The sequence below is a fragment of the Cyprinodon tularosa genome, unplaced genomic scaffold (assembly GCF_016077235.1).
Source record: "Cyprinodon tularosa strain WSP-4 unplaced genomic scaffold, ASM1607723v1 ctg639, whole genome shotgun sequence".
NCBI lineage: Eukaryota > Metazoa > Chordata > Actinopteri > Cyprinodontiformes > Cyprinodontidae > Cyprinodon > Cyprinodon tularosa.
In genome coordinates this window covers 193,408-325,592 of record NW_024039384.1, presented here as the reverse complement: position 1 = coordinate 325,592, position 132,185 = coordinate 193,408, and the positions used below count along the sequence as shown (strand labels likewise).

Sequence of the window (132,185 nt, the reverse complement as noted above, 5' to 3'; positions counted from 1 at the left end):
AAAATGATTGAACCATGTTTGATCAGCTTAAAAAGAAGATGTAAAGTGGTCAGGGGCGTAGGATTGGCCTATCCAAAAAAAAATATTTTACTGAAACCTGTTAAAAATCCACTGTGTCATTGATTTTTTTTTTTACCTCAGGGAGAAAAAAAGATCACATCTTATAGAAATACATTTTATGATTGATTGATTAATTGATTGACTATATTGATCTCATAGGGGAGAAACGTACTTGTTACATCTGGTCAAATACTCAAAAAAAAGAAGGTGCCAAAAGAAAAAAAAAAGAAAAGGTGCATGGGGGTGTATACAATATAAACTGTGTGCAGAATTATTAGGCAAATGAGTATTTGACCACATCATCCTTTTCATACACATTGTCCTACTCCAAGCTGTATAGGCTTGAAAGCCAACTACCAATTAAGTAAATCAGGTGGTGTACATCTCTGTATTGAGAAGGGGTGTGGCCTAATGACATCAACACCCTATATAAGGTGTGCTTAGTTATTAGGCAAATTCCTTTCCTTTGGCAAAATTGGTCTAAAAAGAGATTTGACAGACTCTGAAAAGTCAAAAATTGTCAGATGTCTTTCAGAGGGGTGCAGCAGTTTGGAAATTCCCAAGTTTTTGAAGCGGGATCATCGAACAATCAAGCGGTTCATGGCAAATACCCAATCGGGGTGCAAGAAGCATGTTGAGAAGATAAGACGCAAAATAACTCCATGAATTAAGAGGGATCAAGCATGAAGCTGCCAGGAAGCCATTAGCCACCAGTTGTGCCATATTTCAGAGCTGCAACATGTCTGGAGTGCCAATAAGCAATACTCAAGGTGCTCAATACTCAGGGACCTGGCCAAGGTAAGGAAAGCCGAAAAAAGGCCAACTTTGAACAAGACACACAAGACGAAATGTCAATATTGGGCCAAGAAATATCTGAAGACTGATTTCTCCAAGTTGGTTTGATGAAATGAGAGTGAGTCTTGATGGGCCAGATGGATGGGCACCAGGCTGGATCAGGAAAGGGCAACAAGTTCCTTATCAACTCAGACGCCAGCAAGGTGGAGGTGGGGTACTGGTATGGGCTGGTATCATCAAAGATGAGTTTGTGGGACCTTTTTGGGTTGATGATGGAGTCAAGATCAACTCCCAGGCCTATTGCCAGTTTCTGGAAGACACCCTCTTCAAACAGTGGTACAAGAAGAAGTTGCCATCATTCAAGAAAAACATGATATTCAAGCAGGACAATGCTCTGTTACACACCACAGCATGGGTGGCCAGAAAAAGTTTAAAAGGAGAAAAAATAATGACTTGGCTCCCGTGTTCATCTGAATCCCATCGAGAACCTGTGATCCTTCATGAAATGTGAGATGTACAGGGAGGGAAAACAATACACCTCTCTGAACAGTGTCTGGGAGGCTGTGGTGGCTGCTTCACGCAATGTGGATCGCAAACAGATCAACTGACAGAATCTATGGATGGAAGGCTTTTGAGTGTCAAGGTGAAGAAAGGTGGCTATATTGGTCACTGATTAGTTTATTTTGTTTTTCAATGTCGCAGATGTTTTTTTCTGAATTTTGAGTTGTTATATTAGTTTACCTGGTGAAAATAAACAAGTGAGATGGGTATATATTTGTTTCTTATTACGTTGCCTAATAATTCTGCATTTACCTGTCTTTTGGATCAGAAAGAATATATATATTTATAATAAACAATGATAGCTGAAGTCTTTTTTTTTCTTTTTTAAAGCAGGATTATTACACTGGGTTATTGCACAGAGTTTTTATATAGATGGGTATTTATCTATGCACAGCTTGGATTCCTGATCCCATCTACTAGAGAGAGGCTGGACTCTTCAATTCTCTGGTGTTGATGGCGGTGGATGTCGGGCGGTGGAAGGAGTACTTCGTCAAGTCTTCCAAGGAGGAGGTAGAGGTTAGCCCATCAATCAGGCTGAAGTCATCGAGGTAGTTAGAAAGCTTCTCAGTGGCAAGGCCCCGGGTGTGGATGAGATCAGACTCTGGATATTGTTGGACTGTCTTGGCTGACACGTCTCTGCAGCATCAAGTGGAGGTCGGGGGGACAGTACCCCTGGATTGGCAGACAAGGGTGGTGGTCCCTCTCTTTAAAAAGGGGGAGCGGAGGGTGTGCTCCAATTACAGAGGGATCACACTCCTCTGCCTCCCTGGTAAGGTCTACTCCAGGGTGCTGGAGAGGAGGATCCAGCAGGTAGTCGAACGTCAGATCCAGGAGGAGCAATGTGGTTTTCTTCTCGGTTGCGGTACACTGGACCAGCTATATAACCTTAATCGGGTGCTCGAGGGTTAGCGTGGGTTGGCTAGACCATTCCACATGTGTTTTGTGGATCTGTAGAAGGTGTTCAACTGTGTCCCTCGTGGTGTCCTCTTGCGGGTGCTCGGGGAGTATGGGGTCCGGGGCTGTCCATTCGCTGTATGCCGCAGCAAGAGCTTTGTTTGCATTGTCGGCAGTAAGTCAGACCTGTTCCCGGTGCATGCTGGACTCTACCAGGGCTGTCCTTTGTCACCGGTTCTGTTCATTACATTTATTGACAGAACTTCTAGGCGCAGCAAGGGACTAGAGGGGGACCAGTTTTGGAACCTCAGGATACCATCTCTGCTGTTTGCAGAGGATGTTGTCCTGCTGGCCTCATCAAACCAAGATCTTTGGCGTGCACTGGGGCGGTTTGCAGACAAGTGTGAAGCAGCCGGGATGAGGATCAGCACCTGCAAATCTGAGGCCATGGTTCTCCACCGGACTCCTCTCTTCAGGTCGGTGGAGAGTTTTTGGTGGCCTCTTGGAAGGCCCAGGACATACTGGAAGGACTATGTCTTTGAGCTGGCCAGGTGTCTCCACAGGTCCCCTCAGAACCGCTGGAGGAGATGTGTGTGGATCGAGAAGTCTGGGCATCTCTGCTTAGATTGCTGCCTCTGTGACCTGGCACTGGATAAAGTGGAAGAAATTGGATGGATGGGTGAAATTTATCTATATAGTTATTGCACTGGGTACCAAATGTAAAGAAACAGGTTATTTCACAGGGTATTAAATAGTAATTGCACATTACACATTGCACAAGTTATTGCCGTTGTATTGTCCCATTTTTGTGTCTGGTGGCAACAGGGATGAATGACGTGCAGTAGCGCTCCTTTTTACAAACAAGTCTTTCACTAAAGGAGCTGCTCAGCTCCTCTACACTCTGGTGCTGTTGGTGAAAGGTGTTGTCCATTATTGATGTGAGCTTGGATAGGCGCATGACTCATGTTCAGAGACCTTATTCCTTGCCGCCGACCCAGGTTTGAATCTGACCTGTGGTCCTTTGCAGCATTTCTGTCCCCCTCTCTCATACCCCCTTTACTATCAGAAAAACTAGCCACTAATGGCGTAAAAACTCAAAAAAAAAAAAAAAATGGGAGCTTGGACAGCACCCTCCTCTCAGCCACTTCCTCCACTGAGGACTCCAAAGGAATCAGCTGGCCCCTGAGAGGATCTCAGTCTCCTCAGGAGGTAGAGCCGGCTCTGGCCCTTCTTCTATAGGGCGTTGGTGTCCAGTACAGTTTCTCATTGAAGTGAACACCCAGGTATTTGAAACTCTCCACAGTTTCTATGTCCTGCCCCTGGATGTTCACGAGGGAGTGAGGTGGGGTCTTCTCATGAAGTCGATCACCATGTCCTCGGGCTTACTGGTGTTATGACACAGGTGGTTCTTCTCACACCAGTCCACAAAGTTCATGATGACCGATCGACCTAAAAAAACATTTTGCCAATTTCACTACTGAGGTAAATATTGGTACCTTTCCTGCAGATAAATGCACCTGGAGTGCTCTTTGAAATATATTTTTTTCCAACATTATCAGAGGTTTTGACATATAAATATGTCAAGAAATCTGAACCATTCCTTAAAATTGGAATTACTGGAAAATACACCACTAAAGAAGAGCAGATTTAGGCTGAACAATCTATTCTAGATAAATCCTCATTCTATGTGAAATCCACAAGGTGAAGAGCTGCCACTTCTGTAATAGTCTAATCTAATTATTGTTTGAGATAGTTGGACAGTGTAGTATGTTCAGGGTGACTTCTGGACTTTAAAAACATGTTCTTTGGTGTCCTCTGACCAGGTCACTTCATTCAATAGTGTTCATTGTGTTTTCTATGTCGTTCGTAGGAGACACAACCTGCATGGAGACATCTTTATTTATGGAATCCACAGTAGAGAGTTGTCCCATCTGAGCTGTTTCTCTAGAGGTTCTCCGGTTACCCTGGGCGCCTTGGCTGCTCCTCTGATAAATGCTCTCCTTTGCTCATTTGTCATTTTATTGTTGTTTATCATTCAAAAAAATTGAAAACATTTTTTTTTTACTTTTACTTTCTAGTGAGCAGTACCTAAAGTTGGTTTGTTCAATAAAATCAAATTACATCTAAAAATTAAAATATATTTTTTTACGTTTTTCCCTTGGTGTCTCAGACCGGTTTTACTGTAAGACATAAAAATCTTATAAAAAATCTTTATAAGCAAATACCAAAAGCAGACTTTTAAGTTATTATTATTCATTCATTGTTTTTACATTTCTAGAGATGGAGCGATGATGTGTAGCTTTTTGAGATCTTTCAGCCTGCGTCCTATTACTAGACATAACCTGTTCAAGATATTTCCGGACCTACAGTCCTTAGCCTAGTAAACTAGCCCTACCCGCCAGCGGCCAAAATAATTTTTACCTGCAGGTGGCCTAGCCTTGATCAATGCCCCAGGCCCTAAAACTGGCCGGCCAATCACAACGCAGAGATGTGTTTTAAATTTCTGGATGCAAAGCGGGCGGGGTTTTGAGGGCGTGACGACAAAGCTGCGTGACTCTGGAGAAAGCACAACAAGCAAGATGGCAACAACTATTGAACTTTTCTCGTTTGACTCAGCTTTGAAATCCGTTCTGGAAGGATTAGACTTAGGGTTTTCGTTTAAACGTGAGCAGGAAGAGGCTCTACGCTCATTCATTTTTAAGAAGGACGTATTTGCTGTTTTACCGACAAGTTGTTTGTTTACACTCAGCCACCAGCTTTTTGTCACGCTTACTACGTCATAGTCAGTTGGGCTCAATGGTTTAGAGCATGGGCCAATAAGCACAGACATATTTTGAAAGACAACAGGTTGTTCTCATTAGCAATCTTCCGATGTCTCATTCATCGGGGCCAGATTAAAATACACATTTAATATCACATTTAATCTGGTTTATCAGGCTATACATTCCTGGCAGGTTGAACTCCAATTTATTGTAAAAAAAATGTGGTTTACTATGGTTTATCTGTGAATTGGCAAAGGGGGAGATTACTTTCTTTACATAGAGCTAGGTTGGGGTTTTCTCCATCAAAAAGGAGTGACCAGGTCGTGCGACAACTCATCAGTAGGCGGTTATATACCATTTTCTAGCTCAAACTTGTCCTTAAAATGAGCAAGGACGTTCCCAGAATGGTCCAGAACACCAGAGATAATTAAAGGAGACCTGGCTCAGACAGAGGGCCAACCAAAGGTCAACCAAAGGATAACAGCACTGTCCTCTGAAATGAGGATAAAACCTTCTCCCTCACTCCAGTTTCATCCACATCAGTTATTCTGGATCGGATTTTCTATATAAATTATGATAATAATAAAAATGAGCCAAACACAAAGATGGCGCTCATAGGGTTCCTAACCTTAAGGTTCAGAGACTCGACTGCAATTCCAGCCGACATCTAACATCTGTAAAGTGTGTGGTAACGATAATTCCAGGCTGTCAGCTCAAATCTGCAGCATACTGTCTTCCTGTCAGACCAAATCTCTGGGATTATGTTATTACAGCCGTAATGCTGCAGAACACACAGTCAGACAGGAAAAACTATGCTCTGTGGTGTCAGGATGCGTCAATGGATGATGCTGGCTGGTTATCAGGTCACTTCTGCTCGTTTCAGAGCTACGGGTGGAGGACATGTTGGTTTGCATCAGACGAAGTGGACAGAGAAAGAAAGAGCAGATGACCTGCAAGTGTCATGAGTGAAAACAGTTCAAACAGGCTGCCATGTTTACACTACTCTCTCAGATTAAAAGGTACCGGCAGAACAGACAAGTTCAGGAGATAATCAGTCGGATAGTTAGGATCTTTATTTAAAAATAAAAATGAAAAAGAACTGTAAATATACAGTAATTTGTTGATATTACTATTTTTTTTCTGTTTTTATAACTGTTTTCAATGCTTGACTTGAAATTGTCTAGAGCTGTTTTAAATGAAATTTCCTTTTGTATACACTCGTGTATACAAAATGACTAAATAAATCTGTCTACATTTATGTTTGCTAAAGAAGACATACACCTAGAATTAACTACCTATTTTCAATGATCCCAATACACCATGACCCGACTGGTTTAAATCTTTAGATTCTTCCATCTCTAAATTTCTTTCTTCATATCAGTTTAAAGACACAACAGAAAACCAAAGACAGAGGGGGATTAGATTTACCTAACTTCCAAAACTACTACTTAGCAAATAGACTACAATATATTTCTAAATGGAAAAAACATAATACCTTAGATTAGCCCTGGATAGACGCAAAACAGGAAATATGCAATAATATCATAATTTCAGATTTGCCATTTATTAGCTCTAATATCAAGCAGCACCCATGTTTTAAAAATATTAACATCAGCTCTTCTCTGACAGCATGGTTGGAATTTCTTAAAATGACGAAGTCATCACTTATCCCGTGCAGTCGTACACCCATCTGGAATAACCCTGACATTCTACAAAACAATAATATGATCAACTTTCTGTACTGGAAGAATAAAGGTATTACATATCTGGATCATTTACTTGAAGGAACAGAGTTTATCACATTTGCTAGATTAAATTTGCAACATGGCATTAACAAAAATAAAATCTTAGAATATGAACAAATTAAATCTATAATTAGAAACAAATTTAAGCATATTGATGGAGGTTTACAATTTACAAGTTAACCCCCCCCCGTATTTTCACGACCATAAGGCGCACCATACTAAAAGGCGCACTCTCAGTTATGTGTCCCATTTCTGTATTTAACACACACATAAGGCGCACCGGACTATAGGGCGCGTTTTTTATATACAGGTACATGTCCTCTACTACCTTTAAATACCTCTACTGCGTATTTAAAAATACAGCGGGGGCAAAACTGAGTATGATTGTGCTTTATTCATTTATTTATTACAAAGTATTAATCAAACCTGGGAGCTGGCCGTGAGAGATGACAGGGCGCTGTGATCACTCATAAATTAACTTAAAATCCTGAAACCTGCCGACGGAATATGTTCACTTTTATTACCGGTATCCTGGTGCCTGCAGTTTAAATTATTTAGATGAAAAACACCTGCCAGCCACTGCATGAACCCGGAGGCTGCCCAGCCTAGAGGCTGCTGATGAAGGGATTTCTACTGTCGGTGCACCGCTGGTATGTGGGGGTCTGAGCGCCTCCGACAGAAATAGATAATCTGGATGAACTGACTGCAATTATTAAGTTTTCAGGTGGACTTTCTAACTTAAAAACATATTAAAACTACTTTATTCCCACTGATCACAGCAAATATAGCTGCAAGATTTAGATTATTTAGATGAAAAAACACCTGCCAGCCGCCGCGGTGAACCCTGCCCAGATGCTGCTGTTGAATTAAGTTTTCAGATAGAAAAATAGAGCGGGAGCAAAACTGAGTATGTTTGTGCTTTATTCATGTATTTATTACAAAGTATTAATCAAACCCATCAAAGTCATCATCCTCTGTTTCTGAATTAAACAGCTGCGGTAAAGCAGACATGCCAATTTCCCCTTCTTCGCTGTTAGAGTCACTTTCTGTGCCGGGCGGCTCCTCAGAAATAATGCCTGCTTTTGCGAAAGCTTGAACAACAGAGCCAGCAGACACGTTAGTCCAAGCATCTACAATCCATCCGCAAACGGTGGCGTAACTTGCCCGGCGCTGCCTTCCACTTATCCTGAAACTGTGGTCTCCGTCTGTCATCCATCGCTACCACGCCGCTCGCAGCCTTACTTTGAACGGCCGTTTCACACCGATGTCGAGCGGTTGAAGTTCCTTTGTCAGACCCCCGAGATAACGGCGAGCACAGCGTTTATTTTTTTTCACCATGTTTTTCACATCAGCTGTCACCGCTTTCATCATCTCCTCATCCATCCAGCCCGTTTCATTTGCTTTAATATGTCATCAGAGCGATGTGTCTATCTCGCTGTCAGCTCCCAGATCAGCTTCTCTGATTCGTTGATGCGGCGCGTCCAGCAGCAAAACTTAAATTTTTCCATCTCGAGCAGCAGCAGCGCGTTGGCGGCGCGCTCCCGCGGCGCTGCGCCTGCTGCTCAAAACGCGCTGCGGGACCTTTTGCTGCGTCTATACGCTCGTCAACCGTTGACTTTGCATGTAAACTCCCTGCTTCTGCTGCACCTGCTGCGTCCGGTTCACAGTGAGCACAGTGTGACCAGCAGAGGAGGTAGATTTTTTTAGGCAAGACGCACCAGAGCACAGAGTAGTCTCCAATGATTTATTAACAAATTTCATTAAAACATTTTTCTTTTAAAACATGGCCTCGGGCCCACTACTCAGCCCCTAGAAGGAAAAGGCATCAAAAATAAGGACAATTTAAATTATTCCCAAAAAAATGAATGAACAAACAAATCATGCAATGCAAAAGAAAACAAATTAGTAAATCAAAACAAAGGAAAGCAAACAAATTAGTAATTTAAATAATAAGCAAACAAACGGCAAAGAAAAGAACACAACCACTGCAAACGATGGGACAAACTGTCGTTGTCCGACTTCTAATGTCTTTTCACGGGGCCAGAGGAGTCGTGCCCCGCTCGTTCCGCCAGCCCAAGCGTCAGCAGGCTCCGCCGAGAGCGGCCCAAACAAAACCGGCAAGACAGACAAGACAGCAGGAGCGTCCAAGCGCTGCAACTCCGGAAGAATCCTAAATTAGAAAACTCGTTAACGGTTGATTCAGGTAAGAGTAAATTAAATTCTAAACCGGTAGCTTACCCAGATGTGGTGACACAGCCGACCAGGGAGGGAGCGGATCAGCAGGCGAGGGCCGGATGGAAGCCGCTCGCCGCACCAACCCCCAACTGCAGCCGCCAACGCCAGCTGCGCAACGCTGCAGAAACGCACGGCAGGTATTGCACCAGAACCCGACAACAATTCCCAGCCCAGATGGCAAAATGGCACTTACTATTTTGGATGAGTGGATCGAGCACACCAGCCACTCGGGCAGCCGACACACGGTAAGGAAACAAAGCACACGCACCTCGCAGCGGACTGCTCAGCTTTAAAGCTATCTGCCCCGCCCCCAATCAGTCACTACACCTGGTGTGTGTAGTTGGGAGGGTGGAACACCATCCCACCACATTCTACCCCCCTGTGTTGCATCGTCGCCCCGACGATGAATCTACAAACCTCAGCACCAAGGACGAAAAACTGCTAACTGGGAGTTGGAGACTGGCTGACTAGATCCTGCAGTATGACCCACAGGTCGAGGAAGGTGATGGACATTCGAGTGCTGACCAGCCCCAAAACGAACAGTGCGACGCAAGGCTAGAGGAGCTGTCCCAGAAGTTTGAGCAGGGTGACCATGTCCTGAAGCGACCTGTGGAGCTGCAGAGGTGGATGGTACTGAAGTATCGGGGACCAATAAGCACAAATCATCCTCCAAAGAGTCATCCAGTCCCCCTGAAGGAAAGGTAGGTTTTAACTGCAGGGGTACTGGCATAGGCTCTGGCCCAACCCGAGCTTTCAGCATGTCACGATACACCTTTCGAGTTCTCTGCAAATCACCTACAGGCGCCACAGTATAAACCGGCCTTCCAGCTGTTGGAGTTCTCACGACCTGATGGATAACCGGGCTAAAGAGGTCCTGGATTTTATGGCGACCTCTGGCACCATGATCGCGCAGGTAAACCAACTGTCCCTCCTGCAATGGAACCTCCCGGATGCCCTGATCATGATGCTCTTTTCTACGCCCTGCAGCTGCCAACAAGTGATCCTGAGCATGACGGAACGCCATAGTTAACCTGGTCTGATGCTCAGCCAGCCAGTCCACCACTTCGCCTGGTGCAGGGTCCCGAATGCGACCCAACAAGAAATCCACAGGCAGTTGAGGTTCACGGCCAAACATAAGAAAAAACGGAGACTCGCCAGTGCTCTGATGAGGGGTAGTGTTATAACAGAAGAGTACTTGTGGAAGACAGGAAGCCCAATCCCGCTTCCTAGATGTTGGTAAAGTGCACAGCAGATTATGAAGTGTTCTATTAAAGAGCTCACACTGCCCGTTTCCAGCAGGGTGGTAAGGGGTAGTGCGCGACTTTTTAACCCCATACAGGTTACAGAGCTGCTGAATTAACGCACTCTGAAAACTCCGACCCTGATCTGAATGAATGCGACTTGGAATCCCAAATCTAAAGAACCATTCAGTGAGCAAAATCTGGGCAACAGTGGCTGCCTTCTGATCCCGAGTTGGAACAGCAATGGTGTACTTACTAAATACATCAGTAACTACAAGAACATTTTCCAGGCCATTTTGTGAAGGCTCCAACATGGTAAAATCCATGGCAACAATCTCGTTTGACTGAGAAGCCAACAGATGACTCATGAAAGTGCCAGAGCTAGATGGTACATTTTTAGCAACCTGGCACCATTGACACTCTTGTACCCACTGTTTGATGTCATTAGACATCCCCGGCCAGTAACAGCGCTGCCGTACCAACTCTGTGGTGCGCTCCACACCCTGGTGTCCATGCTCTTGATGTAATTGAGTCAGAACATCCGGTTTAAGAACTGACGGCAAAACCAGCTGTAAGACCTCCTCACCACCATCTGACCGATGGACCTGACGGTACACCACACCATCTCTCTCCACGAAACGACCCCACTGTCTAAAAAGAACCAAGGATAATTTGGGAAAGCGCTGCCTCTCCTCAGGAGTAGGATAAACCTGCCTCCTCCAAAAACCCAAAATGTCCTTCAGGAGAGGATCAGCTTCCTGCAAAGCACAAAGATCAGACACAGAATGAGACGGCAAAACAGTCACCATAGATTGGGTTACCGACAATGGAGCAGGAATTGGGGCACACTGAAGAGCCTCTGGAACAGAGGTACATGACAAGAGTTCTGCCAGGCTGGCTCCTGATGTTGGCTGGCGGGAAAACGCATCAGCATTCGTATTGCTGCGTCCAGAATGATACTTAATATCGAAATCAAAAGCAGCAAGTTGCGCAACCCAACGGTGCTCTATGGCACCAAGCTTGGCCGACTGAAGATAACTCAACGGGTTGTTATCTGTGTAAACTATACACCGGTGGCCCAAGAGATACTCCCGGAACTTCTCAGTCATGGCCCATTTTAATGCCAGAAACTCCAACTTCATAGAGCTATAATTGGCCATGTTACGCTCTGAAGGTTTAAGACCTCGACTGGCATATGCAATGGGCCTCACTCCATCCTCTGTTTCCTGTGACAGTACTGCCCCAAGTCCACTGTGACTGGCATCAGTCTCTAGAATGAAGGGACGTGAAAAATCAGCATATGCCAACACTGGTGCAGATGTTAATTTAACTTTTAAGGCCTCAAAGCTCTCCTCACACTCTGATGTCCAAGCAGATTGAAAAGCCTGGCCAGACCCCTTCCTGGGCTTCGTGCCCACTTGTTGTGCCACCAGCCTATGAAGCGGACCCACTAGCCTAGCAAAACCCTCCACAAAGCGCCTGTAATAACTTGCAAAGCCCAAAAAGGAGCGAAGCTCTGAAACATGTGTGGGACGTGGCCATTTAGCCACAGCTTCAGTCTTGGCTGGGTCTGTAGCTACACCTTTATCTGAGATAAGGTGTCCCAAGTATTTAACCTGTCGCTTGAAAAATGAACACTTGTCAAGCTTTACCTTCAGACCTTCTCTCTGGAGCCGAGCAAGAACGGTTTCCAGGCGCTCAATGTGCTGGGAGACTGAACCTGAAAACACAATGATGTCATCCAAATACAAAAGAAGAGACTGGCACTGCTGGTCCCCAAACATCCTCTGCATTAGACGCTGAAAGGTACTAGGTGCATTACAAAGCCCGAAGGGCATACAGTTCCACTCAAAGAGTCCAAATGGCGTACAAAAAGCAGTTTTTGACTTATCCTGTTCTGACACAGGAACCTGATTGTACCCACTGGCTAGATCTAGGGTGGAAAACCACTGGGCCCCAGAAAGATGGTCCAGGCTTTCCTCAATGCGAGGCAATGGGAAAGCATCTTTTCTCGTCTTGCTGTTAAGCTGACGGTAATCCACACACATACGCAGGCTGCCATCTTTCTTCCTAACAAGAACGATGGGAGAGGCATAAGGACTGCTGCTTTCCCTTATTACCTGGTTCTGTAGGAGTTGATTAATGTGTGACTTGGCAGCCTCGTACTCTGAGGGAGGGATACGTCGGTACCTCTGCCGGACCGGGACCTCATCCAACAGGGGAATGTCATGGGACACCAGATTAGTGCACCCCAAGTCACCTTCATGAGCTGAAAAGACAGAGCTGTACTTCTGTAGAAGTGACTGGACCTGCCTTTGTTCAGTTTCTGTCAGTGCAGACAAATCAACAGAATCAAGCAAACTCTGTTCTGGACCAAGAGCGACCTGAGAAGAAACTGTAGCACAGGGTCTTATTTCTGTCACATCACAGGGCAGGCTAACCACTTCAGTTTGACTCAACAAACCAAGGTGAGTTCGGGGATAGAGTACAACATCCGTAGTTCCAAAATTTAGGACAGGAACATAAGCAGTACCGTGCACAGCCTGAATGAGACATGGAGAGGCTAATAAGCCAGCTGGTAAGCCGGACTCTGGAGGCTCAAACAATAAAACCTGACCAGCAAGTTGTTCAGGGCAGGTTGCAGCTACAAATTTCATAACCCCACCAGTTATCCTCACTGGTCGAGGGCCCCGGACCCTAACAGCACCAGTCAACCGTGCTGGGGACTTAGCTGCTGCTTGATGACACTGCTGCAGGGCCTCCACAACTGGACCAGGAGACTGTGTTACTGAAGGTAATTCAAAAAAAGAGCCTCCATGTGCCCCAAAAAGTTCTTGGTAGACACGATTAATTATGTTCATTCCCAAAATGCCAGGAACAGAAGAACCAACATTAGTGGGGTCCTTCACAACCAGAATTCCACAATGAGGAAGCACTTTGTCACACAGAGTGACATCCAACTCTAAATAGCCAATGTATGGGATGGAAAGACCATTGGCTGCCCGAAGCTGCAGCCAGTGACATGACTGAAGGCCATCATGCCCCAATGATGCAAAATGTTCCTGAAAACAGCTCTCGGTGATTGTCGACACCATGGAACCTGTATCTACTAAACAAGTAACAGAGACACCACTCATGACGACTTCAATGACTGGGCAGGATGCCAACAATTTTGACGCGGCTGCTGTTTGCGAGCCTGCTATTCCCCCACCTGAGTTGTGGCTCAACAGCTCAGTGGGTGCTAGTTTTCCGCCTGGTTAACATTAGCTGGCCTTGCCACAGAGTTAACCCGGGCACGAACCCGCTCACCATCACACTCTCTGGCAAAGTGACCCGGCTGTTGGCACCTGTGGCAGACCACAGAACCTGGACGAGGATGCCGCACCTGTGGTAAAGAAGTCTGCAGAGAAGCAATACACTGGGTGAGTTGGTTAATCTGTTCTTGTTGCTGTTTTAGAAGTTCCCTTAACTCACTAAACTCAGAACAGGCAGCAGTAGGTGGAGTTAGCCGAGAACTGCCATACACCCGGTACTGCAGCCCATATGTAGAAGGGAGAGAATGACTACGCTCCCTAGCGCCACCTGGAAACCCTTGCCTCTCCCACCGAATTGCCTCCCCACGCACATCCAACAAGGTGGCAGTGGGATGACCCTGAACATACTGTTTAAGTTCCCGGCGGAGAGCACTATCCAACACATGTTCTACAAACTGGTCACGCAGCAGAATATCAGCATTCAACAACCCATCAGGAGCATTCTGCTTAACTGGTTCCATAAGGGCCATCAATGCTAGGGAAAACTGCAACAGTGTTTCCTCCTCTTGCTGCTTCCTAGAAAAAAATGCATGCTGAAGAGTTACATAGGACTCGGTGCAACCATACAACTCCCTCAAAATAGCCAAGATCTTAGCTGGATCATTCCTCTCTGCACTGGTGCGGTACTTTATTTCCTCCCTTGCCTCCCCCTCTAGATGATCAAAAAGGAAGAAAGCCTGGTCTGCCGTTGACAAGTGGCGGGCCCGAATACATGATTGGGCCTCCTCGATCCACTCACCAATCCCAATGCCAGTCCTACCACCGAACATGGGACATCGCCGGTCCCTGGGCACAACCACCAACCGCTCAGCAACCACAGCGCCAGCAGGCATGACACCACCAGCCACAGCCGGGGAAGGAGCAGCGCCCAGCGAACCTCCAACCGTCACATTCTGCCGACCAACTCCATCCACCGGGCGGCCTGCCACCTCCTCCATACCTACTGGGGAAGACTACCAAAAGGAAACGCGAGAGATAACAAACAAACAAAAGAAACAGTGAAAATAAATCCTGAACCCACAGTTAAGTCTTCCTTGGATAGCTACTGCTGTCTTGTCTTACAACATCATGAATAAAAACACAGCTAAGACCCTAAACACACAAAAAAAATAAAATAAAAAAACAAAGACAAGTCCGTGCTCAATGGTGAGTCCTACCAGCAACGCTAAATGTGACCAGCAGAGGAGGTAGATTTTTTTAGGCAAGACGCACCAGAGCACGGAGTAGTCTCCAATGATTTATTAACAAATTTCATTAAAACATTTTTCTTTTAAAACATGGCCTCGGGCCCACTACTCAGCCCCTAGAAGGAAAAGGCATCAAAAATAAGGACAATTTAAATTATTCCCAAAAAAATGAATGAACAAACAAATCATGCAATGCAAAAGAAAACAAATTAGTAAATCAAAACAAAGGAAAGCAAACAAATTAGTAATTTAAATAATAAGCAAACAAACGGCAAAGAAAAGAACACAACCACTGCAAACGATGGGACAAACTGTCGTTGTCCGACTTCTAATGTCTTTTCACGGGGCCAGAGGAGTCGTGCCCCGCTCGTTCCGCCAGCCCAAGCGTCAGCAGGCTCCGCCGAGAGCGGCCCAAACAAAACCGGCAAGACAGACAAGACAGCAGGAGCGTCCAAGCGCTGCAACTCCGGAAGAATCCTAAATTAGAAAACTCGTTAACGGTGGATTCAGGTAAGGGTAAATTAAATTCTAAACCGGTAGCTTACCCAGATGTGGTGACACAGCCGACCAGGGAGGGAGCGGATCAGCAGGCGAGGGCCGGACGGAAGCCGCTCGCTGCACCAACCCCCAACTGCAGCCGCCAACGCCAGCTGCGCAACGCTGCAGAAACGCACGGCAGGTATTGCACCAGAACCCGACAACAATCCCCAGCCCAGATGGCAAAATGGCACTTACTATTTTGGATGAGTGGATCGAGCACACCAGCCACTCGGGCAGCCGACACACGGTAAGGAAACAAAGCACACGCACCTCGCAGCGGACTGCTCAGCTTTAAAGCTATCTGCCCCGCCCCCCAATCAGTCACTACACCTGGTGTGTGTAGTTGGGAGGGTGGAACACCATCCCACCACAACAGCATTAATTTGTTTCACCATGTTTTTCACATCAAAGATCAAAGATTATTCACGATGGGTTTTGCACACTAACATCTGTCCACAGTGCACAGACAATCAACTTGATAATTATATTCACGCGTTATGGTTATGCACGCCGGTTCAGAGGTTCTGGGTACAGGTATGTAAGGACCTATCACTGCGCCTGGGTTGTAAAATTTCACCTTCCCCTTCAGTTTGCTTGCTGGGTGATTTTGAGGGAAGCTCTCTGGGAAAAAAAATTGTTTGCATGGCCTTCAATGCATTATGTATTGCAAAGAAAAGTATCCTCATGAATTGGAAAAGTAAGGAAAAACTCAGCATCAATCAGTTTAGAGATCTGTTGTTGGATCATATTAATCTTGAGACAGCATCGGCATCCTCTGACCTCTCTGGACTCCCTTGATCGGCTCCATCAATTAGTGTAGTAGGGGGCTGTGGTGCGCGTCCTACAGGGCGTGGGGGCTGGTTCGGGGGTCCTTGAGCCCTGGGGGGGCGGGGGGTCGCGTCGGTGCGTCCTACAGCAGCCGCTTGCGGTGCTCTCGCGGGGACATTGTGGTGGCGGACGTGGGTTACTGGCCTGGTAGCTGTGCTGCCGCTGGGTGGGTCCAGGGATCTGGGGTCCCTGGGGCACGTGCACCGGCAGGGTGTCGGGGGTTAGGGTTCTGTGGGTAGTGCTGCTTGGGGTCTGGCCCTGCCGGGGTATCTGGGCCTGTTGAGTCGGTGGGGGTGCAAGGACATTAACACCTTATGGTAGATGCTTACCCCCTCAGGGGTTTGTACTCTACTCTGCTAGTCAGGGAAGGGGAGGGAGGGGGAGTGGGAATGATCCCGGCCTGGATGTCTTTTGTTGCATATGTGGTGAGTGGTTTATTGTTTAATAAGGGATTACATTTCCGGTGGGGAGGTGTGGTGGTGGTGGGATGTGGATGTTAGAAGGGCTGCGGGTCTGGCACCCTGTCCTGGTCCATGCCGTCCTCCTTTTTGGATGGACAGGATTGGGGGGGCGGGGACGCTCTGGTTGGGTAGCCTGGGCGGGGCGTGTGGGGCTTATCGGGTGCGGGGTGGGGGGCCAGGCCCGAGGCAGGAAGGAGATGGGTTAGTGTATCCTGATCTGGATTTTAGGTTGACTTATTGAGTCATCCGATAATCCCAAGACCGTCCACCAGTGCCGCCGAATCCTTTGTCCTGGAATTATTGGATGCGAGTGTCTTGTGAATGTGCATCTGCGTTTTTTTGGGGTGTTTTCTGCTCATCTTTCCAGAGACTGTGTGGTGTGCATGGGGGCACTAGGGTGGGAAGGCGTGATTGGGGCCGTTTTCTTTTTTCTGGTTGGGGTCTGAAATGCTCCCTCTCCCAAGCACATCTCAAGTCTTGGAACTTTGAAACAAAGTCCAGTGGATTGGTTTTTTACTATTTTGGAATGACTATGACCATGATGACTGAGAATCTTCAGCAGCATACTGGTTAAAACAATCAGCCCCATTTAGCGTACAAAGCCTACAAGTTAGGCATGAAGTGAATGAGTTGCAGCAAAAATCATGTGAAGGTGAAAAGCTTTATTGGCTGAAACTGCAAAACGAAACAGAATTATTTATCCACATTTTCTCTCTGATTCATCCCTTTGGCTTTACAGGTTGAAAAATATCCAGACACACAGACTCTTTAATGTGACCATAAAACAAACCCTGACCAGCAAATATCCAGCAGGGCGGTGCTGCAGAAAACAGATTCGTTTAAATATACTGTAAATACAGAGAGGCGATCCATACAATATAAATACAAACAGGCAATAAAAATAAAAAATAAAGGGATCCTTGTGTACAGCTGTGGACGATTCAGCTCCCGGTATCTGGACGATGAAGGCTTATGAAGCTCATAAATCCAGGAGCTGAACCACACAAGGATATTTCTGCCTTAAAAAAAAAAATCACTCTGTTTCTCATTCATCCCCCGGTTCATCTTTCCTTCTTCACTTGATGAAACCCGCTCTCTCTTTTTCCACACCATGAGCCCCCTTCCAACTTCACTCCATCTTGGACATCTCGAACTTGGTTGTTTGAGTTTCCTGAAACAGAGAAAGCAACGTTCAGATGGTTCATTCCGGCAACAGAGCGGGTGGAGTTTTCAAAAGCTTCCAAAACCTACAATGCAGCAATTAAGTTGATCCCTTCCCGCTATCATCGCAAACCCAACCTCTTTATAGGGGAACAGAAGACCCCACTTTTTAAGCCAGGACAACAATTTTCTTAAATGACTCCCTTTCAGAGACATAGACGGGTATGGGGCATTGCAGGCTAACAGAAGAAGCCAAATAACCTCCATTCCAAAGGGGTAGACCCGTTCGTCCGTTGCAATTTGCATGTTTTCTACACAAAAACAAGGCTTTGTTGGGCTACCGCATAAAGCCTCAAACTCAACACTATTTCTGACATCTGAATTGAAAAAAGCTTCCTGGATGGGAAGCGAAACATCTTTAAACTTGGAAACAAAGTCCAGTGTTCTGTTTTTAACTTTTTTGGTCCAGCTTCCAAGCTTCTCTAGCCCAGAACAGTGGAGATGAAACCTTTACAACCAAATTTGCTTTTGTATTGATCAACAGTATTTAAGCCTAGAGTCAGAGAAACAGATTAACTGAACAAAAGTGTAAGAAAAAAATGAATGTTGAGTTTGAGGAGGAAGAAAAATAAAGTAATAAATTCGATTAAAATTAGTTCAAAACTCAGGTTTATTCTTTTAGTCCAGTTTAAGGATTGTCCAAAGCCAATTACTAATAGCTGCAATTCTTTGCACATTTAACCTTTAGCATTTAGTAATAAAATAACTTTACCTTCCATCTGACCCTTATTATCAGCTTTTAGACCAGTTCTTACACATCTTATGTGATGTAGTGTTAAATAAATGAAGCTGGATAATGCTGGCCATGGGTCAGAGAGCAGGGCATTCACATAAGTTTGCCGGTGTCAAAACCCAGACTGGGACCTATGGCCTCAGAATGCAGTTGGCAAACTGCTCAATCAGGGATGGGTTAAACACAGAGGGCACATTTGGCAGAAATACATCATTAAAAAAAACAAATAAATGTGATTACTATCACTAAATAATTACTGTTATTACGGAGGGGGACAGACTATTACTTTCAGTTAGCATCCACTTTATTGAAAAAAAAGCATCAAACAGTATAACAGTATATCAGCATGACAGTATATCAGAGCGACATACCCCGTCTTCAGGTGATTGTAAATCAAGTGTTAATATCACAATAAAAGTAATATAAATATATTTATATATAACTTACTGGTGTCCTGACCTCACAACACATTGCATAGTTTGTTTTTGATATTTACTTTTTTTTATCTTTATTGATTCTCAAGAAAGTATCATTTACAAAAACGTAGGCTTCTACATCACAAGATTAATTATAACATTTTAAATAAGTAGGCCATTGTATTGTAACAGTATAAAATAATTATGAAATATTGCTCTCATAGAAGAGTGGATTTTCCAGGAAATTGAATCAAGTTAGGTCTCTAAAACTAAAATCAGAACTTTTAAGTTTTGCATAGTCTACCCAAATCTGCCACCAGTGACAGAACTGTCCAGCCTTATGATTGAGAGAGACAGTTATTCTTTCCATTTTATATGTTATATCTTTCCAGTCGTCTAAAGTTGGTTTGTCTTGTGATAACCATTTTCTTACTTGCTGTTAATATAATAGTCATCAAATACACTGTGGGCAGAATTATTAGGCAAGTTGTATTATTAATTTTATTTTTGGGCCAATTTTGCGTTCTCGAACAACCCAAAAGACTCCTTAATATCAAAGTTTCATATTTTTGGAAGTTGTGTTTTTTTTTTTTTTTAGATTTGGCCATTTTATAAGGATGTCTGTGTGTGCGGGTAAATATTACTGTGCAGAATTATTAGGCAACGTAATAAAAAAAAAAAAAAATATATATATATATTTATATATATATATATATGGCCAAATATTCACCAGGTAAACCAATATAACTCAAAATTCAGAAATAAACATTTACGACATTCAAAAACAAAACAAAACAAACAAATCAGTGACCAATAAAGCCACCTTTCTTTACCATCACGCTCAAAAGCCTCCATCCATAGATTCTGTCAGCGTCTTGATCCATTTGCGATCCACATTGGGTACAGCAGCCACCATAGCCTCCCAGACACTGTTCAGAGAGGTGGACCGTTTCCCTCCCTGTAGATCTCACATTTCATAAAGGACCACAGGTTCTCCATAGGGTTCAATTCAGGTGAACAAGGGGGCCATGTCATTATTTTTTCTCCCTTTAGACTTTTTCTAGCCAGCCACGCTGTGGTGTATTTTGATGCATGTCACTGAGCATTGTCCTGCATGAATATCATGTTTTTCTTGAATGATGGTGACTTCTTGTGTTTGAAGAAGGTGTCTTCCAGCAACTGGCAGTAAGTCTGGGAGTTGATCTTGACTCCATCACCAACCTGAAAAGGTCCCAAAATCTCATCTTTGATGATACCAGCCCATACCAGTATCCCACCTCCACCTTGCTGGCGTCTGAGTCGATTAGGAACTTGGTGCCCTTTACTGATCCAGCCTGTTGCCCATCCATCTGGCCCATCAAGACTCACTCTTATTTCATCAAACCAAAACACCTTGGAGAAATCAATCTTCAGATATTTCTTGGCCCAATGTTGACGTTTTGTCTTGTGTGTCTTGTTCAAAGGTGGCCTTTTTTTTGGCTTTCCTTACCTTGGCCAGGTCCCTGAGTATTGAGCACCTTGTGCTTCTTGGCACTCCATACATGTTGCAGCTCTAAAATATGGCACAACTGGTGGCTAATGGCTTCCTAGCAGCTTCATGCTTGATCCTTCCCAATTCATGGGGAGCTATTTTACATCTTCTCTTTTCAACGCGCTTCTTGCACCCCTGTCGGCTATTTGCCATGAACCGTTGATTGTTCGATGATCTCGCTGCAAAAACTTGGGAATTTCCAAACTGCTGCACCCCTGTGAGAGACATCTGACAATTTTTGACTTTGCAGAGTCTGTCAAATCTCTTTTTAGACCCATTTCGCCAATGGAAAGGAAGTTGCCTAATAATTAAGCACACCTTATATAGGGTGTTGATGTCATTAGGCCACACCCCTTCTCATTACAGAGATGCACACCACCTGATTTACTTAATTGGTAGTTGGCTTTCAAGCCTATACAGCTTGGAGTAGGACAACATGTATGAAAAGCATGATGTGGTCAAATACTTATTTGCCTAATAATTCTGCGCACCGTATATTTATTTCCTTTTTGAAGCTTCTTGAGTTCTTGAATTATACAGAAATACATATTTACTCATTTTCATTCATAAATAGATTAAATATTAAAATTTTAATATTTGATTAACTTTAACTCAGTGGGTTTTAAGTTATGATAAAATGAAAGTGTTACAAATTCACCAACCTTTGATTGTTAATATGCATCTATATAGTTACCTTGGTCATGCAGTAACTGACTTAGTAACCGAGTTACTTTTTGGGATAATTAACATGTAGCTTTAACTAGTAACTCCTCAAAAGTAACATTCCCAGCACTGTTCCCACCAGATTACTAATGAGGGATCCACACACTCAGATCAATGAAAGGAATGAAATATAGTTAAGGCCTGATAATTACTGCATGTTTTTCCATAATGGGATTATTAGAAAGCAATGAGGACTCAAATGATCATCTGGTGAATGTCCAGCAACAATGAGCAGGTTGGAAGCTGTGAGGACAGACTGTATGAGGTGTATTTATATCTGATCAACTGAAGAGGTTTTACAAAACAAAAAGGTTCACAAAGAAGGAGAAACCAAGCAGCACAGGCGCTTGGTGTCTGTCAGGCTGTAAATCCAGGATAAAGGGATTCATTTTTTCAGACAAAACGGAGATGAAGCTCCAGGCAGCAGGAGGAGGAAGGAAACATTCTGCTTTTGTCGATCAGGATCGATGACATCATTTGTAATTAAATGGACAGTTTAAAACTCAGGTTCTATCTTCATCTAGCTCATTCCCAGGAACGTGATGCTTAATCTACCAGAAACCTGAGAAAAGCAATCCCTCTAAATTCATCAGTGAGTTTTAATATACGGTTTGTTTTGTTGATGATGGACAGCGTGACGATAAGCTCTCCACCTGAACGGTCTCCTCCTCAAGACAGACTTCATATTTTCAGAGCAGTTAGACGTCGGCTCAAACAGCAGCTTACGTAAGCAGCTGATTTCACATTGGAGGCTCTCTGCAGATTAGAGCATTACTCCGTCACAAACATCCAATCTGACTGGAAAATGGTCTGGGAGGAACTAAAATCCAAACATAAAAAACAGGACGTGTTCTGAAGGCAGCAGGATTTACTGGATCAATAATCAACCCGGTTCTGATTCTAGCTCTCAGTCCGATTAATGATGGCTGCAGCAACACAAGTCTGCTGTCGTCACATTGTTCTGGTCGCCATGACAACAACAGGGAGAATAAACAACAGCATGATGTAACCATGGTGACACTTCTGGGTGCTTGGCGCCCCCTGCTGCTCAGAGGCAGAACTCCACTAATCTGGAACTGAAACTGCTTCGGCTGATCGTCTTCGTTCTGGAGGTCCATTTTAAATTCCATTTTAATCGCTTACTGAGGGGAAGCTGAAGGGAACTACAGTTTGAAATGCAGAAATAAACCAAGAAGTGTGGAGTCTGCAGACCTCTTGGAAGAGCTGTACATCTCTATCAGATTTAAATATCTAACACTGAAATTATTTTTTAAAGATGATCTCCAGCTGATTCAGGCAGGAAGGAGAACATCTGAGGAAACCAGTTCTGAGGTCTGGTCTCAGATAATGTCTGTACATTGACTAGTCCATTAATCAGCTCTGATGGAAACCTCTGACTGGAAGTTCAGGGTGCTTTCCTTCTAGGCAGAGAACCTCCACCTCTCTCTCTGGTATCGTACAGTTTTTCTCTTCCTCAAATTAGCTCCATCTACCCTGCCGTCAACTCTGACCTACTCCCCAAAGCATACTGCTGCCACCACCGTGTTCCAATGTGGAGAAAATGTGTTCAGACATGCGATGCAGTAATGACCATCTGTGACAAATCCTGCTTCTTCCAGGTGTTTTCTGGGCATTTGGGACATTCTTCTTCTTCTCTCATAAACATCACACTTGTAGAGTAGATGATAAAAAGCCGGTTTGCACACAGATGGTCCCACCAGAGCCGACTGAAGACAACTGCATCTGGTCTTAAGTCAGGACTCAATCGGCCCACTGCACTGGCCTTCTAGATTAGAGGTCTGCAACCTGTGGCTTTTTTGACCTTTAAAAAAAATTCATAACACTTTGACTAAAACAATTATAAGGAACGGATACCATTGAATATAAGGATCCAACTAATGCAGGTTTTTCCTCATGAAATGACTGCATTGAACTTCTGGACGAATGACTAAAGTACCTGTAATCCATATTTTCAGGAATTGTTTTGTCATTAGGTTCATTTTTATCATAAAATTGTTTCAAAATATCAACATCTTATAGAAGGAAATATAAGCTTCCTCGTTTTAAAAAGGTTTAGATATTTAGCATTGATGAGGTTTTTTTTTGTTTGTTTTTTAAACATGTTTTTTAGCTGGACTGAATCTCTTTGGGGCTGCTCAAAACCAGCAGTGGGTAGCACTGCTGCCTTGCAGCAAGAGGGTTCCGGGTTCGATTCCTGGCCTAGAGTCTATCTGAATTAAGTTTGTATGTTCTCCCTGAGCATCTGTGGGTTCTCTCTGGGTACTCTGGCTTCCTTCCACAGTCTAAAAACACGACTGTTTGGTTAACTGGCTTCCCTAAATTCTCCTTAGTTGTGAGTGTTTGTCCTATTTGTCTCAGTGTTGCCCTGCGATGGACTGGCAACCTGTCCAGGGTGGACGCCGCCTCTCACCCATTGACAGCTGGAGATAGGCACCAGCACCCCTCGCGACCCCGCTTAGGATAAGGGTGAAGGAAAATGGATGGATGGATCTCTTTGGATTGTACAGATTTGCAGAGACCTGGCAGGAAACACCTTAGAAATGCTTCTAAAACCAGGGTGCCTCAATTCATTGATTTATCAATGTTAATTGGATATTTTTTTAAATGGACAGTGAATTATTTAATGCTGTATGTTTAAATGTAACAGCCTTCATTATGTGAATCATGTCTAAGAAAAATAAACATTGTTTTATATATGTATTATATGTGTTTCATTACATATATTCCGCCCTCCATATTCCTCAGGGATCTGCTCTAAATGATTGTGAGAAACTATTTTGTGACCCCTGTGGGGGTCCTGACCCTCCAGTAAAAGATTTGTTTCTTCCCACTGAGCTATGAAGCACAGGATTGTGGTTGGAAAGGAACCAGTGGAATCTGGTCTTGACCAATCAGTATTGGTCTGGTAAGAATACTATGCATTTCCAGTGTTGATGAAAAACAGGAAGGTTCTACTTGGCTCTTATTGATTAGAACAGGAACTCACCTCATCCGAGTCCAGCAGGGGGGGCAACGCCCTGCAGGGAACAGGGGGGGAAACGTTCAGCCTAACTTTGAATCTATTCATTTAGATCATTGTGCTAAAAAAGGAGGCTTACATGTCTGCCATAGACGATGGGATGTTCTCCTCGACCCACTTCAGATCCTCGTCCTTGTTTCAACAGAATAAAGGTAGAATCAGTTTGTTTTGGACCAAAACTGAGAGCGGCTGTTTGTCTCTGAGAAAAAGCAACCAATCTTTTTAAAAAACTCACCACTTTGTTGGGTCTGCCCGTTCCGTTGGTTTCGTTCTTTGCTCCTCTCATCTTCATCCCTTCTAAAGGAAAAAAACAACATACCGAGAAGGAGAAGATGAGCCAAGACTACTGGTAATACAGAACCCTGTCTTCATTTCTGACTCTTCCTACTTTTTTCATGGCAGTTATGTAAAAGCAAAGGCAGCAGATTCATTCGTCCAGAAAAGCTTCAAAAACCGTTTTCCTTTGTAGTTTAGGAAATTAATTTACATGTTAGAAAACGTAATTTGGACTTCAAACAAAGTCAATCTGATTTTAAGCAGACGGAAATGAAACCGTTCGTTTTCAGCCAATCAGAGAAAACAAATCAAACAACATGGAGACAAAACTTTTTTAGAATCTGTCTGGAGGATTTGAATGATTAGTTTTGTGTTCTGCTCTCTTGACTTGCTCAGTACACGATTTAATTATTTGTTTACTAAATTGGTTCTGGCTGTTAATTTCAGCTTCATATCATAAAAGACAGAAAATAAATACATCCTGCGGGACCGCAAGGAAAGTGTAAAAGTAAGAAAGCAAAGCAATGAAGGTTTCTGACCAAAAGCCTCGTTCATCATGGGCTCCTTCTCCTCCTCGTCTTCGCTCTCTGCATCCACCAGGGGGCTGAAGGCGTACCTGAAAATCAAAAACTGGTTTCATTTAAAACTGCAGACTAAAAAAATGGACCCTGAAACCCCCCCAAAAAACAGCTCCTACATCTGATTATTGGCAGATGGTCGCCATAGGAACATGATGACCAACAGTATGATGGAAAACAAAAAGCGCCAGAAAGCGTCCTGGATCCACACTTCTCTCCAGTCCTGACAAAGAACAAGAACATCCAATCAGAGCCTGTGATGCATCTCGTCAGTAAGCCAGGCAGACGGTGCGTAGAGAAGGTGAAGGTTCTTACAGAGCGACACTGGGACATGGTGAAGTTCTTTGCAGTCCAAATGATGAAGATGACAGAGGCTGAAAGCAGCAGAGACAATGTTTAAAAAGGCAAAAAAAGGTTTGGGGAGAATACTGAGCTGGAGAAGACGTTTACGCACCAATGACGGCGAAGATGAGTGTGTTGCTGAAGTGTCTAAAGAGAGAAAGCTTCACCACGTTCCTCCTCAGCTTTAGCAACTTCATTGTCTGAGCCAAACTCACAAATATGTGAAGTAAAGGTCAAGGGCCATCAGAAGATTTTGACCTCAGGGCAAAGATTTCTCTGGAATCGATCTATTTCTGGTTAATTGATCACTGCTAAAATTAAAATCATACAGCTGGGATTAAATGGTCAAACACTGGTCAGAAAAAACCTTACAGGGAACATTAACATGCCAAGACTCATAAAAACAGATTAAGCTTGAAAATAAGAAAAAAAGGCATGAGCAAAATCTGTTTGTAAAATGCAGTAGTGGATATCCACCAGCAGAGGGCAGAGTCGAGCACAGCCAGAGGAATAGCAGCCAGAAGAGCAACATCGTCTTCAACCTGAAGAAAGAAAAGGATGTGGAAGAAGAGGAGATTTGGGAATAAAAGATCAAAGACATGAAAAGAGGGAGAAATGGAAAGAATAAGGGAAAAATAAAGGAGATAGTAGTGTGTTCAGTCACCAGCCATGGTGCGTTTTTTTTGCACCATGTTTTTTCTCCCACACTGTTTACATTTGATCACTGCTGAATTTTATGGGATGGAAATGATAATTTAGTGTCTAAAAAGCTGTATTAAATTAAATTTAGTTTTGTATACACTCTGTGTATACAAAATTACAATAAACATTGTCAAAATCTCAAGTCTAAGTCTGGGATTCGCTCGCATAGTTATTGCGATTGGTTGGATGGGATTTCCAAGATTATTTCTTCGTCTGTTTTCAAATTGAAGTTCGAACAACAGCACATTTAACAATGATAGACGAGGCTTAACCTTATTAGCTCCTAGTGGTCACAGCCCCCCACAGTGGTGGCAGCATTATGCTGTGGGGTTAGGGACAAGAAGATCAGTCACAACTGAAGGAAAGATGGATAGGGCAAAGCAAGTAGGAAGCTCTGCAGGAAAAGCTGCTTGACTTATTAGCTGACCGGAAAACAGTGGAACCATTCTGATTTCTCATTAATTTTCTCATTTAATTCCCATTTCCCATTTTCATTTAGTTTCTTTATCAGGGGACAACTTCAAAGGATATCCACCAGACAATACAGGAGTCAGTCAAGGCTAGCACAACATCACACACAATCAGACTGCTGTCGTCGTTCCCCCGATCCTGCAAGAAGACACAGGTCAGACACCAGAGACCGACTAGAGTAGAGCCCACGGGTCTCAGGGACTCACAGTGTTGACTCGCAGCAATCCCTCGATGATGGAGAAGAGCAGGTAGAGCAGGCCGACCCCGACGACTCTGTGCATCAAGGCGCCAAGTCTGGGTCTAAAACACAAACATGGTCCATCTAAAGAAAACCAGCTGATTGCATCGACTAATTGACTCCGCAGCAATCCTTCACACTATTCAGAAACATAAACAAATCCTTTTAAAGGCAACCAGCTGTTTTAAACTTTTTGAACTTCAGACATAAAAAAGTGCTCTGAGTTACATCTGCTTAAAAAAGATTATTGGCCTTAAAAAAAATCTGTATCAGTCCATTCCTAAATTTGAGATTTGCAAAGAGAAACAGAACTGCAGCTAAACAGGCTTTAAATTACAATGATATATGACATTTTATTTTCTTTTTATTTACCATTTTTCCAGGCTTATACTAGAATAGAAAGTATTTTAGTTGCTTTTATTGTGAAGGAAATTATTCTCCATTTTAAGGCTTCCTAATAATAATAGAAACTGTTCTTCTCTTACTCACTTGACGATCCCGTATCCCAGACTGGCAATGAGGACCAGAACCCTGGCCAATGTCCTCTTCACGGCTGACAGCACCTCAGCAAACACTACCGCCCCATGGACTGCAGGAGGACACCCACAGCTCAATGGTTTTACTCTGAGTAACAGCTGCAGGGATAAAGACTTAAATCGCTCACCTACCCGACAAACCCTCGTATCTGATGCTTTGGAACTCGCCGTAGTAAACCGCCTTCTCCAACATCCCGAGGAAGATGACGCCTCCGATCCAGAACTGGATCCTGAGCAGGCTCCTCCAGTAGCAAGCAGACAGAACCAACCACAGCACGGCCATCAGCACGTACATGATGCACATCACCATGTAGAACTGGAGACAGAGGCAGGGACAGTGCTCAGGGAGGAGAAACCAGCTGTAAATCCAAACATCCAAAGCCCTGCTCCTTCTTGCGATTGCTTCTAGAGGATCGAGGTCTGTTGATTTAGTGTCTGCCAAACCTCTGCTGTGTTTCCATTTCAAATTGACCCAATCAGCCTAACCATAATGGCATATTCTCTTCTTTTTAGTCCAGACCTTCTCCATCACTCCACAAGTAAAGAGTGAACGGCTCCACCCTTGCTGATGCTCATCTTTCTTCTATCTTCTGGACTTCTGTTGAAGCGGGACTACAAATATTCCTGGATACGGTAAAATGCAAAGGGAGCTTAGGATGCATAGTCTTGTTATACGCCTATACAAAAAGAGACTTTAATCCTGAAAAATATAAGGTTATAATCACAAAAGCTTAGTGTTTAGATTGTGCCTTCTGAGCCTAAATAGAATTCCAGCACACGGTGCAAAAACCAGACATAAACAGATGTGGCGCCATCCTCTGGAAGTACCGCAGAGTTACCAGAAAGCCAGATGGTGACCACTAAATAGAGCAGACGCCTCGGCTGCTTTAGCTCCTACTTCACTACACATCGTTCCTTTGGTAACACAGAAATTCCTCTTTTTTGTTTTTTAAACCAGATCTTGTCTTCTCTTCATTATTGTCACACTTCGCTAAAAGGTGCTAATGGCTACTTCCTTGATAATCCCCTGCACTCAGGAGTAGTATCGTACCTCCACTGTGATTGTAAATATGAATCCAACCTGCACGATGAAATAAATTGTGCTGATTGGTTCGGGGTCAGTGGATGGGCAGAAAGAATACAAGGCATGGAGATGACTTTGTTACTCTGAGATGCCCAGCTCCGACTAAGGACTTTATTTACTAACAAATTGAGCAAAAAGACAGAGCAAAAAAAAACAAAATAACAAATAATGTGCCAACAGGACACAGGAATCTTTTGGAAAACCTTTGAGTCCAACCAGAGTGAGCTACAGCTGTGATAATAAAACAATTTTAACTAAAATGACTATGCACTTTTAATGTTCTGAGGCATTTACATTTTTATCTTTATTCATGTTTTTATTTGTGTCTGCATTCTGAGTTGGTGTTTCACCAAAAAGTCATAATGAGGATTAATGACTCTTTATTCGGATGTATTCAGGAAACACTGGTTAGTTTTAGTTCTGTTTACAGGGTTCCTATAGCATAAGGCAAGTTAAATTCAAAACTTTTTAAGTCTTTTTAATGCCACTTGAAATAAAAATTTAAGACCAAATTCACAAGAAACACAAGAAAAACCTGCTTGCCACAACTTAACCCAAAGGTTTATTTTAACATAAACCACTCCACTAATGTTTCAAACTTTGAAAAACTTCCCATACAGGAAGAAAGCTAAAAACACACAAATGACAGATATATTAAAAAAATTATTTAACTGAATTCACAACCTTTGTTTTAGCAGGGAACAAAACAAATCAGTTTTAAAGCCACAACATAACCAGTGCTAAGCCTTTTTTGCAGCTATTTTTCTTTGTTTCGTTTTCTTAGTATGTTTGATTTGGTGATAAGTGGAGGCGTTGCAGAGACAAGGGTGGAACAAAACTGAGAAATACCGGCTGTTTCTCAGTAACTCCATTTTGACGCTTTGTGTTTCGTGCTTCGCATGTGCGCTTCCACTGCCTTAATTCCCGTCGTTCCGAGCTTGAATCGCTTCTTGCACAAAATCCACTGAGCCTCATGTATGTTCCCTGGTTCTGGTTTTAGCCATGGAGAAAACTCTTGGCTGGAGCCAATTTTCTTTACATTTACAATTGCTCATATTTTCCAGACAAAAAGTAAATGGCGCATCTCCCAAATGTCCCGGCCGCAACTAATTTTTTATTGGTTCCGCTATTGGGAAGGAACCAGTAATGGCAAGCCATTTTTTTTTTTTAAATAAAAAAAAAAATGTGTCAATTTTAACGTTTTATTTAGATTACAAAAATAAATAATCCTATTTATGATGTTTTAAAAATTAAGACGTACGAAAGACTGATTTAAGACATTTTAATACCCAGTAAGGCCTTAGTTTTATTTTGAAGAATTAAATGCCTTTTAAGACTTTCTAAGGATCCGCGGGAACCCTGGTTTAGAGATGCTTGTAGAACAGGTTGGTGCATGACGTCAGCTTGTACCTTTAATACTGAGTTCAGTGAGTTCATTTGCTCAGTAGTTTCTCATCATGTATTGGTGATAAGGGGTATGGGTTAGCTCTGTTTATCTGGTTTAATCTAAGCGGAATTAGCTTCCTGTTTTTTCTGTGCGCTCTTACCACCATCAGAGGCCACTCGGTTGCTGAGATAAAGCCATGAGGACCCTTCATGCTGACCTGAACTGGAAACAAAAACAGAGGCTGGTTGAGGTGAGCAGTAACAGCAGCCGTCTGCCCCGATCAGAAGGGTGTGTGTGTGTGTGTGTGTGTGAACTGACGCTGCAGAGTCCCGCCAGGTTGCTGCTTCTCCACTTTGATGATAAACAGGTAGGCTCCGTCCTCCCAGGACCTGGCCACAACGTCAAAGTCGGAGCGGGGGGTCGTCTGAGGGAAAAACCACAGTTACCGTCATGTTCTAAGCCTTCAAACCAATAAAACCAGGCAGCTCAGAGTATAAATACATTTTAGACAACCATACTCACCTTATTGGAGGAGCCAGCAGCCTGAGGAACAGAAAAGAAGAAGAAGATCCATCCACATTCTCCAATATTTCATAATTTAAACAATTATAAAAAAAAAAAGGTTCAAAAAGTTAGAAAACCAAATGGGAGAAGACAGCTCTGAAGAGCTTCCGGAACACAGGACCTAACTTTCATTACAGCTGTTTAAAAAAAAATAGAACGTAGCTATTTAATAAATGTTTTGATCCAGTTGAAGTTTCACTCTTGGCAAAACTATTATCTTAATCTAAGCCTTCAACTTGTATCTTAGATCCATTTCCAACCTAATTATTTAAGGAAGTATTCCCTCTGATCTCCTCCTCCAATTTATATGTAATTAATCTATCCTTGTTACAGAGATATGTGCCATAGGCTTTAAATGCGGTAATCAGCCTTTACTTAAAGCTATAGTGGAGGGTTACTGCAAATTATTGAAAAGAAAAAAAAAATGCACTCCCCACTTAAAAAAAAGCACATGTATAACCCTATACCCACTCCAGAGAGGCAATGTCTATTAAGCGCATGCACAGCCCATTTCTCCTCGTGCACGCGCTGTTTAAAAGGTGCCGTTTGCATCGCTAATACAAGCTTACTTTTCAAAGAAGATTTGTAATTTTTCCTCTATGTCAGACTCACCACCAGTAAGTGAAAATGGGGACGAGCACGTAGGACGGCTTTGCGTCAACATATAACCAGAATAGTTAACAATTAGAAGGACCGCTTATTTTGATGATCCACCCAGAAAAAGAACATCCTCCACTATACCTTTAAGAAACCGTCCCTTGACCCAAATGACTTGGTCAATAATAGACCTAAATTCAATCTTCCTTTCTTATCTAAAATTATTGAGAAAATAGTTGCTAAACAAGTGTGTGAGCAATTTGATGCATCTTAAATCGTAATTGCATTACAAATAAAGTGTATCCCAGGGGTTGACGTTAAGGATTTTTACCACTTGCCCATAGGGCAAGTCGCTTTCTCATTTCATTTGCCCAGAAACAATTTTTACTTGCCCAGTATAATGTTTGATAAATATAGTTCCTAATATTAATTTTTGTATATATATCTCAATGAAACATGTTTGTTTTATAAAGGTTTTTTGTAATTCAGTAAGTTTACAGGTTCCTGGTGTGTATATACATGTTTAGCTCTATAATATTTAATTGCACCACTCCAATGTCTCAGAGAAAAAAATTTAATGAACATTTTTTAATGTATGACCTGCATCCCTGTACAGAAGACTGCCATATGATAGAAATATTTACACTGTGCACATACAATTATTATTATTTTTCTAATCCCTGACTGATCATTTTTAATCTAGCGTGTATTATAGTATAGATTAAGTTCATCATCCAGCTGCTGCTCTGCAGAATTCTCTCCCCCAGAAGCTGAATCACGCCATCTAGCGGAAAATCACGCGGCTTTTTCAAATCACGAGAGAATGTGTACAAAACAACAAAAATGGTGCCGGCAACGCTTGTGGGTCGTTTTCAGCGAATGTCGGTGATTTTAAAGTAATTTTAAGTGATAAATAATTTTTTTTGCGATCATTGCCCTTGCCCGGCGGGCAAATGCAATAAAATTTGTACTCTCCCGACAATAAAAACTACTTGCCCCGAGAGATCGGGCAATGGTTAACATCGAGCCCTGTAACACTATAATGACCTTTTGGTTGAAAAGTTTCAATCATGTCTTATGCTACGTTTTGACCGGACGCAGCAAAAGCAGCAAAATCGCGTCTGCTGCTTCGTTTTTGCTGCTTGTACCAGTTAGTTCTGACGCGCGGCTGAAGCAGCTTTGCTGCTCTGGCTGCGCGGTGCAAAAGTGGCTCTGACGCGCGTTGGGCGGAGCTTCACTATCCTTTCTCTGCCTTGCAGCTATATTCAATTCAATTCAATTCAATTTTTCAATTCAATTTGCTGTGATCAGTGGGAATAAAGTAGTTTTAATATGTTTTTAAGTGAGAAAATACACCTGAAAACTTCATCAGTGCAGTTAGTTCATCCAGATTACAATCCTGCCTCCCAATGTTATTTCTGTCGGAGCCGCTGAGACCCCCACATACCAGCGGTGCGCCGACAGAAGGAATCCCTTCAACAGCAGCCTCTGGCCGGGTCGCCTCCTCGCGGTTCACCTCGGCGGCTGGTAGGTGTTTTTCATCTAAATAATCCGATCTGCAGGCAGCAGGATAATAAAAGCGAACATATTCTGCCGGCAGATGTATGCATTTTAAGTTAATTATGCGTTAATAAACTGTTTAAGAGGAGTGATCAGAGCGGTCTGTGTCATCAGCGCTGTGTCTCTCTCCCAGCCAGCTCCCAGATCAGCTTCTCTGATTGGTTGACGCGGCGCGTCGAGCAGCAAAGATTTAATTTTTCCATCTCGAGCAGTAGCGCGTTTGCGGCGCGTCAGCTGCTCAGACGCGCTGCACCTGCTGCTCAAAACGCGCCGCGGGACCTTTTGCTGCGCCTTGACGCGCGTCAACCATTGACTTTGCATGTAAACTCACTGCTTCTGTCGCTCCAGCTGCGTCCGGTGTGAACGCAGCATTAGAGCTCATCAGCACTGAAACAGCTCTTGTGAAAGTCACTAATGATATTCTCATGGCCTCAGATAATGGACCTGTATCTGTACTTGTCCTGTTAGATCTCAGTGCTGCATTTCACACAGTAGTATGATCATAGTATTATTATAGAAGGGTTTAAATCTTATCTATCTGACCGATTTCAGTTTGTTCACGTTAATGACAAATCTTCCTCATTCTCCAGAGTTACCTGTGGAGTACCACAAGGATCAGTGCCAGGATCAATTCTCTTTACTATATATATGCTCCCAATCGGTAGAATTATTAGACAGCATGCGATTTATTTCCACTGTGGGCTTAGCTTTTACTGTGATTAACTGTATGAGCACTGTTTCACATTTTTGACATGAAAAATGTTCACTGCTTGTTTGATTAACTGTCATTCCTGGACAGAGCCACCCATGGTGCTAGTTTACCGTCACCCTTTACAGAAAATGTTTATGTTAATTGGAGCATTGTACCTTTGGTTCTGGCTTTTTTATTTCCCTCTTCTTCCGCTGAGATGGCTTTACTGTGCCAACCTGAAGATAAACAGATTTAGAATGAAGCAATGAAATAGAATCAGCACAGAATCAGAAATAAGTCAGAACCAGGAATGAATCTGATCAGCCGTTAGTCACAGCAGATAGAGGCTTTAATGCAGGTTGGGCCTCCATGCATTCACTGACTCCAACTTAACTTTCCTACTGATGCAGCTCCAGGAGCCAAATATCAGACCATGTTTGGATATGAATGTGATCCAACAGGTAAGTCTTGTTTAACTATGAAAACAATCCAAAACCTGTCAGCACTAAAGAGTTAAAGGCTTCTCAGGTTCCTCTCAAACACAGCCAAGAGATTTAGAATAATGCGGGAGGAGCTGCAGAGTCCACAGCACAGATGCAACGATCTGTCCATGGGATATGTCATGCACACCATAGAGACTATTATAGTGGAGCAGCGAGAAGACAAGCAACTTCTCGAATATTTCATTTTTTCGTTATGCCCAGCAAAACTTCTTTAACATGTTTTTGGGTTGAACATCGGATGCTTCCTGCTGTTGGAGTTAAAGAGGACAGTCCAGTCAGAACCTTACCACTTGCTCCAGTAACTGGTTCTTCAGAGGCTTCGGCAGGTCCAACTCAGACAAGCTGAACTGAGACATGAAACAAACAGCTTTAATATTCCTTTCATCGCTCGGTTCTGTGCGTTGGCACTGATGGGTTGGTCCTCACCGACTGTGGATTGATCTCCTTGCAGGTGATTGGCTTGTAGTCGTGGTTCACATAGGAACCCGTTCCATCTTTCCTCATCATGTCTGGGCTGAAGTACTCCTCAGCTTTCAGCTGAAAAAAAGAAAGTAAAGAAAAATGTGACAGGAAAATAAAACACCAGAACTGATCCAATCCTGCAGAAGTCCTCTGGGCGTCATTTAACCACAAGGTAAATAACTGATTAATTGCCTGAAACAGGAAGCTAATAATGAGGTTTTACTGAATGAAACGACCCATGGAGTGACTGAGAGGATCGTTCATCTGCTGAAGGTCCTACCCTGATGGATCACAGACCCTGCTCTAAGAACAGCAGGACTCTGGGTCTTACATTCTTGTTGTAGACCTCATTGTAGCAGTGAGAGTTCCTCAGATACCAAGAAATCTGCAGCTGGAAGGGAGACGAGTCGCTGCAGTTCTGGGACAGCACTGAGGTTGAAACAGGACAGGTGGAATCAGGTGGCGGTCAGACAGGGACAGACATCTAATTAGAGCCGGGAGGTCAGAGCTTACCTTTGAGGTGGATGGTGCTGCTGTTGAATAGAGTCTTTCTGAAAGCGAAGAACTCTTTTTTTTCCTGAAAGAGAGAAACAAACAGAGAAAACTGTCACTAAATCTGTCCAATCAGTTTCCTTCTTCAGGCTTCGACAGACGAAATCCAGCAGCTGAAAGAAATTTTCAAAGGCGTTTCCTTATCGCTACTTCAGGGTTTATTGCGAATAAAAAAGTAGTAGACAGGTTGGTTTAAAAAAAAAAAAGATGCCACCGAAAAAGTCGTCAGACATACGGAGCTTTTTCACCAACAAAAAGTGTAATTAGCCTTGAAAATCAGTATTGTAATGCAATAAGTTTGACAAAAGCAGGTGTTTAAATAGTTTGTTCTTTGCTAGTTAAAAAAAGCAAAACATCTCAGTTTTTTTCCTGTTTTTATTTGTTATTAATGTTGCTGACGTTTCTGAGCCGTTACAAAAGAGCCACTTAAAGGAACCAGTCTATATGTACATTATATTTTTATTTTGTTACTGTTGCATTCTCAGCTATATGAAAGGACTGAATAAATGTGTGTCGTTCAAATTTGTGTTTGGGCTTATTTTTAGCTAAATACAAAAACCTTTAAATCCTGTTACTGCAGGTTCATCATCCCCAAAGATTATAGCTGGGGTAACCAATAAAAAACCAGCAGGGTCCGAATAAAGGAAATCATCAACCAGTAAAGGTCTGGAGACATTTTGAATGACCTGTTACTTTAAACAGAATGGGGCAACAGTGGCGTCGGATGTTGGAGTTTGCCCTGAAATCGAAGGATTGACGGTTCAAGCCCCGACTTTCAGTGTCGTTGTGTCCTTGGGCAAGACACTTCACCTGCATTGTCTACTGATGGTGGTCAGATTGCCCGGTGGCGCCAGTGTACGGCAGCCCCGCTTCTATAAGTGAGCCCCAGGGCAGCTGTGGCTACAATGTAGTTTGCTACTGTGAGTTTATGTGTGAATGGTTGAATGTAGTGTAAAGCACTTTAGTCTAGTCTTCTGACTTAAAAAAGCGCTATATAAGTACATGCCATTTACCATTTACCAGAATTTAACGTTGAAATTAAATGTGGTGTTTATGCACCCATGTTATACATTGAATTTTTTAATAAAAAAAAAATAATAATAATAATAATAATTTTTTTTCTATTTTAAAATCGAAAGTCTTTTTTGAAGTAGAAAACAACAATAGTTTGTTATATAGACTATTTCCTGATTCACATATTTTATAAAACACCTGAACTGACAGTTTGTTTTTTCTGGCTTCATGAGAGCAGTGGGCTTTATGCTGCCCTGCAAGGCTTTAAACCTGGTTTGAATGGAGACTAAGCCATTCTAAAGCTCATATCAAGGAGCTCATTTTGTGCTTGAATCCATATTTTTTGTTGATTCTGTTCATGGTGGAGAATCCTGCTTCACAGCAGCAGGTTGAGCCAAACATACTCTAAATGTTCAGGCTCCGCTCCGGTCTGGTTACTTTTGCAATCAAACCGAACAGGAAAAACAACGGCGAGAAGATCCGGGTTGTCAAATTAAATATAGTAACGACAGATCGGTAACTACAAATTAGAGCATAATTCTTATATATTAAAAAAAAAAATAACACCGTTTATTTAAAAGATTGGACACAAACTATTGGTACTTAAACAGAGCAGGAAGCAGATTTTTCATCTCCATCAGAAACTGAACATATACTGGATGCTGATGGGGATTTTTTTAACATGTCATATTAAAGTAAGGGTTCAAAGTCCAGACCTAAAACTAACTGAAATGCTGATTCAGCTGCTGGAGAAGCTTCAAAAAGCTGTTTGACTCGGTTCTAGCGATCACTACAGAGGGTCCTGCTGCATGTTTTTAGCATTTCTTCTCTTGGCTCTTGAGCCGTTTGGAACCGTTGTAATGTGGATAGTTAAACGTTTGAGCTGCAGTTTTCATACTTGACCCAAAACCCACTCCACTGACCTCCAGAACTAGATGATACCCCCTAAAGCCAACCCTCACCTCCTACTAATGGCTAACATCCATCAAAGAGCAGTTCATTTCAAGCTAACCGCTCCAACAGGAAACTCACGCTGCCAGTGTTCACCGTCCAGATCCCCGGTTCCGACACGGCCCGAGCGGGTCCCGTTACACTCGCTAACAGCAGCAGCAGCACCGCAGAGGAACACAGTCCAAAGCTTTCTCGAACCGGACCTACAGAGCCCGCCATTAGAACCAACAGGAAGAAGGAACCAACAGCCCTGACGTGACAGCTCACAACAACTAGAGAACTTCCGGGTTTGTGATCTTCTTCTTCTTCTTCTTCTTCTTCTTATGGGGTTTTATGGCGGTTGGCAGGCTTGTGAATTGTGCATTACCGCCACCAACTGATATGGAGTAAAGCAAGAAAACAGAAAACGATTCACCCAAAAAAAAAAAAAAAAAAAAAAAAAAAAAAAAAAAAAAAAAAAAAAAAAAAAAAAAAAAACCTGTGTAACTTAAACCAACATAATACTAAATCACATTTGCCCATATAATTTTAATTTACTCTAGGTCATCTTAACTCTGCCAGTTTCTGATGGTCCCATCGGTCCTCCCATCATACTTCCAACCATCTCCCAGTTCAAATCTTTAATGTCCAGGTATTTTTCTGCAGCCTTCACTATTATTTTGATTTTTTCCGTTTTTTTTGTTGTCTGTGCAGTACAATTAATTACTTCTACCATGAAAAGAACAAAATTTGTCTTTTTAACAATAAGTGAGTCTTCATCAATTTTTTGATTCTCTAGAGGTTTGGAATTTGCCGTGTGTTGAACTGTAGGTTTGGGTTTTTCTGACTGAGATGGGATCCTTTTTGCAGCTTCAGCGTAGGTTATTCCGAGCTCAAATTTCATTTTTTTAATTTCCTCAGACCTTTTGCTTGCTTCACAGCCGCGATAGGCAGCAGTATGTTCTCCACCACAATTACAGCATTTTATTATAGCTTCTTTTCCACATTTTCCGTACTCATGTTCTCCTGCACACCTTCCACACCTCTGTTTCCCTTTACAAACTGCTGCAATGTGACCGAATTTTTGGCATTTGAAACATCTCAATGGTGGAGGATTGTAGATTTTGACATTATAGCTTATGTAACCGATGAATACTTTGCTTGGTAATTGCTCTTCCTCAAATTTAATTAGCACTGATAAACTGTCAGATCTTTCTCCGTTTCTTGTTGTTTTTAACCGTTTTACTTCTTTTACTTTTGCACCGCTTATGTTTTCCAGAATCTCTTTTTCAGAAATTTTTAGAGGAACTCCTCCAATGACTCCCCTGCTGATCTTTTTGTTCTCCATTAGGCTGCACTGAACTCTTATCCCGTCAATTTTGTTGATCCGTATTGCTTTGCCTTGCTGGGCGCTGTCTCTGCAGTTAATTAGCAGGTCTCCACTGTACAGAATTCTGGCACCTCTGACTTCTCCGACAAGTTTATTGATGGTTTTTGTTAAGTGAACCGGATTCCAATTTGTAAAAGAGTCTGCCTGATTAACGACTTTGAATATGACTTTGAATTCATTTTGTTGTGCTGTGGAATGTATGGAATGATCATCACTGGATTGTTCTGAACTAGATTCCCCTTGAACTGATCTCTGTTTTTTCCGCTTTTTCTCATTTTTTGATGTTGCTATCTTCCAACCTTCATTGTCACTATTTCCCTCTTCCATCCCACAAGAATCGCTTCCTGTTTCCTCACTACTCACGGCCCAAGACATTTCTCCATAAGCAGCTTCAAAACACGCGCCATGCACCAAACGACCATCCACATGCAATCCTCCTCTCTCTGTCCTTCCGTGGCCCAACCGACAGGACGACCCACCAACCTTCCGAGCGCATGCGCAATGTCCGTTTTAACGCCTCCCTTCTTCTTCTTTCCTTTGATTGATGGATTGAAAACAACTTTTAGGTGCATACCGCCACCTACTGTACAAGAGTGTGTAACTTTAAAGTTCCACCTACTATATTCTATTTGTTTCATTCTGTGTTATGTAAAAATAAAAACAATTCTTTATTAATTACCCTAATTTCCTCCCTATCTCCATCTGTCCCTAAAATTCCTTTAATACTACATTATTTCCCTTTTTCCCTAATTACTTCCCCCATCCTCTCTCTTTCAGTCTTGTATAAACAAAAACTAATTCAAGTAAGTGTGTCCAGTCCAGTGGAAATTATCTCTTTCCTTCTGCTTCTTTCTCCATAATCTTTAAGTATTATAGATTTTTGAATCTTTAAATCTTCTTACTTTCTCATCTTCAATATATTTATTTTGCCATCTTTCAGTGTTTTTTTTTTCAAAAATTTTTTTATTTATTTACCTTCCCCTTTCCCAAATGGAATCTGGATTGTAATCAGTCTTTTTAGCAAGATTATCTGCTGTTTCATTTCCTCTCACCCCTTCATGTGCTGGTACCCAACATAACTGCACATCTATTCACATCTAAATAACCTGAATAAACTCTGATAAATTTCTAAGAAAAGGTCTTTCCTATAGTTTCCTTCTGGTTGAATGCTTTCTATTGCTTCTTTTGAATCTGTGCAAATCAGCACCCCATCCGGTCTAACCTCCTCCACCCACTGTAAGCTAATAATTATTCCAACCATTCCTGCTGTGTATACAGACAGAAGGTCAATTCATTCTCTACAGATACATATATTAAACTCTGGAATGTATATCGCTATTCCCACATTTCCCTTTTAAGTTTTTGAACCATCTGTGTACATTTTCAAATAACAATAATACAAATGTCTAATATATAAGCTAGTTTTAACCCTAACTTACTTATGTTTCCATTCTCTTTTCATTTCATGTAGTTTCAAATCAAACTTTTTTTCTCAAAACAACCGACTCATTGACTGGAATGCAATCCCTCACAGCAAGCACGCTTGTAGTGACAGTAGAGAGGAAAAACTCCCTTTTAATAGGAAGAAACTTCCAACAGAACCCGGCTCAGTGTGAGGCGCCATCTGCCGTGGCAGACTGGGGTTCAAGGAGACAGAGGCAGAGATACAAAATGCAACTGTAAAAGGCGGCCCGGTCCAGGAAACACACAGCCAGGCAGATGAGCTCCGAGCAAACTCCCATGTCAGAGGATGAAGAGAGCACATCACGCCAGTCACAGTCAGAGAAACAGGACTACACTGGAAAACAGGCCGATCTCAAACATCTATAAACAAAGGTCTTAATGGCAGCAGCCTCGGCATATGAAACTTTCTCTGTTATTTTTTATTCTTTGTGCTTTTCTTGCTTCCCTTTGTACTATGCACCCACCATATGCTGCACTATGTTCTCCTCCACAGTTACAATATTTTACTTTGGCATCTTTGTCACGTCCTGCACACCATATTTTCCCTTTGCCCTTATTTGCCACATGTCCCATTCTTTTACAAACAAAACACCTTATTGGATTGGTAATGCATTCTCTCGCCCTGAAGTTTATCTGCTCAGATTCTGGAACAACTTAATCAAACTGCAATATTATTGCCAGGGTGTCTTTACCAACTCCATCTCTTTTGTGTTTTATCCTTCTTGCATCAATAACTTTCCCTCCTTTAATTTCTTGTTTGATATCATCCACTGTCTAATCAAGTGGGACTCCTGTAATTACTCCTCTTAATCTTGCAGCTGCACCGGGAATGTTTTGATTCTTTTACCAACAAGAGTTTTCATTTTGAGAATCTGTTCTTGTTTTTCACTTACAGCATAAATTAATATCTTACAGTTGTTCAATAGCCTAGCTGACTTGATTCGTCCAATTTGATGTAAGTGTCCTCCTTCTTGTTTAAACTCGACTGTCACTTTCCACTCCTCTTCCCAATTTGCTCGCTCTCCCTGCTTTCCGGCCCTGCGTTTGTTTTAGTCTTTTTGCTTTATTCCTCTCTTACCACACTCCCATTTGACCAACTTCTATCTCTTTCCTGTCTTGGCTTTATTTCTTGTTTTCTCTGTATAGACCTTTACATCATCCACTCCATTTCCTCTCTATTAAAGGGACTATTTTCACCTTATATGGAAGCCATAAAGCTACATTTAGAGTACAGCTTATGCAATCCGCCAAATGTGTTCAACTCATAAAGATTTCTCACTCGTCTCGCAACCCATCCTCAAAACAGGCGTGATTTAGACTTAGGGATGATGAACTGAACATCACACCGACGGTTTGATGAGCCTATCGGACACAAGTTGGATCAGATTTCTGCCATTAATTGTAGAGGTTTAGTGGAAAGTGTTTCTTTTCATTTTTAATGAACAGACCGATCATGTTATCCTGAATTAAATAGTTATAGGATTAATATAGGATTAAGCTGGTGAAGTACCTAAGTTCCCTTATTTGCTATATTCTGCGTCATCTAGCTAGCTATTATCTGCAGATTTTGCTATTAACCTTAACTTTACTCTTGAACAATTGCATTGGTGTGCTTTGCCTGCTTTGCCTCTTAAAGTGAGCAACAGATAGAATGAAGAGTTTGGATTGTTGCTTCCTGTAAACCTGGTTCTGGATCTGCTGGTTTCTCTTTACTATTACTACATTCTTGCTCAACCGGCACTGCATCAAGTCACAGCCATTACAGGACACACTCCTTCTGGATGAGCATGTGGCAGAAAAAGATATTTGCTTGCATTGTGTTGTTGACTCTACAGCAATCCCTTCACTAGGGATTTCCATGCATGCAGCAACAGTTAAGAGGAAAAATATTTTTTTTAACCAATGAAAAAACTGTAGCAGATTTTGGCTTACATAAGCAGCCCTCTGCTGAGGCTTACTGGAGGTTCAAGGGCACATAGGCAGACCTACAAGAAGAACATAGAAGTAATTAACATAATGAACAATCATATCTCTGAAATAAGATGGAGCTCGGCCATTTAAGCCTTAATATTTGAGAATGAAGATTTTATATTCTGTTCTGGCTAATACAGGAGAAATATGATCTCTCTTTTCCATTTTCATCATAACTCTGGCTGCAGCATTTTGGATCAGCTGATGGCTTTTGCCTATAGTTTGTTGACTTCATGACTGTAAAAAATGCATGGACTGGTTTCTCAGCATCACCCCTGGACAGGACATTTCTAATTTTTGCAATATTCCGGTGATGAAAGAAGGAAATTCTAGAAAAGTCTTTGGTACGGGATTTATATGACAGGTCCTCATCAAAAAGAAGAGTTTTCACTTTATTACCTGAGATCAATTTAGTCCCACCCACATGAAAGGGCTGACTAATCATTTTCATTTTTTCCAGACTCTGGTCCAAAGACAATAACTGATTTTTTGTCTGCATTCAGAAGCAGAAAGTTAAGAGTCCATCCATCCATCCATCCATCCATCCATCCATCCATCCATCCATCCATCCATCCATCCATTTTCTTACACGCTTAATCCCAAGTGGGGTCACGAGAGGTGCTGGTGCCTATCTCCAGCTGTCTACGGGCGAGAGGTGGGGTACACCTTGGACAGGTCACCAGTCCATCAAGTTAAGGGTCATCCATTATAAATAAAATGAACCTGAACTGTCTGAGTCTGTTTACAATTTAGAACAAATCCAGTCTTAAAGGTATTTAAGAGGATTTTCGCAAATCTCTCAAAAGAAACATTACGGTTCATCTTTTGAATTAAGGAGCCTATTTATGTCAGGATCATTCTGACCTTGGGTCATTTACCCTCAAAGGCTCATGTTAAATAAGTTAAATAAAGGCATTAAATAAAAAAAAAAACAGCCAGTAATGTTGCATAATAGCTTTCTACTCTAAATTAATTTTAATAAACAGTCATGTTATTTTATTGATGAATAAACTGAAGGGAATATAAAGGAAGTGCAATACTTCAAGTAGAGGAGAAGAACTAAAAGCTTGTTCTGTGGTACTCAATATAATCACCAGGGGGCAGTAAATTGATTAAATTGATTTCACCCCTTGACGCTGCCCTGAAGGCAGCAGGGTTGGAATTTGGATCAGGTTCATCAGCTATGAGTAAAAAAAAAAAAAAAAAAAAAAAAAACACCTGACAGGACCCAAACAGACAGCTTCTGTTCTTTCATCAGTGGATAAAAAATAAAACTAAGTTTTATTTTCCACCACCAGCACCTGATTTACAGAGGCGATCTAAATCATGTTAAGCCTGGTTTTGATTTTTTTCATGTTTTTTGACGCTTTTGGTCAAAACCCACTAATTAAAAAAAAAAAAAAAAAACAGAGAAAAACCAGTATCTGAAATTAACCTAAAATAGCGCAGGCATCACAGGGGTAAATGGGAATTGGAAAGCATCTAAAGCTTCTGGAGCTCATAAACAGGGGAAGATCATAGTATTTCTAATGTCTAATGCTTTCAAAAGCATTTATTTTACTTTTTTATGCACATATCTCTCCCAGATAGATTTGTATTATGCATTTTTTATAGCTGTAAGCTACAGTGAAGGCGTGTTTTCTTAAGCAATAATAAACCAAAATGTATTATCCTAAACACAACCTTGGCTAATAAAGGTATTTAAATAAACTTTTTCTGACTCCTTTTTTTATTTATTCATATTTTCATCTTTTACGTATATAAATGTGTTTATTTGTTCAAGCCTAAATGTATTTATTTGTTGTAGGCCTATTTTTCCATAAAGTCTCAGTGTTCATTTTCTATACTTATGATCTTTATTTACTTAGGAAACCCTCAAGTGCCCTTGAAGGTTGCTTTTTCTTTATTTTGTTGTACTTTTTTGCACAATGATATAAAGGAATTCTGATTTTATATGTTTCACCTTTGTGCGTTTCCACATGCTTCATTTTTCTACCGGTACACATGGATTTTCTCACTCAGAGAAGCTAAACCATGTTTTTATACAATTTCAAATGTACAGATAAAAGACAAACAATCATAAAATACATCTAGAATTAATTCACTAGTTATTTAGTGTAAAGATGTTTTCAAACACTTTCAAACACAAATATTTAACTGGTCATGTTTTACTTTAGGTTTTGTTAGAACATGAAACATTTTTATCAACGATCAGAACAAATATTCAACAAGCTGGATCTCATTGAAGTAACAACTGGATTTTCCTGTTGGACATGAATGCATCATGGCTTTGTGTTTTGTTGCCACCATGGAGCCGGCCAAACTTTTGGGCGGGGTTAATGGACTGGGAGGAACTGTCTGCATTTTGTGGACTCTGACTCTGGGCTCGCCTTCATTCTCACTCTCCTGTGCTGATCCAGCTCCGTGTCTCTCTGGTTTCTACCTGAACCGAACCTCACTCCTGTAAGTACCACAAACCCTCATGTATTTACTAGGATCTGCAGCTCTGCGTGGAGTTAAACAGGAAGCTTGTAATCCAGAAGGGTTGTCATTCTGTCACACCCACTGGTGGAAACTTACAGGAAAAAACCTCCTGAGAAACAAAAACCCACAACTGAAAGTATTTGGTTTAAAATCAAACGGAGACATTTGTCAAACTTTTTTAGGTCTTTTTTGTGGGTGTTTGAATTTGTAGTTAATGATTACCTGATTAATATAGGAAAGAGTTTCTCTGTAGTTAAGAAAGAAGCATCTAAACAGCTCCCCCTGGGTTCACCTCTCAGAGCCTGAGGAATGTTCTTTTTTAACTAACAGCATAAAACCAACTGATTGTTCCTTATTTTCCAGCATTATTGCCCTTAGATATAATATGATGATCTTCACAGGGGTGGAGCTAGATGGGGGGCTAGGGGTGGCCATGGCCACCCTTAGCCTATCATTGGCCATGGCCCCTGTGGGCCGCCCCACCATTTTTACCTCTAAAACAGACAGTGTCAGCAGTTATACTCTCAAGTGGAATGTTCTAACTTATTTAACATTTTAACTTTTCGTATGTTAACAGTTATTTGACAACAAAAACATTGTGGTTAATTATGCATATCAGTATGCTAACATTAAAGATGATAAATTCAGAATTCATGCTCTTTTCAGAACTAGATTCTGTCTTAAAGAGAAAATTATGTCTCTGCAAGTCATCCGTGAGTTTTCATTGAAATCAGAAATAAATAACTACCTTAATAATAAGTAATTCATTTAAAGTAGATATTAGTATGTGTAAATATAAATTTTATGCAGAACAATTATTGATAAAAATAGGTAAGTAGTGACAATTAATAAGATGTTCGCTTAAGAACTCAAACCTGAAAGTATTTTGTCCACTAGTTCTTTAATTTAGACTGCATGCATGTTTCAATATATGTTTCTATTTGTTAGCAAAGGCTGTATGAAAGTGTAGTTAGGCTTTATTTAAAAAATATGGATGTTGTGGTCGTTAATTTTCCTTTTTGGAAAAGTGATTGACCCTGAGTTTCTGGCGCCTCTCTGCTTTCGTCCACCCCTCAGTGTACATTGGTTATTGCCTGACCACGCCTCTGGATCTGCAAAAGCGTTTCTTTCTATTCAGTCATGTAGCTTTTTCACTAGCAATGAACTAACACAGACAGATAAAACAAAGTTCTGAATTAAGTGTTTAGAAGTTTACGACCAAGAAGAGTACTATGCCTTCTACTATTTACAAACTCCCAGTTAGCTATTTTAAGGTAACACATTTTAAGGTAACACCTTGAACATATTTCCCTTGGAAAGGTCTAATCTGATGTACCATTACTGGAGCCACATCCAGAGCTCAAACAGCCACTGCTTGAGGCCTAAGAACCCCCCTCAGCTGTGAAGTGAGGGGATGACAGCATCATATATCAGGAATGTTTTAATGTAGGAGGAAATTGTACTGTTAGAATAGATAGAATCATGAGGGAAAACAAGGGACATACTTCTGAACACATCCATCTGGAAGTTCCCATTTAGACACATAATGATCTCAGATGGACAATGTTCCTCAGCTCCTGAAGGACAGCAAAGTCAATTTTGGAGGTTTCATCACAAAGTCCTTATCACAGTCCTGGAGACGATTAGTGGGCGGAGCCTTTGATGCATGTGTGTATGTGTGAGTAAGGCCTCCTACAAACCTGACCCAATTACACAGATTCTGTCCGGAGGAATGGGCCGAAATCCCAACAGTGTGCTGTGAGAAGCTTGTGGAGCAGAACCCAAAACATTCGACCCAAATCAGAAAGTTTGTACACAGTTCAGACAAGATCTTAGGAAAGTGATGGAACCCTCTAAATTACAGCAAATTGAAAAAAGAACCTGATCACATTGATGTGGCAAATAGGAACAATTGAATTGAATTGAAACGGCACTGATACCTTCACCTTACAGAGCCAGGCAATAAATAGAGTTGGGTTCATTTTATTTATTTTCTTTGAATAGAATAAATATTTATTTAAATGAACCTGTAATCCCAGCAGAACCATTCAGACTGATCCATCCATGCCCCAAGTTCCTGGGGCATGGATATTTAACGACATTTCAGACCCTCTAGTACAGGGGTGCTCAAGTCCAGTCCTCAAGAGCTACCATCCTGTAACTTTTAGATGCATCTCTTCTCTAACACACCTGAATCGAACTGCTCAATCCATCATTTAGCCCAGCAGAGGAAAGGTAACGAGCCACTCATTTGATGCAGGTGTGTTAAAAGTGGGGTGCATCAAAAAGTTGCAGGATAGTAGCTCTTGAGGACTGGACTTGAGCACCCCTGATCTAGTAGTTTTATTTTTTTTTAAAGTGCCTAGCACCAAATCTAGTGACTTTTTTTCTGCTACTGAAGACTTTGGCAACAACATATAAAAGCACCAAACTTGGCTCTCCAGAGCAAGTAGATTGGTAACCCCGCCTCCTGCTCTCCACTATCTTGTCTGCTGCCATGACTCATGCAAATATTTCATTTAAATGACTACAGTGAAAAAAGGACCTTTTTTTTACTGTCATCTTTTTGGAAACAAAGGAAGGAGCAATCAGGTTAGTGAGCTTAGTGCTTGGGAAAAATTTTTTCATTCCTTGTTAGACAGCATGAAAAGTCATCAGAGTACAGAACATAGAGAGAAAAGTAACAAGAAATAGACAAGAAGAGAGGGACAAAACTTAGAACAAATTATGTCTATTCTATTAACATTTCTGTATCTGTATAATGGGTCTGTTTTATGTGTTGTCTTCTAAATTCAGGCCCCCTGCCTGCCTTTGCCAAGTGCCTCAAATTTCCTAAATCCGCCCCTGATTCTTTTGTTTATATCCTGACAATCTGATATGTCGTAATTCCAAGAACACTATAACATAAATTATGTCGAACTGGTTATTCTGTAGCTTATAGCTGAGTCCAATTCAAGTCTCTAATCATGGATAAAAGAAATATTTCTTATAAAAGAAATTTCTGTCAATTAGTTTGCCTGAAATCCACATTACTGTAGGTTAGAAATCCAAACTTGTTCTGTTTGAACTGGGACCTTCCAAACTTCAACACTTCCAAACATAAACCTAAAAGCGTAAACCCTTTTACATTCTTTTCAACATCTAGGGAAAAAAAGTCATTAGGCTCTTTGAATATTCCTGAAATTGATCAATTGTTATTTATACCCAGTCAGAAACATACATGCATTTATGTGCAAATGGAAAAGAGAACAAAATTCCGCTATTATCACTTCCCTTTATTTTAAGATCTTTTCACTTATTTATTTCATTAATCTGTTTTATCCTTTACTCTGTGAGGTTTATATCTGAGGAGGAGGAATTTTTGATAATATTGAGAAATGAAGTAAATCAGAATATTTAATCAACTAAACCTGTTTTTTTTTTTTGATGAGCAGGAAGTGTGTTTGTAGTGATGCAGTTAGCTAACGTTGAAAAAGGATCAAATATTATAAATTATTATTTTGAATAATATGTATAGCAATGTTTTTAATGATGAAGCTTCAGCCAAAGGTTCTGATCATTTTAGGTTCTACAACCAACTTATTTCCTGTTTCCTCAGATCGTCACCATGTTTCTGGCTAAGAGTTTGATTGGTGGGATTCTGAATGTTGTCAGGTGAGCACAGAGTCTAACAGTTTTGATTGATTTTTGTTGTTTTTGCTAAGCTAATGAGGTTTCTCTTCTTTCCTCCAACAGCAACATCGACCCTTCTCAGTTCATGCCATCAGACCCTGTAAGTACTCTGGAGGAAACCCTTATGCTCCTTTTACATTAGTACCGACTCTGAGTGATTCACTATGGGTTAACTTGGCTTTTCCATTAGTATTATTTAGGTTACTAATGGGAAAGAAGTACTTCTTTTTTTTTTTTCGAGATGGTGGAGGGGTTGGGGGGGGTTGCCGATCGTGATGATCATTTTGATTTCAGACTAACCGATCCCCAATATGCTGCCAGTTTAAAGATGTTACACAAGTCTACATTTAAAACAAAAAATAAAAATTTTTTTACATGAAACATTAACATTCAAATAGCAATGCAATTGATGTGTTTCATGTAGTTAATGTATTTGCTGGTGAATCAGCAATTGCATGGACGTCTCTGCCGAAAAGCAAACACCTCCTTATTCTGCTGGAGGTTTATTCGTGTCAAAGGAAGTTTTTCCTCTCCACTGTCCCTGCATGCATGCTGAAATGAAGGGATTGCTGAAGAGTGAATAACAAAATGCAAGTGATAAACCGTTACTGCAGGCTTATCCTGCAATCAGCTGGTTTTCCTTGGTAGAAAACTTTTAACCAATTCTCTCTGTAAAGTGCCTTGGGATGATGTGTTGTGAATTAGTGCTATATAAACAAACTGAATTGAATAGGAAGGGAAATACCTGAAATTCTTTTTACCTGGTTGCATGCCGTTCCAATCATTCACAGTTACTCTGAAAATGCAACATCAGAGGATGTTTGGTCAATGATTGGTTAGGGTGAGACATCACTTGTCCGTCTTTAACTGGTACATTAGATCATGCTGAGATTATCAGAATCAAGTTTATTGTCAAGAAGGTTTGTACTTATGAGGAATTTGACTTGGTGTTGATGGTCTAGACAATAAATATATATATATTGTCTGCCAGCAGTATTCAGACAGCACTTATCATGCTGATCACCGACACAGTTTTTCTAAAGAGTCCTTCCTGATTTGATGTATTTGGATTCAGCCAGACCACAAACAGAGCAGCAGTCCTCGCTGCAGAGCCACTTTGCAAATAAAGATCCAGCCACCAGTGAAACACTATTTTATTTTATTGGAAACATACCAAACTAAACTGACCTGACCCATTCCCACGTGAACAGATTTGGGGACTAAAAGGCCAAACCAGAACTGTTTTAAGCTTCAGAAGCAGGCAGCAGAAAAACAGACTGAAATTCTCTGAGGAGTGAAATAAGACCCGCAAACAGAAGGTCAGATGTAGGGCTGCCATAGAGCCATTGTCACATAGGGTGTGTCAAAAACTAAGAAAAAGACCAAAGCAAAATTAAAGTGTTGTTTTGGTGTCGTGAAAACTGCTGAATGTTGTCCTGATGGTAATTTGGATGAGCAGACTGTAATAGGCGACCTCAGTTCAGATCTAAGAAATGAAGGTTCCATTGAACACCTCCAACAAGAAGCTACAGGATTTGGTTCTTTCCCTGCCTTCTCTGTGTGGTTCTTTAATGTTCACAAAGTGAAACCTCTTCAGGCCTGAAGATCCCTGTCATGGCTGTTGTTTTTAGCTTTCTGTTGTCTGAATTCAATCTAAGGACTGCTCGGTGACACAGTGGGTAGCACTTCTGCCTTGCAGCAAGAAGGTTCTGGGTTCCATTCCTGGCCCGGGATCTTTCTGCATGGAGTTTGCATGTTCTCCCAGAGCATGCGTGGGTTCTCTCCGGGTACTCTGGCTTCCTCCTGCAGTCCCAAAACATGATGTTAGGTTAATTGGCTTCTCTAAATTCTCCTGTGTGAATGGTTGTTTGTCCTGTGTGTACCCCTCGTGACCCCAGCAGGGATAAAGTGTGACAGAAAATGAATGGATGAATTCAATCTAATGTAACAAGATGCTGAGCTGGTTGAGATTTGAATATTTTCACTGTGAAAACACCGGAGCTGTGAACACTGCCTGAATCCGTGGGACTGAGACGAGCACTGTCCTCTCACTGTGGGCTAACACAAGCTTCTTTCTCTCAGCCTCCTCCTCGCAGACCTCTGAACTTCGCTGAGGCTCATGAGACCGAAGAAGAGAAGCAGTTTCGGAAAGTTTTCAAGCAGCTGGCCGGAGATGTAAGTGTGGAAAGATTTTTATTTAATCTTCTTTTAACTCTCTATAATCTAAAGGAGATTTTCACCTTTCTTCTTATTTTTCTCCTGAAACTGTTTCGCTGCTGCTCTGACTGGTAGAACTGGAACCAGAAATTGTACTGTACAGTAACAGATTGAACCCTTTACTTGAGATCATCAGCTCAGGATGCTCTGAGCAGCTCCTTTCTGGTTCCTCTCCAGCACTAATCCCTGAACCAAAGCTCTTCTGACGTTTTAATTTCACATTGAATCCTCCAACTGTGGGCTTTTTAACCCACATCCCCACAGGTCTCTTTGCTGAAGGAGAACTCATGTCTAAATGAAATGACCTGTTTAAATAATTTGTTGTCCTCTTAGCTTTTAGATCTTTACATTTTTCTTGGTTTTGGGAAAGAAATAAAAAGTACATGGCTCCATCCACAGATAAAAACATCTGAGCTTCAAAATAAAGTGCAAGTTAAAAGATCCAATAACTTAAACTAAATTTTATTTGTTTTAAAAACACAAAACTGCAAAAACAGCACTGCAAAAACGATCTAGGAAAAAGTTTTAAAAATTCTTAAATTAAGTGTATTTACCCTTGATTTGAGTAGGTAAATTAGATAGTTTGCCAATGGAATGAGTATGTTTACTCTTAAAATAAGATAATTAGATAAGGTGCACTTAAAATAAGACAATGCAATTGTTTTTTCTTATTTGAAATTAAAATTGTCTTTTTCCATTGGCAAAATGTCTCTTTTACCTCCTCAATCCAAGAACAAATGCACTTATTTTAAGAAAAAATGACCCATCTAGATTTCGATTTTTTTCTAGTGAGATCCAAACCCAAGTCCTGCTCTTCTAAATTGGACATCAGAATCAAAGCCAAAAATTTTAACTGCTCTGCCTCATGCTTTCTGTGCTGTATTTTGCTGGAATTTGTCCCGCTGTCCTCCTGTACGGGACACGTACACAAGCAGCCGCGGACTATCAGTCCATCCCAGTGATCCCCGTCAGGCTGCAGGTTTGTCCCTTCAGCAGGTTCCTAACTCCTCACCCCACCCGTCTGCCTGCCGACTCCACCCTGAACAGTCCTGGACCTGGGCTCATTCCAGCAGACCGGTTCTGCTGCCGGAAGTCCACGTCACTGTTGAGTGTCTCAGATTTGGAATAATCCTCCAACTGAAAATGGCTGAGGCCTTTTTAAAAATGCTACCAAAGACAAGGTCTCAGTCATATTTAGAGACCTTTTCCTCTCTAGTGTCTCATAAGAGCTGCTGTGGATGTTCTGCTGCTGCCCAACAGATCCCCTTCTGTGGAAAGGTTTGCTTCAGGGCGTGTGTCTCTCCAGCTCTGCATTCCTGCCGTTGTTTGGCAGGGCGGCGCTCGTGTCTATGTGTGTGTGACTCAGCTGGGGTGTGTGCACCAGTCAAACCAGTCAGCTCTCCCTGGACTTCTAAACCAACAGGGAGGATCCGCCAGTCACCTGGCTGAGCCCCGGTGGGCGGAGCCCGGTGGTTACTACCATCCGTGCTGCATTCGGGGATAAAGGAAGGTTTAGATACTTTACTAATTCTCAGTTGTTTGCAATGAGAGAAAGACCCATCGAAGCCCAAGTCTGACTCAGTTTCACCACAAAGAATGTGTTTAAACCAGGAATGAGAGCTTGTTGAAATATCTGGGGGCTTTTATGAGTCTTCGTGGTTTTGTTTTGTTTATCTTCCAGCAGTGAGTCAGACAGAAGAGAAACAGGAAACCGCTTCAGTCGGATCCACAGTGGCTAACTTAGTTTGCTGAGCCGAAAAACACTGCTGTGGTTCTGCTCCAAGAAGCTGCCTCACCAGAAAGACAGACAGAACCAAGAGATGTTCCACCAGGTTTTTCCTCAACTGGCCCTCACAAAGTGTTCTAGTCATGAAGTGGATGGAGAAGGAGTCATAGGCTGTGTCCAAACGTTCGCTCTAACCCTTAAATACATCACCAATATATAGAGCGGGAACTGTATAGTAGACTTTATAGTGAACTCAGTTACCTGATCGCTCGGACAAATGATCACTACTTCAACTGAATAAAAACAAAACTGAAGTAATAATCTTTGGACCAATAGAGGAGAGATCTAAAGTTAGCACACAGCTTCAGTCGCTTCAGCTAGTAACCACTGATCAGGCCCGAAATCTAGGTGTAGTGCTGGATTCAGACTTGAACCTCCAAAAGCATTTAAAGACTATTACAAGGTCAGCTTTCTATCACCTCAAGAACATTTCCAGGAATGGAAGGACTAATGTCTCAGCACGATTTGGAAAAACTAATCCATGCGTTTATTTTTAGTCGAATTGATTACTGCAACAGTGTTTTCACAGGTCTGCCTAAAAAGTGGATCAGACAGCTGCAGCTGATCCAGAACGCTGCTGCCCATGTCCTCACTAAGACTAAGAAAGTAGAGCACATCACCCCAGTTCTAAAGTCCTTCCACTGGCTCCCTGTATCTCAGAGAATAGACTTTAAAATACTTCTGTTAGTCTATAAATCTCTTAGCACCTAAATACATCACAGACTTGCTATCAGTGTATCAACCCTCCAGACCACTCAGGTCTTCTGGCTCCAGCCTGCTCTGCATACCTAGAACCAGAAATAAACATGGAGAAGCAGCATTTAGTTTCTATGCTCCACTTATCTGGAACAAACTTCCAGAAAATTGTAAAAGTGCGAAAAGCCTGAGTTCCTTTAAATCAAGACTAAAAACACATTTGTTTAGGATTGCCTTCGACTGTTCTAGTTAAACACTTCAACCAAAACATATTTTCTTTAGTCCAACTGTTTTTAATATTCTTTTTTTGTTTCTGCATTTTTTATTTTATTTATTTTATTTTTTTCCTACTTGCTTTGATTCTGTTTTATCTTCCTGTATTTTAATCATGTAAAGCAACCTTGCATTGTTTTTGTACTGAATTGTGCTATACAAATAAATTTGCCTTGCCTTGCCTTACTTTTCCCTCCCCGTCGGTCACGTGACTCCGCCTCCCTGCACGGTGTCTGCGCCATCTTTGTTATTTGTCACCGCTGTTGGGTAGGGACAGCCGTGGGGGACAGCGAGCCGCTGTGACAACGAATCCCATGATGCATTGATGAGAGCTCTCCTCCCAAAACATTTCAGGATATATCTGCTTGACTTGTGACCAAGGATGATCACTACTTTTGAAGGTTCATTGTGCGAAATTTCACATCCCGTACTTTTTCATCCATTTGGACACAGTCATCTAAATTGGCTTAACCACTATATGGTGCCCTATATAAGGATTAGGGCTAATAGTCTCCATAAATTCTTACAATAGAACCTGAAAATTGTGGCCCACATTTATATCAAACCAAATTCAGTCAGGACTCGGTAGAACCTCCAATGGCTGCAGATCCAGCTTTACGTCTTCAGTGTTTTGTCTCCACCAGCTTTGAACATCCAGACTTTTCCACCTCAGTCAGACATTTAAACTGATCTTCAGTTGCATTCAGGTCTGCATTTTGACTATATGGCTCTTACCCAGGCCTGTCCAAAGTCTATCCTGCAGGACTTAGAGGTTTCCCTGCTCCAGCATAGCTGATTTCCATTGATAGCTGATTGACAGGCTTTGCTGAACTGCAATCATCAGAATCAGCTCTACTGAAGCTGAGATCAAAAACTTGTAGGACAGCTGCCTTTGAGGGCTGACTTTGGGCAGGCATTGTCTAATCCATCTGTTGTATCTCTGACTTATATCAGGGGGGTTGCCCTAATTTCTGGTCTCATTCTGCTGCATCCATTTTTCTACCAACATGCTTCCCTGTTCCTGATGAGCATTCCCTCATCATGATGCTGCCACCACTGTGTTTCTCAGTGGAAATGTGACTTAAAGCCTTCAGATTTGGATGTTTTTATGCACAATAGCTTCATTGGTTGCTAGCAGAAGCCATCTCTGAACAATGTGCTGTGTTTGTTTGAACAGGACATGGAGGTGAGCCCCAATGAGCTGATGAACATCCTCAACAGAGTCGTTTCCAGAAGTGAGAGTCCTGATTTTAGTCCTTTTCTGCAACCATTTAAACTGCCTTCCTTTTCTACTTTGCATTAAAATATTCGCCTGCTGGAGTCCAACTTTGACTTCTTGGTTTCTTGTTTCTTCTCAGACTCAGCCCTGAAGACTGATGGCTTCAGCATTGAGTGTTGCAGGAGCATGGTTGCTGTCATGGATGTATCCTTTCATAAAAAGTCAGCAGCTGTGGATGGAAAGTAGCTTTGAAATCATATAGCTTGATGCATCAGTCTGCAGGATTCCCTTTCTGTGGGGCCTATATCAGAGTTCGATCTTTGACCCCACTCCCTGCAGAGCGACAGCACAGGAAAACTGGGCTTCCATGAGTTTAAATACCTGTGGAACAACATCAAGAAGTGGCAGGTAGGCCTTCAGTGCTCCGACTGCTCCATCTCACGCAGGTTGCAGTTTTTAAATCTTTTTTCCTGCTGTGTGTTTTGCAGAGCATCTATTTGTCCCATGACACTGATCGCTCAGGTACGATCTGCTCCAGGGAGCTGCCAAATGCCTTCAAGGAGGCAGGTAAGAAACCCGGCTTGCTCCATAGATTGAAACGATCAGAAAAGTCCAGAAGAATGTTTAACTCCAGAGATGTTTCCAGGTTTCCCTCTGAACGATCAGCTCTTCAAACTGATCATCCGCCGCTACTGTGACCAGAATGGGGACATGGACTTTGATAATTTCATTGGCTGTGTGGTGCGGCTGGACGCCATGTGCCGTAAGTCCTTTCCCACTTACTTGCTTTGATCTCCAGTGGAAGCTTGTTTATTGATTCATTCAGATTTATTTGATTTATAAAATGAATTTTAAGGAAAGATCCTTTCGTCTTTTAAACCCTTTCCCACTATCCTTTAAAATGATAGCTATTTAGATATCTAGAAACGTAACATTAAGTTGTTTTCTGATTAATTCTGCTGAAAATTCCTTGTTGTAGCTTCCGTGACTGATATAGTTCCAATAACTAAAGGTAAATAAAAATAAGCATTTTAATATGATGATGATGCAAGTATTGGTGTGCTTCCCAGGAGCTTTTAAGACTCTGGATAAGGACAACCACGGCACCATCAACCTGGACATCAAGGAGGTATTAGTTTGATCCACTCTGATGATTTTTGCATGTCAGTTCGAGACCAGGGACCAGAATAACAGCAGAACAGAGATTTCCAGCCCCATTTAAAACCCCCACCTTGTCATTTCCTCCCTTCCTGCTTAAGTGTCTGACACATGTACTTCAGTCATAATGTGTCAGTTTATTGGCAGGGATACTTTTGATTAACTCTGTGGATAAATAATTTTAAAATGTTAGAATCTCTCATATATCTATGATGAATATTGATTCTTGTGTCCATGAAAACGGCATGTCATCTGCATACAGTTTAATTTAAGCATTTTCATCTGTAGATTGTTTTTAGTTTATTTTATATAGTTTAGGAAAATAAGCGTTTTTTATGTAAAGACAAGAGAATAATGTATGAAAAATAAATGTAAAAAATTATTTATTGAGTCAGAAATGTTTCAGGCAGACTTTAGTCTGAGTATGAGTTTGAATGTACATGGATATTGACAAAGGGTCTCTCTGTCTCACAGTGGCTTCAGCTGACGATGTACTCATAAGGCAGCGAGGGGAAAACTTCAGCTTTTACCTGGTTTTTCTCTCTGTTTTTGTTAACGGGACCAAAAGATCAGAGAGAGTTCCCACTGGGAAAAAAGAGCATCTCTGTTTCATTAATCTGTGTTTAATTTGAACGATTTACACCTGTCAGTCTGATTAACCCTGAACAATGTTTTTAAGTTTAAAGTGACCCAACTGGAAAATAAACTGTTTTCTTTCATTTGATTTTTCTTTTTTTTTTTTACTTTATAGTCTAACACACATTGGTGATATTGTCCAAAAGACATTGGTCTAAAGATAGGTTGTGAAATTCATTTGCATAACTGGCCCATTAAAAGAGGGCCAGATAACTCGCCTTAGATCCGGCTCTTGGGCCTTGAGTCTGACAAACAAGGCTGGAAGTATTCCTACCATCTGACGGCAGAAATCCAGCTTCTGAAATGTATTAGTCAAGGTTTCATTTCATAAAAGAAGAGAAAGAAGAAGCAGGACCATCTGGGTAGTCTTTCTTTTACAGTACAAATATGACTAATAAAAATAATTTGCATTAAAGTTTTAACCTAAATGGGGAAAAAGAATATTTGCTGTGATGGCATCTTTAGTAAACTGAACCTTCAACCTGAGGGAAGGAGAAGGCTTTAATGTGAAGCTCAGAATGGTTTGAGTCTTTTTCACAAACAGTTTGTTCCAAAAGTCAGGCAGGGGGCGCTGTTGAGTACCAGTCAGAAGATATATATTGGTAATGTCCAAAGTGCGGACATCAGGCTGTTAATGCAGAAAAAATAATACTAAGGAGTAATTAGAATGTAATTATCAGTCACATTCTGCTTTTAATTTATTTTACTGGCAAGAAATTAACAAAGATTCCTTATACAAAAAATCTGATTTAAATGAGCTGATTTATTCAAGTTGACAAAAAAAAAGCAGGCTGTATGAAGTGAGGCTTTCTGACTATGTCTCTTTTCTCTTTTTTTTCAGCAAGGATGAAAATGATTTTCAATTTTAATAAAAACTTCTGCCTCACTTCATTTTTGATATTTTAGCACCCCGTGACAAAAAAGTTTGGTACATCTGATCTATAGAATAAAACCTTTGGTCTTTAACCTATGCTCTCCTCACGTCCAGGACTGTCTGCTGATATAAAACATCATCACAACATAATCAGGATTATGTCCATCCTATTCCAGACTACTAACTAGAACAATGTCATCTGCAAACCTGAGGAGGTGCCTATTTTTAGAAGCACTCTTACAATCGGGGGCACACCCCTTTGGATAGGACACCATTCGCCCTAATCTGTGACCAACATGTTAAAAAGTAAATTTTCCTAAGCCAGTTTCAAGATTTAAAAGCTGCAGGCCTTTGTTCACTACTATATGTGGTTTAATTGTATTGAAAGCTGAAAACAAACCAGCAAATAGCTTGTGAGGATTCTCAGTAATCCAGGTCATAGTCATTCAAAGAAAGTTAAAAGACTTTTTTTCCAAGTTTGAAGACATTTTGCTTCCCATCCAGGAAACTTTTTCAGTTCAGATGTCAGAAATACCGTTGAGTTGCTTTATACAGAAGCCCAACAAAGCCCAACAAAAACATCTTCAAACTTGGAAACAAAGTCCAGTAGTTTAATTCTTTTGAAATATGCAAAGAAAAATTTAGCATGTGTTTCAGTTCCCTTTAAATGTGTAGGTAGATCATTTAAAAGAGCAACAACAGCATCCTGAGGTGGAAGGGGGGACAGCTACTTCACCGACCTGCCTGCAGATCTGATGTGTTCCTGTGAGAAGATGTGAACTTTGCACCAAAGATGACAGAGAAATGAAGAGGATGTGCAGGAATAATGGGACGCCATAAAACTTGGACCTGTCCAGGTGTCCATGTTAAAGAAGGAATAATCTACCCTGGTAATCTACACTGAGATATATATTTTTTTCTGTTTAATCCTGGAACCAGTGGGATAATCAACATTAGGACATTGCAGAGGCTGTGTTTCTAAAACCAGATTATGTTGAGCACAGAATCTATTCAGTGTCTTTGACAGGAAACTTGATGCAGGGAAAAACTGCTCCAGAGGGACTGCATGAAACCTAATGACAGTGTTGTGCCTGAACGCGTTCATTGAACGAAAGTTCATGAACTCGTTCATATTTTGGGCGAACGTGAACTGAACGTACTGCATTATTGCCTGGTGAACGTTATTGTGAACTCGTTCATCCTGGCGTCTGTGAACGGCACGCTCTCTCAGTTCAAGTCCGTTTAACAGGTTGCCAGATTTCTATAAAGCCCTCAGGGCGAAACCCCGGCTAAATCACACCGTAAACAGGCCTTAATATGTAGCGGGAAAAACACCCAATCTGGCAACACCAGCTACCAGCGTCGTAGCCTACAGCCGCGTGCGTCATCAAAACAAAATGCAGCGTGGAAGCAACAGCAGCATGTAGGCGACTTAAAACAGGTTTATGACCAGGATGATGGCAACAAGTTTGCCCGCCGGCTTTCAGTAAAAAAATCCGCACTTCAGTAACCTTAAATTCCTACCTCAGCCTGGTCCCTCAGTTTGTGTTAGTAAAATGTTCTTGATCGGTCTTCAACGGGGGATCCGCGACCCCTAGGGGGTCTACGGAGGTACTGCATGAGCGTCTGCATGGTTAGTTGATATTTTTATATTCCCCCCCCTGCATTTCTTTCCCCCACTAATTGAAATGTCTTTAAATACTCATTAACATGAAATCAACGCACTGTAGTAAACAGATAAATGGAGGCAGAAGATGTCTTTCAGTCATCAATGCTCACATTCAGCGACACACAGGAGCTCTTTCAAGCTGGGCACCGTTTCCTTCACAACACCTGTCCCATCAACCAGGAATCAGAATCAGAAAAACTTTTATAATCCCAGGGAGAAATTAATTTCTTTACATTACTCCATCTGTAATAGAGTGACTATAGGACACAATTTCATACAATATATATAAATAGGGGGTCCCCGCTCCATCTCGCCATCAGTTTGGGGGTCCTTGGTCTGGAAAAGAAGACCCCTGTTCTTGAGGGTTTTACTATCCATGTAACTTGTTTGTTAAACCTGCCTGGTATAATTTTCCAGGATTCCTTTTTAGTATGTATTGAAATGGAATTTCAAATGGAAAAAATTATAAAAAAAAAAAAAAAACATTTGCACCTTAAAGACTACTTTCCTATTTTTCTTTTAATAATTACTCATAAAAAAGACCATTCAAGCAGCACATTTTTCCTGATGTTTTTGAGAATATACTGTAGGGTTGAAAGCTGCAGCTGCTACTAGTGTGAAGTGATGGACAGCAACAAAGCATTAAAGCAACAATGGGGAAATGCTGTCCCCTCAATGCTAATGTAAACCCTGGTTGGATAAGGATTCAAAACTGGATATGAAGATGAAATCTGACGCACAGTTTCAGAGTTACAACTGATAAAATAATTGCTGTCTGTGGTTCTACAGTAGGCTATGGTGTAATTGAGCAATATATGAAAAAAAAAAAAAAAAAGAACTATGAACTAGTTCGTTTTTTGGAATTGTGAACTATGAACCGAACTAGTTCATTTTAAAATGTGTGAACTGAACTTTGAACTAGTTCACGTAGAAAGAGAACTTTCCCAACACTGCCTAATGACTTTAAAGATGGGAAGATGTTTTATTTTTATCTGCTGCAAACAGTTTAGCCCAAATTTGTCTCCCTTATTAGGAGAATATTTTTGAAAGAAAGATTCGAAACAGGTCTTAATGTTCTGGTTCTGCCAAACATAGCCCTGACTTGAAGATGAGATTAGGGCGATGGTAAGGAAGCCTTCCAAATTCAGAGATGTGGAGCTCATCATGCAAGAAAAGACAAAAAACTGTTCAGCAGACAAATTATGGATCTTCATCCTAAACTGTTTACCATAACTTAATTATCATTCTTTATTCACTACTGTGAAAAGTTGTAAGTTCCACACTTTTACTAAGATATAATATTAAAAACATGTTTGATGCTCCTTTAACATAATTTAATATGGGATTAAAAGCATCACCACTGCATCAGCTCATGAAAAACAGCTTTTTCTTCTAATATGAGTTGGTAATAATCATCACAATGCTTTCTAGACATACCCCCTGAATCGACCAAGCTCTAAATACAGAGGTCAACCTTTTCCCAGGGTTGTTCACATTATAAAGCCTAAATTTTAAGATCTATTTTGGGCCTATTCCTATAGTCCTTCCTGGCTCACTCTTTCTTTTCTTGGTCATTCACAATTACATTTTTCACCTCATCCAGTGCACTAATTTTCCTCAAACTCGAAAATCATTAAGCTCCTAATTATATCTGATAATATTTTTTCTAATTTTGATTACTTTGTGCAAAACATGAGGGAAATAAAATGCTTAGTCTGAATTAATTCCCAAAAATGTATTTCTCCTTTTTTTATTCAAGTAGATACAACAACACAATTTATAACTTTATTGAACATATTAACAGACAGTTTTCAGAATTCACTTTATGTATTTATAACTGCGTATTTTCACTAAATTTTTTTTCTGGTAATATTGTTGGCATCCTAGTGTTTATCTATATTTTGTTTTGCTTTAAGACATACTGATAATTTCCTTACAGATGAGCAAACAAAAACGTGGGGGGAGGGGGGCACAATGTGTTTTTTAGTCAGCTTAATGGTGACAAAGTTAAACTGACCAACAGGTGGCGGCAGTGAGCTAGATGCTTTTGCATTCGTCTTCTTTAAACAACTTTACATTACATTTCCCAGACTATATTTGAATCCAATAAAAACTTATCTTATTGTAGCGACATGTTGTTGTGTTTTAATCAGAAAAGGTCATTTTACTGATTACTTTACTTACTAAAATGCTGATGCTGGTGAGAAGAGTGTGCGTTAGGAGGAGGGAGGGGCTGGAGGGAGCATGGATGCTGAGGAGGAGCAACAGGTTCGGACTGCAGCCTGCTGACAGATTCTGAGGGAAACAATCTGAACACAGGAAGATCCAGAGAAGATCTGATGAAGGTAGGAGAGCCTCTGGCTGCTGTTTTGTAAACTAGAGCTGATTGGAGAGATGAAGGCTGCTCAGGTAGGAAGAGGATGTTGAAAAGGAAAGAGTTAGATTTAAAAAACAGATTATTAGTAATCCTGACATTAAACCCTTCAATTTTCTAACAGTTTTTGGTATAAGTTTGGGTTAATACAGGATATTTTTCTCCTTTATTTTTTCAAACAGACAAAAAAAGTCAACATACATCATCAACATACATTTTTATTTACATTTTTCTGAGAAACCTTAAACTTACGGAAGGGAGGAGCAGTTATTCAAGAGGTCTTCACCAAAAGAAAAGTTATAGTAGAAAATATTTGAACAATCATCCTGTTCTGAAAAGTGGCCCTGGAAAGCAGTGGCTGTTATTGCACTGAATGCTGGAGCGTTAGCGTTTGGTGATCAGATCAGGAGGGGATTTGTCTCCAGGACCTTCTTCAATTTATCAGAGTCTGTTTTGCATGAAGAGCTCATTAGGGATGGCTGCAAAGAAGCTGCTGAATGGTGTTGTACATGAGGAGGAAACTCCTGATTTAATTAGCTGGATCATGAAACGAAAGATGCAGAGGGTTTCATGTTTTTATATGGATGGATGGATGGATGGATGGATGGATGGATGGATGGATGGATGGATGGATGGATGGATGGATGGATGGATGGATGGGGGACAGAAGGATGGATGGATGGATGGATGGATGGATGATGGAGGGATGGGGACAGAAGGATGGATGGATGGATGGATGGATGGATGGATGGATGGATGGATGGATGGATGGATGGATGGATGATGGGGGGATGGATGGATGATGGACAGATGGCTGGATGGATGATGGATGGATGGATGGATGGATGGATGGATGGATGATGGGGGGATGGATGGATGATGGACAGATGGCTGGATGGAGGATGGATGGATGGATGGATGATGGATGGATGGATGGATGGATGGGGACAGAAGGATGGATGGGTGGATGGATGGATGGATGGATGGATGGATGGATGATGGATGGATGGATGGATGGATGGATGGATGGATGGATGATGGGGGGATGGATGGATGATGGACAGATGGCTGGATGGAGGATGGATGGATGGATGATGGATGGATGGATGGATGGATGGATGGATGGACGGATGGATGGATGGATGATGGATGAATGGATGGATGGATAGATGGATGGATGGATGGATGGATGGATGATGGATGGATGGATGGATGGATGATGGACGGATGGATGGATGGATGGATGGATGGATGATGGATGAATGGATGGATGGATGGATGGATGATGGATGGATGGATGATGGACAGATGGATGGATGATGGACAGATGGATGGATGATGGATGAATGGATGGATGGATGGATGGATGGATGGATGGATGGATGGACAGATGGATGGATGATGGATGAATGGATGGATGGATGGATGGATGATGGATGGATGGATGATGGATGGATGGATGATGGACAGATGGATGGATGGATGGATGGATGATGGATGAATGGATGGATGGATGGATGGATGGATGGATGGATGGATGGATGGATGGACAGATGGATGATGGATGGATGGATGGATGGATGGATGGATGGATGGAAGTAATAATAACATTTTCATATTTCCAGACATCATAATCAAATTAAGACTGAACCAAAATGGCCACCAGCTGCGCTGACCCGCCCGTCCTGACAGAGCAGGAGGAGCTGCAGAGGAGAGCCAATCAAGTTACAGATGAAGTAATTACATCACCTGATAAATGTTCTGTTGACAAGAATGATCATCTCTGTTTGGTAGATTATTGCTATACACATCACTGTGTTTTCATTTTATTTGTTTTTATTATTTTTAAATGATCTCTAATCCAACTGACTTTGGAGTATTTATAACTACTCACGTTTGAAATTCACAGAAATTACAAATGAATGCATAGTTCTATATATAACGTAAGCAAACATCATTTTGATTTCTTCCCATTTTCCTTATAATTTCCTTATAATTCAATGTTCTTTCTTTTAGTATATCATAATTATAATCACAGATACACAGTATAGTCTCATATCCTAAATAGATGCTAATAGAAGACTGGTAAAGAGAAACAGGTAGAAATCTGTTGAATTCACTCCAATAAAATCGAGCCGATGTCTAAATAAACGTTATAGATGAACAGATCTAGGTGCTATAAATTTATACAAACTAATTTTATTTTATACTAGTGTAACCTAATCATATGCATAATATTTAATCAAACTATAAATATGATGCATGTGGGGGCTATAATATTCGCTAGGAAAAAGTTTCCATCTTTAGAAGCCCTGCTGGTTGGAATCAGTCAATCCTGAGCAAGTTTGAGGCTACAGTGGCAAGAAAAAGGCCCTATCAGCACCAAATAACATCAAGTTATTTGGGGATTCTTCACAGTAAAACAAAGACATTTCAATAGGGCGTGACCCAGTTTTGCCAATATTTATATAGATTTTCAGGTTGGGTTATGGAATAATCCAGACTCCCTGAGTGTGAGTATATTAGTCTAGTATGAGTACTACTAGGTCAAAACAAAAGCTAGAGTCAAAGTCAGAGTCAAAACAAAGCTAAAAATAATTAGGTGAGCCCAAGAGAGGCAGATTTTACACCATGATAAACATGTAACATGTGACATCAGCGTTACAGAGACATCACAGCCTGAGCTGCGCCTGGGGGTTGGCAACACCTGGCTCACCTGGTTGCTATAGAGACAGCTGGTCTGTAGAGACAGCTGGTCTCCCTGCAACCACAATGAGGTCAGAGATCAGACACACTCACACTGACTCATTCTTTATCTGCTCTCTGCATCTCATTGGGGACAACCCCCCCAGAGGCAGGCTGGATGTTGACAGAAAACCGCCCAACACCTTCCTGATATCATCATGGTTGTTTTCCTTTCAAGCACTGAGAGCCAGAGGAGACATTTACGCTCTGGAACCGTGCCCACTCTGAGCAGGAGCCCAGAGAGCTGATTCTGAAGGAACCTGGTTTTCACAATATTTGGCCCATCTGGAAACTGCACCTGATACATATTTTAAAATGAGATATAAATGTAAGCAAATAATACCTTAAAATGTGAACTGAAGTAAGATTTCTTTGTGTGTTTCAGTCCCTTGAAAGCACCAGGCGGATGGTTCAGCTGATGGAGGAGGTGCGCTCACACACATTTACACAGTGGCGTTGGCACCTAGGAAAGCCTAGCCTGCCAACAAACACCCTGCATAGAACAATTGGCATAGATTCACATCAATATCAAATGCATTGTTTCTCTAAATAAGTTATCAAAAACACCTGGTCAAAGGATTTTTAAATCATTTGATTTAGGAGACCAAATCTTAGTTCTTCAACAAATTTGACTTGGAGATCAAAGACACATAACCTCTCTATGCTCAAACAGAATTAAATACAGTCGGAACCAGATTATAAATACAAATTACAGGGGGCACAGATAGATGGCAGATTCATCTTTGTTTTCTTGCTGTCATGTCCTCTAAGTGCGAGGTTAAGGGTCTTTACTGTGTTTGTTTTCATCATATCATTGTTGTTTTTTTATGTTCTTTAAATATCTAATGTCTTGCCATATTAGTTAATTCCTTCGGATTTAGTTCCTTAATTTTGTCTAGTCTTTTGTTCTGTAAATGTAAGGTTCCAGCACCTAGTCCATTAAAACAAAGGAGAAAATGAGTCAGAATTTGCTGTTTAACCTGCAGGAAGAACACCCAGGAAAAGTCACCCCTGAGTGCGTCTGCAGCCTTTATTCCGTTTGGGGACACCCTGGTTACAATGTGGCATGCAGCTCTAAAAGGGAGGGGGAACAAGCAGCTGCGATGCACCTTAGATAATAACAGCAAGGTCAAAAGTTTGCTGCGTTTGGAACAAGTCGTTGAACTTTTGCTTGTTCCTAAAAGCAGAAGTGCCGTTTCCTCTTCCTAACATAAGTATTTACCTTTATTCCAACAGTAATAAATCTGTTGTAAAACTGAAATCGATCAGATAGATAAGATATAAACCAGTCTAGTGCTGTTCCTTTAATCCCTACAAAATATTTAAGTCTTTCTAAAATAATATTATGATCAACTGTATTAAAATGCAGCACTAACAGGACAAGTACAAATACAAGTCCATTATTTAAAGCCATGAGAATATTATTAGAGACTTTCACCAGAGCTGTTTCAGTGCTATGATGAGTTCTAAAGCCAGACTGAAACTCTTCAAAAGTTCACTATGGTGTTGGCGTACCGCGTACGCACCCTTGTTGTTCAATTCAGTTTATTTATATAGCACCAATTCACAACACATGTTATCTCAAGACTATTTACAGTTCACCAGATCATCCAGTCAAATTGATTCAAAGTTTTCTATCTAAGGAAAACCAGTTTGTTGCATCGACTAGTTGACTAAAAGGTAATTACTCACACTAAGCATGTTTGTAGTGACAGTGGAGAGGAAAAACACCCTTTTAACAGGAAGAAACCTCCAGCAGAACCAGGCTCAGTGCGAGCGGCCATCTGCCGAGGCCGACTGGGGTTCAAGGAGACAGAAGGAGAGACACAAAAAGCAGCTGTAAAAGGCGGCCCCGTCCAGGAAACACACAGCCAGACAGACGAACTCTGAGCCAGCTCCCATGTCAGAGGATGAAGAGAGCACATCCAGCAAGTCACAGTAATAGAAACTGGACTACAGTAAATAACAGGCAGATCTCCAACATCCATAAACAAAGGTGTTGATGGCAGCAGCACAGCTGATAATTCTCTCCAGGATGGCGTCACAGCCAGACAGAAACAGACGAGGCGAAGCTACTATGAGTAAAAGCAGAGAGATCATAACATTAGAGATTGAACTAACAGATTCTGCAGTGTGGGAGAATAAAGATAGAATGAAGCAGAATGATAAAAAAGGGCCCCTATGTCCTCCAGAAGTCTAAGCCTATAGTAGGCATTACTTTAGAGATAACTCAGGATAACCTGATCCATAATTTTCCTTTGATTTTCTACTTTCTTTGTGTTTTAGTCCTGCTCCAATTGTACTATTTGGTCTATTCTAAAAGGCATGTTATACTCCCCGCAGCAGTGTCTCGCAGTGAGATTGTTGCAGATACTTTGATTATGCCCAATATTGAAGTGTGGTCATGTTATTCCACACCACAATGCAAGAGGGACAATCAGGAACCAGCTGTGGGTCTAGATACGGCCGAGGCAGGGAAGAAGTTTGTGTGACAATGGAGGGACATGAGGGCAAAAAGGAGCGGGGATCCAGGTTAAAAAAGGGTCCCAGCGTTCTCGCGCACCTCACTCTTCTAGGTGGTCCAACTTCACGAGTCGTTTTGCGCAATGGCGGTCATACAAACAAAACAAGCAATTTGGGAGAGGTGCAGCAGAGTGTCTGCGGCAGGGGCTGGGGAACATTTGCATTCACTGCGACAAACATGCCGACGACCTGGTTTTCGAAGTATAAATCAGCCTTTAGTCTGTGGGCACTTCCTCTGTCCCAACTGCTCCTCATTATTTTTCACCGACATTAAATTTCCTTCTCTAGTTTTCTCTCAGTTTATGGCTGTGTTTAATTTTTACTTCTGTTTGTTCTGAAGGATACAGCCTAGCTGGCCCGATCCTTCGAAGGCCATGAAAATAAGGAGGCCGGAAGAGTCCAACCTTCTCTGACTTTCACCGCTCATCACTTAGCATACGCCCTGTCAGAGAAACCATGACAGTTGACGCAAAAGTAGGCATAGAATGGATGCCAAACTTCTCACTACTGTTCTATGTGCTAATTTCATTTCTGAAGAGCTTCAGCAGAAGTATCTTTGTCATAGATATCAGATTTATAGTCCATAGACTCCAGAGATACTGGAATCTGGCCAAACCCATTAGCACAGAAAAATCTATCAATAAAACAAACATTACCCGCAACATATCAGACTCACTAACCATTTCAATTCATTTTCATAAATTTTAATATAATACTTGTATTATATTAAACTGTACTTACAATATTCAACACTTTTCTTTGCCATTTTCCTTTTTCCTCTGAGCATGGAGCAGCTGGTTTGCTTTGGACTCACAATGAATTACGGGCAGGAGGGGATTTACCATTAGGCAATACTAGGCAGCTGCCTAGTATCCATTTAGTGTGCATGCTCAGAAAGGTCCAAACAGGCAGCAGCAAATCATTTGAAAACAAACAGTGCAGCAGCATCGTTGCCAACTTAGCCCATTTATTGCTATATTTAGTGACTTTTCAGACCTCTCTAGCACTTTTATTTCACAAAAAAACGCCTAGTGCCAAATCTAGCGACTTTTTCCTGCAACTGGACACTTTAGCGACAACATAAAAAAGCACCAAACTCTGCTCTCTAGAGCAAGTAGATATGTAATCCCCACTTCTACTCTCCTCTATCTTGTCTGCTGTAATGATTCATAGAGCTATTTTCTCACACAAAATGAAAAATGGAGAACAGATAAGCAGATTATGGCTTGTGTACAGGGAATAGAAGGACTCTGTTATTTACTTTTGCCGTCCCCTTTTTGGAAACACAGCAAGGAGCTATCAGCTAAGTGAGCTTTCATTCCTTTTGACAGCATGAAAAGTCAGCTAAGTACAAAACATAGAGAGGAAAACAACAAGAAAAGGAACAAAACATAGAACAAATAATTTATGTCTATTCTATAAAAAATTCTGTATCTGTATAAGGGGTCTGCTTACTGTATTGTCTTCTCAGTTCAGAAGGCCCTCTGCCTGTCTTTGCGTATGGCCCCATAGTTCCTAAATTTGCCCCTGATTACGGGATACCCTAAGCTATGAAAGATGCAGCTGACCTGTCCATTTACCCTCGCAAAAAGAAGGCTGCGTTTGTCGGCCGCATACGAAAAAATATGGAGAGGCCCTAGTGCCGCTTAGTGACATGATCGACCAACGAATCTGGCCTTCGGAGTCTACAGCCTCTGGATTCGAATACAATTCAATTCAATTCAGTTTATTTATATAGCGCCAAATTCACAACACATGTCATCTCAAGGCACTTTACAGTTCAACCAGATCATACAGTCAAATTGATACAAAGTTTTCTATCTAAGGAAAACCAGTTGATTGCATAAACTCATTGACTCAAATACAATCCCTCACACTAAGCATGCTTGTAGCGACAGTGGAGAGGAAAAACTCCCTTTTAACAGGAAGAAACCTCCAGCAGAACCAGGCTCAGTGTGAGCGGCCATCTGCCGAGGCCGACTGGGGTTCAAGGAGACAGAAGCAGAGATACAAAAAGCAGCTGTAAAAGGCGGCCCCGTCCAGGAAACACACAGCCAGGCAGACAAGCTCCAAGGCAGATCCCATGCCAGAGGACGAAGAGAGCACATCCACTCAGTCACGGTCAGAGAAACAGGACCACACTGGAAAACAGGCCGATCTCCAACATCTATAAACAAGGGTGTTGATGGAAGCAGCACAGCTGATGTTTCTTTCCAGGATGACGTCACAGCCAAACAGGAACAGACGAGGCAAAGCTACTCTGAGGAAAAGCAGAGAGAGCAGAAGGTTAGAGATTGAACTAACAGATTCTGCAGAATAGGAGAACAGAGAGAGAATGAAGCAGAATGATGAAATGGGGGTCCCTATGTCCTCCAAAAGTCTAAGCCTATAGCAGCATAACTATAGAGATAGCTCAGGATAACCTGAGCCACCCTAACTATAAGCGTTATCAAAAAGGAAAGTTTTAAGTCTAGCCTTAAAAGTAGACAGGGTGTCTGCCTCACGGACTAAAACTGGTAGTTGGTTCCACAGGAGAGGAGCCTGATAACTAAAAGATCTGCCTCCCATTCTACTTTTAGAAATTCTAGGAACCACTAGTAAACCTGCAGATTGAGAGCGAAGTGCTCTGTTAGGAACATAAGGAACAATCAGATCTCTGATATAAGATGGAGCTTGGCCATTTAAGGCTTTATATGTGAGAAGGAAGATTTTAAATTCTATTCTTGATTTAACAGGAAGCCAATGAAGAGAAGCCAGGATAGGCGAGATATGATCTCTCTTTTTAATTTTCATTAGAACTCTGGCTGCAGCATTTTGGATCAGCTGAAGGCTTTTAACTACAGTTTGTGGACTTCCTGATAGTAAAGCATTACAATAGTCCAGCCTTGAAGTAACAAATGCATGGACTAGTTTCTCAGCATCACCCCTGGACAGGATATTTCTAATTGTTGCAATGTTCCTCAGATGAAAGAAGGAAATTCTAGAAACCTCTTTAATATGGGATTTAAATGACAGGTCCTGATCAAAAATAACACCAAGATTTTTTACTTTATTATCTGAAATCAGTTTAATCCCATTCAAATGAAGTGACTGGCTAATCAGTTTCTTTTTCAGAGACTCTGGTCCAAAGACTATAACTTCTGTTTTGTCTGCATTCAGAAGCAGAAAGTTAAGAGTCATCCAGGTTTTTATGTCTTCAAGACATGCCTGTAATCTATGTAATGGGTTAGCTTCATCTGGATTTATAGACAGATATAGCTGGGTATCATCAGCATAACAGTGGAAATTAATCCCATGCTGTCTAATAACTCTACCAATTGGGAGCATGTATAAAGTAAAGAGAATTGGTCCTAGCACTGATCCCTGTGGTACTCCACAGGTAACCTTTGAGCGTGTTGAAGATCTATCATCAACATGAACAAACTGAATTCGATCAGATAGATAAGATTTAAACCAGTCTAGTGCTGTTCCTTTAATTCCAACAAAATATTCAAGTCTTTCTAAAAGAATGTTATGGTCAACTGTATCAAATGCAGTACTGAGATCCAACAGGACGAGCACAGATACAAGTCCATTATCTGAGGCCATGAGAATATCATTAGTGACTTTCACCAGAGCTCTTTCAGTGCTATGATGAGCTCTAAAGCCAGACTGAAACTCTTCAAAAAGTTCATTATGGTGTAAGTGATCGCAAACTTGTTTGGCAACTACTTTCTCAAGAATTTTGGATAAGAAAGGAAGATTGGATATAGGTCTATAATTGACCAAGTCATCTGGGTCAAGAGACGGTTTCTTAAGCAGAGGTTTAATTACAGCAACCTTAAAAGCTTTAGGTACATATCCCTGTAACAGAGATAGATTAATCACATCTAAAATGGAGGAGGAGATCAAAGGGAATACCTCCTTAAATAACCTGGTTGGAACTGGATCTAACATACAAGTTGAAGGCTTAGATGAAGACAATAATTTTGCTAATTCAGAAAGTTCAGCTGGATCAAAGCAGTCTAAACCCGGTTCAGATTCCATGACTACCTCAGGTACAATCGCGGATAGAGGAGTGCTTATGATCTTATTTTTAATAAGATCAATCTTATTTATAAAGAATCCCATAAAATCATTGCTGCTAAGAGCAGGTGGAATGGACGGTTCAACAGAGCTATGGCTCTGGGTGAGTTTGGCAACTGTATTAAAAAGAAATCTAGGATTATTCTTATTCTCCTCTATTAATGAGGAGAAGTATGCTGCTCTCGCTTTACAAAGGGTCCTCTTATACAGCCGTAAACCATTTTTCCAGACTAGGAAGGACTCCCGCAGGCCTGTGGAGCGATATTTTCTCTCCAGTTTCCTAGCATTTTGCTTCAAAGTACGCAGCTCTGCATTAAACCAAGGAGCAAGCTTTCTATTTTTAACGGTTTTCATTTTCAAAGGAGCTGCGTTGTCTAAGGCAATACGCAGAGAACTAGCAACCCCATCAACAAAATCATCAACCTGTGAAGGGGAATAAGCTATGCTTTTGCACTCTGCAGCCAGGGGCGGATTAAGAAATTTTGGCCCCCTGGGCCTGACATGGTCTTGGCCCCTCAACCCCCCGCGCGTGCGGGCGCACACACACGCACGCACTATGCAAGAAATACTGTATACTGTGAACAGACATGCACACTGTCCTGTACAGAAGAGTGCACATACTGCACACACACTATTAGGTATACCACACAGACACTGACAAGCACAGGTTTCACACAGACACAGGGGGAGGGGATAAATGGCCTAAAAATAAACATTTTGGAAAATGATTATGCCCACTTCAGTGATGGTGCATTGGGTCATTTGAGAGATATTATGTATTGGAAGTTGGTAGCTATCATGAAATAAACCCCCCACCCCACCCAAAAAACTAAATCGGACATGATTTTTGCCCCCTTTTCCTCCCTTCTATCATTAAAAATAAAATAATATCTTAGGAAAACACTTTGGCATAACGGCAGCTGTGCAGCAAATTGAGGCTCAAAGTCTGTATCTATTTGTGGTTAAGCTTGAGGAGAAGGAGAAAGGTAAAATGATAACATGCATCGGAGAGCACCACAAAGAAAGGTGTAGGCCAGTTCATGGTACAAGGGCTGCATGCAGGTCAAGATAGCCCATTTCCAAGAATGCTATAGTGGCTGGACAGGCACTGGACATGTCCTGAACTCAATGTCAGACGTGGCTGCCGAATACTTGGATGAAGGGAAGCAGCTGACAGATCTCATGCTGCCCCATCTGAAGACTGTCCTGGCCAGGCAGAGGATGGATGAGGAGACCTTCCCAATGGACCCTGTCAGTGAACAGGCTAGTAACATTGATGGCACCCCTGTGCACAACATTGGGATGGAGAGACAATGTGGCAAGGTGGACTACAAACTGAAGAAGTTGGGCACACTGAACGCAGTCAATAGGTCAATAATTTTACAGAAGTGCCAGGAGCTTCAGAGGTTTCAAGGCAGCAACACAAGCAAAAAGGGAGGTTGAACTCAACTGGAGTAAATTCATGAAGGCAAAATTAGAGAGTAGGGCAGATGAGAAACAAGAGATGGCTCAAAGAAAGGAGAGTAAGAGACTAGACATGCTGGACACACTGAAATCTTTTGATGGCCCCTTCACGATAGTGGGGAAGTTGAAAAGTTCCTTGTGGATGAAAGTCTGCACAAGAATGCAAAGCTGCAGAGAATGAAGCTTGAGGTTCAGTTTGCCAGAGAAAGCACCAAGCTTCTGCCTAAAGTCAATCCTATCTTCACAATCCAGGTGACACTTCCCAGAAATGGCGAAAGTGCAATTCTCCAAGTCATAATGGATACTTATAATTTTATGGTGGTGGTAAGTATTCATGAAAACAGGTAGCCTAACATTAGTGAATGGGTGAATTCTGGAAAAAAAACTAAAAATCTTACACAGTGCACCTTTAAGCAAGGGGTTTCTTTCGTGCTTTCAATTTTGCAAAATCATCCACCACATCATTGAAGTCCAACTCTCTTGTCAGCTCACTCTCAATTGCCATTAGAGATAACGCATTTAATCTTTTCTGAGTCATTCTTGTGCGCAGCTCATTTTTTACTCTTGACAAAAGAGAGAATGAGCGTTCTCCCTCACAGTTACTGACCGGTAGAGTGAGAAAAATCTGTAGCGCAATGTATGTATTAGGAAACGTAGGCTGTAGTCCAAAATGTATTATTGTTTTGAGCAGTCCTGAAGGGGTCCTCTCCTCATCAGTGTTGTTGAGCTGTATAAAAGATTTGAACTGTATAAGCTCCTGTCCAAGACTTTCATTGAGGTCAGATGGGTATGATTCAGTGAGAATCTTGGCCTTGTGAAGGACTGAAGCATTGGACTATGTATCCAAAGAGAAAAGGACACTGAACAAATTGTTCAGATGTTTGTAGGCCTCCAGACGGTGATTAAGGCTTGAACTCAGTTGATCAATAGAGGCAATAAATGTCTCTATTTGAAACAGTTGCCTTCCCTCAAGCACAACATCTGGGGATGCTGATTCATCAGCAAACCTTTTACGTTTCCTCGTCCGTTCAGCCCTGTAAGATGGGGTGCCACCCAACATGTTTAAGGTTTTCTGCTCAAAATGATCAAATAGATCTCTTTGGGAGAGAACAAAGGTGCGCAGAGATTCCAGCAATCTAACTGCTGTACCAAGGTCCATGTCTGCTTTTTGAAGTTGCAGACTTGTGGCCTGAAATCTGGACAGAACAGTGTCCCAAAAGCCTGCCATGAAGGCCATCTCAAGTGAATCCAGCTTCCGCACTAGACTGTCATTTTCAGTTCGTGTGTCTCGTTTCTCTGTGTCATCAGTGGAAATAACCTGTAGTGCTGCTTTTATTTTACTTTAGTTCTGCCACAGTGCTTTGGTAGATTCTGCACGGCAACTCCAACGCGTGTTGGATAAAGCTTTAAGTGTGAGATCTATGTTGGAATTGCCAAATACCCTGTCCCATCGGTGTTTGGATGCAGTTGTGAAGTTGTAAATAGACTGAATCAAGTCAAAATACTTAGAGACTTCATTTCCACATCTGTCAATGCTGTTGACTCCCACCAAATTCAAAGAGTGAGCTGCACATGGAATATAGTGTATTAATGGGTTGCTTTTCTTTAAGTGAGCCTGCAACCCATTATACCTCCCTGACATGTTGCTGGCATTATCATAAGCCTGCCCCCTGCAATTTGACAGCTCTAACCCTAGATTTTCCAACACAGACATGACACAGTTAGCCAAACTTTCACCTGTATGGCTAGTAATGGGCTCAAAACCCACAAAGCGTTCAACAACACTGCCCTCTTTGCTAACAAAACGGAATATGAATGTGAATTGGTCCACATGAGATAAATCTGGGGTTGAATCCACAATGATAGAGTAGTATTTGCTTGCTTGCAGTTCATCTGCTATAGCCTGTTTGGTTTTTGCACCCATCAATTCAATGAATTCCTCACAAATGGTGGAGGACAGATATGAGGTATTACCTCGACCCATCTGCCCAAACTTTCTGATGTGATCCTTTAGAAAGGGATCAAATTCAGCCAGGACCTCCAGAATACCAAGGTAGTTCCCATTGAGAGGAGACCCTAACGATTCATTTTTACCCCTAAATGCAAGGCCCCTTTCTGCAAGGAATTTAATGACTGCAACAACTCTTTGTAACACCTGCCTCCAATAGCTGCTCTCTGCCTGAAACTGTTTGAACAGGTCTGCATCAACTGTGGCACCTTTGGCGCTGTTCAAGACTGCTTGCATGCAGGTTATGTGCTCAGCACTTCGCTCATGTTCACCAAATCTTTCTGAGTGTTTCCAATCACAATAGCCTGTCACAAAAGAATGCGTTTTTGGGGAAAACAGTTTGCATGCAAAGCAGTAAACATTACCAGTAGAGGGAGAGTACATCAGCCACTCTCTTTGTACTCGTTGTCCATTGGGCAAGTGTGAAGTAAAATGTTCATTGTTTAGGCATCGGGTTTTGCCTCCTAGCCCACTGTTCCTCACAGAAGCTGGATAATGGCTGTGACGGTTTATGAAATGATTTTGCACCTCTTTGAATAAGAACTTCCTTCATTGACTCAGTGAGGGTCTCAGCCCATTTAGCGGGATCTCTAGGTAGAGTTGTCACTGTAGATGGTGTTGAAGAAAGATTCAGCTCATTTTCTATGCTGTCCAGAGGTGCAGTGACCTCACATTCATCCGAGCAACTGGCTACTGCTGAATTGGTTGAATCATAAGCATCAGAAGCATTTGGTTCAGTGTCTACACTTGTAGTGGTCTCAGGATCTTGGGAGCTACATGCTAGCTCAGGTGCATTGCTAACCTTAGCTGAATTTGCAGTAGCATTTATAGAATTGCTTTCAGCAGATGTCTTTGTACTGAAGAAGCTGGAGATATTTGGAACACTCTCAAGTAAAACTGATTCCTTTTTTATCTTTTCTTGCTGAATTTCTTTTCTAGCTCCTCCACTTAAACGTTTATGATCCATATTTCCCTTCTTTCTTTGCACATTGGCTCTTTGTCTATCACAACAGATAAACCAGCTATGTGTGTGTGTGTGTGTGTGTGTGTGTGTGAGTTTGTTTGTGTGTTTATGATCGGTGCTGCTTCCTTCAAGTGTGTGAGGTGATTTAGAAAACTAGCAACCCAGCATCAACACTCCAAAGCAGAGAATAACAGCTTACTAGCATAGACAATTGAGAGCAGAGAATCAACTGATTCGTCTGATAGACAGCAGGAGAGCAGAGTGGTCAGTGATGATCGAATCAAGAAAATGTCTAAATGGCAAGGGAACAGACTGATTTGTACTGAGGAGAAAGAGAGAGAGAGACAAATACAGTGAAATATATTCCAAAAGAGCCAAGTGACTAGCTGAAGGCAGGGACAAATGCCTTGGAGTGACCAACAAGAGTGCAAAGTACCAAATGGCAAAATGTGGGAAGACCAACAGGCAGATCTGCTTTTACCACTTATCTTCACAACCAAAAAGTCGCTAAATGATGTTTTTAGTCGCTAGCCAGGTATGGCCAAAAGACACGAAATCTAGCGGCAAACTCGGTCAATCACACTGACAGTGAAACAAATATTTTGAAAAGATAATGATTGTACAACTTTGTGCATTTTTGTCTTCTATCTAAATATTTTCACAAAGGACACCAAAATGTTGCTATCTGCAAGCAGCTTGCTAGCTATGATGGCAGCAACGATGTCTGCCAGACAGGAGAGAGTGGTCAGTGACGATCGAATCGAGAAAATGACAAAATGGGTCAAAGACCAAAAAGTTATTAACTGACAGCAGTGACAAATGTCAGACTGTAAACTTTTTCGAAAGAAAAGGACAAAATTGTTGAATGATTTCAAATTATCTCTGAGTCTGAACTGAGGGAAAGGAAACCAAATTTTGAGCAGTCTCTCACGAGTTCAAAATACCAAATGAGGAGATTCTAAAAGAACAGACCGGTTTATGAAAGACTCGATGGGGGAGGGGCACAGCTAAGAATACTTGAGAGAGATTCTGTGATCCAAATTCGAGATAGAGCTTTTTGATAATGATAATTTGTCAGAGTAAGGTTGTGTAATCAAAATTTGAGAATGAGCTTTGTCAATCAATCAAGAATATTTGCATTAAGTTCTGTGATCAAAATTCAGAAACAACCTTTAATAATTGATAAAGAATATGTGAGTGAGGTTGTGTGATCCATCCAATTTGAGAATTAGCTTTGATAATAATGATTGAGAGCCTCTGGCCCTCTGTGGATCATGGCCGCGGGGCCAATTTTGCCTGGCCCCTTGGGGCCTCTGTGGGTCGTGGCCGCGGGGCCAAGTTGGCCTGGCCCCTTGGGGCCTCTGACCCTCTATGGATCGGGGCCAAGTTGGCCTGACCCCTCGGGGCCTCTGGCCCTCTATGGATCATGGCCGCGGGGCCAAGTTGGCCTGACCCCTTAGGACCTCAGGCCCTCTGTGGGTCGTGGCCGCAGGGCCAAGTTGACCTGGCCCCTTGGGGCCTCTGGCCTTCTGTGGCTTGCGGCTGCGGGGCCAAGTTGGCCTGGCCCTTTGGGGCCTCTGGCCTTCTGTGGGTCGTGGCTGCGGGGCCAAGTTGGCCTGGCCCCTTGGGGCCTCTGACCGTCTATGGATCGTGGCCGCGGGGCCAAGTTGACCTGGCCCCCTGGGGCCTCTGACCCTCTATGGATCGTGGCCGCGGGGCCAAGTTGGCCTGGCCCCTTGGGGCCTCTGACCGTCTATGGATCATGGCCGCGGGGCCATGTTGGCCTGACCCCTTGGGGCCTCTTACCCTCTATGGATCATGGCCGCGGGGCCAAGTTGGCCTGACCCCTTAGGACCTCAGGCCCTCTGTGGGTCGTGGCCGTGGGGCCAAGTTGACCTGGCCCCTTGGGGCCTCTTACCCTCTATGGATCATGGCCCCTTGGGGCCTCTTACCCTCTATGGATCGTGGCCGCGGGGCCAAGTTGGCCTGGCCCCTTGGGGCCTAAGATTATTATTTTTGCAAAAGTAGTTTTGCTTGGGTCGCGGCCAAGTTGGCCTGGCCCCTTGGGGCCTCTGGCCCCCTGGGCCTGGGCCCGGTAGGCCCGGTCATTAATCCACCTATGTCTGCAGCACTGCTCAGCGACACAGAGGAGAGAGAAAGTGAAGCAGATTCTTTAAAATTCATAACTGCACTATCTGATAAAGATCTACTAAAATTGAACCTTCTTTTGGGGGAGGAGAACTCTGTTAAAGTAATCCTGAAGGTTATTAGAAAGTGGTCAGAGAGGAAAGGGTTGTGAGGAAATACTGTTATTTCTTCACATTCTATGCCGTATGTCAGCACAAGATCCAAAGTATGAAGATGAGAATGCGTCGGACCACTCACACTCTGAACAAAGCCAATAGTGTCTAAGATAGCATTAAAGGCTGCTCTTAAGCTATCGCCTTCAATGTCAGCATGGATGTTAAAATCTCCCACTATGATGACCCTGTCAGTATTTAATACCAAATCAGAAAGGAACTCTGAAAACTCATCTAAAAATTCAGAGTAAGGACCTGGTGGACGATACAAAGTTACAAAAAGAAGAGGTTTTCTTGCCTTGAAATTTGGATCAGGGAAATGTTAAATGTTCAAAAGAGTTGTAGGTATTAATTGTTTTGGGAGTAATCAGTAAGTCAGACTGGAAGATTGTTGCTACTCCTCCTCCTCGCCCAGAACTTCTGGGTAGGTGAAAATTTAAATAGCTTGAAGGAGTTGCCTCATTTATGCTCACATAATCCTCTTGCTGCAGCCAGGTTTCTGTAAGGCAAAACAAGTCAATGTGATTATCACAAATCAAGTCATTAACTAGTAGACTTTTAGAGGAAAGTGATCTTATGTTAAACAGACCGCATTTAATTGTTTTAACTTTTTCCCCAATTGGAGTTATTTTGATTTAAATTAGATTATCATGATTTACTCCTTTGGGAATCTTTGCTAATTTATTAGATTTTGGTCGTGGGCAAGACACTGTCTGGATGGAGTAAAGAGTGGGTAACAGTAGAGAAGCTGCAGAGATGTGTGTTAAACTACAACTCTGCTTCCTGGTCTGCACCCTGGGTGGTCAGGGTTTTACAGCATAGATATGCTTTACGGTTCTCACTACTGAATTCTTCTGTTATACTGCCTCATACTCTGTTCATATATGATTCTGCTTATGCTTTATTCCTAGTCCTGCTTGTGCCTAGATACGTGGAAGATTTTTTTTAACCTTGATATCTGCGTTTGGGGCATTACCCTACAAACATAACAAATTGCAGACAATATTTTTTAAGGTGGGGGCAGCATCATGCTGGATGGATGTATCGCTACAGTTGGAATTGCAATGAAATAAGGGATTTGTTTCTTTTGCAACAAAATCCTATTAAAAGTAAATAGACAGGAGGACCATGAACCTAAGAACATCTGCATTATAGAACCAAAGGGCTCAAAACAGAGGAAAGAAAACCCCTTAGAAATAACCCTTCACCTTAATTGCTGGTTAATTCCAAATGTCTGTTTCAGAGGGTTCTGACCTCATAAGGCTCATAAAAATCTATTGCATATTTTTTGTAGATGCCTCTCAGATATTTTTGGTATTGAAGGCTTAAAATTTTAGATTCAGTCAGAAGGCATAAGCATACACTGTTAACAGTGTCAGATGTTTTCATGACTGAATTGGAGATGCAGGCAGAACAGGCTGGTGGCAAATTGAAGAAAATAAAATGAACTAAAGAGGATTTCTACTAATAATGTTTTAACGGAAAATCTCATAATGGAGATAAGACTTTAGTTTTCCTATATATAGTTTCCCTCCTGAAATTCCAATTGCAAAGCGTCGTTTTTTTTTTCTTCTAGATTTTAGAGCAGCTGATTATGGAAAATTAGTGAAAACATTCAGATTTCTCATTGAGAACAGAGAACCCTTAATTTTGACACAACTTCATAAGCCTGCCTGCCGGGGAGCTAATAGATCTTAGGAGAATCAGCCTTGGTTCTGGCCTGATAGTGTGGGTGTGTGCTGATTGAGTCCTGCCCTAAACCATCAGGTTTTTCTTGGGGATTAGATGGAAGCCTTCCTTGATCATTTCAGAAATGATTTATTTAACTTATTGTACATGAAATTGTAACAATAATGCCATTTTCTGTTTAACTGTTTCATTTTATAAATGACCCAGAGCATTTTTCTGCCTCTTGCATCCACCATTTATGACCTCTGGGTCCCAACCTTTAGAAAGTCCCTAACCTAAGGGAGTTCAGCTACATCTGTTGTCTCATCAGCTGAACATTCTTCCTCCTTTGATGTGATTCTTCAAATTAAACCATTCTTTCTTCTTCCTACATAATTTGGATGATCAGGGAAATGTTGTTTTCCATTCTCATTGCTCTCTTTAACAAAGGGCCTGCTGCTCCCTCCCTCTGTACAACATTTTCTTTTCCAGTTGATGTTGCTGATTATAAGCTGCCTGATGTAATTTGGACCGGTAATTATGAAGGTGAATTTAATGCTTATTTTCCATCCATCATGCCATGTTTCACTGCCTGGCTCTGGAAAGCAGGATGGTTACTGATAAGAAGATTTTAACTCTTACTTCAAAAACCTGCCTAAGCAGTCTCATCCAAAGCATCCATCTCCTGTTGCGTCATCTGGTTGACGTACTGGTTGTTGCCAGGGTAGATCGGAAATCATGAGTCCTGACCTCAACTCTCATCCTACCTTTGGGAGGAAGTAGGACAGATGTTGAAATGCTTCTGGGAGATGTTTACAGAATGGTTAGAGGTGCAATTACGAGAAAGGGGTCCATGAATAAATTTAACCCTATAAAGTTAGATGGAAATTTCATTAAGGTCCATGTACACATAAAAGTAGGCAGACAGATATTTTTCGGAATGTACTCAACCATGCAGAAAGACCCCGGGCAGAAGGTTCTCGCTGCTAGGCAGCAGTGCTACCCACTGTGCAGCCTATAACAAAGCAATAATTATGTTTAATGTGTCTTAAGTTGTGGTTTGGGAGCAGCACACAGCTCAGACAGGTTCCAGTAGTCGCTAAATGATTTGAAGGAGTTAAATATGACAAAATGCAAAAACTCAAAGCATGACAGAGCAGCAGAAAGATCCAACAGGAAACAATGAGAACCGGTGACTGTATACTGAGGATAAAGTGGAGAATGACAGAGTGCAGGTTAGTAAATTAGCAAATAATGTGAGACCAATTCACACACAAATGGGGTGAACTAAGAAAATATTTAAAACACTATTTGTAAAGAACAGAGAACAAGAATAAATAAGAAACTAAACATAAATGTATCAGCTGATATGGAAAGACTAAAATGAACATAACTGAACAACAATGAAATACTAAAAAAAATAAAAATGTAAAAAAATCCTGGCAAATGTTACTTCCATTCCATTCCATCCATTACAGGCAGTGTTCTCTCAATAACGCCAAATCCATTTTTTTAGTAGTTTTGTTGTTGTTTTGAACCTACAACATGAAAAAATACTGACTTAAATGAATGTCCCATAGAAATTTCATGCTTCATTTCCTCAAGTTTGCATAAATGAAAATAGTTTTTCTTGCTCTGTTCTTACAGTGTTACTAATAATCTGGCTTCTTGTAATCCTTAGGTTCGTTTGTTTTTTTATTTTACGTTATACTTAACTGTTATTATAATTAGTTTACTACCTCTTTAGAAGTGTTGACTTTCATACCAATAATCAATGTTTATTGAGGTTGTTTTAATCACCTTTCTATATGTACTGCTAAAAGTGTTTTTTTATTTTCTCCCATGCAGAGCAAAGATGTTGGCATCAGAACTGTGGTGATGTTAGATGAACAAGGAGGTAAACAAACTTTTTTATCACAATATTTCTGCTTTAATGTAAAGGATAAATTCAGTTTTCTTCTGAGTTTTGTCATATAAGAAGAAACTGAATATTCAGTTTCTGTAAGGGTTTGGCTCAAACAGAGTCTCAGTGGTGATTTGTTTTTGTTTTTAAGTCACCATGTTAGAAATTTGCTCTATGTTGTTCTTTCTGTGTATTCCAGTTAGTAATTATTAATACATTAGTAATCTCCATTAGCAATGAAAAGCTTAGTTCACTAGTTTGTTACTTACGTAGAATAAAATAAAACATTTTAAGAAGAACAATCAGAACTAAGTGTGACTAAACCAGGGAAGCACTAATATGAAAATTTGGTATCAGCAATGAGTACCACCATATTAGTCAATAATCAACATTTCTTGACTTTACTTATATAATGCTCCACCTTGTAAGCGACATGAGGAAATGAGTCCTCCACTGACATTGCTTTTCTGTTTCAGTTAAAAACCACGCAACCCTGATTGGTCATGTTGATATCTAAACGAATTAACCATTAACCATAGTGAAACGTTTTCATCAGTGTTTCATCATGGTACTCTTTAAAATACAATTCATACAAATATTGTACATATACAAAATGACAGGATAAATATATCAAATTGAGCCAATCCATACAGTAACCAGCACTGTACTGTACTGCACTCCATATTTTAATACTTATTTATAATCTGTTCACTGCACCTCAGGACTGTTCACTGCACCCTTATAATGTAAATACGTGTGGATGTTATGTTATTTTTACTTTTTCTTATCTTATTGTGTTGTGACTGTCACTATGTGTAAAGCTGCTGCTACACTGCAATTTCCCAGCTTGGGATAAATAAAGTACATCTATCTATCTATCTATCTATCTATCTATCTATCTATCTATCTATCTATCTATCTATCTATCTATCTATCTATCTATCTATCTATCTATCTATCTATCTATCTATCTATCTATCTATCTATCTATCTATCTATCAATCAATAACAGTCCTTCCTACCTACACCGACCCAAACAACCCCAACCTGCAGAGGAATCACACACAGCAGCAAGTGAAAACAAAGCTGTTATTGGTTACGATGCACAACTAATATCAGCTGCATCTGTATCAGTCAATGTGGCCCATGGCCATGTGGTCTTTGTTTGGTCACATGACGTTAAGAGTGATGCAGCGCAGGACATTGGATGATTAACTGAAGAAGAGAAGCAATGTCCACAATGTGATCAGTCTTTCATGGTGTCGCAAATCTGAGAAATATATGAAAAATATCAGATAAAAGCTTTAATAACAGCAATATCAATTTCAGTTAAAGATAATAGCTTTCACTACACTTACCGATGAAAACCTTCTAATATGAGCCAAGGATGGCTGGATGGCTGGATGGATGGATGGATGGATGGATGGATGGATGGATGGATGGATGGATGGATGGATGGATGGATGGATGGATGGATGGATGGATAAATGGATGATGACAGTTGGATGGATGGATGGATGGATGGATGGATGGATGCATGGATGGATGGATGGATGGATGGATGGATGGATGGATGGATGGATGGATGGATGGATGACAGTTGGATGGATGGATGGATGAAAGTTGGATGGATGGATGGATGGATGGATGGATGGATGGATGGATGGATGGATGGATGGATGGATGGATGGATGGGTGGATGGATGGATGGATGGATGGATGGATGACAGTTGGATGGATTGATGGATGGATGATGGATGGATGGATGGATGGATGGATGGATGGATGGATGGATGGATGGATGGACAGACGGACAGTGGACCAGTGTGATCAGTGATGTGTCCATTCAGGCTGTTGGTTGACCTCCATAACCTCCACCTTGAACTTCCTGTTGCTAACAGAGCAGCTGGAGAGGATTGAGGAAGGCATGGACTCCATCAACAGGGACATGAGGGAGGCAGAGAAGAACCTGACAGACATGGCTCAGTGCTGCGGCTTGTGCATATGGCCGCTCAGGAAGTACGACCCTCTCAGCTGCTCGGCTGGCAGCCAGTGGACTCCCCCCTGTGCCCACTTCCATCAGATATTAATACAGCATCTAAATAACATTCATTTCTGTCTTGTTGAAACTTCTTCTATGCAGAGGATTGCATTTTAATGAGAATTTCAAAGATGAAACCTGATGGAACTGGACACTAGTGCCACATTTTCCTTTTGGTTCAAACTGGGTCGTCTTTATGAGTTCTTAGTGTTTGAGTTCTTTTAAGTTGCTACCTAATGTTTTATTTTATTTTTGTTTTGTTTAAGAGTTGTAGCTTTTTTTGAACCTGCTTGGGTTTGTCTGTTTTTGTGTTTTTGGCTTCATCGTCCTGCTCCTGTCCTCCTCCTCGTCTTCCTCCTTAGAGCAATTGGAGCGAATAGAGGAAGGCTTGGATCAGATCAACTCTGACATGAAGGAGGCTGAGAAAAACCTGACTGACCTGGGGAAGTGCTGCGGCCTCTGCAGCTGTGAGAAGTAGGTTGAGGTGTCCATGCGAGGCCTGCATCAGTAAACATGTTACTAACCACAGGGGAGGTTCACCAGCTGCTTTGGATGCTCAATTGCTTAAGCCCTCATTTCCTCTAAGCATCCATATTTTAATCAGATCAGTTTTAGTGGTGTATATAATCTGTTCTCAGGTATTTTTTTATGGTTCTTTCAAATTAACTGCAACCTCCTAAAATGTATGTAAGTTCTACAATACATTTTGGCTTTAGGTTTTTCTGGTTAAATCAACCTTTAAAAAAAGACACAAAATGTTCAAATTCTTTGGCTGAAGGAGAAGAAACGCCAACAATAAGGCTGAGCATAACTATAATGCAGACCTAAGTTTTATTTTTCCTTTTCGCATAGCTTTTAATCCCTTGTTAATTGTAGCTTTTTTTGCTATAGGTTAGCCTATCTAACCTCTTCCTCTTAGTTGCTGTTCCAGTTGAAGATGGCTGATGCAACCACAGAGTTAAGAGGACCCCAATGAGCACAGTGATCTCCATCACTTAGACATGGAAGTTTGTAATAACCAGGACTCTTATAGATAGCCAGGAGAAAAAGGCCTCAGCCATCAGGGTGACCTACGTATTTCTTTGTTGAAAAAGAATTTTACAGAATAGACTTGGGTTTTTTGTTGAAACGTGAGCAGGAGGAGGCTCTACGCTCATTAATTTTTAATAAGGACGTATTTGCCGTTTTACCGACAGGCTGTCTTTTTACACTCCCCCACCAGCTTTCTGTCGCGCTTACTACATCACAGTCAGTTGCGCTCATTGGTCAGAGTGTTGGCCAATAGGTACAGACATGGTTTGAATAACAGTGGGTTGTTTTCATCAACAATCGTCTGATGTCTCATTCGTCGGGGCCAGAGTAAATTACACATTTAATCTCCCATTTAGTCTAGTTTATCAGGCTACCTGTTGATTTCATCGAGTCATTGGCTCGAAGGCAATCCTTCACACTGAGCATGCTTGTAGCGACAGTGGAGAGAAAAAAACTCCCTTTTAACAAGAAGAAGCCTCCAGCAGAACCAGGCTCAGTGTTAGCAGCCATCTGCTGAAGCCAACTGGGGTTCAAGAAGACAGAAATAGAGATACAAAAGGCAACTGTAAAAGGTGGCCCCGTCCAGGAAACACACAGCCAGGCAGACGAGCTCTGAGCCAGCTCCTATGTCAGAGGAGGAAGAGAGCACATCCAGCCAGTCACAGTCAGAGAAACAGCACTACATTGAAAAAGACCTCCAACATCTATAAACAAAGGTTTTTATGCCAGCAGCACAGCTGATATTTCTCTCCAGGATGGAGTCACAGCCAAACAGGAACAGACCAGATGAAGCTACTATGAGAAAAAGCAGAGAGAGCATAACGTTAGAGATTGAACTTATAGATTCTACAGAGTGGGAAAATAGAGATAGAATCAAGCAGAATGATGAAAAAAGGGCCCTATGTCCTCCAGAAGTATACAGGTGCTGGTCATAAAATTAGAATATCATGAAAAAGTAGATTGATTTCAGTAATTCCATTTAAAAAGTGAAACTTGTATATTATATTCATACATTACATACAAACTCATATATTTCAGATGTTTATTTTGTTTAATTTTGATGATTACAAATGACAACAAATGAAAATCTCAAATTCATCATATCAGAAAATTAGAATATTGTGAAAAGGTTCAAAATTGATGGCCCCTGGTGCCACACTCTAATCAGCTAATTAACTCAAACCACCTGCAAAAGCCTTTAAATGGTCTTTCAGTCTAGTTCTATAGGCTACACAATCATGGGGAAGACTGCTGACTTGACAGTTGTCCAAAAGACGACCATCGACACCTTGCACAAGGAGGGCAAGACACAAAAGGTCATCGCTAAAGAGGCTGGCTGTTCACAGAGCTCAGTGTCCAAGCACATTAATAGAGAGGCGAAGGGAAGGAAAAGATGTGGTCGAAAAAAGTGTACAAGCAAGAGAGATAACCGCTCCCTGGAGAGGATTGTGAAACAAAACCCATTCAAAAATGTCGGTGAGATTCACAAAGAGTGGACTGCAGCTGGAGTGAGTGCTTCAAGAACCACCACACACAGACGTATGAAAGACATGGGTTTCTGCTGTCGCATTCCTTGTGTCAAGCCACTCTTGAACCACAGACAGCGTCAGAAGCGTCTTGCCTGGGCTAAAGAGAAACAGGACTGGACTGCTGGTGAGTGGTCCAAAGTCATGTTCTCTGATGAAAGTAAATTTTGCATTTCCTTTGGAAATCAAGGTCCCAGAGTCTGGAGGAAAAGAAGAGAGGCACTTCATCCACGTTGCTTGAAGTCCAGTGTAAAGTTTCCACAGTCAGTGATGGTTTGGGGTGCCATGTCATCTGCTGGTGTTGGTCCATTGTGTTTTCTGAGGTCCAGGGTCAACGCAGCCACATACCAGGAAGTTTTAGAGCACTTCATGCTTCCTGCAGCTGACCAACTTTTTGGAGATGGTTGAAGGACCATGGTATCCCTGTTCTTAATTGGCCAGCAAACTCTCCTGACCTTAACCCCATAGAAAATCTATGGGGTATTGTGAAGAAGAAGATGCAATACACCAGACCCAACAATTCAGAAGAGCTAAAAGCCACTATTAGAGCAACCTGGGCTATCATAATACCTGAGCAGTGCCACAGACTGATCGACTCCATGCCACGCCGCATTGCTGCAGTAATACAGGCCAAAGGAGGCCCAACTAAATACTGAGTGCTGTACATGCTCATACTTTTCATGTTCATACTTTTCAGTTGGCCAACATTTCTATAAATCCTTTGTTTTTATTGGTCTTCAGTAATATTCTAATTTTCTGATATGATGAATTTGAGATTTTCATTTGTTGTCATTTGTAATCATCAAAATTAAACAAAATAAACATCTGAAATATATGAGTTTGTATGTAATGTATGAATATAATATACAAGTTTCACTTTTTAAATGGAATTACTGAAATCAATCTACTTTTTCATGATATTCTAATTTTATGACCAGCACCTGTACATGCTTTATCTAAAAGGAAGGTCTTACACCCTTAAAGTAGACAGGGTGTCTGCCTCACGGACTAAAACTGGTAGTTGGTTCCACAGGAGAGGAGCCTGATAACTAAAAGATCTGCCTCCCATTCCACTTTTAGAAATTCTAGGAAACACTAGTAAACCTGCAGATTGAGTTCAAAGTGCTCTGTTAGAAACATAAGGAACAATCAGATCTCTGATATCAGATGGAGTTTGGCCATTTAAGGCTTTATATGTTAGAAGGAGGATTTTAAATTCTTTTCTGGATTTAACAGGAAGCCAATGAAGAGAAGCCAGGATAGGAGAGATATGATCTCCCTTCTTAATTATCATCAGAACTCTGGCTGCAGCATTTTGGATCAGCTGAAGGCTTTTAACTACAGTTAGTGGATTTCCTGGTAGTAAAGAATTACAATAGTCCAGCCTTGAAATAACAAATAAATTGACTGGTTTCTCAGTATCACCCCTGGACAGGTTATTTCTAATTTTTGCAATATTGCGCAGATGACCGAAGAAAATTCTAGAAACCTCTTTATATAAATTGCTGCTCTCGGTCTGTAAATGGGCCAACACCCTACTGCTTACAACCAATGTCTCTAAAGGAGTGGATCAGAACCACCCTGTGAATGTCCTGCAGGCCAGACTGAGAATCCAAAGGGACCTTCTGTGCACAGAAGTCTCCGGGAGACGTTCTACAAAGAAGATAACTCTGCTAAGCTTGTGGCCTTTTGTAGAGATTTAAGGCTGGAATAACTGCTGAAACATGATGTTTTTTCTATTTGTAATATATTTGTAAAACGAGAAGCTTTCCCATGTTTTCATACCACAGTATCATGAGTAGAATTTAGGGTAAAGAGAGTCATTTATTAACATTGAACAACATCACTGATTGTGATGTGACCTGCAGAATGACAACTTGCCTTTGACGATTTTTGCTCAGATTGTACCCTGCTGCCAGAGGAGTAAGCTCTGCGCTGGTGACGGATTGCAGGTTCATCATCAGGAAACATTTTCACTGCAGCTGGTGTTCTTTCCTTTATCCACTTAGCCTAGTTTAATGATAGTTTGAAGCACATAACGCTTCATGTCATTGGTAGAAAATAAATCTGATTCACAGCAGTGTAGACTGACCCTGAACTGGTTTTGGTGCCTGTTTGCTTTCAGTCACCCCACACAAAAACTGGCTACACCATTTTTTACAAAAAGTCTGGAGAGCAACTGATCTGGACAATTAAAAAAAAAAACAGGAAAGTCATCCAACTGGGTAGGAAGATATGGAGGAATATTCTTTGCTCTATGCATGAAAATAACAGGCGTAACTCAATGAGAGGGCACTGATGAGATCAGTTTCTCCTCCACAGACTGAAAGCCTTTGAGGAGAGCGGGCCGTACAAGGCGGTTTGGGGCAGAGCCTCCAATCAGGACGGGGTTGTATCCGATCAGCCTCCGACGTCTCGGGTTGTTCATCAGCGAGAGCAAATGGTGATGAGTGGAGGATACATACGCAGGTACACAGAGAAGCTAATGAGGCAGCTGCCTGGTGTGTGTTTGCTTTTATCACAGCAGCCTGGCAGGTAATCCAAGCTGTCCTCAAGCCTACAAGCAGCTGCTCAAACATAGGACGGCATCACAAACATGCACACAAAACGTGTCTACCTCCTCCTTTGTTTCAGGGTGACTAATGATGCTCGCGAGGATGAGATGGAGCAGAACCTGACTCATGTGGGGAGCATCATGGGGAATCTGAAAAGCATGGCTCTGGACATCAGCAATGAGCTGGAATCGCAGGGTGGCCTGATTTCTCGCATTAACGAAAAGGTATGGAACTCCAACTGTGTCCAGATGAAGGTGCAGAACCTTGTCAGTGGTGTCAAAAGTACACACTTTTGTTACTTAAGTAGAAGTATAGATACTGCAGTTTTAAACACTCTGGTCACGTTGAAGTATCAACCTCTTTACTCATGCAAAAGAGAAAAAGTATGTGCTACAAAAGCTACTTAAACTATAAAAGTATAAAGTAACCTTTAAAAAAAAAGAGCCAGATCCCACTATATGAATTGAAAGCTCAATTTTTCGACTATTTCCAAAACAATAATTTCAGATATGGCTAAGTTGGTCTCTTGCTGGTCTCTGTCTCCATCTGCTGATACGCTCTCGCTTTTTTCCAACCATGCAGACATTTCAACATCTTTTTCTGAATCCGAAAATGCAGCATGGCTTAGACAATTTGCAGTTTGAAGAACACCTGGTTCCTTCAGATGATTTCCTTTAGCGTCCGCACAAAAGTGATGAATATTTAACCAATGACTGTTTGCGTTATATGACTCATCCAATTACAACAGTTTCACTAGATGTGGATGGCGTCAATGATCTGCACTGGATGGGCACATGACGTGAAATAAATATTTATAAACATTAAACCAAAGCAAAGAGTAACGAGTAATGTTTGTTTTAAAAATTTAATGAATAGAAAGTACAGATACTTGGGTGAAAATGTAATGAGTAGAAGTCAGACGTAGGAAGAAAAGTAAGTAATGGAGTAAAGTTAAAGTAGATATCTAAAAAGTGTACTTAAGTAAAGTAACTAAGTATTTGTACTTCGTTACTTGACACCTCTGAACTTTGTTAAAACACACCAACAAAAAGAAAATTTGCTGAACAAACCATGAAAAATGGCATCTCAAAGGATTACCTCCACTCAGAGAGCTTCCATCAGCTGGAGCAGCAGGAAAAAAGGCTACATCTAGATCCCTTCTAAATGTATTCACACCCCCTTAACCTATCCATTCCTCCTTTTGTCACATTGCAGCAGCAAACCTCACTGTGTTTCACTGCGACATTTTCCTATAGACAAACAAAACAGGGTGCATAATGATGATGTCCAAGACAACTAAGTGTGTTTTTTAAGCAATTGAGAAGTTGCATAAAAAAATATTGTTTCACAAGAAACTGCTTTTTAGAATTACCATAATGGATCAGCTGTGTAATTCAATATGAGTAACTGCAAATGTTTCTGACCTCAGAGGTTCCTTAGAGAAAAAGACCAAGGAACCTCAAAGACAGAGGAAGTTCTAGAGGTTTTAAAGCAGGGCAAGGTTCTGAAACAGTATCCCACACTTTAAGCATCTCCCAAAATCACCTGCATCTGGAATCGCTCCTAAATATGGCTCCACAGAGCACTGAACCAAGGGCATAACAAAGATGCATAGAAAATTTTTATATTTTCATTCATATAAGTGTAAAAAAACAAACAAAAAAATAATAATTTGCTTTCTTCCTCCCTGGTAATTATGGTTAACTTAATTTTGTGAAGCTGTGCCATCAGCTGATGCAATGAAGCAAACTGAATCCTGATTTATTTCTCTCTCCTCTCTGTGCAGGCCAACGTTAATGTTTCCCGCATTGAAGCCGCCAACCAGAAGGCAAACAACCTGATGAAGCGATAGGAGCACAGGACTGAATAAGTGAGGGACTGCCTTTGATTCAATGAGTCGATGCAATCAACTGATTTTCCTTAGATGGAAACTTTGACTGAATTTGACTGTATCATCCCGTGAACTGTAAAGTGCCTTGAGATGACATTTGTTGTGAATTGGCACTATTAAATAAAAATGAAATGAATTGAATAAGCTGAGCTACTTAGTCTGTTTTTTCAGTGGAGAACTTCAACTGCACTTCTTTATGTTTTTGTTCATTTCTAATTCTTTATTGGGACTGTTTTTTAGTTGGTGGCCAACAGGATAACTATTGTTGACTCTTCCTTTGGAGCATAGTGCTTTAATTTTACTGTGGAGTTTTAATTGTATCAAATTTGCTCCAATAAGGTATCCCCAGGTCACTTAGCAGGTCACAGTAATGATCCCTGCAGGGAAAGTGAGCCCCTGCAGCAGCTCTATCACCACTACTATCACCTGACAGCTCAACCAGATGATAGAGATGGACAAATGCAGAACGATTAACATGAGGCATCATGCTTCGTGGAATGTTGAGTGCACATTTTCCCTTTTATTAGAATACATCTTGATGTTCTCAACCATAGGTTCAGTCCCCATTTTCTCCAATATTGGTCAGCTCTATCCACAGCAGCTCGTTTTACTGTATCACATGTTCCCAAGTGGTTGAAAACACGTGTATTACGGCGCCCTCTTCAGATTCAGTTGGGTATTGCGTGCAGAAGGTAAGTACGCATTTCTCATGAAAGAAAGAACTCTGAGGACACCAAGCGGACAAACATGGAACTGCATCTTCCAGGCCACCCATCCTCTTTCTGTCATCCAGCTTTTGAAATGGGAGCTGAAAGGTATGGATGACTCCAAGCCATTTAAACAGCAGCCAAATAATTAAGAATTCTACTGATTAAAAGGCAAATATATATATATATACGTCATTACTATGAAAAACCAGATGTTTGATTTTTAGAGGATACTCTAGAAAAATGGACAAGATCCCATTTAAATTTTTTTCTTAGGATTTTTTGATTAGTTGCATTTATAAAGTTTGGGGTTGATAAAATGATTAATATTTTAGTTTGTTTTAGAAACAAAAATCCCTTTCGTCGTAAAAACATTTCTTAGTCACTATATCGGTGGAAAACAAATTTTTATGCATTCGACATAATTCAAACATTAACGGCGAAAAGGAAATTCAACCTTATAATGCTAACGACATCTTCTGATAGGAGTATGTTTTCAGAAAAATTGTGTCTGCGAAAGCATTCCTTTTAAGGTTTTATTTGGTTTTCCCCTGTAGTTATCGCATGACATTTACAGAAGAGCTATACTCAAGACTTATTGCAAAGAAAGCTAATTTTGATGTTCTGTTTCTAAAATAAAATCAATACTTGTGAAAGATCAAATTAAAAAAATGAATCATTGAGTTGTTTGTCTGTTTTGGATGGAAATGTAGTGGTTGGTGTTAACAGTTTCCATGCCAGCAGGGGGCGTGCAGCTGGGTCAAAATGTTGCGCGTCCAAAACAAGAGGGAGGGGGGGAGGAAATAGGTCCGCTGACAGCGGAGTCTGCGCATTTCGCGTCACTCCGAACTTTCGGGAGAACCGCACAGGAAGAAGGTGGAGGTCTGCGCCATTTTTACTTTTCTGGTAATTATTTCCCACTCTCTGTTGTTTACAATACTGACCAAACTAGTGTTCGTTTGAAATAAACGAACATGTTTAAGCTACATAAAAGAGAAGAATGCGCGAGCCGCTCCATAAAAAAACGGTGACGCTGTCCTCCATGTTTGCCGCCGCGAGCCGCGATGAAACCTCCGAATAACGCCGAAAACCTAACATCGGTTTTACCGAAACATTCTAGATAAGCAAGTTGGTCAATACCGAAAGGTTCACGATTTTTTCAAGCCTTAAAAAAAAGCGGCGTGGCCATGTAAACCGTAGTGGTGTCTGAAGACCTCTCCCCGACTGAACCATCAGGAGGAGGACAGGCTCAACAAAGACACAGCAGCGCTGCTGCTGATTGGCTCACGCTGAACACGTGACCCAAAGCAACGTTCACTTTAAATCAGATGAATTAGCTCGTTAACAAATGCGCAAACTGTTAACAGCAGCCATATAACGGGCTTTAGACTTGGATTATTCTAAGTTAAGAAATAAACTCTTTTATATACAAGATATAGTCAAAAATATAATATTCACTTAAACCAGCACATTTCTACATTAACTAGATTAACTGAGATTTTTACCATCAGTTTATTTTTATGGTAAACATTCTTTTATTTAGGTTTTGCCCTTTGATTTGAGTAAATATGCTTAAAGGTCAGATTTATAACTGCAGAAAATTATATGATTTATAAAAGGAGTGTTTTTAATACAGCCTTGAGAGACATGCAAAAATACAAGAATGGGTGGTCAACAAATTATTACATTAAGAGAAAATAAAAACACGGTTAGTTTGAGGATAAGGCGTATAATTTTAAAACATCTCAAAACACTGAAAAAATCTTTTAAAATATTCAATTATTGTAAAGATGAAGACAATTTGCTTCTGAAAGTACAATGTATAGACATTTTAAAAATTCATGTTAAAATCAAACATAAAATTGTATAATGTACTTAGATTGCTCTCAGAACACTTAACTTTATGACTTTGTGAACCAGTAAATAGCATTTAAGGCAGCTGTACTATTGGAACCAATAAGGGAGAGTTGGCCTATTGGTCAGACCAGTGCGCTTGTGCTCTGAGAAGGTACAAGTACCCAGGTTCCATCCCCACAGTCTCTACTCTGGGTTCCTGAGCAAGACCCTTAAACCCTGATTCCTCCCCAGGTGCCACACAGTGGCAGCCCACTGCTCCCCAAGAGGATGGGTCAAATGCAGAGAACAAATATCCCAATCATGGGACAATAAATGGATTTACATTACATTACCAGCCACAACACACAATGAATCCTGCTGTAATCCTCTGTCTGGGCCAAATTAAAAGTTAAACCCTATCATAAGAAATTAATCTTAGGCTCTCTGACCCATATTGAAATCCTCTGGATAGAAACAGGCTATAAATACACCACTGCTAAGATATATTTCTTTAAATTGGCATCGGCCTGGACATATGAAATAATTGAAATAATGAAGTCCCTTAACACAAAGATAGCATAGAAAACATATGAAGCTTTAAGGCTAAACGACTCCCAGGCCCTGATTGGTTAACATCAGGCGAATTAACAGAGAAGTCCAGATTCTCAGCTTCCAGGAGATCTCGGTCTGTTCTCTCTGTGTTTTCAGTGGAACTTCTCTGTGATTGTGTGCTTGGAAGATATTTGCTTGAAACTCATCTTTCCCATCAGCGAGCGTTACTATGCAGGGATAATATGGAAATCACTCGCTTCATTTTGGTTCAATATGAACGCATAGAAACCACTACCACTGATGACCACGGGATGCCCATCCTGCCGCTCATCGGCTTAATCTGTTTTGTTGCTTATTATCTGTCTCATGTATAATAACAGCAGCGTCTCCTTTATTATCTTCAGGTCTGTTTTTTTTTTTTTTTTTTTTAACATCTCCCATGGCTATCATCATGGCTATCTTTAACACTGTTGTACTGCCCCCCTAGTGTTTTTTTTTTTACAGCCATCTTAGATTTAGTCTTAGTCTTCAGGATGAAAACTATTAATAGTTTTAGCTGCATTTACGTCATTTAAGTCATTACAATATGTGATCGTTTTAGTCGGCTCAAGTTTTCTTTATCAAAGATCCATGTTTAACTAATCAGTTCTCGTTATCATGAAAAAAAAGGGCGTCAACGAAATAATTTCATCATTGTTGATGAAAAAACGCTGCTGCCCCCTAGTGTTGAACGTAGGCTAATCTTTGTTCTTCAATAATTGATCAGCAAATGTGAACCAGTAGTTCTGTGTGTGTTACTTAAAAAAGGAACTAGTTATACTTTTACATTTTTTCCTGACCTGGGATTTTTTGTTATTGAGACAAAGAGGCAGCAAACCAGCAGAACTTACATTTGAATAGAGGTGAGTATTGGCATGAGTGTTGCGATTCGATACATATCGCGATACTTGGGTCACGATACGATATTATCACGATATTGCATTATCACTATATATTGCCATATTTTCCCCTGCTATCAAAATCAAATGATGAGATAAAACAGCAAGTTCTGTGTATTTTCATCAGAAAATATTGATTAGGTATTATTATCCATGTTGTTTGGGGTTTTCTTCCACTGTGACTGCCTCAAATACAGATTTTGTGCTGCACGCACAGTTAAAGGGTTTCACAGCGCTTTCTGCCAGAGTGGTGGTGCAGAGGTAGCCCTTTTTTTTTTTTTTTTTTAATCGATACTAAGAAGTGAAAGATCGATATTATATTGGGCAGCCGAATATCAACATATATCACCAAAACGATTATTTCCCACACCCCTACATTTGAATGGTAATGTTTCCTCTGCAGCTAGCTCGCCATTACGCCCGCTCCCTGAACGTAGCGAGTTTGAACTGATGCTGACCACTAGGTGGTTTGGGACAATCCTTAATGTAACGGACCCTCCAGGGAACATGCAGATGGAGGGTTTAGGGTTAGTGCTTGGGGCTAGTATTTAGGGTTAGTGTTTAGGGCCAGTGTTTAGGATTAGTCTTTAGGGGCGGATTGGGACTGAGCCAGCATGAGCAAATCACAGCAACATTCAGCTTTGACCTCAGCAGGTGCTTTCACTTTAGGGACATCGTCGTGAGTCTGCTTAGCCTTGTGTCTGTCCGCTTAAACCCCGCCCACATAACCGCTCTTCAGCCAATTAGCGTCACGTTTGCCTCTGTCTCTGTTCCTGCAATTAAAACTCAAAGCAGTCCTCAACATTAAAGAGATCTAGAATTATATTTTTGACTTGTTAAAATTCCTTTGGAGAATCTCAAAAATATTTAGAGATACCTTGAACATTTTTAAAATCTAGACGGACTTTTTATTTTAGATATCTTGAATGATCATTCTGACTCATCAAATGAGGTTCTTAACAAAGGCATCTTAGCCTTTCTGGTGTTTGCCAGTTAGTGGTCTGCAACGATATATACATTTTGAATTCTCCAGTCTTTGAAACAAACCTTATTCCTGCAGCTCATCTTCAAACTGGATCAGAATTGCAGACAATGCTACATTTCACCTTGGGATTGTGTTGACCGCAGCATATTTGCAGTATGTCGATGTGTGCCAGCGTGTTTTAGCGTGCTCATAAAAACTGATCCATAACTTATCCAACGTATGCCAGCGTTTTTGCTCGATTTTTCATACGTCAGGCAAATGCTGGTCTAAATTGTCATGGTATGACAGGGGGTTTAATAAACTGTATTTATCTTAGAGTACAAGGCTTTAACCCTAACATTTGTAAACAGATAATCCATTAATTGATTATTCCTTTGTCAGTTTCTGGCTGTACATCAATACAAATGCCAACACAGTATTCCTAATGGATTCTACGCAACTCTCAGAGCTCAAGGACTCAAGAAATGCTTTTAAAATATGCAGTAATTCAAGCTTTAAGAAATTAGAAATATAACTTGTATAATTTGAAAATGCAAATATAATGTGCAATTTATCACATGGCTTGTATTGAAGAGAGTTGCATAAGATCATGGGCATCAGTTCCCATCCATGGAATAACAAAATAAATTTGCTCTTGTAGAAATCTTTTCTTTTATTATCCAGGGAATACTTCAAGAAGAGAAGAACATTCTCCATTCCCCCCCCCCCCCATTCTTTTTCATTCTCAATTAAAATCTCTAGTTCCAGTGTGAAATAAGCAGTTCCTGTTGTCATGGTGATTTCTCGCATGGCTTCTCACACTCGTTACACAAGTGTTCAACTCTGAGTGAACCTATCTAGGGTTGATGAGCTAATTCATAGCAGCAGTTGTGAAACCAAAAACTCAGAGTTCCCATAATTAAGCTAGATAAATTTAAAGTTGAGGTTTGAATTTAAGTTAGTTAAACCTGCTTTGTGAAAGGGACCCCTCATCTTTTGCTGCTTAGTTATTAAACCCTGCTGTCAGCTACTGACTATGAACACCATTAAACTAGATTACCCTCTAGTTTGTGGACATTTATTAACCCTTTTGCCCCTCTCTTACATCAAATAGCAAATAAAGATCTGACTCTAAGATTGTCAGAATTTTGACACAAAATTACCACAAAGTATTAATGCATAACATGATAATTATGGAAGGAAATAGTATAATTTCCCTCTGAAATATCAAAAGCCAGATTATTTATTGTGAGTTTTTGTTGCATCAAATCAGCAGCACCTACAGAAGATAATGGACTGTTTTTATCAAACAAATGGAAAGTTTATGGTGACATTTGTTTGTGCAGTTGGAAATGGAGCTTATCGAGAATGAAGTTCTTTTGATTTTAGTGCTCTGATATCAAAGTGAGACTGTAGAGTAGTGGCACAGCTGTCTGCTTTGTTTTACGCGATGAGATGTGATTAATTTAAGGGACGCATCCTGTGAGCAAAGAGTCATGTTTGCCATGAATATTTATTACATCCTTTTGTTAATACCAGAAAGAAGTGAGAGGAAGCTGGAGCATCTGAGAAACTAAACTGTGGCGCAGATCAGAATATATTCAAAGCAAAAGAAAATCTGGGTCATTTAGTTTGATCCAAGCCGTTTCCTTTTACTGACTGAAATGAGACATCATCCCTCAAGAACAGATGTGATGCTTATTTTTTTTATGTAAGGGAACTTTCTGCACACGAAATGTTTCCTTTGGTTTGATGCATAGAAACAGAAAGAGGTTCAGGCATCATTTGAGTCATGATCAGAGCAGAGGGAGGAAGTGCTATATTGGTTAGAAAAAAAACAATATTACCGTAACAACATGACAAATATACAATGGAGTAGTTGGGCCAGGCTAGAGATTTTTCTTTCGAGAATAAAGTGATAAAATTAAGAGAATAAAGTTGAAAAATAAGGATAATGAAGTCATCACACAACAACCCATTTCAGAAAGAAAGCTTCGGGCTCTGTCTGGCAGACTATGGTCGACCAGCCGCACCAAACAGCCACCAAAAAAAAACAAACAGCTGTATATGTTCATCAGAAGATTTTGATAATTGAGTTATTTTGGTATCCATGTTGTTTAGGGTTGTAGTCAGTCCACGTCTTCCACTGTGACTGCCTCAACTACAGATAAGGATGACCTTCTTCTCTTCTCTCTTTCTCATCCATCATTCCTCTCTGACTCCGCTTCACTTTAGGTCCCTGTAGATTATGGACTCGGCGCTCAACTGTGTTCAGATGGACTCTCCAGAAAGGAGTACGATGATGGAGCCGAGCGCCGCGGAAGTCATGTGGGGTGAAGAGGATGAAGAGTTTTCACAGAGAGGAGTAAAGGAAGGGTTAAAACCCAAACCCAGGTTCTCATACACAGAGGTCAAGATGCTTCTGGACGAGGTGAAGAAGAACAGACACATCCTCCTCAGTAAGTTGACCCATTGACCCCTAAATGTGAAACAGGATCTCTGGCTGTGTCCGAACGTCCGTCATAACCCCTGATCCCTCAATCACTATATAGAGCAGGGAGTATATAGTGGACTTTATAGTGAACTCGGTTTAATGACCTCTGGGACAGATGGTCACTGCTTTTCACTCCCCATTGGTCACGTGACTCTGCATGTCGTGTCGGGAAGTGACAGCCATAGGCGTCAGCGGGTAGCTGTGACAACCAATCCCATGATGCTTTACAAATTGTTCCAGGATATATCTGCTCGATTAGTGAGCATGGATGATCACTACTTTTCAAAGTGCATTTTGGGAAATTTGGAATCCACTCCTTTTTCATCCAGCAGAAGTTCAAAAACTCATTTAAAATGCTGTATCCACTATATAGTCCCATATATAATGATTAGGGCGCATGGACATTTAATATGATATATTAATATATAAGAAATGTTGAAACCTAAAGAGTTGAGGATGACATAATTTAGACGTTGGCAGAGGAAGGGGAGGTTTTTAGGAAGGAGCAGGAGCTTCTGCTGATCCGCTATATATATATATATATATATATATATATACCGGTGTATGTGTATATATATATATATATATATATATATATATATATATATATACACACACGAGAGCCATGGGTACTTGTTGATGGCATTACAATTATTTCTAAGAGCATTAAAAGAGAATTAAAAAGGAGCAGTGGGGGAATGATACCAGGTCATGTTCTAAAGGGCATCACTATTCATCGCTGTTTGTTTATATGAAAATGTCCCATTTGAGTGTTTTTTTTCCCTCCAGAGAAGTTTAACTGCGGCGTGTCGGTGGATTTGAAGAAACAGAAGTGGGCAGAAATCACAGATCAGATCAACGGTTTGGGAGAGAACCACAGAGAGGTCCGCTGAGCTTTATCGCTATGAATGAATCCACCTGACCTGGAGTTCATCCATTCAAAGGATTTCTGCTTTCTGCTGGTTTCACAGGTTCGTCAGATCATGAAGAAGTGGGCCGACCTTAAATGTGACGGAAAGCGCCGGATGTTGGCCCTGAGGGGCCCCAACGGCCCCAACCTGAGGAAGAAGAAACTGGGCCCAGTGGAGAGGATGGTCCACAGGATCCTGATGATGAGTCCTAACAGAGGTTAGAAGAAGTCTGAACGTAATCGTCTACAGAGCTGGGAACAGTATTTACCTTCTTATTGATCAGTTCATTTAGGGTTTTTAATCACATTCAAACATTTCACGTCATTAAAAAAAGGTTGATGTTAGATCAAAATAAGCTGAGTGGGGAAAATTGAACTTCATTCTTTATTCCGACCCAACCCGGAATTGTTTCATAAAGCAAAAATGTCTGTGTCAAGCTCACTGCAACACACTGCTGTAAGAGTATAACCAGGAAGCGAGGTAGGAGGGCAAAATAGGTTTAGCGCCACCACAGCATGGGATGGAGAATTACGTCCAGGAGCAAATGGATAAAAATAGAACAGAGGGGGAAAAAAACATGAATCGATTCTCTTGCGGACGTATCGATGCATCGGATCGTCGGCTGTTGGATCGATGCATCAATACAAAACGATTATTATTTACACCCCTAGAAATGGCTCATGATAACCTGAGCCACTCTATTAGCTTTTAAAAAAAGTAAAGTTTTAAGCCTTAAAAATAGACAGGTTGTCTGCCTCGCTGACTAAAACTGGTTGAGAGGGAAGTGCTCTGTTAGGAACATAAACTATCAGATCTCTGATGTAACATGGAGCTTGGCCATTTAAGGCTTTATGTGTGAGAAGAAGGATTTTAAATTCTATTTTGGATTTAATAGGAAGCCAATGAAGAGAAGCTAAGATATGGGAGATATGCTCTCTCTTTTTAAATTTCATCCCAACTCTGCTGCAGCATTTTGGATCAGCTGAAGGCTTTTAACTCCATGATAGTAAAGAATTACAATATGGTTCTCGGCATCACACCTGGATAAGGTATTGCTTATTTTCACCATATTCCGGAGATGAAAGAAGGAAAATCTCGAGACGTCTTTGATTTAAAACCTGGTCTGACCAAAAATAACGCAAAGATTTTTTACTTTATTGCTGCTGTAATGGGTTTTTTTTTAAACCAAACTCCAAGTGTCTGCCCAGTTGTAGCTTGCCAATAATTACTCAGCTCCTCAACTGCTGGACTTATCCAGCCCAGCCTCAAAACGACACTGCTAGTTAGGATTGAAGATGCATCAGTCCTGTTCTTCTCCAGGTAGTGGTCCTGCAGCAAGCAGCCTCTCAAATATTCTGTGAACAGATGAATCAGAAGTGGACCATATGTGACCAAAGAAAACCAGAACATAACACCTACAGTCTGACATGGTGGTGGGATTTTCTGGGTTTGCTTTGAAGAATCTGCTCCTGACCAGAACATCCCACATCACACTATGGTTCTGCAGCAGAACAGTGATCCAAAGCATGGCAAAAAGACCTCTGAATAATGTCCTGAAGCGGCCTAGTTAAAGTCTGGACCAAAGTCCTATTCAGATCCTGTTTTTTGCGCTTAAATTCACTGGTCTTACTAGAAACTTATCCAGTTTAAGGGGTCAAGTGCCCCGGAGTGGGTGAGTGATCATCACAAACCCTGGATGCTGGATTATGAGGTTGGAAGACGTTCCTTTGGGTCACCGCTTTAGCCTTAAAAATGAACCAATGGCTGAAAACCCGCTGCCTGGTTCTGATCTGATATTAAAATCTGTTTGATGGTGACAAGAACTAAAAGTAAAAACCTCCTAAGTTAAACTGAGCTAACTTCAGAAGTAGCTGACCTGCCTGTAGCTGCTTAAAAACTGGATCTTTGTGATTTGTCTGCTGTGGGCTTCTGAAGAAACTTTGCCATTTCAGGCAGCGAACAATCAAATCTAACTTCAGATCTAACCAAGGCTCCAGCTGGTACTTTAACTGCTTTCATGTTCGGGTTCTTAGATGGCGAGAACGATCAGGACATGAGTCCCGATGAGGATTTTCCAAAGACTTTCCAGAAAGGTCAGTTCCTGAACGCAGCCCCCTATTCCTACCTGAGCCTGAGTGAGAACTCAGAGTCTAACAGAGGAGTTCTCTCCTTCGACAAGTCGCCTCACTCCTCATCAGAGAAAGAACTCGGTAAGTCCGTGTTCTGTCAGCCCAGTTGATTCGATCATTGCAGAGTTAACTTTTGTGTTTCCGCTTCCATCTTTAAACGGGCTGGACCAGAACTTCCACAGTCCAAAATTGGGCTCAAGAGACGGGAGAAGTTTCTGACATTTGAGATTTATTTCATTGTAATTAACTCCATTTATTCATTATTTAACTTATCTTATTTTCATCCAGCTATTTATGTTTTACTTTGTCATTTATTAATGTTTGTAACTCTCTTAAACCTTTAACACTTGTGTAAAATGAGCGGAAAATGCATAAAAAAATTTAAAAATATGTCTTTAAAGGATTTCAACAATTAGACACCGAACGAATAGACCCAGAGGGGAGAGATGCAGAGTGGTTCTACACAGGGTGGGTCTGTTTGTGGGTTTCCTCTGTGGCGTCTGACCCTCTGGATCAGCTGGTTCTGTTTGGATGAAAGAAGGAAACATTGAGAGTTAACTGGAACCATGGGCATGGTCAGATTGGTTCCAAAGGTTCTGTTTTTGGTGACACGATGTTTCTGATGTTCCACAGAAGAGCTGATGGGTTCCTCTCCAGAGTTCAGCCAGGCTGATGATGAAGGTAAGAAGATGAAGAATGTTTGTTCTTCTTCTTTAACATAAGAAAAGTTGAATCTGCCTGAAACCCGATTGGTTCTGTTCAGTGTGGCGCTAAGACACGGAAGACCAGACTAAGTTTTAGTGCTTTTCTTCTCCAGCTGCTTCCTCCCAGGACCTTTTGGCCAGAGACTCCAGGCAAAGAGTCATCCACACGTACTCCAGGACCCATCAGAACCAGAACCACATCCAGAGCTCCCCTCATGCAGTCTCCTCCTCCAGTTTCCCCTCAGATGCTGCTGTCTCTACCTCCTTCTCTGCAGCTCCTCCATTATCTCCTGGAGGCTCCAGGATGCCTCCTTTGCTCCTCCGTCCTTCCTCCTCATCAGTTGCAACTAATGGGGCTCTTCATCCCACACCACACTCCTCTTCCTCCTTCCCTCCTCCTCCTCCCCCCTCCCCTCCTCCTCCCCCCTCCTCTTCAAACGCCTCCTCCTCCAACCTGCTGCCTCCTGGGTCATCTCAGCGCCAGTCCCAGGCGCAGGTGGCCCAGCTGGCCTCCCAGAGCCTCCAGCAGCAGCGGGCGGGTCGAATGCTCCTGACGTCGGTGTCCCAGTCCATGGAAATGCTGGCGCAGTCCGTGCAGCTGCTGGTGGAGAGCCAGCAGGAGTTTGTGCAGGAGTCCCTGCAGCTGCAGAGGGAGACGGTGGAAGTTCTGAGGGACTTTTCAAACACAGCGCTCCGTATGCTTGGCGACAAATTCAGCGGCGAACAGCTTTCTTCCAACCATCCACCTCCTCCTCCATCTGCAAACCTCCAGCAGCATCCAGCTCCGCGTTTCTGAGGGACAAGAAGCTGGGTTTAAATCCAGAAGGGGACAGATTGTCCAACAGAATCCTCTATGTCTCAGCTGGACTTCCAGCTGGTTCTCAGTATAAAAACAGGATCTTGCTTCTGTTGGGAGACAAAGAAGCATTTCAGGACTTATTCATCCTTTAAGGTCGAAACAGTAGTTTTTGTTGGTTTTAGAAAATGATTTGGCTCTGATCCAGCCAATGGGTTCAGAGATATTCTCTATATTCTATTTTTAATCATTTCTGCATAAAGTTTTGTTTATTCACTCTATTCTTTTTTTGTTATCTTCTTTAACCTGTGAAATAAGAACACGGTTAAGAAGGAAAGACATTCTATGAAACACTTACAAAGACTTTAAAATCCAGCATTTCATCCTTTCCTGATTCTACAGTGTGGTTGTCTGTCCGGCAAATGACCCAAAGGGCAGTACCAGTAAGATTTCTTTATTTATTGACTATAAAAAGACAGAAATCCTGCTGTGAGCTGCTACATTTCTTTTAATAAATTAAGATTAAGGTAAATTAAGACTCTTTTCTTTCTGGTCTGTTTTTAGCGATGATCTCCTGTTATTTCATATCTGTTTTACTTGATGGCAGTTGAATAAAATTCTTCTAAATGGGCCCAAAAGAAATAAACAATCTTTAGAATTTTCTGGATCAACAGAAAGGTCCGATAAGCAAGGAATAATCAATGGATCATTGATTATTCCACTGGGACTTGATCAACAGCCGATACCGCACCGTGACGTCACAAACCAGTAGGTGGCAGTAGTGTTCTTTGACAAACATGGATGCCTCCAGTAAAGCACATTAAAAAGAAATTACTCTTAATTAAAAACATGTTTATTGAACAGTATGTAATAATTTTATGTTTAAAGCACTTCCATAAGTTTATATTCTGAATGTGACGGGACTTCTCCTTTAAAAACACAAATTTTTTATTTTTCTTCCGTTTCAAACAGAGCAGATGTAAACAAATTCAGGGAATACCAAAAAAGGAAAAATCTCTGGAGACTGAAAAGAGGGAAGTTGTTTGTTTAATAAGTTTTAATCTTTATTTTAGAAAAAAAAAGTTATCTAAAATGAGAGTGAAATGAAGATTGAATCAAGTTAATTGATGTAGCTATAATCTTTCACTCCCCTGACCTAGAAGAACCGGACAGGTTGTCATCAGAAATCGGCAGAATAGAAATAAAACAATAATTTGGACAGTTTGATATGAATACTTTAGGAGAAACAAACAGGCTGAATCAGAACAGAATATTTGTAAGTAAAGTGGATGTTTGTCATCAGTCACAATGAGAAAGGAGGTAGTAAAGAATGCTGGGTGCTTCCAACAATGCTTCATCTAGTATAGGGACCCTCTGATGCTTAGCTGTCATAGATTATAGCAACAAGTTTATTGATACTTTGCATTTCTTGAGAAAACTATTTAAAGTGCACCAAATAAAAAAGCACAATTACAGTGGCATAGAAGGAACACAAAGAATCAGTGACACATTAATATAAGTGGATGATATATTTAAAAAGATTAAAAACAGAAACTGATTGAGCAAATGGAACCAAAGTTACACCGAACACTTTAATAAGGATTAAACAGCTAATTCAAAGGCTTATCTGAACAAATATGTTTTTAATCTTGATTTAAACCAACTTTTTACCAAACCTTGGAGTGAGATTTTGAAACTGAAACTAAGTGGCAAATTGTGGATTTTTTTTAAAGCACGGTGAATGTTACTGAATAACAATAATTTATCTTTAGTTATTTGGAAAAACCTTCGCACAGTGTACATTCTTTTTTTATATTATGGTGATTCTTAGAGAATTGAAGTAATGAAGAATGGGCCCTACTAAAATTGCATCTTAAATTTACTGTAAACTAAGAATTTCACAACTGTGTTTATTAGTTACTCTATGCAATTCCAGTAAAAAAAAAATGGGGCACTAATAGGTTATTACTAGTTTACTGGCACTAATACAGGAACCAGTGCAATCAAATCCTGTGCAAACTACACTGTGTATGAATGTTTGGTAATCAGCTAAGGAGTTAAAAGCTTCACTCATTATGTTTTTATTTTTTTTTTTTGTTTTTACAATTGACAAAACAGCCTAACAATTCAGACCTTCTAGGAGGCTGTAGATTCTATAAAAACGTACCATGACACAAGACAGCACTTCTCTGGGTGTTTAATTATGGTAGATATGATGGAAATTACGTTTTACCTCGGCGCCGCGCTATGACGTAATCGGCCTTCGAATCCGGTCTTCTAAGGATGCGTCCTAGGTTTTCGAACAGAGCCATAGGCTCATAGGCCGAAAACCTAGGACGCATCCTTAGAAGACCGGATTCGAAGGCCGATTACGTCATAGCGCGGCGCCGAGGTCTGGTCGGATTCCAAGAGTCCTCGTTATGCGGTCTTAAAATGCGTCCTTCTTTTTGCCCGATTTGAAGGACGGGTCCGATGTATCCTCGGTATTCTTGGATATCCCAGGATTCATTGCGAGACCAAGCAAGCTGTGATCAGAGGAAAGGTTACTTGGCGCCGAACAGTGGTGAAAATTGGAAGTTCAGTTTAATATAATACAACTCTGTGAATAGTTCCGTCTGAAATGAATGAAAATAGTTGTTTTAATGGTTATTGAGTCAGATATGTGGCGGTAATGTTTGGTTTATCTAAAGGTTTTAATCTGTTACTGTGTAAATGGGTTTGGCTGTAATTTAAGGACAGATTCTAATATATTTGCAGGGTGGGGACTATAAATCTGATAGGATTTTCATCTTTTTATTGCTATTTTGCACAATATGCTTAACTTCCTATTTTTTGTTGTTGAATATTAGAGATTTTGCAGATATATTTTTTATACATATATTGTTTAGATTTACTTATATCTTTCTACCCCTTTATAGAATAGAATAGAAAATCTCTTTATTTTCCCACAATGGGCAAATTTACAGCAGCAGAAAGATTATTGAAAATGGTCACACAAATGTGGACCTTAGAAAAATCTATAAGAATAACATAATAGGAAGAGTTGAAATATAAACAATAAAATACTGTAAAGTGTTTTAACAATATAAAACTGGGGAATAAATAACCAATATGCAACTATGGACATTTTTCCAGTCATGGATATTTGAAAATAGCAGCAACATCAGAGATGTGCATCATTACATTTGATTTTATTTGTTCCTGCTCCCAGTGGTTGGAACCTTTATTCCACTCTGGATTCTTGTGAGTGTAGTCTTTGTTCACTTCACAATAAAAAAGAAATAAATAAACAGTTTTGAAAACTTCTGTATTCATTCTTTTCCTGCTATGTGTGTCAATTTTCACGGTTGCTAAGCAACAGAGCATGCGGCGGTAAAACCCGCCAAAGGGTAGACCTGGTCGAATTCACCATAGATATCCATAATAAAGGCTAGATGTCTCGTCCGCGCTGCTGGCCAATGGGGGTCGACGTCCGCACGTGGCGGCCATCTTGCTACAGGCAGCTCGCTCATTCGTAACATTGTGTTTTAAAGGCGCATGTACTTAAATAACCATAACTTCCTCAATTGTCTAACGATTCTCAAACTGTTTGGTTTGTTAAAAAAAAGTCAGACATGTAGTTATGATACTGCACACTTATGAATAATTATAACCATGGAATTTCATATGAAAAGAACATTGAATAGAACATACAGGTGCAATAAATATACACATGCACAAGGTATTTATGTTAAATCAATATATGCTATTAAAACTCAGTGTACTGAATGGCAACATGATATATAGATATATCTATAGATATCTATATATATATAAATATGTGTATATATATATATATATACATATTTATATATATATATATTTTAATATGTATATATATATATATATATATATATACACGCACATTTATATATATATATATATATATATTAATATGTATGTATATATATATATATACATATATATATAAATAAACACTTTTATTTGGGTGTGATTAATTATTTCACAGTCCTAATTTATTTATATTTACATACATACTTTTATAATATGAATATTATTGTTATAATAAAATATGAAATACTGACAAAAAAGGCTTATTGTGTGGCAACCTCTTGGTGTAGAAGCATAATCCAGGTTTCAAATTAAAGGTAACACTTTGAAGTTTCATGTAGACTATTCGGATTATATATCAGGGGTAATTACACAAAAGTTCCTATTTTTAAACCATTATAAAAGTGACATTTATTTGCTATTAAAATTGGTACAATAGTCCCCTTCACAAGTATATATAGATGTAGCATGTTGAAATCCCCACCTACACTACTGTGATGGTATACACATGGAAGACAGAGATTTAAAAAATGACCCAAAAAACATAGCTTGGCTAATGCCCTTTGAAAAGGAAGGTTTTATTGAGCTTCTATGTAATGTACAAGAGACCGTTGTCCACAAGGCCATCAAAGCGGACAGGAAGGTAGCTGTGGTCATGTACTAGCGCAGGAATGTCAGCAAACGGGGATGGAAGATCTTCTCCTCCTGCTTACACATTATATAACCTGCAGAAACAAAAACAAAAGTGACCAACAACAATTCACGGTGTATAAGATTGGTATATCAATATGTGATTAAATTTCAATGATACACATGCCCTTTGAAGATGAGCTGGAAAGTTGAAAATGTTTGGCACAACACCATCTTTAAGTTGTCCAAATGAAACTAATACAAGCTTATAAAAGCTTTGAGTCAACAACAATCTTGTAATACTATTATGTCATAGCAAAAGTCTGGCATCTTCCTTTTAATAAACCCAGCAAATTCCTGTAACTTAATGTATGATGTGTTGACAGACCAAATCGATTTGAAATCATGTTAAATTATGCCTCTTCCACTGATGTAAAGTTGCTTGTTAACGTTAGCAGCTAGCTAAACTGTAACGTTAGCTGCTAACTTACTAACGTTAGGTCTCACTTCGTAGCTTCTTGTTATTAGCCAGCTAACGTTAGGCTAATAATGAAAATACAACAACACTCAGATTATTGTTATTAGCCAACTAATAACTACAACCACATCCACAAAGATTGTAATTTACACCAAAGATTAATTGTCATACAATCGTTATTGGTGTCAGTAAAACCTATATAATTGACTAATAATCTCAGCCTTGATAACTTGCGCAAGTAGCTGTGATGCACAACTATACTGCGCGATTAAGTCATTTTTCGACAAGAAAATCTGCAATTTCGACATGTTCAAGCATCAAGAATAATAGCCACGTTCATAATGTTTGTAAGAAACCAAACTGTTTGTAAATCCGTCAAGAATTCAGTGAGGTAAGAGTATCTGTCTGCGCCAGGTGACGTCAATGTTTACCTCGGGCGCGGTGCATCGTGGGAAAACCACCATATTAGGTGGAAAGTCGAGATAAGCCACACGCCGCTGTTCTTTCGGCACAATTATTTACCAGAAATGACACGATCGTGTTGTGTGAGAGGCTGCCAGTCCCGGTGTCGTGCCAAGGTAGTTATCCCTGCGAAAACTTGTATCCCCTCATCGGGAGCGCGCACGGAGTAGGAAGAACAACCCGACATAACTCCGCTTCAATTCCAACGTGCAGAACTTGAAATTTGAAAGGTTTTACGTGTATGAAAGTTGAGCTTTACTGTTTTATTCTTTACTTCACATGTTATAGCAGAATATCGCCAGTGATATTGATTTAAAACTAATTATAAAACACAAACGTTTGCTTGAAAGCTGGTCGCTGACAGCAGTGTCTACTCCCCCCTCTGAAAGCAAACAGATCCTTGTTCTTTTCCTCACGTTCATTGAAAAAATCTCTCATTGTTTCACAGTGTCCAAATGTTCTCATCCCATTGAAAACTGTTGTAAACCATATACTTGTAATAAAAATTAAATAGAAAATGGAGTGCACGTGTAATCATTAAAGACTATATGCAGAAGGAAATATTTTTTTCCTGGTTGAAATTTAGTACTTAAATCTATATCTGTGTTTATAGTAACGTACAATTTATCTATGTTGTACTATCCTTAATAAACAGTTTGTCTTCTAACATCAGCCGTTTTATTTCATCCCATTTTGCCAGAACTGGCAGTATGGGATGAAATGAAACCTGCTGTAATCTGTTCCCCCTGTCTAAATCAGACAAAAAAGGCCCCAGCTTTTTCATTTTTGTCTTATAAACATCTTTTAGGATGACAACTAACCCCTGACACTTTGGAGTTGATTGACCTTTATTTCTTAAAGTTACAAGGGGGGAACAAATTATAGCAGGCCACCTGCTATAATCTGTTCCCCCTGTCTAAATCAGGCAAAAAAGGAGCCAGCTTTTTCATTTTTTGCTTTTAAACATCTTTTATGATGACAACTAACTCCTGAAACTTTGGAGTTGATTGACCGTTATTTCTTAAAGTTATAAGGGGGAATAAAATTATAGCAGGCCACCTGCTTTAATCTGTTCCCCCTGTCTAAATCAGGCAAAAAAGGAGCCAGCTTTTTCATTTTTTGCTTTTAAACATCTTTTATGATGACAACTAACTCCTGAAACTTTGGAGTTGATTGACCGTTATTTCTTAAAGTTATAAGGGGGAAAAAAATTATAGCAGGCCACCTGCTTTAATCTGTTCCCCCTGTCTAAATCAGGCAAAAAAGGCCCCAGCTTTTTCATTTTTGGCTTATAAACATCTTTTATGATGACAACTAACCCCTGAAACTTTGGAGTTGATTGACCTTTATTTCTAAAGTTATAAGGGGGGAACAAATTATAGCAGGCCACCTGCTATAATCTGTTCCCCCTGTCTAAATCAGGCAAAAAAGGCCCCAGCTTTTTCATTTTTGGCTTAAAAATATCTTTTATGACGACAACTAACTCCTGAAACTTTGGATGTGATTGACCTTTATTTCTTAAAGTTATAAGGGGGGAAGAAATTATAGCAGGCCACCTGCTATAATCTGTTCCCCCTGTCTAAATCAGGCAAAAAAGGAGCCAGCTTTTTCATTTTTTGCTTTTAAACATCTTTTATGATGACAACTAACTCCTGAAACTTTGGAGTTGATTGACCGTTATTTCTTAAAGTTATAAGGGGGAAAAAAATTATAGCAGGCCACCTGCTTTAATCTGTTCCCCCTGTCTAAATCAGGCAAAAAAGGCCCCAGCTTTTTCATTTTTGGCTTATAAACATCTTTTATGATGACAACTAACCCCTGAAACTTTGGAGTTGATTGACCTTTATTTCTAAAGTTATAAGGGGGGAACAAATTATAGCAGGCCACCTGCTATAATCTGTTCCCCCTGTCTAAATCAGGCAAAAAAGGCCTCAGCTTTTTCATTTTTGGCTTAAAAATATCTTTTATGACGACAACTAACTCCTGAAACTTTGGATGTGATTAACCTTTATTTCTTAAAGTTATGAGGGGGGAACAAATTATAGCAGGCCACCTGCTATAATCTGTTCCCCCTGTCTAAATCAGGCCAAAAAGGTCCCAGCTTTTTCATTTTTGGCTTATAAGCATCTTTTATGATGCAAAAAATTAAAAAGCTGGGACCTTTTTGGCCTGATTTAGACAGGGGGGAACAGATTACAGCAGGTGGCCTGCTATAATTTGTTCCCTCCTTGTAACTTTAAGAAATAAAGGTCCATCACATCCAAAGTTTCAGGAATGAATTGTCATCAAAAAAGATGCTTATAAGCCAAAAATGAAAAAGCTGGGGCCTTTTTTGTCTGATTGAGACAGGGGGAACAGATTACAGCAGGTTTTATTTCATCCCATATTGCCAATTGTGGCAAAATTGGATGAAATAAAACGGCTGATGTTAGAAGACAAACTGTTTATAAGGATAGTAAAACATAGATAAATTGTTCGTTACTATAAACACAGATATAGATTTAAGTACTAAATTTCAACCAGGAAAAAATTATTTCCTTCTGCATATAGTCTTTAATGATTACACGTGCACTCCATTTTCTATTTAATTTTTATTACAAGTATATGGTTTACAACAGTTTTCAATGGGATGAGAACATTTGGACACTGTGAAACAATGAGAGATTTTTTTCAATGAACGTGAGGAAAAGAACAAGGATCTGTTTGCTTTCAGAGGGAGGAGTAGACACTGCTGTCAGCGACCAGCTTTCAAGCAAACGTTTGTGTTTTATAATTAGTTTTAAATCAATATCACTGGCGATATTCTGCTATAACATGTGAAGTAAAGAATAAAACAGTAAAGCTCAACTTTCATACACGTAAAACCTTTCAAATTTCAAGTTCTGCACGTTGGAATTGAAGCGGAGTTAAGTCGGGTTTATCTTCCTACTCCGTGCGCGCTCCCGACGAGGGGATACAAATTTTGGCAGGGATAACTACCTTGGCACGACACCTGTCCGGTAATTTCGCATTCTGCTTACTTTTTTCCATATAGTCAGAGAAACAAACTCAATCCTTCTTCTTCTTCTTCTTCTTCTTCTTCTTCTTCTTCTTCTTCTCGTGTTTTATGGCGGTTGGCAACAAACTGTTAGCAGTGACGTGCGGTGAGGTTCATAGCTGGTGAGGCACTGACGTCATCAGAATCAGATTTGCAAATAGATGCATAGATTGACAGCAGTTTACAGGTTATGTTTCACTTCTGCATCCTTACACATACAAACTGTAGCTCACAAAACACACATTTCCTTAAAAAACAAAACAAAATAAATGTTATTACTGTCTTACCTTTACTTATAAATGAATAGAAGTCCTCCTTATCTTCCTTCAGTTTTAAAAGTCTCTCTGTCTCAATGGAGATCACTGCCAGGGAAGAAAGCCTTCCTTGATCCGTCCTGTTCCTGCCTTATGTTTTCAGTCTCTTGAGCACCCCCTGCCATGAGGCAAGAGAACTGCCTGCCTCACCTCGAACTTGTTCTCTGCCGTTTATAATCGCTCATTACACGAAACACGTTACACAAACACAGTTGGTGACAAAAAGCTCTGTACATTATATACATAAGCCAAATTATTAGAAATAAGTTCACATATTACATTTGTTTAAACTATTTTATTGACGCCGTACAGCAACATGCTCTCTCCGCTTTGCAGCCAGCGCAGAGCCAGGGGTTGCGCAATCCAAGGTGAGGCAGAGCTCGCTGCTGCCTCACCGGCATCGCTTCCAAGCATTTGAATGGGAAAATAAGAAAATTCAGCGATTTTGAACAAATAAAAATCGAAATTGGTGAAGCTACATGAAAAATGAATATTTTTTAGTACAAACCACCGGATGAATATAACAATTTAAATTACTTTATGATTATATATTTTCTTTCTTTCCATGATGGCTGGTGAGGCACTGCCTCACCTGCCTCCCCTGACCGCACGTCACTGACTGTTAGTAGCATTACCGCCACTTACTGGTATGGAGTGTGGTTCGTGATGGTTTAAATATTTATCCTGATATATTCTACCCTAACTTCTTCTAAACATACATTCACACATTCACACTTAAAAATATAAACAAATTTGTGCACAGCTTTGTATATCATTCCTTCACTCACAAACACACTTACTATAATTAAATTCTATGGAATAATTTCGTTTTCTTTAGAAAACGAATAATTATTTGTATGTGTTTACTCCCTAAATTTTTCCTCAGTATATCTAATAAATTAACCTTCTCCTTAATGTCTTCAAACTCTCTTCTCATATATCTTCTCTCTCTTTCATATTTATGACAGTCTAATATAACATGTTCTATGGTTTCATATTTATCACAGAAATCACATTTGCCCGTTTTATGTTTTTGTATTTTAAAAAGTGTATAATTAAGTCCTGTATGACCAAATCTTAACCTTGTTATCACTCTTTCCTCCTTTCTATTTCTTCTTCCATTTCTTCTTTCTCCTACCATCTTCTGAATTTTATAAAACCATCTTCCTGTTTTATCTTCATCCCACCTTTTTTGCCAAATTTCCATAAGTTTCTCTTTAATAATACTCTTTCCTTCTGATTTACTTATTTTAACTATAAAACTAATAGAATGTTTAATTGCCCTTTTTGCCATTTTATCTGCCCACTCGTTTCCTTCTACCCCAATATGTGCTGGAACCCACACAAATGTAACTATCAGCCCCATGTTTCGTATTCTGAACAGTGTATGATTTATTTCTAATAAAATGTCCATCCTACTATCTGTTTGGTTATTTTTTAAACTTAACAATGCGGAGCTTGAATCTGAACAAATGACTGATTTTAACGGTTTTATATCTTCTACCCATTGTAATGCTAATAATATTACCAACATTTCTCCTGTGTATACTGATAATCCATCTGTAATCCGTTTTCCTATTTTTATATTGAATTCTGGTACTACAAATGCTATTCCTAATTTCTCAGTCATTTTTGATGCATCGGTATAAATTTGAATATATTGATAATAACTGTCTAAATATAACTGTACTAAATTGATATCTACCGTGTACGATTTATCTTGTTTCTTTTCCATTAGTGACATATCTACTGTTGCTTCTGGTAGAATCCAGGGAGGTATAATTGATATTGGTGTTGTTTGACTCATTTCTAAACTATTCATTTTAAATTTTTTAATTTTATTTTCAATTGTCCATCCAAAACTCCTCATTTCTTTCTTTTCTTTTTCCCAGCATGGATTTAAAATGTCCAAAGTTGGGTGATCCCCTTTATTTCCTTGTAAATTTAACCAGTAATTGATTTCTAATTTTGTTCTTCTTAAATCTAATGGCATTTCTCCCATTTCTATTTCTAATGCTGCTGTTGGTGTGGTTTTAAATGCTCCAGTACATAATCTTAGTGCCTGATGTTGGATAATGTCTAATTTGGTTAGATGTGTTTTAGCTGCTGAACCGTAAACTAAACAACCAAAGTCTATGTTGGATCTTATCATACTTGTGTAAATCTGTTTTAGTGATTTCCTATCTGCTCCCCAGTCACTGCCAGCCAAACATCTCAAAATATTCAAGATTTTCTTACATTTATCAACAACTTTTTGTATATGTATATGCCATTTTAATTTTTCATCGAACCATAATCCTAAAAATTTTATACACTTTACCTGCTCTAACTCTTGTTTATATAATTTTAATTTTATTTCCTTGTTTATTTTTTTCTGAGTAAATAACATTACTTTTGTTTTATCAACTGAGAATTTAAATCCCCATTGCAACGCCCATTTCTCTATTTCAATAATAACCTTTTGTAATTTTTTAACAATAAAATCAACATTTTTCCCTCGTTTCCAAACAGCTCCATCATCTGCAAATAGTGAACACCCCATGTCTTTTTCAATATCTTTAAATACATCGTTTATCATAATTGAGAACAAAAGTGGACTTATAATACTCCCCTGTGGAGTTCCATTTTCTACTTTATATTTTCCTGAGGTAGTTTCTCCTATTCTAACTTGTATTTTCCTACCTGTTAAAAAGTCTTTAATCCATTTAAATATTCTCCCTTTAATACCAATCTTGTATAATTTAATTAATAATCCATCCACCCACATCATGTCATATGCCTTTTCTATATCAAAGAATACAGCCACTACACTTTCTTTATTTACTTGTGCTCTTCTAATTTCGTGCTCTAAACAGAGCGTTGGATCGTTAGTGCTCCTCCCTTTTCGAAAACCACTTTGATATTTTGATATATATCCTTTACTATTTAGATAATATACTAGTCTATTATTAATCATTTTTTCCATTATTTTACATAAATTAGATGTTAAGGCTATTGGTCTGTAGTTTTCTGGGTTTGAATGATCTTTCCCTGGTTTGGCTATTGGTATAATAATTGATTCCTTCCAGCTCAACGGTAATTTTCCCTCCTCCCAAATTTTATTATATAGGTGTAATATTATATCTTTAGATTTTTCACTAAGTTGCCCTATCATTCTATACCAGATTTGGTCTTTACCTGGTGCTGTGTTTTTTGTCTTTTTAAGTGCATTGTTCAATTCCGTTTTTGTAAACTCAACATTTAACAAATTATTTGTTTCTTCACCGCTCTGTATAAAATCTTTATATTTAATTTTTGTATTTTCTCTACCTTTTCTTCCATTTTCACTAATATTATTTGAACTATGAATTTTACTGAATGTTCTTGCCAATATTTCAACTTTATCTTCATCTCTTATTACGTTTGTATCATCTATTTTTAGAACAGGATAGTCAAACTCTCTTTTAATACCATTCATTATTTTGATTACTTTCCAAATTTTCTCTATTTTTGTTTCTTTATTGCTTCTTTACACTCATTTGTCCACCATGGAACCATTTTCTTATCGTTCTTACTCCCTGATTTCTTTATAGAATTATCTGCTGCTTCCATTATTATTTTACCAATTATTAAATTTAAATCATTTATATCCATACTCATGTCTACTTTTTCTAAGTTTATTTGACTCAAATATCTAAATTTAGTCCAGTCAGCCTTATTAAAATTATACTTTTTCCCAATTTTAATATTCCTATTATTTAAATTTAGCCCTACTCTTACTATTATGGGGTAATGATCGCTACCTATTGTAGATTTTTTATCAATAAACCAATCACAAATACCAGCTAAAACATTTGAGACAATTGTTAAATCAATAACTGATTCCATCCCTGTTCTTATATTGATTCTTGTTCCCTTTCCATCATTAATACATACTAGATTTTTCATTTCCATTATTTCTTCTATAACTTGTCCGTTTTTATCATTACATTTACCCCACACTGTACTATTTGCATTAAAATCTCCACACCAAATTACCTTCCCTTCCAAATATTCAGTTAACTCCTCCATTATTTCAATCGATAATGTTTTACATGGATTATAAAAATTTATTATTTTTAATTTACCTTCTTTTTCCCATATCTCAATTACTACATATTCTAGTTCTTTCCCTTTCCCCAATATCTGATATTGTATTCCTTTTTTGATAAATATTGCACATCCTCCTCCACTTCCCTCTGCTCGATCTCTTCTTACACTATCATATCCTTTAATCACAAAATCTAATGATGTTTTTAACCATGTTTCCTGAACACAAATAATTTCCGGTTTTTCTTCCAGCTCATCAATATAACCTTTAAGTTCCTGTCCATTAGCGATTAAACTTCTAGCGTTCCATTGTAGTATTAACATGAACCGTTTTCACCCGAAGGTCCTGGTCTCCCATCTTCCTCCAACTTTTTATTTATGTTCTCCCATGATCCCTCTTTAAATCCCAAAAACTTTTCAGCTCCTCTCACTATTATTTTAATCTTCTCAGTTTTGTGTTTGGCTTGGTCAGTGCAGTTGATAACATAAGCTATGAATAATATTAGTTTTTCCACTGGAATTGTGGCTTTTTCTTCTGTCTGTACTTTGCTTTGTTGTGTAGTTTGTCTCACTGTTTGTTTAATCTCTCTTGTTTCCTGTTCCTTCACATTCTTAACTGCTTCTGCATAGCTTATGTTTTTAGTTGTTTTAATCTGTACGATTTCTTTTGCCCTTTTCCTTACTTCACATCCTCCAAACGTGACTCTATGGCTCCCTCCACAGTTACAACATTTTTCTTGTTCTTCTTTACACTCTTCTAATTTGTGATCTTCTCCACATTTTGGGCATCTTTGCCTCCCTTTGCAGACTGCTGCTATGTGTCCATATCTTTGGCATTTGAAACACCGAAGTGGTGGAGGTACATATGGTCTGACCTGAAAATTGAGGTATCCTATTTTGATGTTTTTTGGCAGCTCTTCATCTTCAAATTCAATAAGGATTGACAAGCTTCCTACTCTTTCTCCATTCACTGTTTTTGATAATCTTTTCAAGTTGTTCACCTTTGCACCCACAACACTTCTCTTGATTTTATCAAGGTCTTCATCAAGAGGGATCCCATAAATCACTCCTCTAATTTTTTTATTTTCTCCCATGATTTTTTTCTCCAGAACAGTTCTTTTGCAGATACTCTCCACATTTAAAGCCTTATTCTTTTGTTCTATATCTTTACATATCACCAATAGGTTTCCGTCTCTCAAAATCTTTACCATTTCAACATCTCCAATTTTCTTTTTTATTTCTCTTGATACCACAATGGGACTGATTTTATCCTTTTCTTCCTCATTTTTAAGTTTTAATATTACTTTAAATTCCTCCCTCACAACTTTCCTCCTGACCACCCTTTCTTCTTCTGAGCTACTTCCTTCCAATTCCCGTTTATTACCTTGACTGTCACCTTTTCCCCTTCCTTCATCAGTTTTATTTCTTCCACGACCTCTCCCTCTCCCTCTTCCCGCAGGCGTCCACCCTTCAAAATCCTCGTCTTCTTCATTTCCTATCTCCATTTCCATCCGAACCATTCACATACCAGTTTATGCCAAATCCGCCTTCTCTCAAGTGATGTTTCTGCTTTGAATTTTTCGGCGTCCAACACAAACGTTCGCCACACGTGCTCAACCGCTCCAAGCAATGACGTCTGTGATCCCTTCCAACTCAATCCTTTAGTCCTTCGTTTAGCTATGCTGCGGTTGTTTACACTACGCCTTTTCCACCAAAAATGGCGTCTTAGCAACAAATGTCACGTGACTGGCGGAGACCGATTTGTGTTCGTGCTGATCACTCACCTTGCATTAGGTACCACAGAGCACAACAGAAAGCCTGCCTGAGGCAAGATGGCCGCCGGTGATGCCGTTTGAGACTCCGCCGTAAGACATCTAGCCTTTATTATGGATATCTATGGAATTCACAGCCAAAACTCTTCCGGTCTCCTTATTTTCAAGGACTTCGAAGGATCCAGTCTATGTAGACCGCGTCCTTGGAGGACCCGTCCTAGGTTTTCGAACAGAGCCATAGAAAGGAAATGTAGGGACATTTAAAAATTCTGACCCACACTCCTTTTCAGAAGGTGGCGGTAATGCGCGACCAAACGTTGCTAGCCAACCGCCAATAAACAAAAGAAGAAGAAGAAGAGCTTTCGATGCGGGTTAAATGTTCATCTCCGGGCCAATGGCGGCAGTCGAGGCATCGTTCTCCGTCTTCTCTCTGTTTGTTTGTTTTTTATCGAACAGCAGCGGGCGAGTTATTAAAACTATAAGATAGAAGCAGCGACAGTTGATCTGTGAAAAGAAGAGAGGCTGTTTAAAGCTTAGCTAGAGCTGATCCATAGTCTGGAGAGGAAAAATAACAGAGATGTGGAGACAGCAGGTCCAACAGCGACTGGATGCAGCGGAGGAGCAGAGACACCAAACACTGGATGCAGCTTTCATCCCGAAAGGTTTGGATGTTTTTCTTTAGGTTAGACATGTTTACAGGAAGCTTTAAACTGCTTATGATAGCGGAAACAGTTATCCAGGCTCTTTGTGTTGTAGAGTTTTCCAATGTGGCCGCCAAACATTTTAAATGCAGTTAAAGTTGTTAGCATGAATCTTAAAACTTGTAATAGTTTGTGGCACATTAAAGAAGAGGCCCGTATAGTGATGGAAAAGATCAGTTTATAAATATGTTTTTATTTTATTTTTTAATATGTTTTAACAAACAAAATGTTTGGGAAATCCGTATTTGGTGTCAAACTCCAGCCCTCTGAGGATGGTTTCCAGGTCCAACACCTCAGAAATGCTTCCTCAGCATCCACCTGTTCATGGGAGTCAGAGACATGTCCAAAGTCAAGGGACAGCTGGAGGACTGGAGACAGGAAATGTCTTGAATCAAGCTACAAACACCTGGATTGAGATTTGCTGATCATAGAACTTCCATTGGATTTAAAAATAGAAATAGAAATGTTATTAAACCAGACGATTTGTCCTGTATGCTGTAACACTGAGGACGTGGCCCTAAAGCCAACTGGTAGACCTCTAAAAGTATCAAGCGACCTAGGGTCCCCCAATTAAACGTACATAGGTAGGTCTGGCTTAAAATGATGAAACAGAAATAGTGTACAAATATATTATACACTCTTTTACAATTAAAAAAACCCAGAATATATTATTCCAATTTAAATCCCAATAAGGCACAGGAACCTGTGACAACACTAGACACAATCTGAGACTTTAAAAGTACACTGCAAACCAAATTAGTAGCAACACATTAAAGCTACAGTGTGTAATTTTCAGCGACATCTAACGTTCAGACTGCAGACCGCAGCAACATGAACATCTCGCCCCCACCGCTTCTCCCCCCCAACAGTACGGCGAGCGTTACGGGACAAAATGTCTTCCACGACGTCCGCATCACCTACCTTCTCAAGTGATGAGGTTTGTTTACATAGATAATTTTAATACTGCCATCTATTGTTCAGTACCGTCTCAGTTCATCTCTCTCAACTTGCCGTAGTTACTTTCGAGCGTAATGGGCGATCTCGCAATCGCTAGTTTGTTTGCTCTGCGCTGCCGTAGCGCAAAGATGTCTGCCTCCATGGCTGCAAGACCCGCTCCTATGTAATTATAAATAACAAATTCTAAGGCAACGCAAATATTAAGGTTAAGAGGCTGAGCTCGTAGATGATGATAAATAACATAGTTATGTATAATATATTACATTTCTGACTGTATATCCCTGTAATTATTACACACTGTAGCTTTAATGACAAAAAAATAATGTTAAACCACAGAAAACGAATCTCGCATTGCGTCAACCCAGTGCTGTAGAGCTGTGCTAAATCAGCTAATTTAGAAAAATAAACTGTTGTTCTGGCTCTGTAGTGCTTGTGCTGCAACCCCAGCTCTAGAGAAAACCTATTAGCTAGTTAACCAAGAGTATTTAAAAAAGTACACCTAGGTGAGAGCATAATATGCAACAGCAGCAATCTGAAATACCGAAAAACTGACAGTGTCGGCCTACAATAAAGCCATAAGGTAAAATAAAAAGCTTGCACCTTTATCAGCCACACAACTGGGTACATTCAGACACTGCAGTGCAAACCACCCCCCCCACCCCCCCACCCCCCCCGAAACTCTTCCTACAAAGCAATTACAAATCACATCAACAAACGAATGGCAACATTATAAAAAGTGACCTGACATACAGAACCAGATATTGGTGACATCAAAAATCCTTTTTCCTACCAGCAGCACAAATATCCAGGATCCAAATCCCGGTGTAGCAGCCTGACGAGCCTGGACCTGACTCTCCTAGCTTGCTTGGCACACCTGGTGCCTATATACATTAATGAGCCTAATAGCCCTGTAAAACAGAAGTGAAGGTGGGGGAAACGGGGCAGTGATGCATTCAAGGGCCAGAAACGGGTGGGAATGAACAGTTAAATTATGTAAACACAGTTTTCAGCTAATAAACCACCCAGTTACAATACAGTGGAAAACGTCAGGGTTTAGCCAATGTTGATGCTTCAGATTTTAACACTTATTGTTACAATTCTGAGTAGGAATGTGATTTTTGACCAGGAAAAATTCTATTTTGGTGATTTTCCAATGGAACAAGAAAGTGGAGAGTGCTTTGATAAATGTTAAAACGGTATGCCATAACAGACCACATATAAACTTGTGCATTAAACTCGAGCAGCAATCCCTCTCCTTTGCAGCTATAGCGCCTCTTGCCTCTGAGTGGACCTACTCAGAGTTGATTAAATTAATGGGCGGCCTAGGCAATGCACTTGGAATCCATAGGTTCTGAGTTCGAGCCCAACTAGCTGGACTGCCACTCTGGCTCCCTGAGCAAGAACCCGGGGTTGAGTGCGTGGGTCTCTGCTTTGTGAGCCGGCATTCGCTCTGTAAAGATATGGAGGAGGGAGAGGATATTGATGGCCGAATAAAAAGAAACGGCGCCTCTGTTATATGGCCGTGGTTCGGATTCAAAGTGTCGGATGAACAGCAGAAAGATGGATTTTATTGACTATACCAACAAGTCTTGACAAAAAGAGTGCTACACGTTTTTCTTCTTTGAAGCCCCTGTCACACCTTGATGATTTAGACCAGAGTATGCCTGATGTACAGAAAATCCGGCAAAAACGCTGGCATACATTGGATAAGTTATGGGTACAATTTGTATAAGTTATGAGCGTGCTGAAGTACACTGAAGCATGTTGACATATGGCAAGTACGTCGCAAAATTTTGGGCATTCTCAAAATTTCCTGTGGTATGCCTTATGTGGGCCATAAGTTACAGGTTAGTTATTTGATCATAACACATCACTTACTTATTTCCAATGCATATCAATGTATTTGATGTGTTCCAGGCGACAGCTGAACGTCTTTCTAACTTACAGCTACTGTATAATGACATATTGGCAGCGTTTTGGTATAAAAGGGTTTTCACAGAAGGGAACAGTCAGTACTCCTCCAGACTTCATCCACTTCATAGGGTGAATATGAAGGATCCTCCCCACCTTCACACCCAAGAACAACAAACTTCCTGGCAGACATGACTCTGAATCTGCTGCGACTGCAAATCTTCCTTCTTTCTTTTTTTTTTATTTTTATTTCTTTATAGTTTTTGGCAGGCGATAAACAGCAGCTAGGTTAATACGACCAAAGGCATATTTTTATGCATGCCAGGCGCCTCTGGGCGCATTGCTGCCCCCCCTCAGGACACTGGCTTGTGACATTTCATGGACATTACACTGCCTTGTGCCTTATGCATAAGTTAGGCTGTAGTTGGACAAAAGTTCTAGACTGGTTATGAATACTCTATGTATACGCCCAAAATTGAACAAATACATAGAAAGTTCAGCGTATGCCAGCGTTTTTAGAAGATTCTGGGACGTCAGGCATACGCTGGCTAAATCATCAAGGTGTGACAGGGGCTTTAAAAAACCACAATGAAGAGGAACAAGGAAAAACTGTGTTCTGCTGCTCAGGCTGTGAATCCACCACAGCCTCCTGTCCACGTAACAAAACTCACTAATCCATGATGTGTCTTATGAGAGAAACAGTTCCAGTGGTGCAACATGACTAAAGACATGCTCCCAGTCTAAGCTGTGGGATGAGGCGGTTTTATACAGCTGCTAAAAACCCGACGATACTAGCTAGTCGGTGGTAATTTACCAGACAAAAAACAATTTAATTACTTACTTTATGATGTTTTTTGAAGAGTATGGTGATCTCACCTTAAAAAGTTTTTTTTTTGTACATAACTAAAGGGATACACGCCCATTGAGGTAGTTTAAAGTCTATTTTTCCTTCAAAAATAAAGGGATAAGCGCAAATCTGACATCTTCTGCATGCGTATTGACTATAGGTATGCCGGTCTGACAAGGTATGCTCATCTGACAGAACACTGTTCTTAGAAAACTGGAAAGTGTGTCTCCAGACGAGCTGCTTCCCTCAATACCACACTGCAAAGCATGTAGTTAAAGACCTGACGGATGTCTGGAAGCACAGGAGCTAATGTCACCTAAATAAATGGCAAAGGATGCAACGTTTTGGACACAGACTTCTTCTGGCTATCGGTAAGTTTAGATGGCAACATAGAATCTGTTGATTTGGGGGGGAAAATATGCTAGGCAAACAACTTAAAGCTAATTATCTCTATATAAAGCAAACTGACACCCCACACTTACTTAATCTAAATGTTATTTAAGTGTGTAAGGATCCGAGCTTAGTTTTTGTTGTGTTACAGGACCAATTATGGATAACACCTGCGTCACACACAACAGCAGCTTCTACAGCTGGAAGAAAAGAAAAGAGGAGAACTGGCTGAAGCACAATTACATCTGGACTTCTGAAGCTTCAGCTCATCACAGAAACTGCCACTCGCTTGGGATCAAGGATGATAATGGTAGACGGGGCTCTGAAGCACTTTCTAAGGTCCTTTCTGCCAACCTGAAAAATAGGCCCTTCGGTTCTGACCCTCCAGTCGAAAAAAGTTCTGGAAGCAGTTCAGAAATTACTGAAGCCTCTTCTGGATTTCACAGATGTAGAGTGTGACACAGACAGATGTCAGGCCACTGCTGCAGGGTGATGGTTAGCTGTTTAAATCAATCAAGAATCAATCAATCAAAATGTGCTTACCTCACCTGATAGATGTTGCTTCTTTTGAGGATCCACACTTTAAGACCAGATACATGTGGTGTGAGAAAATGGATTTACTTCAACAAAAAGCCCTCGCTGAGGTGGAGTCTCTGCTCAGGTGTTTGTCTGCTCAGCTTCTTTCAGGATAACACAACCACCACTTCCACACAGAGGGAGGAGAGAAAACAAATTTTCTAGCTGCCTGATTGTATATAATGCTTCCTTCATGCTTCGGTAAAAATATGAAAGTAATAATTTTGGTCGTGATAGCTGAGTTTTGGAGCGGCCATTTTTGCCCAAATATAGTAAACTGACAATGCCCACGTGCATGGCAGCTGGATGTTGGAATGCATCGGGTAGAAGTGGGGAAAAAACTGATTCCGCCTTTCCGATTCCTGATCCTCCACGGACGGGTTCGTCGTTGGATCGCCAACTTGAAGAGGGAGGATTTGCCATTGAACTTCTGGCCAGAGAAAAAACACGTAATATGTAGCCAACATTTGGAAGAAGAATGTTTTCAAGATGACTTGGATAATAGCGCCAGATACAGCACTGGGACTTGATCAACAGCCGATACCGCACCGTGACGTCACATACCAGTAGGTGGCAGTAGTGTTCTTTGACAAACATGGATGCCTCCAGTAAAGCACAATCAAATGAAAATTACTTTTGATTAAAAAAAACTTTATTAAACATTATGTAATAATTTCATATTAAAAGCAATTTCAGAAGTTTGAAGTCTGAATATGACTGGACTTTTCCTTTTATGATGGAAAGAACGTGAAGTGAAATAAGTTTGTATTTCCGCTCCCCTTCTAAAAGGACATCCCATCACAGTGAAACATTGCATCATTAAATGAACAGTTGTATTCTTGGCTAAATATATGTAATTTCCACAGTAAGTTGATCAGGTCTGTTGTGTTGTAATTTTATCGGTATTTGAGATTTGCACTAAAAAGATGCACTGCCCAAAGGACAGAATTGTGCCTATTCTATCCAGTGTGTTTTATTTGCTCAGGGTACTTATTGTTTAAACAGGTGCACACATAAAGGGAGCACTTTTAATTCTATTTTAGCTGTTTGTTATATTTGATTTTGATGTGCTGGAAAAGTGTGTTTTTGTTATTATATGTTGTATGACAATATGCAATTTTTTTTTAGCTATTATGTTCATCTTAAGCTGCTTGTTAATAAATGTCCCTCTGGGACAGTTCAAACAACGCTTTGATTCAAATGTGTCTTTTAATAATAACTTTATGGAAAAAAATAGATATGTGTATCATAAGCATATTTCCAGTCAGCTAAATAATGTTGAGATACTAGTTTTAATCCATATAATGCAGCCCTATTCAGCTTGATTAATTAGAGATCCACTTAGCAGAACTATTAGTGTTCCCAAGTTCCTCTTAACACAAGACAATCCTGAGTTTTTGAGTTTTATTTTTGTTTTTATAACTAAGTCGATCAAACAGACCTATAAAGTTTAGACTAATGTATTAATAACGTGTCTCCCTGGTTGACATCAAACGTATTTCTGGCAACAGATTTCATGTTATCCTGATGTGCAGGCATTTCTCTAGTGGCGTCGGGTCAAGTTGCCTGCTGAATTTTAGTGTCTTGTGCCGAGAAAACCAATCATACTAGATGTGGGTGTGAAGAAAACGTGGCGCAAACAAGTTTTTATTTTTTTTCAATTGGATTGAAATAGAGAAAATAATGTTTACAGAGAATACAGTAAGGAATGCTAATTAGATGCTATGTAGATTGCTTTTATAAAAACGGTTTTAATCAAGCCAGTAAAGAATTGTTAAATAACTCAGTGCTTGTCGTCCTTCAGCTCCAGCACAGACCCAGGCCAGACCCCGCCCCGGGTACATAGGACCCTCAGCTCAAGAACAGGACACAGAAGCCCCACCCACTTTGGCAGGTGTTCTTCTTCCTGTCTGAGCTTGAGGACGCCGCCCCACCTCTGTTGTTGGGGCGATCCTTTCAGTTTTGGTTCCTGCTCAGTTGCAGGTACCACTGAACGCCATCGTCATCCAGGCAAAGCATTTGGGGCGGGGGGGTGGTTCTTTCCAAACTGCATTCATACCTGGAGATGCTGTTATTTACGGATTAGAATCACGTTATGAGTCCATCACACATTTTATTTAGTTTAATACTTAATTAATCTCAAAGGGAAAGTAAATCAGCAACCACTACAAATATTAGCGTGTTTTATAAAGGTTTAGACTTTTAAACTTTGTGTCATTTTGTATACAGAGTGCATACAAAATAATGAATGATTTAAAAAGAATAACCGGTTGTAACTGCGATAAGTTTTTTCTTGATTTCAATCTTTGCTAAACCAGCTTTGTGATTTTGATGTGTTTCAGAGCCGCCTGGCGATGTTCAGCAGAGGCTTCTGGTTAAACAAGAGTCTCCTGAAGAGAGTCTGGGAGCGGACCAGAGCGACCCGGAGCCTCTACCCATAAAGCAGGAGCAGGAGGAACTCTGGAGCAGTCAGCTCGGTGTGAAGGAAGAGGCTCATGCCTCCAGGTTTCCAGTCATTGCTGTTGTCATAAAGAGTGAGGATGATGAAGAGAAACTTCTGTTCCCACAGCTTCCTCATCATCAAACAGACATCGATCTCCCAGAAAGCAGTTCAACTGAGCAGATGAAAGCGGAACCTGATGATGAGCACTATAGAGATGCAGAATCAGGCCAGACGCCGGAACTTCAAAGTCCTGAAGATGCATCCAACTTTTCAGAGACTGAAGTCAGTGAAGATGACATGGGGCACTGTCTTGAATATGTGCCTGAAACTGATGACCTCGACAATCGGATGAATCGGGTGTCGGGAATCGGTCTGGAATCGGGTGTAAACGCCATCAGCAGAACTCTGTGCTGCTCCGGCTGTGGCAAACAATTCACAGTTTGCTCCCTGCAGAGCCACTTGGCGGGACAACCGACTGTAAGGTGTCCGAGCTGTTTGCTCACTTTTAGCGAGAAGGGAACTGCGGACTCACAGGAGGACGTCCAGGCGGGTCTGAAGTGTTTTAACTGTGCCGACTGCGGTAAAAGTTTTAACAGGAAAAATCATCTAAAGGTTCACATGAAAATCCACTTAGTAGAAAAAACGTTTGTTTGTGATGTCTGCAGACAAACATTCAGCCAAAGGACACACCTGAACAGACATGTGAAAATACACACTGGGGAGAAACCCTTTGGCTGTGAGGTCTGTGGACAAACATTCAGCCGGAAATCCCACTTAAACAGACACATAAAAATCCACACAGGGGAGAAACCTTTTGGCTGCGATGAATGCGGACAAAGGTTTCACGAAAAGGCGTATTTAGACCGACACATCAAGATCCATTCTGGAGAAAAGCCATTCGCTTGTGAAGTCTGTGGACAAAGGTTCAGCCGAAAGGCGCACCTGGACCGACACATGGGGAGTCACGCGGATGAGAAACCTTTTGGCTGTGATCTCTGCAGGCAGCGATTCACCCACAAGTCGGCTTTAAACAGACACATGATCATCCACACAGGAGACAAACCATTCAGCTGTGATGTCTGTGGACAAAGATTCAACCAGAAGTCTGTTTTAATGACTCACGTGAGAATCCACACGGGAGACAAACCCTACGCCTGCGATTTTTGCGGACTGAGATTTAACCAAAAGTCGAACTTGAACAGTCACATTAAAATCCATACAGGATACAGACCGTTCAGTTGTGATGTTTGTGGGCAAAAGTTTAACCGTAAGGGAAATTTAAACATGCACATGAGAATCCATACAGCTGGGAAAAATGCTTAGATGCTCAGACGGCAGCTACAGAAACACAGAAGGGCTCCGACTTCTACAGAACCTCCAGAACTATTAAACTCCTCGTTTCCATCCACTCTATACTTTTAAAAACATCTCTCTGCAGGCAAAGTGGCATAAAATGAGCTGAATTCATCAATTTGTTGATAAATACATAATATGCCCTCTTAAATATCAGCAGATTCTGTGAATTTTTAACCAGATCATATTTGGGCAGGACAACATTTGCATGGCTTTGTTGTAACCAGCAGCGCCCCCAGCTGTCTGGTAGGCGATACTTGCTGTGATCCTTTTGGGTCTGAGTCACTCACCTCTGGGATGTTCTGCTTGTGTTTTTTGCAAAAATAACATTAAAGCAGTGAAGAAAGTTCTGCATTTATTTATTGAACTTTTGACTTCAGTATCAGGAAAACCAAATTCACCGTTTCAAAACTTTAAATTGTACATGAGATCAATAAAAGTACGTTAATTTCATGTGGTTTTCAGGATCCAGTGGTTTGTAAAAGCTTTTGCATTGTTTTTTGTTTTTTTTTAAATGTATTTTCACACTGAAGTGTTAAGAAAATTTTAATTAATTTAAGTATTGGTCAAAGACAACAAAGTAAAAACAAATGTAGTTTCTCATTGCAGGTCTGAAAAGCAAACCTTATTTTTCAGCTTCACAACCCTTTTATAACAAGCTGAAGCTTCTCACCATGCAACATAATGTACAATATGTAGCCTAGTTGTAAAACATCTAATTTTCTTTTTTTTTTTCTTGCTAAAAACAATCAAAAACATAATCCTAGCTACCTTGCTGGATTTATTTCAGCTCCTTTATCCGATCTAACACATTGAAATGATGCACATTTTCTACAACCTCTACAAGTTTTCATATGTGTAATCCTTTTTTATTAATTGTTTAATTTTAATTCAGTTTATTTATATAGCAGCAATTCACAACATGTCATCTCAAGGCACTTTACAATTCAACCAGATCATCCAGTCAAATTGATTCAAAGTTTTCTATCTAAGGAAACCAGTTGATTGCATTGACTCGAAGACAATTCCTCACACTAAGCATGCTTGTAGTGACAGTGGAGAGGAAAAACTCCCTTTTAACAAGAAGAAAGCTCCATTAGAACCAGACTCAGTGTGAGCGGCCATCTGCTGAGGCCGACTGGGGTTCAAGGAGACAGAAGCAGAGATACAAAAAGCAGCAGTAAAAGGCGGCTGGATGAAGAGAGCACATCCAGCCAGTCACAGTTAGAGAAACAGGACTACACTGAAAAACAGGCCGATCTCCAACATCTAGATCAAGCAGCACGATATTTCTCTTCAGGATGGTGTCGCAGCCAAAAAGGAGCAGGAATTTAATAATAGTAAACATTCATAATTGAACTTTGTTGTATTTGAAGTTTGACATTTTACATCATAAAGACTAATGCCACTCACCTAAAAAAAACTAATAAAAAAGTAATTATAAAATTAAAATTGTTGGAAATATATTAATGTACATTTTTTGAGATGTGGAAAATAAACATTTAATGTTTAATGATGAGTAAAGCTGCTTGTTCTTTGTCGGATTGGTGACGTATTCCCGTCCTGGGGCGCAAAAATCTGTGCCCATAGATTCTCATTAAAATGCGCAGTAGCTCCTCTTCAGTAGAAAAGATAGGACCATCCTGTGGCGCAGCTTTCCTACTCCCAGAGCTGAAAACAACTTTATCTGCACACCACACATCCCGCCATATCGCTGACATCACAGTCGTCTGTTATAAAGTGCGGCTGATTGACAGGTTTATAGAATTATTTAGCAACAAGGCTTGGCTAACACTTTATTCTGCTCTCCCTGCCTCCTTTTTTAAATGTCACGATGTAACCCAGCATGGATTAAGACAGATACAGTGGGTACAGAAATTTAAAAAAAAAATTTTTTCATTGCAGCCATTTGCTAAAATCAAAAAAGTAAATTTTATTTCTCTTTAATTTACACTCTGCATCCCACCTTGACAGAAAAAAAAAAACAAATTTAGAATTGTTTTCCAAATTATTAAAGAATAAAAACCACAATATCAAATGGTCCTAAGTATTCAGACCCTTTCCTGTGACACTCATATTTAACACGCTGTCCATGGCTCTGTTCGAATTAATGGGCTGCATCCTCCAAGGACGCTGTCTGCTAGACTGGATCCTTCGAAGTCCCTGAAAATAAGGAGACCGGAAGAGTTTTGGCTGTGAATTCAAACAGGTCTACCCTTCGGCGGGTTTTACCGCCGTAGGCTATGTTGTTTAGCAACCGTGACAGTTGACACACAAAGCAGGAAAAGAATGAATACAGAAGTTTTAAAAAATGTTTATTTTTTATTGTAAAGTGAACAAAGACTACACTCACAAGAATCCAGAGTGGACCAAAGGTGCCAACCAGGGGAGGATCTAGGATTCTAGGAGGTCAGGGGCTTAGCCCTGAGGGTGAAGATGAGAGTGCAGACTTTCTGGTAAATCCCGTTCTAATGTAAAATATGACAGATTACTGGATTAAAGACATTTCTAGTATACTACATGCTATCACACATAAAAGTTCCTCCTCCATAACATGAGAAGAAATTAATTCACCTGCAAGTCTTTAACTCTGTTTATTCCTCTCTTCATCAACAACAAACTTTGTGGATTTTTGATCATTATTTGCCAAAGTTATGAGAGGGGAATCAAATATTTTAGCCATCTGATATAATCCGCTCCCCCATAACATGGGGAAAAAATTAACAAATCCTGTGAATTTTAAAACTGTCATTATTTTTCTATATAATGTTTGAAAAATTTATTATTTTATATTTTGAAATCCAAAATAGTTAAAATAAATATGACTGTTGGTTTGATGATCTTTATGAAATTTATTTTCAATTCTCAATTCAAAATGTCTGCAGTAGCATTGCACCAGACATTTGGTTTGAACTCTTTTTGGAATATTTGTAAATTGTTAGATAAACATTTAAATAGAAAATAGATTTCATAAAGATCATCAAAGGAGGAACAGATGATATCAGGTGGCTAAAATATATGATTCCCCTCTCACAACTCTGGCAAATAATGATTAAATGTCACCAAATCCACATAGTTTATTGTTTATGAAGAGAGGAATGAACACAGTTAAAGAGCTGCAGGTGAATTAATTTTTCCCATGTTATAGAGGGGGGACTGATTATTTCAGTCAACTGAATCATCCATTCTCTCCTCCTCTCATATCTTTGGGAAATAAAGAGCAACTGTTGGCAAATTCTCAAAAATCATTACGTGTGATATCATGTCGTATACTAGGAATGTCCTTAATCCTGTAATCTTAGACAGATTTGTCATTTTGTTTACAGTGTAAAACAAGAAGAAATTTCCGTTAGAACAGCTCTCTGGACAATTTCATTTTTTTTAAAGTGCAGCCTTGAAAAATAGTTTAAAAAAAAATCTATATATATAAAAACAGTAATATAAACATGTGACTGTAAATTTACAGTTCTAACAAGTAATCTATAGGATTTTACTCAAGAACGAGATTTACTTGAAAGTCTACACTAATCTTTTTTTAGTAAGTCTTAGTTTTTATGTCCTGCTATCAGTCTGTTTCCATCCTCTTTTAACACCAATGAAAAATGATAAATACTCACTACGAGTTGGAAAACTGTGTTTGGTGGCTGACTTTTATTTCTGTCAGGCTGAAGTGACAAAAGTTGGAAAAAGACAGATTCTCTTGGCGTTTAAAATAACAATACAAAACAGCTTAAAAAGGACTTTATTTATTTTACAATTTTGTGAAGAACAGCTGCTGATTAAACTGGATGTTAAACCGTGACATGATTATAGGACTTGTTTTTAGTGAGAAATCGATCAGCAGCACAGTGAAAATGGTCCCATCCTCCATGTTCGCCTCTCTGGCTTTAATGCGCCACCCGATACAAGGGAACAGTATAGAAGCCCCATATCAAAGAGGTTTCTAGAATTTCCTTTCTCCAGAAAATGGCGAAAATTAGCAATATCTTATCCAGGGGTGATGCTGAGAAACTAGTCCATGCATTTGTTACTTCAAGGCTGGACTATTGTAATTCTTTACTATCAGGAAATCCACAAACTCTAGTTAAAAGCCTTCAGCTGATCCAAAATGCTGCAGCCAGAGTTCTGATGAAAATTAAAGAGAGATCATATCTCTCCTATCCTGGCTTCTTTTCATCTGTTTCCTCTTAAATCCAGAATAGAATTTAAAATCCTCCTTCTCACATATAAAGCATTAAATGGCCAAGCTCCATCATAAGTCAGAGATATATGATGGCGATTTTCACCATCCTGCTTGTTTCTCTCTATTCTTCCATTATGCAGAATTGGTTAGTTCAATCTCTAGTGTTATGCTCCCTCTGCCTTTTCTCAACTGGTCTGTTCCAGCTTTGTTGTGAAACCGTCCAGACACAAATATTAGCTTTGCTGCCGCCATCAACACCTGTGATTATAGATGTTGGAGCTTGGCCTGTTTTTCATTGTGGTCTTGTTTTTCTCACTGTGACTAACTGTATGTGCTCTCTTTTATCCTCTACGTGGGGGCTGTCTCGAAACTTGTCTGCTGGCTGCTTCTTTCCTGTATGGGGCCGCCTATGGAGTTAGTTAACAGTTAACTTTTGTATCTGCTTCGTTCTGTATGTCTGCTTCTGTCTCCTTCAACCACAGTCGGCCTCGGCAGATGGCCGCTCACACTGAGCCTGGTTTTGCCGGACGTTTCTTCCTGTTAAAACGGAGTTTTCCTCTCCACTGTTGCTCCAAGTATGCTTGGTGTGTGAGGGATTGCTTTCAAGTCAATGAGTCGATGCAATTAGCTGGTTTTCCTTAGAAAATTTTGAACCAATCTGATTGAATGATCTGGTTGAATTGTCTCTATGAAGTGCCTTGAGATCACATGTGTTGTGAAATGGTGCTATATAAATAAACTGAATTGAATATAAATGCGTCCTGAGTTTAGACGGCTGAGCTGCCACTACATTTGAAACTTTTCTGCGCATCACAAATATCAGCAAAGAAATGAATATGCCTTATACATTACTTACCCTGCATTTATATCAGTAAATGTTAACCAGTTATGCAAAGTTGTCTCAAAGGACATAGGTAATATAAGGTGATCTGCTGTTTTGTTCAAATCTATGTAAAATGGCAATAAATTTGTGTTTGAAGTTTCTCCAACCACAGCAATAGGTGTTACTAATCACCCAGGCAAATAACTCTGCCGTCTCCCTTAATGTTAACCAGGCTACCTGTCAACAATGTCCCATCTACTCATTTGCAGGGCTGCTTTGCTTTTTGAATCAGATGTGCAGATGGTTCACTGCATCCGACATAATAAAGTCAGAATGAGGAGACCAGTGATGTCATCGGTAACAAGCTCCCCATGTTTGGAAATGAAGTTTCATCCTCACATCCAAAATCGGCTGCTTAGATCTGTTTCTAACCATTTCTGTTTGTAACATTACACAGGGCACAGAAGATGACACAAAACTGGTATTTGACCAGTAGAGGGCAGCAAAACACTGCCTGAGTTCAACTTGAGTATGGAGTGAAATTTGCTCCTTTATTGTTGCAAGGTAAGAACACATTTTATAAGTGGAAGTTTGAGAAAAAGAAATACAGTCCAATGATTTTCTTTTTATTCAATTAAGAAAAAAAGCTTGAATTAAACTGCTTGGTTCCTCTGATTGTAGCACATTTTCCTTGCAGCATCGTTTCGATCCCTGGTTCTGTGACTGACAGGCAACCTGTCAAGGGTGTACCTCACCTTTCACCAGTAGAGTGAACCTCACCGTGACCTGACAGATAAAGCATGATGGAATTTGCACATTTCTTTTTTCTACAGATTTAACACACACACATTTTATATACACTGATCAAAAAGGTTACAAGGAACATTTAAACAACACAATATAACTTCAATTAAATCAGACTTTTGTGAAATCAATCTGTTAACTTAGGAAGCAACTCTCATTGACCATCAAATTCACATGCTGTCGTTCACTTTGAATAGACAACAGGTCGAAATTATTCGCAATTAGCATTATGCACTCAATAAAGGAGTTGTTCTGCAGGTGGCGACCACAGACCACTTCTCAGTATCTATGCTCTCTGGTTGATATCTTGGTCACATTTAAATGTTGGTTTTAATTTCATACTTGTGGTAGCATGAGACGCACTCTATATCCCACACAAGTGGCTCTGTAGTGCAGCTCATCCAGAATGCTGTGGAAAGGTTTGCTCTTTCTGTCAGCGTAGTTTCCAGAGCCTGGAGGCACTACTAGGAGACAGACCAGTACACCAGGAAACATGGAGAAAGCCATAGGAGGGCTATAATTCGGCAGCAGGACCACTACCCCTGGAACAGGAGGAGCCAGAGTCTTGCTATATGACCTCCAGTAGACCACAAATGTACCTGTCTGCACAAATGGTTAGAAACTGACTCCATAAGGATGGTATGAGGGCCACTGTCATACAGGATGCTTGGAACTTGCCAGACGACACCAGGATTGGCAAATTCACCACTGGTGCAATGTGCTCTTCACAGATAAAAGCAGGTGCACACTGAGCACATGAGATAGATATGACAGAGTCTGAAGACAACGTGGAGTGGATCTGCTGCTTGCAATATCCTTCAGAATGACCGGTGTGTCAGTAGGTCAGTAACGGTGCGGGGTAGCATTTCTTTGGAAGGCCGCACAGCTCTCCATGTTCTCACCAGAGGTAACATGACTGCCAGCTAGTAGGTACTGAGATGAGATACTCAGACCCCTTGTGAGACCATATACTGGTGCTGTTAGCCCTGGATGATTCTCAATGCAGGACTATGCTAGACCTCATGTGGCTTGAGTGTATCAGCGGATGGACTGGCCCTCTTGTCAGCCAGACCTAAATCGGGTTGAGCACATCTGGGGCATCATGTCTCGATTCAACCAACAGCTTTAACGGTGAATGCTTCAGCCCAGGTCTGAGAGATGATACCTCAGGAGACCATTCACCACCTCATCAGGAGCATACCCAGTTATTGTAGGGAGGTAATACAGGGATG

General features: G+C 40.5%; 5 protein-coding genes and 2 long non-coding RNA genes across 10 annotated transcripts; 4 read left to right on the top strand and 3 right to left on the bottom strand.

The window, feature by feature from the left end:
• Positions 1-8,800: 8,800 nt before the first annotated feature.
• On the bottom strand, positions 8,801-9,169 carry LOC119798856. Its single transcript, XR_005282769.1, has 2 exons — positions 9,056-9,169; positions 8,801-8,987 (listed from the first exon to the last, which is right to left on the bottom strand). It is a non-coding gene; the product is annotated as an uncharacterized LOC119798856 (long non-coding RNA).
• Positions 9,170-15,084: 5,915 nt separating this feature from the next.
• On the bottom strand, positions 15,085-15,410 carry LOC119798852. Its single transcript, XR_005282768.1, has 2 exons — positions 15,340-15,410; positions 15,085-15,271 (listed from the first exon to the last, which is right to left on the bottom strand). It is a non-coding gene; the product is annotated as an uncharacterized LOC119798852 (long non-coding RNA).
• A 1,855-nt stretch (positions 15,411-17,265) lies between these two features.
• Positions 17,266-37,097, bottom strand: zgc:162698 (uncharacterized protein LOC560165 homolog). Of its 2 annotated transcripts, XM_038308509.1 has the most exons (21): positions 36,877-37,097; positions 34,792-34,855; positions 34,610-34,707; positions 34,243-34,353; positions 34,104-34,163; positions 33,490-33,549; positions 30,424-30,444; positions 30,220-30,325; positions 30,062-30,123; positions 27,563-27,746; positions 27,384-27,483; positions 26,863-26,956; positions 26,717-26,794; positions 25,596-25,704; positions 25,457-25,515; positions 25,261-25,364; positions 25,103-25,179; positions 24,523-24,584; positions 24,367-24,419; positions 24,255-24,285; positions 17,266-17,794 (listed from the first exon to the last, which is right to left on the bottom strand). In XM_038308509.1, exons 1-21 carry the CDS (start codon positions 37,012-37,014, stop codon positions 17,753-17,755), a joined length of 1,713 nt encoding a protein of 570 aa, XP_038164437.1. In that variant the 5' UTR covers positions 37,015-37,097; the 3' UTR covers positions 17,266-17,752. The 2 variants fall into 2 exon arrangements, with proteins under 2 accessions (XP_038164437.1, XP_038164436.1); XM_038308508.1 differs by lacking the exons at positions 26,717-26,794; positions 34,610-34,707; positions 34,792-34,855; positions 36,877-37,097 and adding an exon at positions 25,957-26,025 and having other exon boundaries at positions 34,243-34,396.
• A 6,821-nt stretch (positions 37,098-43,918) lies between these two features.
• LOC119798850 (calpain small subunit 1-like) lies at positions 43,919-55,823 on the top strand. Its single transcript, XM_038308496.1, has 11 exons — positions 43,919-44,062; positions 47,682-47,737; positions 47,819-47,855; positions 49,838-49,930; positions 53,905-53,962; positions 54,086-54,150; positions 54,286-54,354; positions 54,435-54,513; positions 54,593-54,709; positions 55,017-55,075; positions 55,579-55,823. Exons 2-11 carry the CDS (start codon positions 47,691-47,693, stop codon positions 55,603-55,605), a joined length of 651 nt encoding a protein of 216 aa, XP_038164424.1. The 5' UTR covers positions 43,919-44,062; positions 47,682-47,690; the 3' UTR covers positions 55,606-55,823.
• Positions 55,824-60,516: 4,693 nt separating this feature from the next.
• LOC119798854 (synaptosomal-associated protein 25-like) lies at positions 60,517-89,483 on the top strand. 2 transcript variants are annotated; one of them, XM_038308505.1, is made up of 8 exons: positions 60,517-60,628; positions 62,283-62,393; positions 63,788-63,829; positions 80,243-80,291; positions 82,701-82,812; positions 87,219-87,365; positions 87,531-87,675; positions 89,238-89,483. In XM_038308505.1, the coding sequence occupies exons 2-8, from the start codon at positions 62,313-62,315 to the stop codon at positions 89,301-89,303; spliced, it is 642 nt and encodes a 213-aa protein (XP_038164433.1). In that variant the 5' UTR covers positions 60,517-60,628; positions 62,283-62,312; the 3' UTR covers positions 89,304-89,483. The 2 variants fall into 2 exon arrangements, with proteins under 2 accessions (XP_038164433.1, XP_038164432.1); XM_038308504.1 differs by lacking the exon at positions 82,701-82,812 and adding an exon at positions 82,199-82,316.
• Positions 89,484-90,846: 1,363 nt separating this feature from the next.
• On the top strand, positions 90,847-102,004 carry LOC119798860 (nuclear apoptosis-inducing factor 1-like). Of its 2 annotated transcripts, none has more exons than XM_038308512.1 (7): positions 90,847-90,955; positions 96,575-96,798; positions 97,623-97,717; positions 97,805-97,961; positions 99,778-99,837; positions 100,507-100,554; positions 100,691-102,004. In XM_038308512.1, the coding sequence occupies exons 2-7, from the start codon at positions 96,588-96,590 to the stop codon at positions 101,371-101,373; spliced, it is 1,254 nt and encodes a 417-aa protein (XP_038164440.1). In that variant the 5' UTR covers positions 90,847-90,955; positions 96,575-96,587; the 3' UTR covers positions 101,374-102,004. The 2 variants fall into 2 exon arrangements, with proteins under 2 accessions (XP_038164440.1, XP_038164439.1); XM_038308511.1 differs by having other exon boundaries at positions 99,778-99,954.
• Positions 102,005-116,502: 14,498 nt separating this feature from the next.
• LOC119798863 (gastrula zinc finger protein XlCGF8.2DB-like) lies at positions 116,503-125,489 on the top strand. The gene is made up of 3 exons (XM_038308519.1): positions 116,503-116,627; positions 123,152-123,237; positions 123,690-125,489. Exon 3 carries the CDS (start codon positions 123,971-123,973, stop codon positions 125,111-125,113), a length of 1,143 nt encoding a protein of 380 aa, XP_038164447.1. The 5' UTR covers positions 116,503-116,627; positions 123,152-123,237; positions 123,690-123,970; the 3' UTR covers positions 125,114-125,489.
• The last annotated feature ends 6,696 nt before the right edge of the window (positions 125,490-132,185 follow it).

What these genes read in the sequence shown, in the direction of transcription:
- zgc:162698 (XM_038308509.1), bottom strand. Translation starts at nt 37,014, where the DNA reads ATGGCGGGCTCTGTAGGTCCGGTTCGAGAAAGCTTTGGACTGTGTTCC. An exon ending in CGGGCAGACCCAACAAAGTG is followed by an intron (nt 24,420 to 24,522) that starts GTGAGTTTTTTA and finishes TGTTGAAACAAG; the next exon opens with GACGAGGATCTGAAGTGGGT. An exon ending in CCATCGTCTATGGCAGACAT is followed by an intron (nt 24,286 to 24,366) that starts GTAAGCCTCCTT and finishes TGTTCCCTGCAG; the next exon opens with GGCGTTGCCCCCCCTGCTGG.
- LOC119798850 (XM_038308496.1), top strand. Translation starts at nt 47,691, where the DNA reads ATGTTTCTGGCTAAGAGTTTGATTGGTGGGATTCTGAATGTTGTCAG. An exon ending in AGTTCATGCCATCAGACCCT is followed by an intron (nt 47,856 to 49,837) that starts GTAAGTACTCTG and finishes TCTTTCTCTCAG; the next exon opens with CCTCCTCCTCGCAGACCTCT. An exon ending in ACAACATCAAGAAGTGGCAG is followed by an intron (nt 54,355 to 54,434) that starts GTAGGCCTTCAG and finishes TGTGTTTTGCAG; the next exon opens with AGCATCTATTTGTCCCATGA.
- LOC119798854 (XM_038308504.1), top strand. Translation starts at nt 62,313, where the DNA reads ATGGCCACCAGCTGCGCTGACCCGCCCGTCCTGACAGAGCAGGAGGAG. An exon ending in GATGTTAGATGAACAAGGAG is followed by an intron (nt 80,292 to 82,198) that starts GTAAACAAACTT and finishes TGTTGCTAACAG; the next exon opens with AGCAGCTGGAGAGGATTGAG. An exon ending in AGTGGAGGATACATACGCAG is followed by an intron (nt 87,366 to 87,530) that starts GTACACAGAGAA and finishes CCTTTGTTTCAG; the next exon opens with GGTGACTAATGATGCTCGCG.
- LOC119798860 (XM_038308511.1), top strand. Translation starts at nt 96,588, where the DNA reads ATGGACTCGGCGCTCAACTGTGTTCAGATGGACTCTCCAGAAAGGAGT. An exon ending in GATGATGAGTCCTAACAGAG is followed by an intron (nt 97,962 to 99,777) that starts GTTAGAAGAAGT and finishes TCGGGTTCTTAG; the next exon opens with ATGGCGAGAACGATCAGGAC. An exon ending in CTCATCAGAGAAAGAACTCG is followed by an intron (nt 99,955 to 100,506) that starts GTAAGTCCGTGT and finishes GATGTTCCACAG; the next exon opens with AAGAGCTGATGGGTTCCTCT.
- LOC119798863 (XM_038308519.1), top strand. Translation starts at nt 123,971, where the DNA reads ATGAAAGCGGAACCTGATGATGAGCACTATAGAGATGCAGAATCAGGC.